General features: G+C 33.3%; 13 protein-coding genes across 15 annotated transcripts; 5 read left to right on the top strand and 8 right to left on the bottom strand.

Moving 5' to 3' along the window:
- Positions 1-740: 740 nt before the first annotated feature.
- Positions 741-3,197, top strand: LOC122587389 (gibberellin 20-oxidase-like protein). 2 transcript variants are annotated; one of them, XM_043759544.1, is made up of 4 exons: positions 1,229-1,261; positions 1,380-1,422; positions 1,606-1,981; positions 2,417-3,197. In XM_043759544.1, the coding sequence occupies exons 3-4, from the start codon at positions 1,629-1,631 to the stop codon at positions 3,018-3,020; spliced, it is 957 nt and encodes a 318-aa protein (XP_043615479.1). In that variant the 5' UTR covers positions 1,229-1,261; positions 1,380-1,422; positions 1,606-1,628; the 3' UTR covers positions 3,021-3,197. The 2 variants fall into 2 exon arrangements, with proteins under 2 accessions (XP_043615480.1, XP_043615479.1); XM_043759545.1 differs by lacking the exon at positions 1,606-1,981 and having other exon boundaries at positions 741-1,261.
- A 604-nt stretch (positions 3,198-3,801) lies between these two features.
- Positions 3,802-6,926, bottom strand: LOC122587388. 2 transcript variants are annotated; one of them, XM_043759543.1, is made up of 6 exons: positions 5,871-6,926; positions 5,713-5,771; positions 5,221-5,349; positions 4,780-4,915; positions 4,551-4,599; positions 4,184-4,273 (listed from the first exon to the last, which is right to left on the bottom strand). In XM_043759543.1, the coding sequence occupies exons 1-5, from the start codon at positions 6,573-6,575 to the stop codon at positions 4,588-4,590; spliced, it is 1,041 nt and encodes a 346-aa protein (XP_043615478.1). In that variant the 5' UTR covers positions 6,576-6,926; the 3' UTR covers positions 4,184-4,273; positions 4,551-4,587. The 2 variants fall into 2 exon arrangements, with proteins under 2 accessions (XP_043615477.1, XP_043615478.1); XM_043759542.1 differs by lacking the exon at positions 4,551-4,599 and having other exon boundaries at positions 3,802-4,273; positions 5,871-6,917.
- A 3,857-nt stretch (positions 6,927-10,783) lies between these two features.
- LOC122588538 (60S ribosomal protein L36-3-like) lies at positions 10,784-12,373 on the top strand. Its single transcript, XM_043760672.1, has 4 exons — positions 10,784-10,889; positions 11,438-11,542; positions 11,708-11,907; positions 12,184-12,373. The coding sequence occupies exons 2-4, from the start codon at positions 11,441-11,443 to the stop codon at positions 12,212-12,214; spliced, it is 333 nt and encodes a 110-aa protein (XP_043616607.1). The 5' UTR covers positions 10,784-10,889; positions 11,438-11,440; the 3' UTR covers positions 12,215-12,373.
- Positions 12,374-13,631: 1,258 nt separating this feature from the next.
- LOC122587063 lies at positions 13,632-20,151 on the bottom strand. The gene is made up of 10 exons (XM_043759135.1): positions 19,754-20,151; positions 19,050-19,133; positions 17,327-18,213; positions 17,085-17,173; positions 16,647-16,750; positions 16,479-16,575; positions 15,956-16,031; positions 15,761-15,875; positions 14,821-15,352; positions 13,632-14,382 (listed from the first exon to the last, which is right to left on the bottom strand). The coding sequence occupies exons 1-10, from the start codon at positions 20,043-20,045 to the stop codon at positions 13,890-13,892; spliced, it is 2,769 nt and encodes a 922-aa protein (XP_043615070.1). The 5' UTR covers positions 20,046-20,151; the 3' UTR covers positions 13,632-13,889.
- Positions 20,152-23,129: 2,978 nt separating this feature from the next.
- On the bottom strand, positions 23,130-27,460 carry LOC122587198 (signal peptide peptidase-like 1). The gene is made up of 4 exons (XM_043759300.1): positions 27,327-27,460; positions 24,748-25,674; positions 24,439-24,639; positions 23,130-23,478 (listed from the first exon to the last, which is right to left on the bottom strand). The coding sequence occupies exons 2-4, from the start codon at positions 25,543-25,545 to the stop codon at positions 23,362-23,364; spliced, it is 1,116 nt and encodes a 371-aa protein (XP_043615235.1). The 5' UTR covers positions 25,546-25,674; positions 27,327-27,460; the 3' UTR covers positions 23,130-23,361.
- Positions 27,461-30,744: 3,284 nt separating this feature from the next.
- Positions 30,745-36,946, bottom strand: LOC122587422 (THO complex subunit 6). Its single transcript, XM_043759586.1, has 14 exons — positions 36,817-36,946; positions 35,475-35,900; positions 35,341-35,372; positions 35,156-35,254; positions 34,372-34,433; positions 34,207-34,252; positions 33,871-33,931; positions 33,665-33,718; positions 33,485-33,565; positions 33,334-33,373; positions 32,049-32,161; positions 31,571-31,681; positions 31,381-31,497; positions 30,745-31,163 (listed from the first exon to the last, which is right to left on the bottom strand). The coding sequence occupies exons 2-14, from the start codon at positions 35,700-35,702 to the stop codon at positions 31,071-31,073; spliced, it is 1,137 nt and encodes a 378-aa protein (XP_043615521.1). The 5' UTR covers positions 35,703-35,900; positions 36,817-36,946; the 3' UTR covers positions 30,745-31,070.
- A 5,513-nt stretch (positions 36,947-42,459) lies between these two features.
- On the bottom strand, positions 42,460-43,499 carry LOC122588026 (pectinesterase 3-like). The gene is made up of 2 exons (XM_043760173.1): positions 42,785-43,499; positions 42,460-42,533 (listed from the first exon to the last, which is right to left on the bottom strand). Exons 1-2 carry the CDS (start codon positions 43,497-43,499, stop codon positions 42,460-42,462), a joined length of 789 nt encoding a protein of 262 aa, XP_043616108.1.
- A 5,092-nt stretch (positions 43,500-48,591) lies between these two features.
- On the top strand, positions 48,592-49,398 carry LOC122588027. The gene has a single exon (XM_043760174.1). It carries the CDS (start codon positions 48,592-48,594, stop codon positions 49,396-49,398), a length of 807 nt encoding a protein of 268 aa, XP_043616109.1.
- A 6,542-nt stretch (positions 49,399-55,940) lies between these two features.
- Positions 55,941-58,776, bottom strand: LOC122589953 (cytokinin hydroxylase). Its single transcript, XM_043762284.1, has 4 exons — positions 58,500-58,776; positions 58,159-58,388; positions 57,321-57,944; positions 55,941-56,607 (listed from the first exon to the last, which is right to left on the bottom strand). The coding sequence occupies exons 1-4, from the start codon at positions 58,774-58,776 to the stop codon at positions 56,179-56,181; spliced, it is 1,560 nt and encodes a 519-aa protein (XP_043618219.1). The 3' UTR covers positions 55,941-56,178.
- Positions 58,777-83,108: 24,332 nt separating this feature from the next.
- On the top strand, positions 83,109-86,724 carry LOC122586366 (probable CoA ligase CCL9). The gene is made up of 4 exons (XM_043758356.1): positions 83,109-83,417; positions 83,507-84,554; positions 85,498-85,601; positions 86,350-86,724. Exons 1-4 carry the CDS (start codon positions 83,223-83,225, stop codon positions 86,566-86,568), a joined length of 1,566 nt encoding a protein of 521 aa, XP_043614291.1. The 5' UTR covers positions 83,109-83,222; the 3' UTR covers positions 86,569-86,724.
- A 2,282-nt stretch (positions 86,725-89,006) lies between these two features.
- LOC122586872 (tubulin beta-1 chain) lies at positions 89,007-92,373 on the bottom strand. The gene is made up of 3 exons (XM_043758885.1): positions 91,912-92,373; positions 90,576-90,845; positions 89,007-89,946 (listed from the first exon to the last, which is right to left on the bottom strand). The coding sequence occupies exons 1-3, from the start codon at positions 92,303-92,305 to the stop codon at positions 89,264-89,266; spliced, it is 1,347 nt and encodes a 448-aa protein (XP_043614820.1). The 5' UTR covers positions 92,306-92,373; the 3' UTR covers positions 89,007-89,263.
- A 14,205-nt stretch (positions 92,374-106,578) lies between these two features.
- LOC122588028 (probable helicase MAGATAMA 3) lies at positions 106,579-109,013 on the top strand. Its single transcript, XM_043760175.1, has 6 exons — positions 106,579-106,905; positions 106,986-107,313; positions 107,454-107,709; positions 107,817-108,033; positions 108,123-108,475; positions 108,749-109,013. The coding sequence occupies exons 1-6, from the start codon at positions 106,579-106,581 to the stop codon at positions 109,011-109,013; spliced, it is 1,746 nt and encodes a 581-aa protein (XP_043616110.1).
- A 6,888-nt stretch (positions 109,014-115,901) lies between these two features.
- Positions 115,902-116,546, bottom strand: LOC122588029 (Werner Syndrome-like exonuclease). The gene has a single exon (XM_043760176.1). The coding sequence runs from the start codon at positions 116,544-116,546 to the stop codon at positions 115,902-115,904; it is 645 nt and encodes a 214-aa protein (XP_043616111.1).
- Positions 116,547-117,563: the final 1,017 nt, after the last annotated feature.

The raw sequence follows: 117,563 nt of genomic DNA on the forward strand, positions 1-117,563 counted from the left end.
GTCAACTCGTTTGATAAGTTTAGTTTTGTATATTGTTAGAGTAGTTTCGGGGTTGGTTGGTCGACATGTTACCCCGAATGGCCAACCTGAACTCAACCTAAAAATATTAAACATTGTTGGATGTTGGGAATTTGCATCCTAACCCGTTTCGGGTCGTGTTGAGTATTGCCAACCTGTACGCCGTGATGAATTGTTAGTTGATAGACTCCTGAGTTCTAACCAGCAAAACTCACAGATTCTTATGAGTTACTAAATTCAGAATTATGTGTTGTGAGCCGAATGAATATTTATAATCTATAATGTTATCAACTTATCATCATAAAAGTTCCTTTTGGAACTTTAATGACTGAAATTAGAAGCTGATTACAGAGTATTTGTTTCTCATTTTCTGAAATGTAGTTGAAAAATAACAAGTTAGTATAACATATCCGGTTCACAAGCAATGAACTGGAATATTTGGGACAAGATTTATGTCGTCGAGTCTATATTCACTTCAGAACTTTTGTGGAAATTGTAACACAACATTACCTGATTAATTTGTCAAAATTATTGTGACAGTGAACTTTATATTGTGTTTATCTTTAGTGATCCTTTTATAGCTTATATCTGGGAGCTCTTACTTGTTCTTTTTCTTTCTTTTGTTACACTATTTGCATTTTGTGTCATTTTTCTATGTTTCTGTTGCGTCATTCCAGCTAATGTAGGTCTCTTAATGGCACATGGACTTTATTATTCGTGTTCAGCAGGTGCCCACAAGTTGTTGATCACAATTAGTTCAAATGAACTATTACACACATGCACCTTTATAAGTACTCGATGACAACACTGATGACGAAACAGAAAACATACTTTAACCATCATTGTTAGTCAAACTTTCTCCAGAATCACTTGTTGCTAATATTTTATCTTCTTTTGTCTCTGAATTGGCCATGGGGAATGAAAGGTGTCTTAGTCTCATAGTTTTTTACTCATAGTTGATGGCTTTTCAAGTAGCTTGTGTATTGTGTAAAGTGAAGTTGCTTAATGGTGAAGTGTTGACTTATTTATCGCTAGAAAACAGGAACATTTCTGTACTCATTTCTTTACAGATTCAATGCATAAACTTGGATTTTTAAACCTTATTCCCTGTTTTTGTTAGCTGTTGCTGTTTTTTTCTTTCTTTTTTTAGAGTGTGTACGTGGTGCAGTAGGCGCGTAATACAGGTAATGGTTGCATATGCATGAAGACTTATATGATTGTCAATTGAAAAGGAATGATACTGGTAAGACTTTTATATTAATTGCTTATTTTATTTTAGTACATGGATGATATGCTAAACAACTAGTTTTACTAATGTCAACTGCCTTCTTCATTGACTTTCTTTCTTTTTCTTTTTGCAGAAAATCCAATGAAAAAAAGAATCTTCCCAAGTACCGCCAACCTGTAAGTCAACCCGTTTACATCCATTGCGGCTTTCTTATGTTTGCACTTACAACTAGATGCTTGTCCGTATAAAAATAGGAACTTTTGAATATTAAATGTGCATATGGTTGCCAAAATAATATTAAGTTTGTCTGCTATTAAGTGGTTTATAAGCTTGATGCAATCTAACTCTTGTTTGCACAGATATCATTATCAATCTTTTTATCATGCCATCCCAAACTTCAATACAACTTCCTGTCTTTGATATATCAAAATCTATAAGCCCGTCTTCTTTGTTTTCTCTCTCTTTAGCCTGCAAAGAATGGGGTTTCTTTCACATAATCAATCATGGAATCTCTAAAGAGCTTTACAGCCAAATTCGCTACTTGTCAAATCAGCTATTTAGTCTCCCGTATGAACATAAACTTAAAGCGGGTCCCACATCGAATGTGAAAACCTACACACCTAATTTCATTGCCTCCCCCTTTTTTGAATCTCTGCGTGTGTCCGGACCTAATTTTTGTGCCTCTGCACAGAGCTCTGCTGAAGCCCTCTCAGGCCAGCCAAACACAGAATTCAGGTTAAAAAACAAATTGTTTAAATTGTTATTAAGTAATTTCTTAAGCTTTTTTAGGCTTTCCAATCTTCTAGAAGTGACAAAATGGGTGAATCTGTCAGGTTGGGATGTTGGGTAACGTGCAAAAATGGGTAAAAAAAATTGATGTCGGAACGGGCCGGGCTGACCAAAACACATTTTACCCAAGTTAGTTTATATTTGTTAAATATGATTACAAGAGTACTATATTGGTATAAAAAAAACCTTTCTTTTTAATAAAGAGATCTAAATTGTACGCGTCAAAAGTATACTACGTTCGGTCGACATATTTCCCCTTTTTTTCTTTAGCTCATCTCGAGTAAATTGGTTACAATTGCCACCTTTAGTAATTTCATTTTGTATAAGAAATGCTTCTTCCTTGCTTATGTTATTTACGGTATTCATGTGCCTGTTCAACAGTGAGGTCTTAAGAGAATACGGAGATAAAATGAGGACCTTATCCAAGAAAATCATGGAGATATTGTTAATGTGTTTGGGGGAAAATTTTGAGAGGGAATTTGAACATGAATTTTCCAACTGCGAAGGGTATCTAAGGATAAATAACTACTCATTACCCGAAAAAGGAGTGATGGGAAAAGATGTTGAAGGGCTTGGCATGCACACAGATATGAGCTGTTTGACCATAGTTTATCAAGATGAAGTTGGTGGGCTTCAAGTACGCTCTAAAGACGGGAAATGGTTGGATATAAACCCATGTGAAGAAACATTAGTTGTGAACATTGGAGACTTGTTACATGCTTGGAGCAATGGGATGTTAAGGTCATCTGAGCATAGAGTCATCTTAAAGGAATGCAAAAACCGAAACCGGTTTTCCCTTGCTTTCTTCTGGTGCTTTGAGGACGATAAGGTAATTTCCGCGCCTAACGAAGTTGTGGGTAATGACTTCAGAGCTTATGAACCATTCTTGTGTAGTGATTATTTGAAGTTTAGAGAAAATAGTGTGAGAGGAAAGTTTGAGAAAGTTGGTTTCACTGTGAAAGATTTTGCTGGCACTGGAACATGATAATTTTTGTGTTTGCTTGGGGTGAATAGGCAAAGCAATTGTTAATGGGCTTTGGTTATTTATTTATTATTCCTCTTATTCTAATCCTTTGGAATTTGGATAGTTCGATTAGTTTTTTTGTGTATTTGTATAATGTGCAAATTGCTCTTTGGATTTAGTGCCCCGTTTGCTTTTTAATTGTTTGTGATAACATGTGTAGGTTGACCTTAACGTACTCAATAATTATAGATGAAAGCTGTTGGCCGGTGACAACTTTGATTAGTACGTAAATAAAGACTTGTTTATTCAGTTTAGATCTTGAAGGCGTTACTATTAGGAAGATTCTTTACATATGTTGTAACTTGTAATAATGATTCTTTGATTAGGTTGTGTCTAGTATGCTAATGATCCACAAGTAGTGAGACACAAGCTTTACCCACGAGGTGGAGGCTCAATCCTTGCTTTCTACGTAGGACCTTTATGGTAGGCTTGAGTTATCCTGCGCTCATGGGCATATGAGGTCGCTTTTCGCTATTGGGTTACCCATATGGCTGCACTCTATTATTCAGCTTGTTAAAAAAAGAATAGATTATATGGAGTATATAAATGTATGTTGAATGTAGATCACAAGTGAAACAAAGATGCCTAAACCTAAGAGCAATGGGATTTTGAGGTTCTTTTATTCAGACAATCGAATTATTAATACATTGAGGTGATTGTACATTCGTACAACTTTTGTTATTAATATTTTACACATTGTGGATCACTGGGAAATTGTCACTTTTGTGTTCAAGCCAAGACGTCGAGAATGGTTTTCTTGCAGTGATTATAACCAAATTGTCCCCCGTAAGTCCCTATGTTTTACTCCATCAATCGATTTCAACCTGTAACTAGTTCTATATGTACTTCTATAATACGCTTCTTATTTACACAAAGAAGACGACTGTAGTATGTACAGACTTGAATCAAACAACAGAATGCGGATTTTTCAACACAACGTGACCAGATTCATCTTTGTCAAATAAATTTTCAATCAAGTCATCCCAACTTCCTCCTGGTGTGTGTTTACTGGACGATTCTCCACTTGAAACCTCCCCTTCCGAGTCCTGAAAGGTGCCATAATGAGATGGTAACATGGCGTGAGGCACGGCTAACTTGACAGCCCGTTGCAGTGCAGCAGCATACTCTTCTCCATGTTCTTTAGCCAAAGTTTGCTGTCTCTCCATCTTTTGTTTTGCTGGAATCTCCATGATTGGATCTTTCTCCAGCATCAACTATGACACATGAAATGATATTTGTGTTTATAACAAAACTGCATCATATATAGTCAGCTGAAAGTTGCAAACAATTTTTAATTTTTTTATTTATGTACTTTTTTTCCAATTAATTATGACCCATCTTTGCATATTATTCTTTACACTTGTGGAATTATTTGAGTGGATTATATTCCAGGTATCTCAGACATTGTCATCCTTCCAGTGAAAATCTCAAAAAAAAAGAGTTTCAATTATTCCTATCAATAATAATCACAATTATCTTTCCTGGGTGTACCTTTTTGAAATGGAAAAGAAACTATCATATGTATGGATTAATGATATATCTGATAACAGAAAAAATAGATGGCCTGGTGAGTCAAACTTCTGAAAAAAGGCGTAGCATTTTATATATTTGTATAGAAATTCTGGTGGGTCAATACTTATATTTGATACATACTAATCAATGTTGCCAGTAATAGCAATTCTGATAACCAAAAAAATTAAAAAATAATTACGAAACTTACATCCAGTGCCCTTTTGGCCTCCCTTTCTATCCAAATAATGGCATGGTCGGAAGTGGCATTGCAAGAAAGAACAATGTGCTCAAATCTCCCATCTACAGGGACTGCCGTTCTTACAACTGGAGGAAACCTACCACATCTGCAAGCATATTCAGGACAAAACCAATGATCAAAGTGATAAAAACACAAAACCTATTAAAGAAACATTAAACATGAAAAATACAGAATTTCCCTTGCACTTTATAAACCATGCGTATTGCACATGGCATTCCATATGCATTATATATTAGTTTAGATTAAAAAAAAAATAGTTAATGTTAAAGACGAAATGGCTATGGAAATAATAACTAACATATGAAAAGTGAAATTGAAGAAGAAACAACTTCAGAATCCAAGATTAGTGTCATTTCATAACAAGAACTAAATTAACAGAGTTCAATCTACCTGAAAGGTTTTCTCTCAACGATGTGATACAGGCGACCAGGTGCATAAAGCCTCCTTGGATCTTTGATTTTTCTTTCCTCGGATGTGAAAGTATCTTTTATGCATCTTAAGCATAGCAAGCATGGCAAACTGTTCAAATAAGTTGAGATAATCACATTGATTATAAACTAACAATAAAGCATGGAACAAATGACAACCACCATTAATGACACATGATATGGTTGGCCAATTATATTACTTACTGAATACTAAAATCTGCAAACAAAGCAACAAGGGCAAAGTGTACTTTTCATCAATTTGAAGGACTTAGTAAACAATCCCTAATGAGGCTGGACATGAATTAGTTATGAATTATGATAATCTTGCTTTACAGCATTTACAACAGTTTAGGTAGAAAATCAATTCATGGTTTTTTACATGTGACAAATAATAGTTGATCTCACAAAGATGGAGTTGATTATCGTCATGTATATAGACAAATGATCATATTACCAGAAAAGTGATTTGAAAATGTCTTCCAAAGGTGTGGCTGTCCGAGGCAAGAAATCATCCTGCTTTAGTGAACATCAGGGTTATAAGTAGATCAACAAAAAAATAGAAAACAAAATAACATATACAGAGTACTAACAAGAAGAAGGAACAAAAATTGCCTGGAGCACGACGGAATTTATAACATCTGCATATCTCACTGCCAAATTCAACGACACACACCTTGCAGGCGCGATAGCATAACACCGGACCCTCTTTTTGTCAATATTACCCAACTTACGCAGATTTTGCACCACCACCATCGTCAACAACGTCGCCACACCTGACCCAAGTGAGTGTCCAGTAAAAGTCAATGTGTAACTCGGATACTCTTCCAACAATTTCTTCAAAGTATCATACTCTGCATCCAACACAACTCCAGCAGCTTTCAATAATCCATTATGAACATACCCACCATCGAATTTCCTTTGACCCAACTTATTATCCAACAAAACCACATAATCTTTCTGATTGGCCAAGTTTAGTCCCCTAATAGCTAAAACTATATCCCTATGATCATGATCAAGATACAACAAGTACGGTGGGGCCCTACGTCGAGTATCGTCATAAGTCCTTTTCAAGATCAACCAATCCGGTTTAATCCCATATCCACCGGGCGGTTCCCAAAGAGGGCATCTAAGATCATCTTCATATACTGCAAGTATATATCGACAAAGCCTAGGTACGGGTTCGAATTCTTCAGGGGTGGCTACACCCCATGTCTCACTATCATGGCCTGCAGTATGCAGGCATCGTTTCCAAGCCCATCTAGCACATCCAATACAATATACACATTCAAGTAAAGGAAGGCCACATATGATTGACATTATAGGTTTGAAGATGCAAATATATGTCAAGAAATATGGATACACATCAATAAATACAAATTATTCAAGAAAATTCATCTGAACCACCAAAAAGGTGGCTTAGTGGTGATGTCTTCACAAGAGTTTTCTGGGGTTTAAGACTACATCCGAGCCATCTAAAGATAACAGAACAGAGAAAACTAACTGTTTTTTATTCAAGAAATATTGAAAGTTTTGGGTTTTTTATTCTGTGAGACATTTTATCAAACAGGTGGAGTGCAAGTCAACTTGGGTATTAAAAAGATTCAATTTTTAGCATACAAATTTGTTTACATACAAAGAATTGATGTTATAGTATTGAAAAGGGTAATTTGGAAATTACTTTGGGATGAGGACATGAGGTTGAAGAAAGTGCAGGTGCAGCTGAAGAGAGTGAGTTTCATTAATCAAGACTAAATAAAACTTCTCTTGACTTAAATAATTATTTAAAATGTGACTAATTTGACAAATTAAAAAAGACTAAATAAAAATAGAAAAATGATAAATTCCTTTGAAAATTCTCCTAAAAATCTTCCAAAAACTTTAAAACATGACATGTGTTGTCCACTAATTCTATTTTTTAATCTTGTATTTTTTCATACGTCATCATTCAATAAAATTAAAGAAAAAAATTAAGCTATTTTATTAGGATGATTAATCATTTCTAAAAAATAATATAAGAAAATCGAAAGAATTCATATGTTTTCGGTACAATAGTGGTAAGTTGCGATGAGGACAAACGTTGAGTATCATCAGTAGGGGAAAAAGGACTAGCGGACGATGTTGGTATCAGTATATAGGTGTTTGTTTCCTTAACGTAGCATTTGAGTGTTTATGATACCAAAATTCTTAAACAATCCTTTTAATCCTCCTACTTGCTAGAATCAAAAATAAAATCTTTTTAAAAAAAATAGATGGGTTATAAAAACTTTTAAAAAATGATTAGGTTATTTATTATAAAAATATAATATTTACTTTTACAAGTTTTATTTTTTTAGAACGGCATTCTAATATACTTCTAGTTCTAAACCACGCGCATGCCTGAAATCAAACCCAAGACTCTCAAAAATCCTTATTATTCTACGCCTTCAAATGCGGGGAGTGAGACTCGAACTCAAATGAATCCTCCCAAGATCAAAGACCTTGTCAATGGGCTACCAACCCCATTGGCTACTTTTACGATATTCTTATCTCAATTTTATACGTCTTTATCTACATATCTCAACTACATTATAAAACATATGTCCCCTTCAAGTTTTTTCAACTTTTCAACAATGTACCCCTACTAATACATAATGTACAATACATCTATATACATCTTAACCACTCATTTTTCTCTCTTCTTAAATGTCAAACACTCATTTTTTTTCCTCTTCCAAAAATTATTTTATTCATCTAATTCATTCAAAATCTTTCATCTCAAAAACTGTACATCGATAAATTATAAAAATTATATGGGTGTTCTTAAAATTTCATGCTCTTTCATCAGAGATGTCATTCGATATACTTTCAACGAACTTTTAAATCCGAGGGCAGAACCCGTATTGCTAAGACATTTGACTATCACACTTTATGACATATCACCTCCTATAATATATCACACTCTGTGACCTATCACCACCACCATCTTACCGCCACAACTCGTAGGTACTTTCTCTCATACACATTCAATCACACTCCAGAGTCCATACATTTACATTTTGAAGTGTGAATATATAACTAGGAAGTTTTAAAACAAATTTATATTTCTAGCCTTGTAGTTATTTTAAACATACACATATATCTTTTTATTTGTCTTTAGAAATATATGCTACTAGAATCATATAGGTTGCTCCTTTTTTTTATTTATTTAAGTAGACATGTAATAACCGTTATTTTAAAGATAGTTTAATATAGACCCTTTAAACAAAATTTTGTTAGTAGCATATATCGTTATAGTTTTAATAAATAATAAATCAACTATTACAAATATTCAATGCGTATTATAAGTTTAATTATATCATTTTTTAGAAGATTCATAAGTTCAATGCAGATGCATAGCAAAAAGTGTAATTTTGTTGATTTAGATATACCAATATGTTATTAAACACATAAATAAAGAAAAGTTAATAAACCATTTTAGTTTTATGGACATTTTTTAACCACATTTGGTTCTACACCCACTCCTAAACCATATGAATGCCTAGGATGTACTTAAAACTTCAAAAAAATTTCTTAATAATCCACTCCCACAATTATAATGCACCAAAAAAAAGTTTTAAGTGTTCTCACCTTGCTTTTACTTTAAAGGAGTTCTCATCAGATTGGAACTATATATAAAAACAACGATCCACGCATATATTAAAAACACATTGGTGAAAGACGACTCCATATTCATGTAAACGTAGATAACGCGGAGTAGCCTAAGCCCACCATATAGCTCCATTTTATGAAAAACCTAATGAGATCCCAACCAAGGTTGAACCTCCGGTCTCATAAGTAAAACCTAAATACTAAACTAAATTACCCAGATATAAGGTTTTGTATTGGGGGTTTATTTGGCAAATAACTAAACTATAACACAAATAAAGAAAATATGTTCTCACTAAACAACAGATTTATACATCTTATGAAGGTAAAAGTATTTAAAAGTAAATACATAAAGACATTGGACTCTATACGCGGAGTAGTCTGGGTTTTATATGGTGTATTTAAAAGTATTCAAATGTTATGGAACTAAAGACAACATCGGTAACTTCTTATGCTGATTTAAGGCGTAACTTAGACCTTTCAATACTTCCTGATGACTTTTCTCCCACAATTTGGAGCACACTAATACCCAAGAAAGTGGATATTTTTTCATGGAAAATGTTACGAGACCGTCTTCCCACTCGGGTAAACTTAAGTCACAAAGGTATTGAGATCAATTCCATTACTTGCCCGGTATGTGACATATACCCATAAAGAACCAGTCATCTATTTATGGATTGCAACTTCTCGTGTGAAGTGAGAAGTCTTCTATCTTTTTGGTTACAAGTATCTATTCCCGTCTCGTGTCCAACTGAAGTTATTAAATGGATTTCGGAACTACAAGTTTCAAAGAAGTATAAGCTTATGATGGAAGCTATTTGTTTTACATGGTGGTGGAGGCTATGGAAACATAGGAACGATGTTTTCTTTAACGGGAGCTCTACCTCAAGTGTCGATGATTTTAACTCTATAGTTTCTATGTCTTTTTTCTGGATTAATTGTCGTAACAAAAAGGAAACATTAGATTGGTCCCTTTAGCAAATTAGCCCCTCGTATGTTGGATATTTTAGTGTAATTGAGTTTAACTTGTTAGATCAGTAACGTCATAATAATACATCATATAGGATTGGAGGTGCGGAGTGCACACCTATTTGAATTTATTATGACCTTAGGGGCGAAGCCCTTAAGGTACCAGGGTCCGGGAGCAGCGCCCTGGGAGCGGGGTCCAAGGGGCAGAGCCCTTGGCTTGGAAATTTTTTATTTCCAACATTTTGCTATAGTGAAAATCCCTCCGAAAATTTAATTTTCGGAACTTAAGGGACTAAAAATGGCAATTCATGAAACTTTTGTAATTAACTACCGATTAGGCAGTTATGGACCGATATGTTTTATATATGTCGATACATATGAACCGATAACATATTCTGATTAATTCTCTTCTTCTTTTCTCTGGTTCTTTTCTCTCGATTTCATCCACACAGAAAATTCTTAATCTTTGATTGTATCCGATTGAATAGTTTGGGTGAACCGCCAAATTGATTTAATCTGAAAGCGATTACGTGCCTTCAAAGATTGTTTATATCCGGTTATTTTGTTTGTTATCTCAAATTTCCCCAACATCGTATCTGATGTAACTTGGATTTTTTTTTTGGTTCTTTGCCGAAAGAGCTTATATTAATAATAATATCGCTTTTAAAAAAAATGTATGAAAAACACAGTATTAAGGATCTAGGGTACTAAATTTGATTCCAAAAAGAGCCTTTCTAATTAACATTCGACATCGAATGATATTTGCGAGTACTTAATTCAACCAAATTTAAATAAATTTACGTGGGCTGGTGTTAATTTTATATTTAAAGTGGAATACATATATTTGACGATAAAAATGGGCCTATGTTGGGCTAGCCATAACATTCGACTCACGTATACACATTTAACACATAAAACAACCTTAAAAGCCCAAAACCCATAATAGTGAACACCTATAAAGTAGAGCCTCAAAGTTAAACCCTAATCGTTTTTTCATTCTCACATTTATCAGCCGTTCTACATACACTGCCACAAGAGGTATTTCTCCCATCTTTTAACCTAGCCCTTAATTTTAATACCAATCTATACCTATATTTATATCTATATGTATTGTCTTTTTGATATTATGATCCTATGATTTGTAATATATATATGTGGATTCAATTGATGATGTTTGTGTATCGTTTTCCCCCCTGCAAAATAGATACTATTGGAATGAGAAACATTTGATATAAAGCTGATTGGTAAACTGTTTTTTGTTTTTTAATTGTTTTGTTTTTTTTTTTTGAACAAAATGTTGATGCTTTGACCAAAGTTATAGTCTTGCTACATTTTATTATAAAAATAATAATACACGATAATTTTAGGGTAATTTGAGGAAAGTTTTTATGTATTATATGGTTAGGTACTTAGGTGTGTGTGTGTCTATATATATGTGTGTGTGTGTGTGTGTGTATGGTTAGGTGTGTGGTTCTATATATATGTGTATGTAGTTGTATGTATATATGTGGGGTGTATGTATGTGAAAATATAAATAAGTGATAATGAATGGATATGAAGCTGAAATAAGTGGGTTTTTTGTGCAGGTGATGGCTCCAAAGCAGCCTAATACAGGTCTTTTTGTTGGGTTGAACAAGGGTCATGTTGTGACCAAGAAGGAGTTGGCTCCTCGCCCGTCCGATAGGAAAGGCGTAAGTTTTCATGTTTTTTACTGATGCTTATATTTTATGTAATAATGTTGAATACAACTATACAAGTAGTCTTGTTAAACATGTCTTGATTAGTACTATGACTTTCATTGTTTATACTTCATTTTAGTGTAAATACGAGTGTTAATGTTATACATATGTATATAGAAAACAAGCAAAAGGACACACTTTGTGAGGAGTTTGATTCGGGAAGTAGCTGGACAAGCACCATATGAGAAAAGGATTACTGAGTTGTTGAAGGTTGGCAAGGACAAGCGTGCTCTTAAGGTAGCTAAACGGAAGTTGGGTACCCACAAGAGGGCTAAGAAGAAGAGAGAGGAGATGTCCAATGTTCTTCGCAAGATCAGGTACATTTTCTATAACCGAGTTACAAGATTTTCAATACTTTTTTCTGTTTATTAGCAATGTCTTCTGTAATGGTTGGGATGAAAAGTTGCACAAATACTGGAAATAAAAGCATACTAATGAGACCTGTTTAAAGTAGTTTTGCTTAGACTTTTTATAAGAAAGGTGCCTAAAATGAGAATGAAACTGATGTGTGTTACTGTTTTGATGCTAATTTTTTTTAAACAATGACCAACAATACTAATATGTACTTCAATTTCGTGATATATATTTTGCAGGGCTGGTGGAGGTGCCGATAAGAAAAAGTGAGGTCTTTGTTCACATTACATCTCCTAGCTGATATTTTCTATCCAGTGTTGAACTTAGTTATAGTTTAATTTCATTTTGTGTACTTTGTGACCCATCTTTGGGAATTGGGATCTATGTATCTTTTATTTTGAAAAGAATTTAAGTATGAATTTTGTCTCATTTAGTTTTGTTTATTTCGCGGGTAAACTTTTTTGTGAATGTGCCCTTTGTTTGGATATCAATCTTGAGAAGCTAATGTGACACCAAGTCAGTCAAAAGTTCATGCTTGATAATCACTGTATGTTGTTTTGTGCTAGATGTTTGCTGCACTTGTGCTTTGAATATGATGCATCTTGCCCTTATCTAGATCATGATTCACTGTTGAACCATAAAACATAGATTAAGCTGCTTGAGCCGTTGCCAGTTGTATTGTTCAACCAAAACTTGAAGCAGATGTAGGTAGTCTCCTATGAGTCTTAACAAAAAAAACCCTAAATTGTTTGAACTTGAAATGTTGTTGTACGCAACCTTTACAGCAACGTTAGTTACCATGAAATTGAGCTAAAAAGACTCGAGAGTCCTGAACTGAAAGACACGGATATTCCGGAAGGCATCATCTGAAGGGCTGTGGTGAACGTTGGACGGTTTACTTGAATCCCTCTTGAACCTATTAGGCTATCGACATGGACAAACTTCTAATATGTTACCAGGAAAGGAAAACCCTCACAAGCAGAGTCTGTAACAGCAGGCTCCCTCACCACCACTCTGTTCTGTCCATGATTAATAGGGCAAAGCACCTTGAAAAACTAAAATACCGATTAGCAGAATATCAGTTTTTCATGTCTTATACCTTTACATTAGCAAGATATGCAGATACTTAGCTTCTTTGGTCTTGTAGTGGATTCCCTTTTACTATTGTGCCATCATGAAATACATTACAATGGGTGAATGGGGTTATTTGGTCTCTTTTCTACTATTTTTGACCATAATTGCTACTATGGTCTATAAATATTAAAAGGAGTGCTTCGTGGTTACCTTGGCTAGTTATCATCTGTAGGACTGTACTACCATCTAATTTTGTTATTGAATTCAAAATTATTCAGTTTACAAGATTGTTATGTAATAAGTAATAACTAATAACATCAAACCATGAGTTTGATTTTTTAATTCTTAAAAGATGTTAATTTTAGTGGTCAATATATTTCCTGTTAAACGGAAGTGGTTTAGCTTTTTCAGGTTATCCAAATCATTTCACTTGTCCCCTAACAGTGATCACACAACCTAAATACATCGTGGCATACATTCAATATAATGTTCCAACAACGCCAAGAAGCCAATGCATGTCGGGATGCATCCATACTACCATACATGAAACTCGTTGGCGAGAAAGACTTAAAACTGACTGGAGAGAGACCTAAAAGGTGACAGTAACCTGTGCTTAAGAGAAATAAACATCTCTACTTATTGACCGAACATTACAGATGGGATTAATAGACTTATTAGTTCACTACAAATGAGTTGCCTTTAAATCGTAGTGCTATCTGTTGCTTTCCACAACCTTGTACCAATAGCTGGTACTTCATCAGTACTACTTACAACCATCTGCAAACCAATTATTCTTCAGTTTAATTAAAAAAGTGAGGTCTACAAAATTACAACAATAGAAGTATAACAAGATCAGGCCGTAATCCGTAACTCATGCCTTGAACTTTTGGGTAATTTTCTCAACCCCTTCCCTGCAATCACCAACAACACGCTTCACACCTTCTTTTACACCTGAAGTCAACCCAACTGAACTTTGTTGCAAACCTTGCACTGAGCTGTTGACTTTCCACACCGCTCCATCTTTGGCATCCCCTACTTGTTTCACAGTCTTTGAACCCCATTCTTTTAGTTGAGATATAAAGAAGACTATCTTCTCAATGACCTTATCAAGTACCTGCTTCGATTTGCCTTTCAAATCAGCTACCATTGACTTCAGTTTGTCTACCAGGTTTTCAGCTCGGCTCTTTGTTCCTTCAATGGAAAATTGCTTCTGAGCATTGACCCATGTAGATTCTGCAACTGTTTCTTCACGAAGATCATTGTCCACAACTACCTTAATGCCCTGACTTTCCCATCGATCTCTAGCATCCTCCAAGACTTTTGCTTGCTCTCTTGCTCTTTTTGCCTCATCCTCAGCCCAAGATCTTCATGGGAAACAGGTGGATTATATCATATATCATTTTATTAGGTACCAATCATAGAGGTCATAAAATGGGTGGTTTGTCAGGTTGGGCATCATGCCAAAACTGGTAATAAATGGGTAATTTTTGTGAAGGCAAGCCCATACTGAAACATTTCCGTCCAAAAACTTTATTCTTTCAGCTAATTAGCGACTCAAATATGGTTACATATAGTATTTCATCTAACAATATTTGTTTTTGAATAAATGATTTAGGATGTTTTTTATTGCAAAAATGATATGAGCAACTTTCAACCTATTTTCCGTATAAGCTAACTTATATTTCCGTTTGATCCATTATAACATAACAAATTGGTTAAAACTGTAACCTCTACTATTTCATATCTAGTTAGGCGATTTTTGCAATGTCCAAGTATGCACAAAGAGAAAACATGGAGCATACCTAGCCATAGCCAAGGCTTTCCGCTCAACTTCTAGTTCATATTGTAACCGAGATATTGCCTGATTTTCAATTTCTGCATCTGTCCGTAGCTTGTTTATCCTTTCTTTTTCATATGATATCTCTACTTTATTACTCATTATTCCTTGCAACTCTTCCTCTGCTTCGTGTCGTAATTTTGAAAGCACTTCCATTTGTGAATCAACAGCTGCACGTTCTTTCATCATCTTAATGTTCTGTTCCTCTTGTTCGGCTCTTAATCGCTCCAATTCCTGCCTCGTTTCTTCAGCTATTTTCTCTAAAGAAGCAATCTTTTCTCTTTCTAAGTTTAGATCATTTTCAAAATATGAATTAACATCTTTCTGCACTTGATCAACAAGAGCATTGTGTGCTGCAACAGCTTTTTCAGCCATTAATTCTGCTTCTATTCGTGTCAGTTCCTCGCTGACTATATCAGAAGCCTCACCAGTTGCAAGAGCAATAGCAGCTTGTGCTTTTGTCACAGGCTTATTAGGCTGAAAGAGTCTAGTGTAACCTGTAAAATTGAGTTAATTCAAGCAAAAGAATGATAAATGAAGAGGTGGTCCAAGTCAACCCATTAACTTATTAATGGGTCAGTTCATGTTACATTGTATCTAAAAAGGCTCCATTGGGTTAAATAAGAAATTCTGGCCTATAAGAAATGAGTAACGGGATGAGCATAGCCAACAGCGTACTTTTAATGGAGTAAAAAGCCTCCAAAATCAATGTATTAAAAAAGTACGTTACTTGTGAAATAATATTAAACTTGTACATGTTTGACACGTGAATTGTTTACTTAATTCTTCTGTTCTTATGGCAGATGTGTTCCAGGACAACGGCCCAACTCAAACTCGTTATGAAACCCGCAGAACGGTTCTAGTTTGCCAGCATTAAAAGTTGGTCAAAGGGTATAGACACTCACCAAATGCAAGGCCTACTATTCCATTTTCTCCTGCTGAAAGATCTGATATCAGTGCAGGCCAAGCATCTGGATTGATCTTGTCAATGTCTATGAAACCTGAGAGTCGTTGAAGGATCTGGCAATTGGTAAGAAATTTTTTAGTCTCAAAAGTTTATATCATAATTAGAAAACTCAACTCAACTTCAAAGTCATCACCGTTTTGTCAGCTGCAGGAAGCAATCTTTTTTCCAAGGACATTTTCCAGCTCACAAGATCCTGACGCGATAAAGGACTGCAAAAAGTTGAGGACAATCAAACACTGAAATTCCAGCCCATCAATTTCATTAAAGTTATTGTTCAAGCATCAAGGGGGAATATCAAAGCACGTAAATGAATGAGTCAATGTAGGATATGTTTTATCTCAAACGGGTGATATAGAAAAAGGAGAAGCAGGTTAAATTGGTTAATAATCATCCAAAAACTCTGAAGTTTCACTTCAGATGCAAACAACCTCCTAAAACTTTCTCTTAGTAGTTAGTTAATTGGATTAATATTGTAACACATCAACTATATATAGTTCTTTTAACCAAACACACAGAAAGTGTCGGCATGCCAATCGACCAGTACTGCGTATAGACCTTTTCGAACCAAACCTGTTTTGAACTTTTACCCAACCCCCTATCTTGCCACCGCTTATGGATACAGTTAAGGAAAGGAAAGGGCAAAGAACCAAATGTACCTTTCGGGACAAAAGTGCAGAGAGCTCTCATCTGGGTTTGAAATGTTCATGTCACGTTGAGAGAGCTTGCTGGCAATGAGTCCTGCTTCAGCCAAGCCTGAGGATCCAAGTGTCTCATAAGTTTTCGTTCTAAATATTTAACCAGAATATATAAAAACCTCTATCTACCTTGTATGGAAGAGAAATCAGGATCTTCAGGTGTAATATCATCAAAAGCAAGTTCAGTAACATTCTCAACATACATTGCAGGGTACACTTTGGATAGAGTATTTCTGCACAAAAGAGTTTACAAGATTCACTTTCATGTAAGATATTAAAATTAACAATAAGAGCAATGATAAGTATGATTAACAGGTAGGCCTACAAACATGCCTAAAGATCTGGTGCAGACACATGCCATGATCAGTAGCTAAGAATCAGAAAGAGAAATTGCATAAAGTCATTATTTTTCAGTTTTCTCTTCTAAAAATTTAACTACTGATCAGCATCAGATTTTTAGGCATACTTGTAGGCCTACCAAATTAGTCACACATATCATTTTTCTAAAAATAAACCCTTCATATCATACAACATACGAAAACACATCCAACCATCGAGCATATGTACCTCGAAAGAGCACTACTGGCAGAAACCAACCATCGAGCATACTCACGACGAGTACACAAATCACCAGGCTGAACATTACCTTCAATAACCTGAGAGCAGCATACTTGCCAATTATTTTTAAGGTTCCCAAAACGGATTGGATCAAAGTTTTCAAAAACAAGTAATATAAAGAATCACGTACTTACATAGCAGGTTTTTTTTATATATAAGTAGTAAAAAATATACTTTAGACAGTAACGAACCTTTAATACTTGCAATGCTGCTAAAGCCTGTCCCTGAACTTGGTCAACAACTGCAGGAACTAACACCTTCCCAGGTAAGGCCTGTAGAGTTGGTGAAAGTACAGATGGAGCCGGAATACTTGCAGAAGAAGAAAGATTTGCAAGATCCACCGCGTCAAAAACAGTTCTTTTAATGTTATCATTATGATCAATATCATTTGGTTTGCTTGCGAATGTATAAGGCAATGACTCCCCTAAAAATCCTTGTGTTTCTTTACTGTCAAAATCTTCGGTTTTCAAAGGAATAGGCTCAATATCTTCTTCTTGAGCCAACGAAGGCTCTAAAGTCACGGCCACCTGCTCATTCTGTGTATCCAGAATGGTTGTTATGGACGAAGGTAAGCTGGGTTCATCTGATCCTTTTATTGTAGTATCTACATCCAGGTCACCCGTTTCATGATTTATGGAGTGTACATCTGAGACCAAGGAATCTATACTATTTACATCAGTCTGACCGTCTTCTATATTATTAGTTGATTTAAACTTCTCGGTAACTAAACCTTCCTCTAAATTTTCAACACTAGGTGCATCAAGCGAAGCATTATTAACATCGGATTTCTGTACTTCAGCGGCTGGTAATTCCTCTTGAAAATCTTGTTGATTAGAATCATTGTTCGTCACCACCCCATCTTCTATGTTCACACCTAAATCTTCATCAATTCTGGTTTCATTTTCTTTTACATTTGAGACATAACTCTCGTCTTTACCTGGCTTGCCTTCCAGATGACTATCATTTAGCATATCATTCTTTGTAGTAGTTCCCTCCTCTTCAACAATTTCTTTTGGGTCAACAGATATCAATGACTCTTCCTGATGTGTTGTCAATGTTTCCATGTTCTTTTTTGTTCCTAATGAACAAATAGCTATTACGTATGGAAATCTCAATTTAAAATTTTTATAGTATCAAAAAACTAAAACAACAATACCCAATCACATCAAAAGCTGGGTATGGGGGAGGACGGATGTGACAGTCATACCTCTACCCTCTACCCGAGGGTAGAAAGATTCTTCCAGAATCACCTTCAGCAGAAAGTGTGGCAGAAATACAAGTGGCACCCTAAAGTGTATGTGTGTGCACATATATTTGTGGCTATAAGTATACAGATAGTATATGCGAACAAGAAAGAAAAAACATATATGAAAATAGACAGATAAAAGGTATTTAAACATAAAAGCATATAGAGTATGGAAGCATAATGGCATATATATATATATATATATATATATATATATATATATATGGCTTGAGGGTGACTATCAAATGAAAATGAAATTAAAATGAGAACGCTTAAAAACTACATTTTGATGCATTAAAAGTCCATAAAACTGACATAGTGCTTAACTAATTATCATTATTTAAGTGTTTAACAACATATTGATCCGTCAAAATTGAAAAAATCACGTTTTTTGTTGGATGCATCATTTTGATGAATATGCATCCAAAATGGATGCACCAAACAAAAAACGTGATTTTTTCGATTTTGACGGATCAATGTGTTGTTAAACACTTAAATAATGATAATTAGTTAAGCACTATGTTAGTTTTATGGACTTTTAATGCATCAAAATGATGTTTTTGAGTGTTCTCACCGTTCTTATTTTAATAGTGTTCTCACTGGAGTGTTACCCTATGGCTTGAATATTATCAATAACAGCAAAATTAAAGAAAAGAAATCCCACTTACCAGATATCCTTCTGTTTATAGACACTGTTGCAAAGGCGAGTCCACCAACAAGAACAATCCCTGCAACCGCAGCTCCCACTATCCCTGAAAGTAAGCTACACGAGCGTTATTAGTAGACAGGAATACCATCTGCAGAAGCAAAATCAAAGGTCACACTAACAGGTTACGTTTCCACAATCAAACTCTATACATCCCTCCGGAAAATGATGAATCCTCCTAACCAAATAGCCTAATAATCATCCTAAAATATTAAGAAGGTGACATGTCATATACACTAGATCTCTTTCCTAATCTTGGCCCTTGATTTTTCCACATGTCCTCATCTCATAGTTAGAAGGATAATTAAGCTATATGGTTAGGAGGATTAATCATTTCCCATAACTATATTGTTCCGCTGGTGTCACATTCTGCAATAAAGTTAACTATTTTGGAGAAAGAAAAAATAACAAAAATAAAAGTCTTTCGAACTGTGTTTTCTCTCTAATCACTTTCTTCATGAAATTTTCGGCAAACAAGTTTCTGATCATTTACATTACGCAAACACGAAAATCACATAATCTTAAATCTTTCCATAAACTCAATCCCAAACACCCTCTTAATACTAACTAAAGATCAAATCTTTAAAACAATTCAATATCAACACCAATTCCCAAACCCCACCAACCAAATTTCAACAAAAAATAAAAAATAAATTCATGTCCTACCTCCAGACCATCCTTTTTTCGGTTCCGACTCACTCGCAACCTCGACACCATTACCATCATCAGTATCACCAGCCCATCCAGAAAATGCATTAACAGAAAATCTCAAATTTTGCCCATTAATCACATTTTTATCTTTACAACAATATAAACAATGACTTTGATTATTATATAGCTTAATATGATCACGCATGCGTAAATAAGAAGATGGTGACTGATACTTCCAGCGGCAGCTCACGGCGGCTGATCGGAGCTGGTAAGACGTCGGAGAATGTGTTGTGATCAGGAGACTCATTGTGGGTGTTTGTTAAAACTGAAATTGAAATGAAATTGGGGATGTTGGAGTGTGAAAGTTTGATACTTTTAGGGTTTTAGAGTGATTTGGGGAAGAAAGAAGATAGACCCACAAATTTTTGTAATCTAGAAAGGTGGTCTCTCGCCTATCGGTATATCCGGTAATCGGATTTTGGATTTCGGGGGTCTTGTTGTAATTACTCAGAAATTAAGGTGAAATGTGTAGTTAGGTTGAAACTTGAAGGGTGTTTACTGTAAAATATGGTTTTTAATGGCTTATCTAATGGGAGATGATATTAGTACTATCTAATTTGATAGATCTACCATATACATGCATTATTTACTTGTACAGTGTGCTGTTTCATTTGTACAGTGCGGTAACTTAATCAAAATCCGTGGTACGAATATCAATTCTCTTATCTAATACTATCTTATAAAGCATTTTGTCCTTTTTTTTCAAATCTAAATTAAATAATTGAACTACCTAAATTACCTCTCTTCTTTATTCACTAAGGGGGTGTTTGGTATTGCGATTACAAAATAAAATCGGCGTTTTCAAAAAAGATTATGCGTTTTCAAAACTGCTTTTTGAAAAAGCATGTAGGTACATGCTTCTCCAAAACTACGTTTTCATAGCTAATAATCACTTTTTCATACAAAACACTTTTTTAGATTATTTGCGTTTTACAGACGTAATAATCAGATAATCACTTTATAACGCAATCCCAAACACCCTCTAATATAAACATTTCTACCTAATATACCTATAATACTCTTAAATCCCAACCATCCATTTTTCTCTCTATCCTCAAATCTCAACAACTCATTTTTGCTCTCTTCTCCATAAACCATTTCATTCCTCTAATTCATTCAAAATCTTTTATCTCAAAAACCTTATATCGATAAATTATAAAAATTGTATGGGTGTTTTTAAAATTTCATTATCTTTCATTAGAGATGTCATTCGATAGACTTTCGATGAATTTTTAAATTCGAGGGCAAAGCCCGTATGACTAAGACATTTGGCTACTATACTTTATGACTTGACTTATCACCCCAACATCTTACCGCCGCAACGCGCGGGCACTATCTCTCGTAAAAATGTAAAAACTAACCAGGTTGGAGCATTACTTTTGAAAACAAAAATCAATACTTTGATTTTCGATTTGTTATGTCTGGTAGAATTAAGGTCCTTTTCTATTTTTTGGCAAATATGGAATCAATCTCTCTACATGATATAAGAGTACGACTCCCTTTAATTCAACTTTTTTTTATAACACCGTTGTAAACGATATTGGGATTCATAACACGTAAAAAGTTGTATTGGGACTCGTAACTCGTGAAAAAGTCATTGCATGTTAGTTACTTATTTTATAATAAATTAATAATAACTATAACTAAGGGTTGGTTTGAGTTCGCTTCTTAAATGTATTGTTTTTTTGTTTTTGTTTTTTAATAAAATTTTGTTACTAACAATACTTTCATCAAAGTACCGTAACAGATAGTGTTTGGGCCGGGTAACTCTTTTTAATGAACACAATGTTGAAAAGCAAATAAGCTAGTTGCCATATGTTTTTCATAAATTAGCTTTAATATTAATCTTAAAGTAACTGTTCACCTTACCTTTACCTAAGTAGAGAGGTTGCTTCAAGTTTCTACCTAAATGATAGAAAAGACTCTCTAACCTTTGCATGGGATGAGGATCGAACCCATGACCTCTGTCTCCAGAGGCAAGGGTGTTTACCACTGATCACCATACTGCTTTTTTTTAAATATTAATATTAATATTAATCTTATCTTAATATATACTGTAATAAAAGAGAACTGACCTAACTTCACTTGACCAATCACAACTTTCAATTTTATAAAATAAAATTAAAATTAACACATGTCTAAACTAATTTACACTTTTTGATTTTCCATCATCAATTTACACTTTAACCCAATTTAAAAATAATTAATTTACACTTTTTGGTTTTTCATCACAAATTTACATTTTAACCCAATTTAAAAATAATTGATTTACACTTTTTGGTTTTTCATCACCAATTTACATTTTAACCCAATTTAAAAATAATTGATTTACACTTTTTGGTTTTCTATCAACAATTTACACTTTAACTCAATTTAAAAATAATTAATTTACACTTTTTAATTTTTCATCACCAATTTACATATTAAACCAATTTAAACATAATTAATACTTTATTCCATAATGTTAGGATAACGTGAGAAAATTACACTCCCAATTATATAGGGGTAATGACTTGGTCGTTGATAAGAAGTGTCACTAATCACTAGTGGCCGATGAGTAGTTGGATACTTACGTAGTTGGTATCACTCGTTTTATCAAACTTGAAATGGATTTATGTAGTTAGAGTAAACTTTGAGGGGAGATAATGTAAATTAGCTCAAAAGAAAATGTCATGGTGGGTTATTTTTTGATTTTCTTTTAATGTCGACCATTTTTTTATATTATGTAATTTTCATCTAACGTCGACAAATGAGTTAGATGCGTTGGTGTGCATAATTGTGACATATGAATATATGTGATAGTTGATATTCTTGAGTGTCCCCATTAAATATTGATGTAATGGTTCATTTTTGTTTGATGGGTAGAAGCCTAGCACCACCCACTGATAATTACAACTCTATACACGCAAGTCATTTCTGTTCTATTGTATTTATGCATATATGCTTAACAAGGAAAGAAGAACCATATTCCACTCATTGTTTTCGCCCTTCACGCATGAATCGGTGTGTCTAGATTTTGTTTTCATATCTGTTTTTTTTTTTTTTTGCCTAAAACGAGACTAATAAAGAAGAGTTTTGTTTCAGCTTGCATTGTTGATTGACTCACCTTTTCAAACAATGAAAACACGGTCATACGTGAAGCAGATTTCTTTCTGATTATGTAATGTATAAGTCAAGAACATGTGCAAACCTAACACGGTTGCCTACAAAACTGGACCATCTCTCAACCCCATATGTACTGAAACCTTCATTGATGGAAAAATTCTCCAAAAAACGACATCATTCACAAGCTATGGACAATTAGTATCTCCCTTAATTATAATCATTGTACTTCACAGAATCTAAAAATTTAGATTGCTCCCATTTCTTTAAAGAAGGATTAAAATAGAAACGTTAAGAACAAATTTTTGAGTTTTTGCAGTTCTTTAGACCTGATAAAGGATTCAAAAGTTAAAACATTAAACAATTTGCTATTACCCCTGTAGCACATCATTTTAACTTATCCCAATTCCATTTTTTACATGTTTCATTTGCTTGGTGGTTCGATGATGAAGGAGGATGGCTCAAACTTCTGTTGAATGTATTTTCTCGGCAGGATTTGGTGTTGAGCCTTCCCATAACTCCTTAAGTTCCTTTCTTGACCAGGAGATCAGAACTATGGGTCCTAATGTGGATGGCACCTACACCAAAAACAAAAGTTTACAGACAATTAAATGTGGCAGTTCAAGCCGATTTGCTTTAAATTGGATTGATTTGGGTTATGCTTTTATCTCAAGCGGAACGAATATAAGAAGTCGAAACCAACAATGCAATATGAGTCAATTGTGTTAAACGGGCCGATAGTTGGCAAAAGTGGACTTTAATTGCATACACCCTCCTAAGTCATGTAATTCAAAATCCTGGGGTGCTTGGTTGGAGGTATTTTAATGTTTTATTTTTGTTTGGAAAGCAAATATAGTACAGATAAATAAACAAGTAAGATGCTACAGAATACGCCAACACAAAACTGACACCACCGATCAAACTGACTCTAAACTTACAATATCAAACAACCCACTCAACTTATTAGGACTTACAGTGGATGGAGGTATAAGAGTCAAGGCATGGGACTACTATATATTGATTACGGTTGGATGTAGTGTATGTATTGATTTCAGTTGAAATTATCGTTTTCAGATTTTGGCCATGCCTCTTCTTTGTCCTTCCTTTTCATATTTTTATAATTGCCTACCTTTTTACCCAACGACATTTATGTAACAAAATGCCATTAATTCTTTACTCATTACCAAGCCCAATTTGGCATGATACCCGACTTGCATTCCCCGCCCGTCTTGCCACCTCCCTAAGAAAGACAAAGTCGAAGCATTTGAATGGTAGTCTAACTTCAAGCAAATTCCTTAAAGGAAACCATTTTGAAATAGACCCACCAAACAAAACATTACCAAAGTGAAGCAAAGTATTAGCTCGATTTACTTTAATGTTTTAGATAAAAAACACATAATTAAATATTTCAGTTAAGCTACGTCTTGACAAACAAGAGTATGTAATGTAGCACTAATCTTTTTATTTAAAGTTTGGCTTGTTAAAATCATGCAACCCTATCACACCAGACAATTTTAAAGGTGTCAACGGAGACATACCAGATATAGAAGTGCTGGTTGTGGAGAATGAGTAAGAATTCCAGCTGCCAACGCAGATACCAATCCAATAGCGTATCCACAAGTAGCATAAAATATGTATTTATGCCCCTTATGAGGAGATATATCCAATTGGCTTACAACTTCCTTGTCTTTTCTATGGTCAAAACAGAGAACTAATGCTAGGAGCATAGAAGGAATGGCCTGAAAAAACAAAAATAACAATATGAAACACAGATCTGGAAATATAAAACTAAGCACTGAAGATATACGAGTAGATGGAATGCAAAGTTAAGACAGACATGTATTTACCATATCACCAAGACCAAGCATCATGAAATCACTAGCAGCATTTCCAGGTACGATGCCACCCAATAAGTTCCTTGGGAATACAATCTTGACAGGCAACTCGAGCTTTTTCGTGATCAATTGCAATCCAGGAAGACTCAAAGAGTTAGCTACTGTATGAACAGGGTTAGAAGCTTGTTGAGTTGCTACTGCAACCATGACATTTGCACCGAAAAACATCTCCGAATAGAATACCCAGAAAATATCGTATACAAATAAGCAGATAAGTAGCATCGCACAGACTTTTATGTTGGGGAGACGAACATGGCTGACAAATGCAATACAAAGTGAAATGCCCAACATATTGTTCAGAATCCAATGTCCGGTAACAAGCCATGTTGCAACTGTACTAAAGCATAAAAACAACAGAAGTGCTTGCATTCGAGTAAAAGACTTGGAGCAACAACGAGACACGTATGGGTCGGAAAGACCAAATTGTGACTTGACATTAGCAATATAAGGTGAGAAGCAAAAATATAGAGATGATACGGAGGCAATTGCAGTAAAAGCAGTGAGCAGTTGTGAAACGGAAGAGAATAAGTAAAACATCGTAAGCAGACTTATAGAGCTCATAACTGGTATCATGAGTGCTTGAGATCTATCCAATGTAATCGATGCTTCAGACATATCACGGTTTTTTTCCATTTCTTTTCCATAATTTAAAGCTCGAAAAGCAGAGCCAAAAGCCACAGCAATGGCGGTCAAAATAAGAGTAACTGGAGCAGGCTCCAATAGAAACACAAGCTTCCATAGAGGCTCCATTTTATTATTAAAGCACAACTATCTGAACTGAAACTCAACTTAGTCAGCCGTGCATGAACACTGACACAGTTTCAGATTTCCAATAACCAAAGATCATCAGCCACTAGAAGACTATTTGACCTATCTGACCTGAAATTAAGATGAAAAAAACTGCACATTAGGCAACTGGCAGTTTAAAAGCTCAAAGTGCTTGTAATTTGTATCATGTACACAAATTCAGAACTTGCAACTTACAAAGTTTAAATAAATACATTGCCTAACTATATTCTATGTATTCATATTGAAATTATAGGTTACCTACATAGCTAAATCCCTCTCCTTACTAATAGAACTACAATAAGGGTCAAGTCCAAAATTTATTCAACTTGTCACATTTTGCTATTGTGTGTATCCGAATACGTCTTCGCCAAATAACCAGTACTTTTGCTGACGTGGCCACAATACAAGTTACCATCTCATCAAAATACGTGCCACAATACAGGTTTACAATTGCAATGAATAGAAAGTTTGACACACACAATGGAGGGTCTGGAAGTTGGACACATTAAATAGAAAAACATGAAATCTAAAATACATTTTGGGCACTTAGTCTTACAAGTATAGTGCGTATCACAGCTTACAATTTCACATCATCCATTTCTAACAAAACATAAGGGGAGATTGCCGAGAAAGGTGACAATGTAGGGTATACAAAACTTCTCGCTAACATAGATCCAATCCGATACATTTAAAGGAGCCCAAAGAGAAAACTGCCAAGAAGCGTGACACGAAATACCAATTTTAACAACGTACCCCCCCACCCCCCACCCCCGAACCACCACCCCAAACACACACATCTCCCTGGAAGTTTTAAGACAAGGATGTTAAAATTAAGGAGGGCTTCCAAAATGTAGCCTAGTTTGTTCCAAAGATGGGCTACTTAGAGAGTATTCCAGGTTCAATCTCGAGCAGAGTCATGAATGAACCTGCTTTATCAAAAAACATGCCAAAGACCATATAATTCGGCCACAAAGCGAGCTTGAATAGTTGAATTACCTCTCACGGAGTGGGTCTAGCTCTAGCCTAGGACAGTTGAGGCAGCCGGAGTTTCAGTGTTTTGAAAAAAACTTTAAAGAGTGGTATCCCAACCATTGGATCTGCTAACCTTATAGCCAAACACCCACATTCGTTCCTCTAACTAAACAGACAGCCCTTTGTCTTTGCTTACATTCTCCGAACTCGCCACCTCCAAACCATCTTCTCTTTTTAGCTACCACAATCTACATACAAAACTAACATACTCGCTTATTCACACAAAAAGACTTGAACTTTTTTTGTTTTTATTTAGCCCCCAATGAGTTGGTTGCCCCAATGTGCAACTTCCTTACAAAATATAAAGTTGTGGTGTGGCCGACATCCCTGAATGACTTTGACCACTCGATTTACCTCTCACGCGTTGGGTCTCAGCCGGTCCGGTGTGGGGGACCCAACGTTAACTCAAAGATAACTTTTTATTTTAACTAGAATTACACTCAAAATAAGAACTCAAAAGTCAATGCAAGTCCGATCTCATCTTAATCTCTCAACACCCATCTAACGACGGCTCACACTTTAATTCAATTCATCAATCGCTACCAAAAATTAAGTAAACATTCAAGAAATTTATCAAATTAATATACAAACAAAAACCAAGAAAACAGAAACTTAAAATTATTATGTATGTAAAAGGGAAATTACAAAAAAATTGGGCATTTTGTATAAATCTAAACAAATTGTAGAAAAAAGATCATAAAGAAACTTACAGCTAAACAAGGAATGCGCGTCGTTTTTCTTTTCTTTTTTCGATGGAGTTGATTGACTGCAAAGACTGTTGAAAGTAAAACAAGTGTGTGTGTGTGTGTTTGTGTGCACCGAAAAAAGCAAAAAATATATCCTTTGTCCCCTGTTTCTGTTAAGGTTTTTGGGCTTCCAAGATATTTATTGAGTTTATCAAGTCAAAAAATAAAATAAAATCTTGCGAGTTTTATATACATTTTACCCTGTTTTAAATATTAAGATTTTGACAATCTTAAAATATCCTTATACATTTTTAACAATTTTAGGCATTATCAATCTAAACCCAACTAGAACAATACCCGGTCGTTGACTGGGTTAGAACAATGAATTAACGAAATCGAGTATCGTAATAAGATAACCTTTTAACACTTATATATATATATATATATATAAGTGTTAAAAGGTTATCTTATTACGATACTCGATTTATACTAAACTTCATCTTTGTATACTACAGGGCTTATACTTTTCGTTCATTGTTTTTCTACCAATCTTATATCTGGTTTTGCGACGTTTCATGTTACGTCTTTCTAATAAACATTGGATATTTACACTTTTATTAATTCACTCTATCTTTATAGACGAACTTGAACATGTTTCAAGTACTTTAAACATACTTTCACTTTTGTTAATTTATTGGGATACTTGCACTTTCGTTAAATCATTGTTCTAACCCGGTCAACGACCGGATATTGTTCTAGTTATCATGGTTATGGTAAAAATACACAACTCATTTTGAATGTAATTATTATGTACTCAGTATTAAATAGTTACTATAATTACAAACGTACATATTAAATATAATAAAAAGAGTTACCATATATATAATAGTCAAAGTTGACTTTTAGTTTATTAATTAATTAGTTACCATATCTGCAATCCTAATTTCAAATGCTCAGATTGTTTTGTTTATTAATTTCAATTGTCCAAATCAAAAGTTAAGTTTATTTTTTTCTCTCTCCTCTACCGGCAATATATATATATATATATATATATATATATATATATATATATATAATATCCCCCCTCACACAATAAACCTATATATGTGCCCGACGTTATCATCATCCTATCACCATAACATCGTCGTCACATTGTGTGAGTATTTCTCTTGTCACATGCCTCAATTTTTTTAATGTGCCATCAAAATTTTCTGTAAAAAAATAAAAGTTAGATGATAAGTGAGACAAAAAGAATGTGTGTTACCACTATCAACTTAAAATTTTGAAAGTTTTAAGCGAGATCAAATTTGAAGATCTAGTTCATTAACTTACTAATTAAAGTAAACAAAGAAAACAAAACAAAAAAAAGTAGCTCAATTATTACTAAAAAATAAAAAAAATTATATAAGAGAATGCAAAATCTAATAAGAGTGTTATTGCAATGTAAATTATATAATGATATCTAACACAAAGGTCCAACTAAATTTATTATAAAAAAAATTAAGACCAAGGGACTAAAACGGTTGCTTAGTCCCCCAAAACTATAGAGCCAAACTATGAATTCTACTTCTATTTATAAAGATTTGAGTCATATATTTTTTTTAAGTATTATTTTGCTTACTTTTTTTTTATTATATTTTCAATTAGTATAAAAATAGATTTTTTTTCTTACTATGTAATATCAAGTTTTACTTCTTTTTTTTTATTGTTATTTGTTTTCATTATATTTTGAATTTTAGTGTTTTTAAAACTTTTTATTGTTTTCATATACTGTTTTACTTTTATTGTTTTAATCTTTAAAACGTCTTTTTCCACCATAATGCCAAATACCTGTCTAAATAATGTTATCTTTTGTTGATTCGTGTTTTAACAGGAAGATCGTGAAAACGTGTTGTGTGCAAGGGAATTTACCTTCCTCTGCCACACCAGAGGAAAGAATCAAAGTAATCGGCGGGTAATTATTTCATTGGATCAAATGTATTGGAATGTGTTTTGTTTTTTTGTTTGTTTGTTTGTTTTTTTTTTTGGCATTGAAATACTTAAAAAGTGAGGTTTGTCGTGATAGTGAAATTATTTGTTTAGAAAGACTTTGAAATTTTTTCGGCTTGAATGCCCGTGAGAAGATGATTTGAAGTATTCAATAGTTGTTAGCAATCAGGTTTGTATGTATTGAGTTTGATGAATTGTGTAAATCGGAGGACATGTAATCATGTATTAAACTTGCCTTTGTGTGCAAATTTGCATCAACTTAACGTTCCACTCGAAGTTGTACATTTATTGGGATAAAAGTAGTAACTAAAACTTTCTTAAAACAAGGTGATTTTTAGCCGATTGTAGCATATATGTGATTAAACGGACTAAATGGTTCATGTTGCATGTCTTACATTATAGATGCGTATAGACGTGGCCGTAAGTTTGGCGTTTCGTTTTGCACTTTGGTATTCGTGCTATTTAAGTTGCCTCCGGAATTTGTCCTTTTTACTTGCTGGTGCATTCATAGCATGAATTTCGACTTTGTTGGTTCCGGACATTATGCAAAGGTTGTTCACCATGTTACAGATGAAACCAATGAGCTTTCATTTCTTGAAATCTCAAAAGATATGGTAAACATACCGTTCTTCTTTACCTTTCCCTTTTAATTACCAGAATTTTTACAAGTCGTGTGTACACTATATATATTTTTTCATGATGGTAAACGGCAAATCTTACATTTAAGGTCAAAGATCAGACCTACTTTCTTTCATATCTCTCCCAGACTTGTGAAGCTTCGATTTCAGAGGACTTCAAAGATAATGGATGCAGTGCTTGTATGTGTCATAATACTAATGGTCTCTATAGTGCTAAAGAAACTGCAATTATTAGAGCCTCTGGTGACTTCTACCCTCATGACCCTGCTTGTCATACCATCCATATTTCTTCGGTGGCTTATAATAGTATAATACGCTATTTCTTGGAGAAATTATGCACCCTCATAGGGACATGTTCGATGTAAGTAACTCACTATAGAGCTGAAAATGGGCGGTTTTTGATGGCTGGTCATAATGGCTACTCTTCTGCTACAGGTCAAACGGGGCAACTGGTCATTATTTTTGAGTATTAACTCGCAATGTGTTATTTACAAACAAGTGACCACAACCGCTAAATTTTTTTAGAGACAGTTTATTAAGAAAATTGTTACTGATTTGTATATTTAATTTTTTCAGGTTTTAGTTTATGTAAGTCGTTATAAACTTTATAGTGTTGTATACATATTCGATGATTGTAACGTGTGTATACACGGAACCCTTTCACTAGTAGGGAAAGAAAAAACGACAAGCTTTCATTTTGAATTTGAATAAACACCCGATCTAGACGTGACACAAATATTAGTGCAGTGAACTTGCTACCAGTGTAGGAACAAAGGTCAACAAGCTTTTGACATTTACAAACATGACTACAAATATGCACTCTAAATTTGACAATTTAGGATTTATATCAGGAAAAACAACACTTCGTGACCATTGGCCATATACATGGACAGAACTCCCAACATCTCTATGTGGTACAAGTATATTAAAATTTCTCTTACATATCCTCAATGCCTTAACATACGGGTACACTAACTAATTATAACAAACAAGAAGCCATAACTGGTAACCAATTAGAGTGAGACTTAGGTCAGATTTGCCATTACAAAATAGATAGTTCAATCAATAAGTGCAAGCACTATTTTAGCTTCTCATACCAGCCCAGCAACTGCTCATGAACTTTGTATTAAAAACAAGAACTTCATCTATAAGCTTGACAGCGAAACGAGCACAAGTGGCTTCCAAATTGAGAGAGAACATCTATCACACCACCGTAACCAGCAACACACATAACCTAACAGCCAGTAGAAAGCGTTGATAAGGATACAAGAATAAAAAGATGTAAAACTACTAGCTAGGAGCTGATATTGGCAATAGTATTGTGAAGTTTAAAGTGGTTAGACATGTAGAGATTTTGCATTTTTTAAGTCATGTGTTGCAGTGTTGATCTGAAAAATCATAAGGTGTATTGCTCCTTCAGTTGAAAAAGAAAACGGGGAAAAGGAACATACACCAGATGGATGCAAGGAAACGGAAAATGTGGATTGAGGTACACATTGTATCTGAGAAAGCATAACACCATTCATGTCATATCGACTCAGTACTGGCTCTGCTCCGACAGCTAATATCTGGAAAGAACAGGAGCAATTGAGTTAAAATAGATGAGTTTATATAGATGAACAGGCAAATAAAATTACTTACCTGATTATCGTCAAAGCATATATCTTGGATGCAAGCACGAGTTGATATCTCTGATATCTTTTCAGAAGCAGAAAGATTCCAGACAGATAGATTTCTCCCACTGCCACAAGCCTATGAAAATAAAATATGTGCAATATACTTGCTCAGTCATCAATAGGTTTCCCAACTGTAAGCCATTGGGATAAAGGTGGCAAAATGGCGGACTGGTTCAAAAGAGATTAAATTTCGGTTGACCTGAAACACTTTTTGTTGAAAATTATTATCTTACAAATAATTAGTGAACAAATAATAGATACCTTTTTTCATTATGAAAAATAAATTAGAAAGTTTAATGCATTTCACTTCGGGAAACTTTAGACCCATAAGAGATACAAACACAGCCTAAATCAAGTCACTAACTTATAACATCTAACTGTAGGCTAAAATTTCTATGTAGACCAGTGATTTTAGAAGGTCTCTTGGTTGGAGGAATCCTTACCAGCCACTTTTCACTAGCATCAAGAGCAATGCAACTGACATACGAAAACAAGTCTTTAGATTTTGAATCTTTCCCTGGCTGAATCACAGTAGTACACTTTCCACTTCTGCAATCTGCAACAAACCATCAAAAGAAAGAGGAAAACGTATTGAGACTTTCAATCAGAAGTGGCAAATTGGGTGGGTTTGGCAGGTTGAGTAATAGTTCAAAATGCGTTGAAGTCAATGTGTAACTCTCAGCTAAGGTCAGGTTGATCCGAAAAACTTTTTGTCACTTTTAATGAACGATAAATTTATATTAGAATAACTAATATGCTAAATATAACTAAAAAGAATTTAACCAACTGAACCATTTTCTTTTGGGTTAAGTGCACCAAATTGTCGTTAACTAAGACCAAAAAGTTATAACGGGAACAAGTTCACATCCATATATGTATATACTTCATATCTATGATGATTTAAATCCATTAACTTATTATCTCAAAATCAAAAACCATGATTTTGATACATTTCATAAATAAATAAATAAATAAAAAGACGGTGGTAGTAAAGAGAGACGGCGGTGGTTAAGAACATCTAGGCAGCGACGAAAACTGGGTGGCCGGAAGTAGGTGACCGGATAATGAAAAGAAGAAGAAGATGATGTTGGGAGGACTTGGATTGAGGGGTCTGATTTCATCAACTCCGTAGAGTATTCAGATCACCATTCACCATGGATAGAAGCCGTTGAAACCCACCCCCAAATTTCATTAACGTTCACCAGCCCTTGAAACCCTTCCCCAAATTCCGGTGACGAGTGTATAGACATATTTTACATGGGTTTCAGTTTTAAAGTTTTACATGACTTAGTTCATGGATTATCGATAGGAGAATATAATCACATATATTTGTATAACTAGTATCTAATGAAACCTTTGATTAGTTGGGTACATAATATATTTCATAAATTGGTGTTACCTAAAATATATCTACATGATTTGTACATTTTATTAAGTTCTTAACATACAATAGGCAATCTAGTAGTTCGTTCCAACTATAACTTTTCAGTCATAGTTAACTACATTTTGGTGCACTTAACCCATTTCCTTTTAGCCTTTCTATTTGATTATACCCATTTCACCATATGAAGTTATCAACCCATTCATCATAAAATGAGTGGAGATCATCACATCTTCATCTAATGATGACAACTAATCCAACAACACTGCATAAGAGGCTAAAGGAGCAATAAGCAAGCAACAGTTGTCAATCCTCAAAGCGGTGCCTCATATGTAAAGAATACTTACCCCAAATTCTGGCTGTTCCATCCTCTGAACCAGTTATAATCTACAAATAGACAGTATAATGAAGATTAACTAAACAGAATACTTAAATTATCCGAACATTGCTAACACAATATAGTAAGAGAAGATAAAAAGAAAGGATCAAACAGCATACCTGGTTATATGAATTTCTAGCAACAACAGAATGTAGATAACTAGCATGCCCTTTAAAGGTCATTTTGATTTTAGATTTCTCCTGGAAACATTGGAAAATAAGGAGCTCCTTTTAACCAGAGAAAAAGAAACAAAAAAATTCTCTTCAGTTGTTATCTAATCACCTTCAGGAGATACATACCACATCCCAACAATATGCACATGAATTACCAGCGGCTGCATAAATGGAACCCCCCTGTGGACAATGAAAAACATATGCGACTTCAACATGTATCATACATACAAGTTCACATAATTCAAACAAGCTTAATAGGTTATGAGATTGATATATTAAAAAGGAATCACGCTAAACTAAGTAGTATGACGTAGCAAGCAAAGCTTACAGACCTGAGTATCAACAGCGATAGCATTATTTTCAGGGATAGGGGAAAGAGCACCCCACGGTCCTCTGAGAGAGATAGAATAGCATCAGTTAGAACCAAAAAATGGAACCAAAAAGAAAGAATAGAACACAACTCAAGAATATATCACACAAGATATAATTCAATCCCAAACAATTTCAAAATTCTACTAGATTGATAACTGTAAATCATGACAAACAATTCATATAGTGGATTAGGCAAAATTCCATCTTCAAGGGGGGGTCTAAAGAAAGTATTTCAATGTGTAAAATTACAAAAAAACATGCATATATTATCATGGATCTACATTTATGTAACTAACTTGTGTTGAGGATTTGCCAAGTCAAGTTGTGGCTTCAAAAGGCCACCTGCAAAGTTAAGTGTGTGTAATAGAGTGAATAACAATTACATGAAAATCTGTCAAAAGATGAATATATCATGTTCATTGAACTGTAGATAATAAATCGAGTACTTTGTGATAAACTACCTTGGTCTGCTTCCAAAACATCCATCCACTTCCATCCTCGAATTCGACCATCATCGCCACAACTAAATAGAAATATACTTCGGGCATGAGTAAACCAATATACTAAAAATCATTTACGTTAATTTCCATTATGACTTGGGTTACTTTCGACATGTAAGGTATCTAGCTACCTTACGACATCAAAAATTTGAGAAAAACTTAGGATATGGTCATAAGAGAAAGGTTAAGCCAGTGTAGCTTGCCCACTGTGTGCTTGTGTCATTGTAAACCATTTTATACATAGATAGAAATGTATCCAACTTCGAATGTTACTACTGTGTGTATCCAACTTTCGCGTGTTGTATGTATCCAGTGTTATCTGACGTGACAACTTGTATGAATGACACATTAGCAAAAATAACACTAGATAAATCAAAATCGCAATATTTAGAAAATTTCATTAAAGTGGTAATTTGTAAGGACCCCTTACTTCCCGATACGATTTTCGTACCCAAAATCCCACCCGCAAGAGACGGACGCCTGCTAATCACCTAACAACAAATCACCCATACACCACACATGCAAGGGATTGAGCCTGTGCATTTGTATTTGGTAAGTTTTCACAAGTAGGGACTTGGGCAATATTTTAAAAGTTCAATACCTTATATATAACTTTCTAAGTTGAAACATACTACAGACTTTGGACTAGAGTCGTAAATGTAGTCTCAAATACTTACCCTAGTATGTGATGTTTCTTAACGTATAATCGGTTTTATTTCTCAAAAAACAAGCAAAGATCACTGACCTCAACAAGAAGGAATCTTCACCATCACCATAAAACTTAACATCATAAACAGGCCCATCATGTCCTTTAAGTAAGCATTTTGGTTCACCTACATATAAACTTACAAAAAAAAAGACTCACTAAGTAAAAGGGGGTTGTTTGGATACAAGTTTAAAAGGGTAATAAGTAATCAAAAAGCAACTTACTTTTGAGCTCCAGTATTTCCGAAGTTCAATGGCTACAAACAAATAAAGATAAAAAAAGTTAGGAAAAATAAAAGTAAAAAGGGTTGTTAATGATAATAATAATAAAAGGTAAAAGGGGTAGTTAAAAAACATACAAGAGATGAGATTAGAGATGATAAAGAGTAAGTTGCAATGGAACCGTCGCTAGATGCAGAGACAATGAAATCAGCGTTTTGGTTGGATGATGGTGAAGAAGAGGGGGAGAAAACAGCACGAAAGATAGTGAGAGAATGAGATTCCCTTTCTTCTAAAATGGTGTCTCTGTAGGCGTCTTCATCCCACTCCCTACAGTCTCCTCCTCCTCTTTGTTTCTCCATTTTCATTTTCCTTCTTTTCTTTCTTTCTTTCTAATTGACACACCGGCCGGCCAGCCAGCCAGCCAGGGGGTGGGTTTATTTTTCAACAATAATGTTATTTTGTTTGTCTAAGACTAAGGTACTGTTTGTTTTTTAAGACAAAAACTGTCTGCAATATGATTTCATCTGTTTTTATGTCTGCAACTGAAGATGTTGTCAGAAGACCTGCAAGCAGAATATAGACTCGTTTGTTAATAAAGTAGATACTGTTTGCATAAGTTGAAAATATATAACTATCATACTTATCTCACTAGATAAAAGTCATTTAACATTCAAATTAATAAACTATACTCAAATTACATTGTTTTGCGTCAACACTTATGCTACTTGATCTCAACGTTGACTCATGAATTACACACAACTACACTAGTTTGACATTTCCCGACATTCACTCAAGACTCTCAATTGCCGTAGTAGAAGATTAATACCTATACACATAAGCATTTAAAAAATGCTTAAGACCTCTTTTTCTCCACAACCAAAACAGCTCTACAATCTGCTCAACAAGCAAAACAAAATTTTTTTGCCACAACGAAAACAGGTAGCCGCGCAACATTGCGCCGCTGCCCCTTTTGAATAGCACACCCGATATTACTAAATACAATGTTCCGGGCCTTGGGGGACGAGAAACAAAAACAAAATAAAATGGTTCAAAACAAGAATGACACCAAACACACACAAATCAAAATCAAAAGATATAAATACAGGAAAGAAAAAAAAAATGACTAAAATCACTAGTTATAACAAAATTATATATTTACATAGAAGAATACATAACAGGAAAATATATATAAGTAATAAAGTCACAAAAATGCAAATCAAAAACATTTTTTTAAAAATATGTATGAAATCAAAGTGGTGTGCTTTATATGGGATTCAACTTATGATGAGGTAATAATAAAGAAAGAAAGAAAAGCATAGTTTAATAAAATGATAAAACAAGCATTGAATTTGTTACTTAACAATTTGGATTTGCTTCAGTATATCTATAATTTGATTGGATATATTTGTGTATATTATTTGTATTTTTACCTCCAAGCTAATAGATGATAAGCCAAAAAAAAAAAGAGAACAGACATACCTGGGGATGAAGGGGGTGGTCGGCGGCTGGTGGGTGGCCGGGGGTTGGTGGCGTGAAAGGGACTGTAAATTGAATTTTTTTAGAGTATGAATGGAGCGAAGATGTTCGAAGAGGAAGGAATGGAACTACGGCGAACACGGTTCGGTACTTCGGTTTGGCCGGTTTTTGGTTAAAATTAAAAACCAAATTGAACCTTTCAGAAACCGTTAGATTCAGTTTTAGCCCAAAATTATTTTTTTTTTTAACGGTGGAATTAATATTAAAAAACAAAACAACTAGCAAGGTACTATAGAACTAGAATATACAAAAATACATCTGGACTCATTCCAAAATTTAAGCTTCTAGGGAAACATGAGATCAATTACAAGCAACTACAAATATAATCAAAACAACAAACCAAGTATCACTATAACATTAGCGTTGGGTTTTTAAGCTACTCATCCCAACCAATGATGATCTTCTCTCGTCTATTTCAGAACCAAAGATAAGACAAGTTAATAATGGAGTCAACCAACACGTTATCCCTTTTCTTAGAAGGGTTGAAAATAATGTCATTCTGAAACTTACATAGCTCCCACTAACTTGTAAAAATGATAGTCAATACCATGTCCTTAATCACCTTTTTTCTGGTCATGTTATCCACATATATGAGGAGGTCGACAGGTTCAAGGTGGGTGGGGAAGTCCATTTTCAGCCACTTACAAATGGCTTTCTAAACCTGTTTAGCAATGTAACAATCCGACAAGATATGAAAGGTAGTTTTAATGCCATTCCCATGGCTTGGACAAATCAGCGAATTATGAGAAACTCCCCTGCACCAAAGATTGAATCGTGTAGGAATATGATCCTTAAGCAATCTCCACACATGGATATTAACTTTCCTTGGGACAACTTTATTCCATCGGGTGGCTAGATGGTGTGAAGGTAAAGATATATTATCAATGTGAGACCACATCCCTTTTACATCGAAATCAGACATCCCCTCAAGATACCATCTCCATTGATCCGAAGCAGTTGTTATAGTCACATGCTTAATGTTTTCATCAAGTTGGGACAGTTGCGCTTCTTTAGTACCACTTCTAATGTTTCGGCGCCAACTCCATTGAGTATTTAGCCCATTCCATCGATCACCAACTTTGACTTGCTGATGTGTCTTTAAAGCATAAAGTCGCGGATATTGAGACGCAAGGGGGGAGTCATTCAACCATGCCAAAACAACACGTCTTTGCCATTGCCATTTTTTCTTTTTATTGTAGAGAGTGGAATTGTACCTACGATATGTAACTCATGAACAAATTTCAAAATCGAATGTCGTGTACCTGTAACTCGACTCGTGACATCCATTCCAGACTCGCATATATCAAATGATTTTGGATATAAGTTTGTAAGAACTTTCACCCAAAGTGCATGTGGGCAATTTAGAAATCTCCATTTCCATTTATAAATAAGAGCCGAGTTAAATGCTTTAATGCTCCCAAAACCTAGGCCACCCTTCTCTTTGCTAGCAAGAACCGAGTCCCATTTAACCCAATGCATCTTGGACTCCTCAGCATCTCCTCCCCAAAATAATTTAGCACGCATTCCTTCTAAGATATTACATACTGCAATAGGCATACGAAAAAGGGACATATAATAAGTCAGAAGTGACCCAAGAACAGAAGTGATTAACACTGAATGACCACCTAAGATATTCCAATCAGACAACCTTTTTTTTTCCAGTTTTGGTTTGGTTTTGGTCATGAGATCTATGTTTTTTTTAAGAAAAGAAGTTAATACATATTATTGATATTTTATGCAAGTTTAACATATGATTATGTAAGTTGTTAAACAATGTGTGAAAGAGAAAATGTTTAACAAAAAATCATTTTATCATTTTATCAATTACTTGTACCATAATTTACAATTCCATACATGTAATAGTCATTTGTTTTGTAATAATCATTTTTGTCTATGGTATTTATGCATATATGCTTACAGTTATTTTTCTTCTATTATATTCACGCATATATATATATATATATATATATATATATATATATATATATACATACATACTTAATTAGGAAAAGAAACCATGTTCCATCATTGTATTTAGATGTCCTTGAGTTCGTTTTTTAACATTTTTACTTTACACAACTTTTAGCTTGTTTCTTCATTGTGGTGATCTCCTTCTTCTGTTCTTGACTTGTATCTGAAGCTCAAACTCTAGGGGGCTTCAAAGCCTACATCAATGTACAATCATTAAATTTAGATTACAGTATATATATCTTTTACAAAACAAAAAAAAACAATCATGCTACATGAGATATTCCGCATGACACTTTTGTACTTAGTAGTTGTGGGTTTAAACCTAGCCCCTACATTCTTAATGAGTTAGGAAAGAAAGAAAGAAAGAAACTTGATTGTTGAGGTTGGATTGACCGAATCCCTTTTATTTATATAATTCATGTTCTACTATAATTCTATACTAATGCTATATCTTTTCGGTAACATCCCAAGCCTAGCTTGGGGTGTTACACCAATTCAACCACGTATTCATCTTCTATTGGTTGTCAAAGGAATATTTGATCGTGCCAATTAATAGTACTTGTGGTCCCCAAGTACGGTCACACATTCTTTTTCAGCCAATAAGAGTATGGATATGCATATGTAATCCAAACCACCAACCTGAATCCTAGACTTCTTCCTGGTTACGTCATTCGTCCTTATCTTCATTCCAGGTTGTATCTTCACTTGATTGTCAGACATAGATTGGGCCATTTGTCAAAGCTCAATCTGTCTAAGTATATCCAAGCTGACTGCTAATCTCAAGCTGACTTCCACTGCCAGTTTGGTCTTCTATCTTCAATCCTTCTCTTCGACTTGGATTGATTGCTATAAAGATTGTTGATGCAGCTTGATTAATACTTGCTTCCATAAGATATTACAATACATAGTATGAAGTGTGATATGGCCCAGAAACAGATCGTAAGTTGTGTCAGCTTAGTTTGACCCAGATCAGATTACAAGAACCAAAAGATTTCTAAGTGTTTTACTATCATATTTGTCATCATCAAATTTACAATGAATATTAGGACTCAACACAAACCTTACCACACGCTTCCAACACCCATCATTTAAATAAACATCAACCACATAATCCACCAAAAAAATAATCACCATAAACAGCAGTGACTGATCTAACATACCACGGGTTAACCACATCGGTCTACAGATAAAAACCGCAAAACATATCGTAAATAAAATCTAATAAAAAAATTAAATACTTCACATATTCAGGAGTTTGAAATTTATAAGTGTAACAAAATTATAAGTGCAAAAAATATATCGTAAATGAAATTTAGATACTTCACAAATTCACCGAGCTTGAAAGAAAATCTATTAGCGAAACTCTTCGAGTGAAAGAATGGAAGTTTATCGAAACACATAGAATACAAATATACAAATTTGTTGCACTCATATACTAAATTATGTAAAAAAAAATATTATAAGGAAATTTAATACCAACAAATTAAAACTTTAATTCTATAAACAATCCCTTATTGTCTATGAGAGGCATTATACGTTCAAGACAATCAAAATCAACTAATAAAGCAATTTTGGTTCCCTCATATGAAATTAATAATTGTTTCTATAAACAATGACATATTGTCTATTATTAAAACAATAATGTTCATTAGATATAACTGTAAAGAAGCCTTACATATTTTAAACGGCGAAATCATGGTTGAATATATGATAAGATACAAATAAATGATAAAATCAATTTCCATTTTGACAATAATAAGAATAAATGGAGATTCGATGTTTGATATTTAGAAAAATATGTGTTTAAAAATGAATGAAAGTTGCAGAATGGGCTTTGGTAACACTCGTTACCAGATTGAAATTTATTTCTCACAAACTCGCACTTGCAAGACTTCCTGTGAATATGAACTTGATGAAGATATTTATATCGATTTCAAGGCTGGTGTTTATTGGAACAATGCCCTTTCGCTAGGTTCACAAATCGGGATTTATACATTGTTTCAACTTGGATCAAGGGATTGCCCGTCGTATACAAACCTTACAGGTCCTATTGGCGGTTGGATTGAGGAGGAAAACTATTCAAATTACTTATTTGAATCCGAGATCACTTGCTTGTGATTGAAATCCAACGACCTTCTAAGTTTAAAATTCATGAGTTGAAGAAAGATTATTCAAGATGGTTTGTGAAATACAATGTTGATCTCGGGGGGAATTTCTGGGTCATGCCCTAAAATCATGAATCCTGAATCTACTGTTACGTTTGAGTTTGCTATATTAGCTCTTATTTTGGAGGAACAAGAAGACGAGATATTCTTGGTACTCAAAATACCTAGGAAAGCTTTGAGATTCAATTTGGTGTCAAAGACTTTCCACAAGCTCCATAATTTAATTTCTTCTCGCCCCAGATCTCACTCTTCTAACTGCAATGAGATTTTTCATCAATGGCCTTGTGTTTTTCAGTTCGTGGAATCTCTATGCAATGGACTTGATATGTATCTACTGTTGTGTATGTTTTGGTAATAAATTTTGATATGTAGTATTGAGTTCATATCGCTTCTTGCATAGTTCACTTTCTTACAACCCGACATATAAGATTTCATGTAGGGTTAGCTATATTGGTTTCTAGCATGAATCTGCCATATGTTGATATATGCGCGATGACAATGACGCCTTGCCGGTTTATTGTTTTCTAAGTTATACATTAGTTCTCTTACACATTACAATTTCTCTATCAAGTGTTAAAACTCAATTAGTACACATTAAATAAGTTAAAGTTTTCCATTATTAGCATGATTTAGGCAGCATTGCATTTGATACTGCAACTCCATCTCAGACCAGGGGAATTGGTTAGCAAATGTAAAATGTTCGCAGTCTTAAATGAGGGAATGCTTATTAACACAAAAACAATATATATAAGTATGTTATGGGTTTGAGTTTAACGAGAATCATTCAAAGCATATATGATGTAAGAATATTAATGAAAATCATTCAAAAGATGAAATATTAAATATCATTTATTCATGTCATACCAAAAGCGTTAATTTGTTTTATTTAGAGTTATGTAAAATTCATAGCCTCGTCCTATTAGTAATCACCTTGGCACCCTTCCCCTTAACCCTCTTACAGTAACTGCACCCGGGCCCACATTTGCATACTCATCATAAAAACAAGTATCCAATGATGCAAAGTCGTTACCCATTGGTAACCACCCATCCGGTTGAATAAAATCATCAACGTTGGATTCCATTACAACCGTCCTTAAATACTTCTTCCACGAACGTCCTAAATAGCTATTTACTTCTGTTATAAAAAAAATAGCTCTTTACTTGAGACCTAACAGGATACAGCTTCTCATCCCCGCAATGTCGCAGTGTTGGATAACAAATCCAGTGGCTTGACCGGGTTCTTTTCTTCCATGGGCTGTGATTGTCGTCGCGTGACCAGCTTCCAGAAGTTTTGATATGATCTTGCAGTCTTGAATGATGGTTGTATAGATACCAAAACAACGGTGCCTGAAATGGTGTAGTTGGTGTAGAACTGGCGTTGGCAATGGGCGTATAGTGTGTCTTCGTAACATGTTATTTGGACGTCGTAGAATGTTGATTTGTCTGATTCTCATAAGAGAGCCACTGCTTGATTTGCATCTGGTCCTGCTATTGCCTTCGCTCTAAATCCATCTCCTATTGCAACTACAAAAGTCATGAAATTTAGTTAGAACTAAGAATGAGATTAAAAAAAAACACAATTATTGTAATGATATAGTTTTCGTAACCATACGTAGTTAATTATTTCTAAACCTCTTCTATCGGATATATATATATATATATATATAATACTTAAGATTTTAACTGTAAATAAATAAGACACATAAATTTTATGTAAACTAATCAAAACTTACAAAAGGATGCATTCTTCCAAGTCTGTCAGTTAGTTTTGTTACTTCTATTGCCAATGACAATGGTATTGGCAGCACTATCACCATACATGAATACATTCATATGGCTTTTGGTCACAATTACATGCTCATCATAGATTTCTTCTTTCACATAAACAACATATCTCCTTTTGTTTCCTTTTGGGTATGCGGCCAAAGCATCGGTTATGGTTTTAAACTGCCTACTCCCATCCTTGGCCACCACTACATTTGGTGTTAGGCTTGCATTGCCACCTGCCAACAGTCTCCGGTCAGACACTGACATCCACACGGGATATCTACTTTCATCGGTGCCAAGAAGCCGCCTTCCAGTACCTTCCACAATTGGGATATTAAATATTTTGGACATATTTGGCATGTCAGCTACAATGGCATTTGCATTGAAGACATGTTGAGTGGCATGTAAGAGAACTTTTGACATAGATTCCCTTAATTCCAATCGGTCATTAAGTCCGTCCAAACATGTTTCTTGATAGGTTTCAACCGCGCTTAGCCAGTTCATGAGGCTGAATTTTTCCTCACGAATGGTTTGTAAATTATGCTTTTCCACTAGATTTAATGAAGCATGGAGATCATCAAGGGCATACCCTAGAAGCTCATTGCAAACGTCTAGAGCTTGATCATTGGCATCAACATTATTGGCTATTAACAATGGTTCAACATTGGTAACAGCATGAATGACACCATAGATCGTGGCATTTAGGACGTCTTTTGGGGACATTATGTGCTTATATGCTAAAGATTTTATGGTGGTGAGACATGCTTGTTTGTAATTAGTAATGTTACATATAAAGTGAATGGTGTGTGAATGGTTAACAGCACTGTTTTTAGGCTTGTGCATGCGTGTGGCAACTATGACAAGTATGAGCAAGATAAGAGTTATAGTAAGCCATAGCTTTTTCTTGTTATGATTGGTATTAGTATTCATGGTTGATTGAGGTCTTGTTATTTGATTTACAATTTGACATATGCTAAGTTAATTTATATAGGTAGCAACTTACAAAATCTTAGTATCTATAAATGAAATAATGAAAAGATTAACACAAATTTTCATTATATATGAACCATATATATATATATATATACAAGACAAGATAAACATAAATTTTCATCTATATCAACCATATACAAGTTTGTTTATATCAACATTCAAAAATTTGTATTAATAATAAGTTTTTGTCTTTCATAACAAAGGAATGAAATAGCTAAATAGGTATGTGTGCATATAATAATATTAATAATTCTAAACGTGATCAATAAAAGAAATGGTTGGAAAAGAAGGGAAAGGGAAGAAAAGGAAATGAAAGGAAAAAAAATTAAATGTAATAAGTATTATTGATTTGAGAAGAAACTTAAGGGGAAAAAAACAGTATATGGTTAACTAAGTTCTCAACTTAGAAGGAAATAAAAACAAAAGAAAAAAAACATATAGTTTTACAATTATATCCTTAATACTCGTATGTAATTTTGAATACAATTAGGTTCATAGATAAGTTAGTAATTTCTTGAAAGCCTAGAAAGTTTTTCTTCCCAATCAACTCATATTTGAAAAGGAAAATATTCTACATTCTCGAATTTTTAGTAGCAAGAAAATAAAGTGAAAAAAAAAAGAAAAAAAAATAACTTAAAAGATTAGAAAAAAATGTTGTTTTAAGTCAAAGAAAAGAAAACTGATAACGGAGAAAATTAAACTCATATAGATTTATGGGTATATCCTTATTATTTACCCGACATTGAGTTACAATGGGAGATTAATAAAAAAATACTAGTTGTTTCTTCTTACTCCTTCCATATTTAAAAGAAAATTTTGGGATTAGAAATCACTACTTTCGCTTTCTTTTCTTTTTAAATAGAACTCAAGAATATCTTTTAACGTTTTTATTCTTTGCTTCTTTTTTTTTTCCAATCAAATGCCAACTCAAGAATACAATCTAAGGCATGAGGAGATCTAACACACCCTTTAGTGTTTGAGATTTCTAAAATATTATGAAACTTTGCATACCCTATTATATTTTTCTTGATACGATACTGGAGCCAGCACCAACCTTTTCCAACGTCCAATGCATCACGTCAACCATTGCATGAAACATGTTCGTGTAATCCAAATCTCCGTCCCACACAAAAACATCGGTAGATTTTAATAACACGAAGGATATGGGATTGCATTTGGGTCATAAACATTTGTAAAGTACGGATAGGACGTGACTAAAAGAGGGAAACCATTTGGGCCAAAAAACCTGTCACTCGCTGCATTGTTTCTTTCACATTATTAGATAGAGGAGATGAACTCAAAAGCAAGTAAATCCCAAGTGAGGTAGTCACAAGAATTTGGCCAAGGTTGAAGGATTGTAAAACTACATTAATATTTTTAATAGCTAAAAATACGAAAGATGTTAGATTACCAGATATTACTTCATTACCTACCGATATGCATTGAAATTTGATGCTTTACGCAAATGGGACAATGTTAGTTTGCACCAAAGTTTTTGCGTATGTGATATCGTCACTTGCAAGATTTGGAACATCACCATCCAGTGTTCCAAGGATCACTAGTATTCAAGAGTTTTGTAACGAATTAAAGATGTCGTGATTCGGGTTAAAGAAACGGATTCGTGTTATATTTTTAAATCTGACAAGTGATATGACTTGGGGTGAAGGAGGAAGGTTGTCTCCTAATAATCCATAGTTCAAACCAATGATTCCACCATCTATAAGAAAAACTAGTAATTAAACATAAATAGTACAAACAGATCGAAAAGGTGCGGTGATTTCAAATATTAATATTGGAGTTTGAAGAAGATATATATTACTAGTAGACTAGTAGTTAATTACCTACACGAAAACTGAGAGGAATGGTAAACAGACACAATATGTCGATCAAGGACAAAACCAAACCCATATATGATTTATATATAGGAGCTTGTTTATCTTGTAAAAATTAAATGACAAGAAATGTTGTGTTTAAGCGAATTTAAATATAGTAACAAGGATGAAATCTTGTATGAAACAATGGAGTTAATATAGAAAATTTATTTAATAGTCAGAGCCGCCTTAACAATGTAATTGGGCTAGGCATGAGCCCAAGACCCCCAAACACTTAAGGCCCCAATTTTGATACAAAAGCGTTTTGAATTTGTGATAAATATTTTTTTGGGGAATCTTTCTACATGTTCATTTTCGAGGATAAAAAGAACAGAACATACTCAAAGGTTAAAAATTTGAACCGCTCTATTATTGTAAGTTTTTTAGTCAACTTTTTAGCTTTGCCATTTATATGCATTGTTCTTTATTTTTTTTTTTGCCTCAATTTCAAATTAAGGAGGAAGTTTTGATTGTCTAGTTTTGAAGAAGGCCCCAGAAATTAGTTTCCGCTTAGAGTCACCGAAAAGGTTAACCCGACCCTATTAATAGTATATAGATCAAGTTTTATAAGAATATTAACGTTTATATACTTATATAACATTCAGCAAAAAAAAGCCTTTCAACCATAAGATATCTTGAATCACAATAACAATTTGTTAAACTTTTTTATTTCTTAGACAAATAGAAATATTATTCAAAGTCATTTGATAACTAAGGCGCAACCAACAAGTTGTAATCGGTAAATGTCTAACAAGCTTGTAATAAGGAAGTGTGCCTCTTTTCTTAAGCCTATAAATTAACTGTCTTGAGTTAACCAACTTACCATTTATAGTCTATCTATCGGAAACCGATTCCAAGTCCACGTTTTAATATCTCCGTTTTTTTTCTTTTTTGTATTTTGATCGTCTTCTTATCAATCTTTTATTTAGTTACTTTTATTTTTTTATTTATTTCTAATTTGATCCAAATTCTAATTGCGACAAAGAAGTTTTTGGTGCTTAAAATGTATACTTTTTACGTACCTTTATTTGAATATATTTCACATGACAGATTAAAACAAGTTAGCAATTTGTAAACACTCAAGCTTGACTCGAAGTCAACTAATTGTCAAATATAAGTCGATTCTTACATTGGTATATGAGAGAACTTTAATTGAGCATAACTATAAGTTATTTTTTATTGATTTTAGCTTCGAACCCCATTGAGTTTATAGGCGAGTAAATACACGAGTTTTATATAAGTTGAGTAGAAAATAACCATAGCATAAACTATCTTTAGATGATTATATTATTTGTTATTTGTATGAGATATATATATTGAAGAAATGCCTGAAATGCTTGTTTTATTGGTTGGCAGCTTGGTTATAGTCGTTATGAAGAATGAAGGAGCACTGCTGTACTTCCACGACATGGGAAAGGATCATGGGATGAGGAAAAGAAAAAAAGGTGCAAGGTGAGGAGATATCGAGAGGTAGAATAGGTGAAATGAGTTCAAAGGAATTAGTTAAGACACGCTTCTTTAGCACAGGCCACGGAGTGAAGTTGGAAGGTTCAATGAACTACGCGAAGGGCAAATCTTGGGCGCTATTGTTGTCTATATACAAGTGGCGTAGGCGAAGCTGTGGCGACTCGTGGAGTAGACAGCGAGCTCCGCTTGAACAGAAAGCAGCAAGCTGCAAGCACTACTCCAAAAGCAGTGTATTAAACTATCAAAGTTATATGAGTATTTCATAAGAAAGAAAAAAAAAGTTATTGGTCAAATGATTTTAACTTCGAAGTTTTGAAGTAAATTCATGTAATTAAATTATGAACAAGTTCTTAAACCCGAGCACACTCATGCTTTATTTAATTAATCCGATCACAATATTGCTATACGACACAAGTCACACAACATTTCAAACAAACATACTTGGTGTTAAAATTTAGAGAATTGTGGTTTTTTTTTAACAACTACTTTTTTCTCGTATGTTATGTACTTCTGTAGTTTTCTGCGTTCTTTTCTTGCATCTTGAAACAATCATATTGGGATCCTTCACTTAACTTTAAAGGCAAATTTCATTAATATGCACAAATGTACAAAATATAATCAACAAGAACACATCCATTCGCACACACTAATCTGATTAGTGCTAGAATGAGACTAAGAAGCGTCATCTTACACCGCTCTCTATTCTTATTCGCACACACTAATCTCCAAACTCTAAATCTGCGGCCTCAAATCTTTATTCAGCAGCAGCTATCAATCCATTCTTCCTCCAGCAAATTAAGATTCCATCTTGCAGCGTCATCCTTCGCTTGGGCCGTGAAAGTTGCTCATTTCCTCAAGCAGTCAAGCCTGAACCACCGACACTTAATTTGTTCGAATCAAGATCTCTCATGTTGAATTAAATATGATACGTCACCTCGAAGTTTTGTAAGTAATTTTTGTAAACTTTTATTTGTAACTTAATATTTCTTAATATTTAAACTATATCTAGTGTGATGATGACCAAATTGGTGACGACAATTCTTGTTTTACATTTTATAAAGATGTCATTCAATTATATACAGAGTATTTTCTATCCAAGTGAAGTTCTTAATTGGGTGAAGGATATTAAGAGTGATGGCCCACTCCCATGTACACGTGGCAATCAAGTTGGACCAGTCAAGGAGTAATCTGCACATGGGATTTGAAGCAGCCAAGTTGTTGAGCATATCTCGTATTTTCTTGTTATGCATTTTGAATTTCTAGTTTGAACAAGTAGTTGATTAGGTCCGGTTAGTATGGTGATCCGTTGCCTTAGTTTTTCTATTTAAAGGAGAGTCTCCTTCGTCTTTTGTATCTCTCTCATTTTTCACTGCATTCCTTTTCAATAAAAGAAAATCTTGGCTGCTTTATTATTTACTACTTTTAACAGTGGTACCAGAGCCTTAGGTTCTCACTCATTCCTTTGTGTCTTCATCATTTTCCCCATGACCAATCAAACCAAAAACTTCATCATTACCCCAACTCCGATCCCTGTGTTTAAGGGAGACGGATACGACTACTGGAGCATTCGTATGCAAACTATTCTGAAGTCCCGAGATCTGTGGGAACTCGTCGTTTCGGGTGTCGATGAAAAGGAGACCGATGAAGGCAGAGTAAAGAACATGAAGAAAAGGGATGCTCATGCGATGGCCTTAATTCAACAGGCTGTCAATGACTCTCTTTTTTCTCGAATTGCAGCGGCTAAATCTGCCAAGGAGGCGTGGGAGATCTTGAAAATTGAATTTCAAGGAGATGAGCAAGTGAAGGCTATCAAATTGCAAGGGTTGCGTAGAGACTTCGAAAATCTATCCATGAAGGAGGACGAACTCGTAGGGGACTACTTCTCTAGAGTTATGGCGATTGTCAGTCAAAAACGCTCGTATGGTGAAGAAGTGCTGGATCAAGTCATAGTTGAAAAAGTGCTTCGAATCCTCTCATCCAAACTTGACTATGTGGTTTCATCTATCGAGGTAGCGTATGATCTGTCTGAGCTTACTCCTGTTAAACTAATGGGTTCGTTGCAGTCCCAAGAACATCGCATGATGAGCAAATCGGCTGAAAAATCTGAAAGAACCGAAGAACATGCGCTGCAAGTTATACAAGAATTCAATCGACCTCAAAATTCGAATGGCAACCGAGGCCGTGGACGTGGTTTTGGAAGAGGTCGTGGTCGGGGACGTATCGGTGAGCGCAACCGTGTAATGTTATGTCTGCAAGAAGTATGGTCATGTATCCAGAGATTGTTGGTATAACCAAGAAGGTCAAGCCAATGTTGCTGAAATGAATGAAAGAGAAGAAGAAAGTGATGAACATCTATTCATGGCTTGCATCGATGATCAGTCTCTTAGCCTTATCTCCAATATAAACCAGGTACAAAACAATAACTTGTGGTTTATTGACTCTGGTTGTTCAAACCACATGACAGGCTCAAAGGCTAGCTTCACACAACTAGATGAATCATTCAAGTTGGAAGTTCAGCTTGGAAACAAGAAGAAACTAAATATCGAAGGAAAAGGAACGGTTCGTGTAAATACCGGGTCTTCAAACTCCCGGTTACTTGAAGATGTGTACTATGCTCCCTCATTGGAGTACAATCTGCTAAGTGTGGGTCAATTAATGAAGAAAGGCTATTCACTTTTATTCGAGAAAGACAAATGCATCATCAAAAATCAAGAAAGAGAGGTGATGAAAATCCATGTTCTTGCTAATAATATGTTCCTGTTGGATGTTGCATCCCCTGAGGTAACCACAATAAATATAGACAACAATTCTCACCTATGGCATAAAAGATATGCACACTTAAACTTTGATGGCATGAGACTTCTTCATGACCATCATATGGTTAAAGGACTTCCGAAAATTAAGAAGTCAGTCAAGTGTGAGGGTTGTCTACCGGGTAAACACACCCGCTCTTCTTTTACCTCTCACTCCTGGATGGCCACGGAGAAACTCGAGCTTGTGCATACCGACCTTTGCGGTCCCATGCAGGTTAAAAGCTTGGGTCGAAGCTCCTACTATTTTCTGCTAATTGATGATTTTTCAAGAATGATATGGGTGTACTTTATCACTAATAAGTCAGATGCATTTGGCAAATTTAAATTGTTTAAACAGATGGTAGAGAAAGAAAGTGGGTGCGACATCAAAGTTCTTCGGACTGATCAAGGAGGAGAGTTTTGTTCAAAAGAATTTGATGCCTACTGCAATGAACATGGTATCAAACGGGAGCTTACGGTTCCACATACACCGCAACTTAATGGAGTAGTGGAACGTAAGAACCGAACAGTCATGGGGATGACGAGAAGTATGTTGAAAGAGAAGAATTTGCCAAATTTTCTGTGGGCCGAAGCAGTTGCAACAGCAGTCTACGTGCTGAACAGGTCACCAACACATGCCGTTGAAGGACAGACTCCAATACATGTCTGGTCTGGAAAAAGGCCCGATGTTTCTAAACTCAGAGTGTTTGGAAGTATTGCTTTTAAGCATGTACCATCTCAAGGAAGAAAGAAACTGGATGATAGATCACAAAAGATGGTATTTATTGGGTATTCCTCACAAAGCCCCACTAGTTATCGTCTTTAAAATCCACAAACGTTAAAAGTTGATGCTAGTAGGGATGTGACCATACTAGAAGATGCATTTTGGGAGTGGGGAGACAATAAAGTAACTGGAAACAGTGTGTGTACTACCTACTTAGATTTGTTCCCAATTAATGAATCCACATTTGAGGTTGGGTCTAACTCTAGTGGGACCCATGAGCCTCACTCTCCACTCACTGTTGATGCCTCTCACACGCAAGAGGACACTGTTGTAGTGTCTCCATCATCTCTCTCATCATCAAGTCAAAGACAATCATCTCAAACCCCTGTAAACCTCCAATCTATATCGGATATATATGTTAACACAAGAGCAATGGAGCCTGAAGAATACATGCACCTTCAATTTGCCCTCAATATTTGTGATCCACTTTATTTTGATGATGTAGTCCAGAAGAAGGAATGGCAAGTTGCCATGGCGGAAGAACTAGCAGCCATCGAAAGGAATAATACATGGGAACTAAACTCACTTCCAGCAGGTAAAAACGTGGTTGGTTTAAAATGGTTGTTTAAAACTAAGATTGGTTCAGATGGGCAGATCATTAAGCACAAAGAGAGGCTAGTCGCGAAGGGTTACTCACAAAAGAAAGGTGTGGACTTTGAAGAAACCTTCGCACCGGTTGCTCGGTTTGAAACAATCTGAGTGGTTCTGGCCGTGGCTGCTCAAAGAGGCTGGATTCTACATCAATTAGATGTCAAATTTTCCTTTCTTAATGGCGATCTCGAAGAAGATATTTTCGTGGAGCAACCGGAGGGGTATGAGCTCAAAGATTCTGCTGATAAGGTGTATAAACTTAAAAAGGCGTTGTACGGGCTTAAGCAGGCACCAAGGGCATGGTACTCAAAGATAGATGGCTACTTCACCAGTAACGGGTACACACGAAGCATGAACGAACCAACATTATATGTTAAAAAGACAGCTGACAACAATATTATCTATGTTTGTCTTTACGTAGATGATATTATATGTACCAGTTCATGTGCTCAACTTGTTTGTGAGTTTAAGCAGGGAATGAAAGATGTTTTTGAAATGTCTAACATGGGCCAGTTACAATATTTTCTGGGCTTGGAGGTGAAACAATCAAGTGCTGGAGTATTCATTGGACAAGAGACGTATGCCAAAACTCTTCTCAACAAATTCCAAATGAAAGATTGTAAAGTGGAGCAGGTTCCGATGAACACCTATGAGAAGCTTCAACTTAATGATGGGGAAGACAAAGTTGATGAGTGTGAGTCCCTCGATAGCTATAGATCGCTCTCGAGATCGTCTATGATTATGTCGTGAGTGCGGAATCCTCACGAGATAACTAGTTTGATTAGTAAACTGGTATATCGCTAATTATCAAGTAAATAATCAGCCGTATTATGCTATCTTCGTTTCTATAAGATATAGAACGAACTTAGGTGTCTGGTGTACTTGTATGTCGAACGTGATCCTTATTTTAGAGTATTCATTCGTATATATATGTTTTGAGTCGAACTGGGCTTGCTGGGCTTTGTTCTTACGAACTTAGCTGCCCAGCCCATGTAACGAAGTTAATCTTCGTTTGTACCAAACGAAGTTTATCTTCGTTTGCCTCTAACGAAGATATACCTTATCTTCGTTAGATACAAGACTTAGTTATATTCCTAAGTATTTCATCTTAAGGAATCCTAACACATATTATGTTTGTACTTGTATATTACACAACAAACATCATACATAACACACATATATATAACACCAAAACATGTAATCGATCATTACCATAACATAAAGTCCATAATCTATCAATTACATATATAGATACGACATAAATTAACATAATGTCTCAATCTATACGACATATCAAATCTAAGTTGCTGTTGTCACATTAACATGCATCAACAATGAGACTCAGTACCGAAGTTTGGTGGGTGGATTAATGTATCTCACTCATACCCGACCAGATTTGGCATTTGCAGTGGGAGTTTTAGCTCGTTTTATGCAGTCTCCGTCTAAACTCCACTTGGGTGCAGCAAGGAAAGTTCTTAAATATGTTGCAGGTACTCTTGAGTTTGGTTTATGGTATGGAAGAAGCAACAATACTCAGTTCATTGGGTATACTGATAGTGACTGGGCAGGAAGTTTAGATGACAGAAAGAGTGTGTCAGCCAACGTGTTCTTAATCGGGAACACAGCAGTGTCGTGGTGCTCAAAGAAGCAGAAAACCGTGGCTCTATCGAGCACTGAGGCTGAATACATTTCAGCGACTGGTGGTGCATGTCAGGCGATATGGTTGAGAAAAATTCTTCAAGTTCTCGGTGTAAGTCAAGAACTACCCACGACTCTTTTCTGTGACAGTAAATCAGCTATAAACTGTTAGAATCCAAAATAGTGATAAATTGTAATTTTAGTTAAGTGGACTTAGGTTGAGGGACTAGGAGTGTTAATTAGCTTAATTGTAGATCTAGACTATAAATACCCTCAACTCCTTAGAAATCATAAGCCTTTTTATCCATTTTTACACACACTTAATACTACATCTCGTTCCAATCTCTCTCTCTCTCTAGAAATCACACACACTAAACACACCAAGAACACACACACTTTATCCGCCATTGTTGAGATCAAATCCAGAGCAGAAACCATTTTTGATATCAATTTTCATCCAAAATCATATCAAAAACTATTTTTCATACCGTCCCCTGTTTCATCATTTTTCATCGATTAAAACACATAAAATCATCAACTTTTGTTCACCAATAGATTTCTCATAGCTGAAAACATAATTCTGTCAAGTTTTACGTTCCAATTCAATCGAATTCTCGAGATTGAATTCTGTCAAGTTTTACGTTCATGTTATAACACGATTTCTGCTCTGGATTTGATCTCAACAATGGCGGATAAAGTATGTGTGTTCTTGGTGTGTTTAGTGTGTGTGATTTCTAGAGAGAGAGAGAGAGATTGGAACGAGATGTAGTATTAAGTGTGTGTAAAAATGGATCAAAAGGCTTATGATTTCTAAGGAGTTGAGGGTATTTATAGTCTAAATCTACAATTAAGCTAATTAACACTCCTAGTCCCTCAACCTTAGAAATCATTTCACCATGTCTTAACAACAACTAAGTCCACTTAACTAAAATTACAATTTATCACTATTTTGGATTTCTAACATAAACTTGTCTAAAAATCCAGTCATGAATAGCCGTTCCAAACATATTGAGCTCAAATATCACTTTATTCGTGACATGGTACAAGAAGGTCAAGTGAAGCTTGAGTACTGTGGGACTGATGAACAATTTGCAGACTTGTTAACTAAGTCGGCCCCCAAGGAGAAGTTTGTATACCTGAGACACAAAGTGGGTATTAAGGAGTGTGCATCAAGGGGGGTATTAAGAGTGATGGCCCACTCCCATGTACACGTGGCAATCAAGTTGGACCAGTCAAGGAGTAATCTGCACGTGGGATTTGAAGCAGCCAAGTTGTTGAGCATATCTCGTATTTTCTTGTTATGCATTTTGAATTTCTAGTTTGAATAAGTAGTTGATTAGGTCCGGTTAGTATGGTGATCCGTTGCCTTAGTTTTTCTATTTAAAGGAGAGTCTCCTTCGTCTTTTGTATCTCTCTCATTTTTCACTGCATTCCTTTTCAATAAAAGAAAATCTTGGCTGCTTTATTATTTACTACTTTTAACAAAGGAGATGCAAGTTACCAAATCCTGGAAGCTATTCTTGCAACTTGGTGGTGGGTCTTATCGAAACATCGGAATGAAGTTGTGTTTAAAGGTGGAACCGAGCCAAGCATTGAAATTTTTCATAGTATAGTATTTCAATCTCTTTCTTTTTTGATTAATTGTCGCTACAAGAATGATAAATTAGTTTGGCATCTATGGCAAGCCAATCCCAATAATTTGATGTAACTTTAGGATATAAACTTTTGAATTCGGCTCATTGGCGAATGATTTGATTAATACAACTTGTTGTTCAAAAAAATTATATATTTTCTATCAACTATTATATTATTACATAACTGGTTGGTTATTGTAAAACAAGTATTAAAATATAACAACTATATCAAAATTTTAACCCTTAAATAATTATGATAAATCTGATACACAATGATTTTCATTATGCACGGTGATTCAGTGAAGAAAAATTTGTTGTTTTATTTTAATAACTGTTTTATTATACTTAGAACCTTATTACATCCTTTATTATACTAAAACATAGTTGCTCTAATACCTTATTGACCAATTACAACTCTCGATTTCTTAAAGTTGACTTTTGTTTTTCAATTTTGACTTTAATTTACACTTTTTTGTTTTCCATCACAAATTTACACTTTTTACCCAATTATTTTAATAGAATAAAAAACAATAATAGCTAATATATATCCGATGAATAATAGTTAACAGTTATCCAATAGAATAATAACTGATAAATACCTAATAGAATAATAAATTAATAACTAATATATATCAAATAATATGTTCTATTATATAAATATAAAATTAATTTATTAAAGATAAATAGAATTTATTATAAACATATTAAGATTTTAGGAGTAATTGTACTATTATTTTTTATTGAAGTTTTTTTAGTAATTGTGATGCGTATAAGAAAAAAATTAAGCATATAAAATATAATTATGATTTTTTAATGTTTAAATATAGCCAAATATGTCACAATTTATAACTTTCATAGACATATTATATTTTGTAATATTCAAATATCACTAAGAATGTCTCAGTAACAACTTTGATAAATATATTTTTAAAATATTTTAATATAAAACTCAAAGTGTTGATATATAAATCAATTTTATTTTACTTAAAGTAATATATTAAATTTTAAACTATAATAAATTTAAAATTATAAGTTTTTATGACTTAAATGTATAAATTAAAGATCTAATATTAATAATATCGTAAACCCTGTGTCGAGTGTTGGATGCGAGTCTAAAATCAAGTATATTATTATTATTAACAATATATAACTATTTTAAAGATTGATGATGAATTAAACGTAAAAGTTAAATAATATTAATACATGGAATTCATAATGCATTACGTATGGACATCTTAAAACTTGTTATTAATTAGCAACGTACACCATTGTTTAAATTAATACTCTTATATACATGTGTATATCCAAGTATTATTAATTACTAGTTTAACATTTCAAGATGGAGATCGATCGAGCTATCGAAGAAAATGATAGTTATCGATGAGAATGATCAATTGAAAAGCAAACCATTATATAACATAAAACAAACGAAAATTAGAGCTTGTACATGAAAGTTGTTATTAACTTTATTCTACCTCAAACACTAATATTTTGCATCTATTAGCCAGTAAGCTTTTGTTTTAAGAAAAAAAACAACAACATGTTCTCAATAGCTTTAAACCTAGTCAAATTAAGGCTGTCACTACTAATCAACATCGATATATATATATATATATATGTATACAAATTAATTTATAGGGGTTTCATAATGAGGGGCAACCCTTGCATTGGCCTAAGGGAAAGCATAATAGAAGGCAAATGAGTGTAATTTGGTGACAATGAAAATGAAAACCTTGTCAAGATTAAGCTCAACATGATCTTATATTCCATTGCACTCAAATTTCGACCCACACACATTCGACCTCCAAACCCGAAAGGCAGATAACTCATTTTGTGTTCAGCTCCACCATGTATGTCGTCCTTGAACCGCTCTGGTTTAAATTCATTGACGTCTTTGCCCCAAAAGTCTTGATCGTGGTGCATTGCCACCACGTCGATCCACAGGTTGGTGCCATCAGGAATTACCGAATCTTGGTCCACTCTAATATCTCCTCGGACTTGTCTTTGTACATTTGGTGCTGTTGGATATAATCTCAAGACCTCGTGCATCACCCATCCCATCTGTTAGTTGTCACAATGCACCTAATTATTACTTTATTTAAACTGCTTAATTTTACTTTATAATATAACTTATACTATATGGGATACCATGCAATAGATCAACGTACATGAACAAATCAAAAGAATTAACGTCCGTCTTTTCAAATTGGTTTTTGTTTAATCTACTCACATGAGTACGTACGTATCTGCTTGCCTAACATGATCTAATTAATATCTCTTAATTGCATTTTTTTTTTTAACATTCTTTCTTGCATGTTTTAAATAGGGTTGATCATATCATTTAATCTATTCTTACATACATGTTTTTTTCATGAACTTATCTCAAATCTATCCAACTTATCTCAAATCTATCCAACTATGTATATAAAGCAAAAAGCAAAATACCTTTATATAGTTTAGATTGTGCAAGACGGCCAAGAACTATATATCATTAATTAATTAGCCACATATTTTAGTATGATCACATGCCTAATATATTACTCGATGCATGCTTGAGATGGGCATTCTAAAGAAAGTATATAAACCAAAAATAACTAAAATCACAAACTTTTAAATAATACTTAGAGTATTGAGGGGTATCATCAAAAGTTTATATATGATCAAATTTATTGTATGGTGAGCTGAAATGCAATTCAAAACGTGTCTTTCTTAAAAAAAAAATGTACTAATTAGCATGTTTATATATAAGTACGTGAAGCAATGTTAGTTATTACCTTCTTTAGACCAGCAACCGTGGTTGCATCAATGTCACCATCTCCAATCACTTGTTTAATTTCTTCTCTAAGCTCATGTTGCCACGTGGGATGAACGGCTAGGAGCAATAAGCTCCAAGTGATTGCCAACGCCGTGGTCTCATGGCCACCAAAAAAGAAGGTCTTGCACTCATCCACCAACTCACTTGTACTAAGTTTCCTCTCCTTTTGTCCCTCCACATGGTTCTCTTCAAGCAAAACCCCTAAAAGATTCTTTGGTTCTCTACTACACCCATTTTTAGCCATTGATTTCTTTCGTTCAACAATGATCGACAACAATAAGGAATCTATCTCTTTCCCGAGCCTTTGTGCTTCAAGATTATGTCCTAAAGACATGTACTTGCCGAAAGGTACCCCTACATAACGCTTGGACTTGAATAGCGTTTCTTGCATTGCCCTTAGCTTCTTGAAAACGGTTCTTCCATTTTCAAAATTCATTCCAAAACTTGTTTTTGCAATGATTTCGCCAGCTGTGCTTATGATTTCACTCTCTATTTCAATCTCGGGATTTCCAGAGTTAACCAAATGCGTCGTCCATCTATCTAACATGCTTGTTGTTGTCTCCACCATCATGCTTGTCATTGCCTATTAGATTTGGATAACACTTTTTTTTAGTATAATTAATAAGAAACTGGAGAGATGCATAATGTGAATCTTCTAAAACTAGTGCATGTGTTGGAATTGTTGTTGAAGTGTACGTTTGTAAATAATAAAAGTATAGTTGTAGCGGTAGCTGTAGCTGTAACTGTAATTGAAAAGTGTACGTAAAAGTTTATACATCTAGAGAAATGAAGATGACCTTAAGGTTAGAAGGAGAGAAAGCCGGAGTGATAACATGACGATGGCGAACCCAATCATCACCTTCCACCATCACTAAACCGTCGCCAAACATGGGTTTTCTATCATTCTTGAAAACTTTAGGTTTCCCCCAGCTTTTGCCCATAACTCCAGATGATATTTTCTTCAAGAATTCCGGATCAGCAATATACAAAAATGGCTCGGTTCCTAGCCAGTACATGAATACCTTCCCTGAAAAGGTACAAAAAAAAAAATTAAAAAATAGAAACATTAATAAACCTTAAGTTGATCAAAACATATAAAAGCTAGAAAATATATTGGCTAGGCTCCTTTATTATTTACCATAAGATTTTTGCCATTGAGCAAAGTATGGAAACACACTAGAATGAATGTCATTAGAAACCGTCAACGAAGACGAAGAAGATGATTCGACTCTCTTTGTGTTCTTCATCTCCTTGGTGTTTCCTAAAGGGAAGCTAGGAGGTGGACCAGAAAAACCATTAATGGCAAGCTTTCTATAGGCCCGGATGGGCAAAACCCAACAAGAATATAATACTCTCCATAACATAAATGAAAAAAATGCAGCCATTGCAAATAAAAAGGCTTCAACATTTTCCATTTTTTAAAAAACTTTTAGTTAGGCGTGATACAAAAATTGTTCAAAAAAGATCTATCTCTCTCTCTCACTACTAGAAATGTAAGTTTTTGATTTGTAATGAAAAATGGAGAATGGGGTCGGGTATTTATAAGAAGAGAAAACTAGGTTGGAAACGTGGAAAGTTTGACCGAAAATTGCCACCTGAAGAATATTGAATAAAGAATTTGAATAAAAGTTGAATTATATTTTTGGAATGTTCTTCGCGTACATTATAATAAAAAGTGCATCCTCTGCTTCCGTCCAAATAAATATACTCGGTTACTTTGAACAGTACTATATACATCGCATATGTATATACACGTACATATTTTAGTGAACAAGTATATAAAAAGAGAATGTACAATATATATATATATGTATTTTATAGAGTTGAAATATTATATTATATTTTATTTTATTATATCATGTAAACACAATATATAATAAGTTGAAAATTTTAATATTAAATCCCAAAATCATATAACGATTTAACAAGTCTTTGCACACTTTAAGTGTAAATGATATACTATACATTCGTTTTCAATGTTATATGACATACTTTGTCAACACAATTAATTACAGTCGATGAAACCAAAAGATAGAATCGTGTTATTTGTTACGAGTATGTTATAATGATTTGTAACTTTTTATTTAATTTATTCGTTTAAGTTACGTATCCTTTTTCAAGTTCATAGTAGTATAAGACGCAATTGTGTGTGACCAGCACCGGCCAATCAGTAGATTTAATTTCACCGCTAGTTAGTACTCTTATGACCTTATTTGAAGTACGTAGTAGTTATATTAAAAGGCGATTTTTGGCCTTCTATATTATTTATAAAAGTGTATGTTGTAAAAGTTTTTTTTCCCTAAAACCTTCAATATGGTTGTATAAATTTGTGATTGAATTTGTTTACGATTTTACTTACATGTGAATAAACGACTATATATAAAATTTTGAAAAAAGTTTTGTATTACAACATACATTTTAATAATGTTTCATATGTAAATGAACTTCAAAAACATATGATTGAATACATAATTTAGGAGTTCTCATGATTCTTGCAAAAAAATGGTTCTCAAAATAATGGTCCCATATATATACACTATAGAAAATTTGTCCTTTGTACGCACTAGGAGTGAGTATGGTTCGGTTTGGATCGGTTTTTGGCTAAAACCGACCTCCGAACCGATCAATTCGGTTTTTAGAAAATCAAAATCGTTGGATTCGGTTTTTGTTCGGTTCGGTTTTTTCGGTTTTTGGTTCGGTGTGGATCGGTTTCGGTTTTTGTTCGGTTTTTTTTTTTTTTTTTAAATTTACTTTTTTGTTTATAATGTTCTATATTTAATTTTCAATTGTTAACAAAAAAAACTATGATATAGAAACTAAAATATAGATATGCTTTTTAGTAACTAATTATATTTTTTAGGTGTTAAAATTGATATAACTTTTATACAACGAATTGATTTTATTATACGTTTTCATCTAAAACATATAATTTATATAGATTTGTACAACAAAAAGACAAAAAGTTTAAATATATTAACATATTTACAAATTATAAGTAATAAATATAAATGTAATATGATATAAATATAAAGTAAATTAAAATATAATGGGTTCGGTTCGGTTTGGTTCGGTTTTTGATCGGTTTTTTGACATATGAAACCGAAAACCGAACCGATCCGTTCGGTTTTTGGAAAACAAAAACCAAACCAATGGATTTCGTTCGGTTTTTGATTTTTTCGGTTCGATTTTATCGGTTTTTTTTTGTTTTTGGTTTTCCGGTTCGGCTTTTGCTCACCCCTAGTACGCACCACTTTTTAAAAACGCGAAAAATTTACTAAGTTGTTCGCACTTCAAAATATGTACAAATAATCTACACTAAAAGTAAGAAAAAATTTATAAGTTCCACATTTAAAAGTGCGAAGAAAATTTTTACACGCTAATAAGTGTGTACAATATTATATTTGTACGCGCTTTTAAATGTAAAGATAATTTTTTCGCGGGTGATTTTTACTCACTATAAAACTCATTTCTTCACGGGTGATAAATACACAAGTGCGAAGAAATCACCCGCGAAGATATGATCTTCACACTTATAAGTGCATAAAATATAAAATTTGTACACACTTATTAGTGTGAACATTTTTTTCACACTTTTAAATGTGAAACTTTTAAATTTGTACGCACTTATTGATGTAGACATTTTGTACACATTTATAAGTGTGAACGATTCAATAATATTTACGCACTTTTCAAAAGTGCATAGAATAAAGTGTGTAGAATTGACTAATTTGTTGTAGTGATATATATATATATATACGGATGACAATATGTGACTGTCATATACCTAGCTTAGATACATAACTTTTTACATGCTAATTTTTTAATCTACAAAAAACTTGGAGAGTCAATCATTTATTTATTATACAATAAATATTAAAATATTAATATGTAAAAGAATTTTATAACTAATTTATGTACATGTTAACTACACTCACTTTTCTAATATATATATATATATATATATATAACTTATATATACTCACCAACTCACCATACACATTAATTATACTATTTTTCAATAAAGTGTAGGTACTTATATCGTTAGACGGAAAAAAAAAATGTGGGTAGTTTTAAAATTCGTCATCCTTCATTAGAGATGTGACTCGATATACTTTTGACGACTTTTTAATGTTCATTTATTTTTCTTGTACTTGTTTACTTACAATGTGTAGGATCTTTGTTTTCACGTCACATGCATGAATAAGGATATGCATGAATAAGGATATGATATGACACACAATCCATAGTTTTTCTAATGTTAGGGAAAGAAGTTAGAGAAAACATCTAAAGTGCTGACATAAGTTAATTAGCTCATTTGGATGTTCTTGTCTTTTGGAATGTAATTATTTTATTCCAAACATGAGTGGTTTTCAGGTCATTATTTTGATAATGTAACATGTTATTGTAAGTTTTTGTTTGTAAATTGTACGTCCTACAATTTCACAATTTTTTTAAAAACTTTTGAGTCATTGCAATTTTGCGTACAAACATATAATTAAGGCGATCATATTAAGTTGTATCTAAACAAATATAAACTATGTTGGTGGTATGGTATGAATCTATCAAACTGTATTTTCAAATTTCAAATCAAAAATCCGTTTTTCTAACAGAGTACCTAATGGTTTCACACACGTAAATGAAAATTAAAAAATTGCGAATGATACACGAGCCGGAAACAAGAACCCGTTTTTTTTTTAAGTTCACTTTCTGATATTCAATTCGCGGCACACAAAAAATAAAATACAATATATACTTAGAAGTTAGGAGTATAAGGTCAGAAGTATTCAACGAGTGTTCATTTAATTAGTTTTACAATATATATGGTTGTTATACTGTTCGTGTCATACCTCTTGATTTTATTTATGTCCTCATGTTTGACCGTTTTTGGAATATTATTATTTCTTTATTTTTAACAACTCTTAATGTTAGATTATTTTTTATACGCAATGCTAAACATCACCATAATATTTTTATGTATGAAATAGTTCCCAAAAAAAGAATATAGAGATTTTGAAATTGAAGTTTTAAAAGTGGCTTGTCAATATATTAAAAAAGTTTTGTTTAAAATAAATGATATTAGAATAAAATAATATGTTTTTGTGTTTCATGAATCTTTTTACATTATTTTTTATCATGATTCAATAGTTAAAATTTTATTGTATTTATTTCATATTAATATTTATTTAATAATAACTAACCACGTAAAAATATATCATTCGTGCTTAAAAATAATAATAGAATAATTTGAGAAAGACTAGGATTGTATATCTTGTCTAAAAATCGCTTTTAAAGTACTCACCAATGATGCTTTTATGGGGGGGGGGGGCTGTTTTTGTCAATGATAAGTCAAGGCCTTTTATCGGCTGAAATCGAATACAAACAACTATTGCGTGGGAACTGCATTAATCTGACACGTATCGGTCAACCACAAACTACAACTACTGCGTTTATGGATCGCCGACCATTATGATCATACAGATATATACTTATCGTAGCATATGATTTCTCGAGTAGATTTGTAAAGTGATACTACATATTTCTTTTGCTGTTAAAAAAATATATATTTTTCGTACGTATGAATATGCATTGTGTATAGCCTTAAAAAAAGAGTATCATATGTAGCCTTATTTGATTCACTACAAAAATAATTAAGGGTTTAATTCAAAGTCTAATAAAGAAATTAAATTTTATACAATTAAAAAAGCTAACTTAACAAAACAAATACATTAAAAAGACACGTGTCGATCAAACAATACGCCACGTGTCGTTTCAATAATATGTCAATCATGTTTTTAGTTTATTAGTATATCTTTACTTCTTTACTATCTTATAATGCATTTTGGATTTTATTTATAGTATGTCTTAAGAAATTAAGCATATATTTTTTTTTTCCCAAAAAGCCTCTTTCAGCATATTTATGGTTATCAAAATGCCCTTCCACACACTAAAACACTAGATTACCATATCTACTCTTATAACAAATTGTCACTCTGAAAACAAAATTCCGCCGCAACACGCGAGTAATAAAGTAAAAATTTACACTACATAAGTAGCCATTTTTGGTTAGAGGGTTGAACACCCTTTAAATCTCCTAAATAGTTTTGTCTTAGATTTACACTGAGACATGACCATAAACTTTTTGCGAAGGACAATTTTGAAAGTTGTTTGTCATTTTTATAAGATTCGTATACGAAAATGTAAAAAAAATTGGACCTAGCTCGAGAATACAAAATGGATCCTCAAAAGAGTTTCATCACCACAACAAGCGTAACGCTCATATTAAAAAATACGAGTTTATTTTGAAAAAATAAAGATCGCATGTGTCAGACAAGGTTTTATTAAATGAAAATGTAAAGCATGCAATAAACCCGAAAAATATATTTATTATTTAATAATTAGCTTGTATATACATATATACATATATATATATATGATTATTATAATTAGTTGTTTGTGATAAACATATGTAATATTTTGAAAGAAAATAATTTTTCCACAAACTACTAAATTATTAGTGTACTACACATTTACATACCCAAACAAATAAATGTTTCTCTTTAACTTTTTTTCATTCTTTTTATTAAAAATCGAAATAACTCAAGTTTTTTATTCTGCCAATAGAGAGATTTATCTCAAAGTTAATCCTTCGATGACCAATGACTTTCAAAGAATAAACTAATTATAACATCGGAGATAACATTTGTATGTAGTTCCTATTTATTTTTTTCTTATGTTTAAAAAAGAGTTATAAATATATCATTTAAATTTTAAAAATTTACATTGTATCAAAGTTGGAATGAGAACAGACCCCCACTGCCCCATATAGTAGCCCCGTCCATGGATTTACATTTCACCTCCATTATACACATTTCATGACAGAATTAGAAACGTTGATATATTTTATTTTTTGTTAACCACAACGTTAAAGATCATGATTAACAAAATCTTATGTATAAATTTAAATGGATGCAATATTAGAATTATAGATTCAAAAAATAAAGATAATCTTCACGAACCACAACACAATTTGAAGTTGAAAGGAGGGATAACTATCACGCAATATCAAACAATGTAACTAACTATAATCGAATATCGAATATGTATAGTAAAATGAACTAAGATTTCGTGGTAAAAATATACAAATTAAGTAACCGACCAACCGAACACTTGCACGATGAAACTCATATAGGTTGCAACATATATCATGTTACATGATTCAGACAATTTACTAAGTTTTTAAACATACAATATTTAAAACCTTTTACCGAAAAAATTTCGTTCTTACTATAAACATATAGTAGTCATAATTGTTACGTTTCGAGATACTTATCCTTTGAAACTATTATATATATACACTAAAAACCTACATAAATTTATAAGTTCTTTATGCATGAAATATATAAGTTCTTATAACACATAATAATATTTATTAATTTTCATTAAACTTCCAAAAGTTCTTATCTTTTAACTTTTGTTTTATATCACAATTCTAGTTTTCATTTTCTTGATACTAAATTTTTGGGTTTTTATGTTTTCATCAAACGACTTTCACACAGTTAAGGTTATACTTTAATTTAATATTTGGTTCTAAATATTTTCATTCGTCTTTCTATATATATAACATTTTTAATATATGTAAACACTTTCATCGTTGTTACGTCTTACGTTCATGTAATATTTAAAGTGTTAATATAGTTATTATTTATTTTTTAATACATTTTTATAACATCCTAAAACTTTTAAGCCAATGAAAATTAAACTTTATTGTAGTTTTAACATTTAAAATAATTTTCTAGTATTTTATTTTTTTGATAGCGGATAAAATACCCCCAAAAACTAGAAAGAGGTGTGGCATCAAGGAAGAGATGTCAGCCATCCCCCCATTTTAGTGAGTCATTTTTCCATTACACTCACTTTATCTTCTCCTTGCATCTTCTTCTTCTTTCCATCTCAAATCAAAGTTTATTTCCAACTAATTTATGAAATCTTTCAACTTGAACAAGAATAATAATAATCTTTCTTCTTATCTTCTTGGCAATTAAATTGGGTTTAAAATTGAGTGTGATTCATCCTCTATAATCAAAGAATTCTTCAAGTAATAATAATAACTTTAAGTATTCTAGTAATTTCAAATGGAGATTTTAGAGAGTGTGTTGGGTGTGTGTTGATGCACACAAAATCAAGAAAAGAGAAAGCAAGTGACATTCCCATTTTTCCATCTTATTGTGATTCTCCTCCAAGGTATAATTTTCACTTCATTATTAATTAAATTAGGGTTCATGCAAGTAATTAATTTGGGGTTTTGATGAAATTGGCCATTTAGATTAATTTCAATTTAGGGTTCTTAATTTGATAAGAATTGAGGGTTTTTCTTAAATGGGTTATTTACTTAAAATCAAGCTAGGGTTCATAAAAATTGACAAATTGGTGATTTTGAAACGAGTTGGTTGTGTTGTAATGCTTTTCTAATTTATTACTTGTAATGGAGAATGTTGATATGTGAATCCATGAATATTTTAATGAAAGTGTTTTAGTGATTTTTATGGCCAAAGCAAGAAAATGATGATTTTGTGTAATAATGTAGTATGACCAAATAGAAGTGATTATGAGAAGATGAAAATAATGATTTTTGAGTAATATGTGGTCATATTGATGAGAATGTGAATTATGTAAAAATAGGGTTGAGCATTGAGATGCTAGAAAAGATTGTAATGTATGTGTTGTTAACGCAAAGGTGAGTATGCAAGTGATGGTATGACGATACCATTGGCTACATGTGATAGTCCTTTGTGTGTTTTTGTCCTCCTTCGTGTGTATTAGCGTATGCAATGGTATTCACTAAGCTTTGGCTTATTCTTTTAGTTGTTACCCTTTTTATAGGTTGTTCCGGAAGTGAAACAAAGATAAGTGCTAGAAGATTGAAGTTGCTTTGGATATATTAGCTATTTGCGTAAAATAATATTGTTGATAGAACCCATAGTGACCCTTTGAACTTTTGGCTCTTGATATGATTTGGGTCATTTTGGTTAAATTGTGGTAATGTCAAGCTGGAGTCTTGAGTCATGAAATTATAAGGTTTTGAAATGTAATATGAAGATTTAATATTGTTACGGCAATTTGGGCAAATGCTAGAAATTGACCCGTTTGGTCATTGGTTTGTAAATTGAAATGTTTGATGAAAAGAAAGTTTTCTTATATTGAGTTATGTGTTTTCTTCCAAATTTTGGTGTTTTGGTTGAGGTTAAATGTATTTGAAATGGTAGAGTGCAGAAAAAGACGGATGTTGGCACAACATCCGCCAAAGCATCCGCGGGTTAACACTTTAGCATCCGTAGTTTAGGGTGGACATCCGTCATAGCATTCACCGTCCGCTGTCTTTGACACACTTTTTTCTCGAGTCTTCATTTGGCTTTTCCGAGTCTCGAAACTTGTTTACTAGTCTAATTACATCAATTTAAGAATATTCCATTTGTCATTTCTGGAATTGGAGAAATTTGATTCTTGGTGAAAATTGGCAATATTTTTCTCTAAGTGTTGAAACGGTCAAACAAAGTCAACTATATAAAAAAAAAATTTGGTCGAGTCAAGTCGGGACGTTACAACTTTATTACTTTTTTATTATTATCTATAATATAACTAAAAGAGAAGGTTGAGAGTACACTTGGCACCCCTAATCTCGCTCCTTTAGCCTAATACTCTTTTTTTATTAATTCTATATATATTATATATATATATATTATATTTAATAAAATATAGTCGACCTTTAATAAAAAAAATCTTATAAGCCAATACATGTTAACCATTATCTACGACTCCATGTTGTGCATGTATGGACTGTTTCGGAGTGTAACAACCCGAAGAAAATCAAAATCTTCGAGATGGTATTTGTTGATAAATTGGTATGTATTTTTCAAATTATATACTCTACACTTTTTGTTTCTCTTTTTATTTAACTAAAGTTGAAAATTAAAAAGGGTAAAATGGAATCAACATTTATATAGAGTTAATTTTCATATGTTTCTTTTTTAGCTTTCGTATTAATTAAGTTGTAATATTGGTCATACACTTTTTGTTTCTCTTTTAATTTTATTAGAGTTGAAAAAAAGGGAGTAAATTAGAATCAATATTTATATGGAGTTCATTTTCATATGTTTCTTCTTTAGCTTTCGTATTCATTAAGTTGTGATATTGGTCATACATTTTTTGTTTCACAATTATTATAAGATTTATATATCTTGAGACTAACCGTGCAATGAACGGGTATAAGCACTAGTTATTGTTATATGTTTAATTGTTCTTTTTAAAACTTGGCTCAAGATATCACAACGGGGAAATTATGCTAGTAGAACATAAAAATATAATATATGCGGACGACGTTTGTAAATGATGTTCGACTTTCAACAAGCTAAGTTCAATTCCTAGTGGAGTTCAATAGATTTTACAATGATGACGATCCTGAAAAAGTTTTAGTAAATGGAAGATTTTTTATCTTTATACCGTCCAACGCTAAAAACGCTAAGCATGACGGCGTTGTGGTTCAAGCCTAACTTCACCTTTCTTTGCATGCGCTTAGTTGAAGAAAGAGCCCACGCCATTATTTCCCTATTTGCATGGACGTATCTTCATAGGAATTTAAAGGGCTGACCATACAAAATTTGTTTTACTATGTCTAAATAAATTTGTATCAAAATTAACAAATTATACTACTCTATAAAATAGGGTTAAATGTAAAAGAGTATCGTATTTATGTTTTAATTATTAAAAAGACTATATTTTAAAATTATAAGCAATAAAGGTAACATTCTTAGTTTTTAACGTTAAATATTTGTTAAGGGCTAACATGGTATGACACATCATTAGAAAAACTCCATGTGGCATTTATCTTATTAATAACATAATTCAATTTTAAACAAGAACTTGATTGAAAATTAACCTAATTTTAAAGTTAAATTACTAATTTTTGAGGTTAATTGAAAGTCAAAAACTTAATTTCTGAGGTTAATTTTTTGTAATTTGTATTAAGTATTTATAAGTATCAAGTATCGTAGGAAAATCGATATGGAGCATACTACATCAGGAGGAAGCTTAACTTTAGCTGCAACAATTTGTTGCACGTGGGAATAAAGGAAAAACATGGTTTTTAACAAACAAGCACGTTTACGCATATTCTTTTTGATTTTATCTTTTAACATTTATGGTCTACCGTATAATTCAGTGGAGATAGCGACGACAGATGGTGATGGTGGCGTCATCATGTTAAGTCCAAGTTTCACTGGACTTGCTCCAGTAATGGATTGGACTGGTCTAGTCAGCTAGAGCTCTACTGAAGATTTGTCTAAAAATAATTGAAGACCAGTATACGACTCATTTGTACACGAAATCTGGATGGCATCAAATTTCGGTTCACTGAACTTCACTACAGTCAAGATTTACTCCACCGAAAACCTTCTTACTGAATTCAAAGACTGAAGTCCGAAGAAAAAAGACTGACTAAATGGCGGGGCCCACTAGCAGTTTTACCTGATTGACGACTGGAGCTTTTGTCAGTGTTCTAGAACTTACAAACCTTAACACTGATTACGAGAAAGTGACTTTATGCCTTTACACGCTTTTATGTGGACAAACCATTTGTCTATTGTTAAAAGTACACACACGTGTAAAGGTGGTTGGTTAAAGCAATATAGGTCACATCAATGTGACTTTATCCTTGTATTTTAACCAATGCATCTAAGAAATTAAAGTTATTTATCCTCGTACTTTATCTTTGTAGTTTAACCAATGCATTTAAGGAATTAAAGTTCTTTCCTTAAATGCATCCAACCATATTTGTACGACACATTAAATTCACTGATGAATTTATTTACCTATAAATACCAAGTCATTTCCTTGTACAAATTACGTTTTGGAATTTGGTGAACTTGACTAAATACTGTCAATTGCAAAAAGGAATACTTCACAACTTTCATTATTTCGATCTAAGGAGAATATTTATCAAGTATAGATCATTTGTAATTCAAAGATTGTTAGGATATTTACATTCGTGTATTATCTTGGTTCCGCAACAATCTTGTATTTTATTTAACATCAAGAAATAAAATACACTTGAAAATTACATTGTGTTCCATCAATTTATTTACTTAATTGCTTTAAGTCTTGTACTCCCGTCCCATTTTAATTTTCCTATTTTGATTGGTCAAGTTTTTTTCTTTCTATTTTTACCGTAAATATCTTTGTTTGTGTTATATGTTAGTTGATGAAAGTTATATCAATGAAAAGTACACTTAAAACTCAATTAATTTATATATGTTATATCAAATGTTATATAACATAAACAAAAATATTTATGATCAAAGTTAAAAGAAAAAGACTTAAAAAGTCAAATTAGGACACTTAATATGGAACGGATGAAGTATTACTTTATTTATATTCCTGCATTTATATTTTAGTAACACTAGTCCTTTTCTAGTATTATATTTCTAAATAAGAAACTCTTATTTAGAGATTGTTCTTGATTTAATTATGTACACTGACTTACACATCAAATGGTATATATAGACAATTAATGTAAAGGTGTTTGATTTAAATAGGGTAATAGAGATATTTTTCATTAAAAAAGGTACTGAACGATAAATGTCGTATAATATTAAATGTTGGTGGTGATTAATTAATTCATTAGATGTAGTTATAAATTTGGTAAACTTATGTGTTTCATTCTTTTTAACTTTCAACAAGGGGGCTATAATTTTTATATAGCAGTATAAAAGTATACAAGAAGTATTTTTCATAATGAAAGGGACTAATGATTTAATTTAATATTAAGAATTGTTGGTGATTTATTGGTCAACTAGATTAAACTCACACGTTATGTGGGACTAATCAAGAAAATAAATAAATAAATATAATAATTGATAGTTACATTATTATTCATAATTTATGATAATATTAAATTCCGTCAAATTACAAATGATTCAAACAATAAAATTATAATTTATGAATATATGATATACGTCAAATATGTTAAAGCATGACTAACAAACATAAATACTTATAAATCATAAAAATCCTTTTTATAATATATATTCATTGAATGTAATATAATAAATACTTTTCAAAAAGATAAACATAATATAATAAATAATCTCATTGTAAAAAAAATTATCAAATTAAATAAAACATAGTATAAAGTGTATAAACATCTTTGTGTTTATATAAAAAATTCAAAAATAAATATTTAATGATTAGGATTATCATTATAATTGATGATTAAGATCATTAACTGGTAAAACTTTTAATAGTAAAAACAAAATTTAATACATTAAAATAGTAAAAACATAATTCAACTATTATATATTTGTATTAGTATGTAAATATGAATAATGAATTTGAAGATATAATTAAATAATTAAAAGATCTAAAAAATTAGTTACAAGATAAGATAAAATTCAAACATGTATTTTATAAGAGACCGACATGTTATTCTGTTTGTTTTTTTTTTACTTTTAAATTTTTTTATTATTAAATAATGATGATTAAGATAAAGAATAATTTTTAAAAAAATGCTTAAAATTAGAAAATTAATGTAAAAATGACACATAATAAAAAATCTTACATGACATTCTCTCATAATTGTCAACTAATCAAAAAATTATTCTCTCTTAATTATATAGAGAGATTCATGTATCTCATTTTTCTTAAAGGACTATAATTTTTATTTTTATTTTTATATAGATATGGCAAAAAGTGTATTTTCATGTAAATATCATTATTTTATAAGTAGTAAAATTTGTAATGGTATAACCATTTAACTAGCGAATTTACCCGGGTTCAACCTGAGCGTTTTCATTAAAATTATAAAACAAAAAAATATGCATGTAATTTTTTTATTAATATATTCTAAATCAATTTGGAGATAGTGAGTTGAATAACACAATAATTTATAGATTAAAGTACTCATTGCATGAACAAAATATTAGATAATATAAAATAAATTTCTTTGTTTGCAATAAAAGATTAAGAACTTTAAATAAGCATTTAGTTAGCTATTTTTAATTAAAAATGTTATAAATTATTTATGACATCATAATTAAAATAAAGAATTTTTAAGTAAAATTGTAGACTTACCACATCATATTTTTTTTAAAAATACTTTTGAAATACAATTGTCTTTTATTTATTATAGAGATTTAACCAAAAAGAGTTAGAAACTTATGCCCGCCCATAACTTTTTGGTTGTTGATGGTCGCAACTTTTGTCATATTTTAAGCAAGTAATAACACATTACATCGATAGGCATGGTCATAGCGATTATATGAAACACCAAATTGTACTAATTTTTTTTTCCACGCAAAATATCGACTTTAACACCTCCGACGATAAAACCATAAAGACGACGGATGCTTTCATGATATGCTAATTTTGCAGGAATTCCAAATCGTATTATTATAATTAAATTCATTTCGCATTCAAGGAAAACATACTCGATCGTTTATTAAACTCTATACTTTTAAAGAACATATATATACATGAATCAATGAATTTTATCAGGCAGATAAGCAATCGTCCACTTGCATTTTATGCAAAAGTGATGATGTTTATTAGGCTAAAAGGTAGAGACGTTAATATGGACCACATTTTTCAATTCTTATTTGAATATGTATCATGCAAAAAAAGTGTGCCCTAAAATTCAAATATATATGGCAAACATTTCTGGACCAAAAATATATATATAGCCAATTAAGGACTTTAAAAAAAAAAAAAATACAATTGGGAATTTAAATGTAGATGATAGAACGTAACGTACTACATCAATTAACAAACAGCCAAAAACACGATGCACGATAATGAATGTGTATTGAAAAAAATTTAAATTTCGATGTAAATCAAGTTCAAAAATAAAATTTGTAGTGTCTTTATGCGCCAGTTAGTCAGCTATTATAAGTTTAGTCGGTTTGGTCAGAATTTTTAATCTTGTGTTAGGTGTAAATTTTAGCATGCATCTTATTACCATGAGCGAATTAGTCAGAAATCAACGTTAAAAGGAGCGACTTCATTAATTCTTCATATATACCTGAATAAAGTAAATGAAGTATATTGAATCGATTAGTATCACACCAAAACCAAACCTAAAGCAGGTTTTTTTTTATTACTCTGAAATTGAAGTTGGATTACGAAGAGTAACTCAATTAAAATTTGTCATTAATAAGAAAAAAAAAAATTTGTTGATCAAACCGATACAGATATAGATAAGATGGAATTTATAAATTTAAAGTACTAGCACGGTACCCGCGCTATGCGGCGGTGGTCGTGGCGGCGATGGTGTGATGGTTGGACGACTGTTGGTGGTGGAGCGACGGTGTGTTGTGTATATAATTGATGTAAAAGGTTAATGGACATATTTTAAATGATAAAGGGCTGACAGTGTAATTTAATCATTAATGTTAAGAGGATAGTGTACATGAAAATATTTTAAGGGGCGTTAAGTGAAAATATTACATATTTTCAACATTACTAAAAATAAAAAGGGTTATTCTTTTTATAATACTAACATGGTACCCGCGCAAATGCAGCGGCGGTGGCCACAATACGATGGTGACGGGCAGCGGTGGCGACTGACGGTGGTGACGACGAGTAGTGTGAGCTATTATGTAAATCTAATTAATATAATGGTTAATATAGTTATTTTAAAGGTTGAGGGACTAATAATGTTTTTGTTTCATGGAAGGCAATTCTGACATTTTCCCTCCTGTAACTTTCAACAGGGGTCTATTCTCTTTAATAAAGAGTATAGATAGTATATAGATATTGGGATAGTTTGTTGGGGGTAAAACACCTTTTTTAGTTTCCTATTAATTCTCCCCTTGCTTGTTACTTTTAAAGTAAATCTAATATAAATTTACCTTAAACAGAGAAAAACGTACTATGTCTAAACTCAAAAGAACTTGCTATTGTCAAAGTTTACTTTTTATGAGAGTCGACCATTATGTATAGACATTACAAAAACATGTGCTATTGCTATGAATGTTACGGAGTTACTACTTCTATCACAATATCAGTGCATTAGTGGATGGAAAGATTGAAAAAACGAAATTCTTTTTCAAACACGGAAAAACATATGCTCAAATATATTCAAGGAATGATACCTCTTCAATCGATGATAAATTAGCAGAATTTGTTGCCAAAAGATGGATCATAATGCAAATATTAATAGCTCATTGTATTATGTGTTTAACATTGTGTTACATTTCACATATGCCTTGTAAACATATGTATGTATTTTATTGTAGGATATGGTATAAAGTGATTAGGTTTATATTTTTCAAGTCTTTTAATGTTTAGCTGAAATGATAAGGCCAGTAACATGAACAATCAATAGAAATATGTGATAAATGATAAATAAAGTTGTAACATAAAGTTGTGGCAAGTTACATTTATTTATTATTTAACAAGTAAACTTGGAAGGATTGCTAATGGGTTGGTGGCTCATTGGTAAAGTAACCTTGGGAAAATCCATCAGGGTTCGAATCTCACTTTCTACATTTGTAAGAGTGGATTATTAGGAGGGTTTTCGAGAGTCCTGGTTTCGTCCTAGAGTCCTAGACATGCGTGGTTCGAGTTCAGCATACTGGTCAATTAAATATCACTGTGGTGTCTCGAATGTCAACTATTCACGACTAACTCGTTATTAAAAAAAAAACATATAATGGAAGGATTTTTAATGGGTTTTAGAATTTAGATCATATCGTTCCATTGGCCTTTTCAGGCTTTCTGCTAGAGAGAGTAAAGTTGGGCTTAACATGGAATGTTTAAAGTTGGGCCTATAGAGAATTAGACAATTACCATTGGCTTTTTCAGGCTTTCAGCTAGAGAGAGTCAAGTTGGGATTAACATGGAAGATATTAAGTTGGGCCTACAGAGAATTAGACGATTAGTAACTCTAAAACCCATTACTTTCTTTAATAAAACAAATGGATGTGAACAGTGTTTCTCTTGTCTTCATATGTATTTTTAGTATAAATAAAAGATATACAAAGTTCTATATTTGGTCATGTGGAAGGCATGCCATTTATTAGAGGAGAGGTCCCTAGTTCAAAATTGGGCACAACCCCTCCATAGTTTTGCTTTTGTTTTCTTTCAGTTTTTTAAATATTCATTTTAACCCCTCATAATTTTACATGCATGACCCTGAAGTTTTACATTTGATTATATTATTATATAAAGTTTTAGTTTTAGATACATAATTTCATTTAAATATTTGTGTTTTTGTTTTGTTTTATTTATTAACTTTTTTTGTTTATATAACTTTTATTCTTTATAGTATTTGACATGTGTTAAATTTTTTTGATTTATAACATTTTCTTTTTTATTAACAAATTTTAGTTTTCATATATTAAAAAATTTAGTTGTGTTCAATAATTTTGTATTCTATGTATTTTATTTTATTTTTTGTTATTTATTTACCATCTTTATTTTTTTTATAACTTTTGTAATATTTTTGTTTTTTTAATTTTTTTTGCCTCACATAAATCTTTTTGAATTTGTAAAATTTATGTTCTTCTTTCTACTTTTTTAAACATTTTAGTATTTATACCTTTTTCACATGTAACATTTGGTTTTGCTGAAATTTTTCACTTGGTTTTCGTAATCCTTTTTGTTTTTTTTTTCTTTTTTACTTTTTGCTTTTAGTGTATTTCTTATGTACTTTTTTTAGTGATTTGGTTGTAGTATTGCCATTAAAAAGAAAAATGGATTCTTCAATGTTTTTTACCTTATGTTTAATTCCCGTAAATAGTTGTTTTACTTAGAATCAAATAAATAATAAAAAACACATGTTATCTTGAAAAATTTTGTTTTTTTACACCCGCCCATGCATGTAATAATTTTCAGTAACCGATGCCGTCCATCGGGCGGGTTGAATCAACTAGTTGAAAATATATTTTCAGTTTTCTTTTCTATATCTTTTCTCTGCTTGTTGAGATATGATGACCATGATGACATGATTCATGAATCGATATATTAATTAGCAAGTCTGCTTTGAGTTTTTTGTTAATGATAGTAGCTCTAAAACGTAATTACATAAATGTAAATCTTCAAAAATTTGTTGGTTGATACAAGGATTAGATGTATAGTTCATTTTTCGGTAGCTAGTTCAAAAGAAAAATAAAGTGAAACTAGACTACTGTTAATACATGTCTTTCGATCATATGACCTGTATTAGGACTGCAATCGTACATATCCACACTCGAGCGCTTGAGCGCGACTTGATGTGTTAGGCTAACTTCGAGCTTGGAGCCTTCATGCTCACTCAAGTTGGGCTTACTGATTCTATAATGGTTTGAGCTCGACTCAAAAAACTCGAATTTAAATGAATAATATTAGATAGGTATTGTAAATGTAAATACAAAAATTTAAATGAATAATATTAGATAGGTATTGTAAATGTAAATACAAGTAAAATAAAATTTCATTATTAGAAAATGACTTAGAAATATAATATTAAAATGCCTCTCTCATATTGAGATATTTTGTCTAGTGACATTCGATCACATTTTATAGGATTAAATATTGTATTATTGTATCTAAAATATATAAAGAGATAGAATATGATCAGGGCGGTGTAAAGGGTGGTCAAAGTGGACAACGGATCGAGGTCCTATTTTTTAGGGGACCCGATTTTTTATTTTTTATTGTTTTATATATAAAATTAAAACTTATATGCGGATTATAAAGGAAAATAAGAAGGGATTGTCACTTGTCTGCTTCTTCGAAGTTTAAGCGATGCTGTCAAAGTTTACACAATTTCAATTTGTCAATTATCCCAACCTTTCATTTATTTTGCAAGTGATGATTTTCTATAATTCTTTCTATTGTTTTGTGTAGATAAAAACTAATTGCAAACTCCATCCATGTTTATCTTTCTTGTTTATTATTTGTAGTATGTTAATTCATTAGTATGATTTTGTTTTTTTTTTTTTGTTTCTTTAAGAATAACTTTTTTGTTATGTTTATTGCTATAACGTTTAGCTCATATAATGTAAACTTCCTATCTTGATATATATATATATATATATATATATATATATATATATTTGTTGCGCTTAGCCGATAGGATGGGCCCTTTTTTTTCGCTCGGCCAAGACCTATAAATCTTCGGAGACGGTCCTGAATATGATTTTTACAATATAGGTGAAAAACTTACGATATTGGAAAAACATTGAACAATACGAATTCGTCGTTCTAAGGATTATGTTATCTTATCTTTGACATTTATATTCATCTCGAGGACGTATCGAAATATTTGTATCGCTGCAGATACAACAATGGAACAATCTTGAATGACACGAAAATTTTAATATATTATATGTTATCTTATCTTCATCATCATTCATCAATCAATTATATCATATTCCTTGTCATGATCTTTTGGACTTAGTAACCAAAGTTTTCATTTAAACTATAGTTTATCATAGTAAAATTGTTATTATGGTAGTAAATAATTATTTTAAGGAAACGTTTACTTTTATATATATATATATATATATATATTCCTAGCTAGGCACTCAGTACCCAGTAGATGATTCCGCTAGTGCTGTATGTGTCACAAAGCCCAAATCTTTTAGGGCCTCAAAAGTTCATGACTCCTACTAACTACATAGTTATAAATCACTTCACGCAGCTCGCATAGAAAATCATGTGGAAAGTGCGAAAGCTATTAGATTTCGACTTTTGATAAATTAAAATGACAATGATCCTTAACCTAAAGTGAAGCTGAATCGTTAGCTCCCTCCGTTCCATTTTAGTTGTCATGTTGACTAACTTTAACCGTAAATAACTTTGTTTGCGTCATGTAACAATTAATATAAAATATATGAATATAAGTTTTCGTTCATATAAGTTTCATTAACTATTATATAGTACAAACAAAGTTATTTACGGTCAAAGTTAGTCAACATGACAATTAAAATGTGACGGGGTACTTTTTAGTGGAAATATTTGCATCAACGTTATTGTTGTTTTAGCAAAGAGATTTTCCGATATCAAATGGACTTCCATTATCACAATTAACTTAAATGAATATAAATATGGATAAGAATGATACTAAACAAATAAATACAGATTTGAATATGGTTTCATCTAGTTCATATCCAATCAAAAGATTATTGTTATTCTAACCATGATTGCTAGTCTACTACCATTATAACATACAACTGGCTATAAACGAACCGAACAAATATCAATGAAACTTTGTTTTTGTTTAATGTTCGTATTTTTATATTCATGAACGAACAAAAATGGGCACAAATTAAAAACGTATAATTAAAGTATTAAGATTAAGTTCAACATCACAAAACAAAAGTTGGACATAATTTAGGAATTAAAGAAATAAGCAAGTAAATAATACAAAATACCGTATATGACGGGTTACTGGCCCCATCAAAGCGTACGATAGTGTACGAGGGAGATTGAGACTTGAGAGGTAAATAGTTTTACTCATACCTAAGATAGAGAGACTGCTTTCAGATTCTAACTAAGATAAATTATGACCTGCAAGGTTGAAGGATTAAAAATATGACTATTGACTTTCACCTCTAGAGATAACAATATTAACCACTTGATTCAAAAATTGCTTATTTAGTTAGAAATTAGAGAAGTAGTTATATTTAAAAAGAATTATTTCTTGAACATATAGACATAGATTTTAATTACAGATAATACAATATACACATATGTAAACTAATATAAATGAACTACAAATATATTTAAACGGACATAATGAACGAATGTTCAGGTTTAAAACATCAAAAATTCACAAATATAATATACCGAGAAGACTTGTGTACATACTTGTTCATTTAACTATTTGGTTCAATTCGATTTACTAACAGATGAAATTCCGGAAATTTTCGAAGAGCTTTAAAGTAACTCTAGAAGTGAACTTATTGCACATTATGGCAACCCACCGTCATCCATAAAATACATATACTCTATTTATTTAATCTATAAAAACCTAAAAGTCAAACATATCTATAATACCTTATAAAAGAAATGGCCTATTTTTATATTAGGTAATTCTACCTTTGAATTACCGGATTTGCCCATGAACTTTTTTGTTTTTTTTCTTTCCGTAACTACCCAAAATCTCTAATAAAACAGACCGCCTTCCCCACTACTGCCGCCGCATTGCGCGGGTACCATGCTCGTTTAAATTAACATAATTACGTAATTCTTTACTTAACTAGGATTGACAGTACTTTCTAGTTAGCTCAAGTGGTTGAGCACCTGCCTTACAAGCAGGAGGTCTTGGGTTCAAGACTTGGGAAGTACATAGGAAGTCTTTCTATGAAGGCTTGGCTTGGGTATACCTAGGTTCAAGTCTGAGGAGGCAGAGTTTACCCTTATTGATCGTCGTGCCTTTGGGCGGATTAGTATGGAGTTTTCCCCCATCGGGTATTTGAAATAGGCATTTCTACTTTGAGGGAGCTCTCTAACGCGGACCCGGTTAAGACAACGTATGTTAGACCTCCCGTTGTCGAATCGCGACACGAAGTTCCAAAGCGAAATTCACCTTGAAAAAAAAAAAAAACTAGGATTGACAAAGACGCCATTAGTAAACCGTATATCGAAAACTTAATAAACCTAAATTGAGTGTGAGTCAACAAAAATAACACGTATGATATTGACAATATTAAAATGAAAACAATTTTTTCGTCGACTTATGTTTATTTTATTTTCCGAAAATAATATCTGTAATATATTGTGTTGGCAATAGGATGAAGGGTCAATAATACGTGCGCGTTTGGAAAGCGATTCAAGTGTGGGCCTTGTTACTCGCTACTTGTCATCAACAAGAGGCTAGAATAGAAGAAAGACCTGCCTCGGTGACAAAGAGAAATTGTATTTTTCTTTTAATTTAATAGAATATGGTCTCTAATATAAAGGTGTTACAAATACAATATATGGTTTTGGATGTCGATAGGAATAATATAAATTAAAAAAGCAAAAGCTGATTTATGAGTTGAGGAACTATAGTTGAAAGTAATATATAGTATATATCGACTAAATTGTTATAATCTGTATTGATTTTAGAAGATTTTGGTTATTTTATATTTTTTAGAGTTGTTGCTACTTTTGGTTCTTTCTATGTCCCATTCAATTACACAAGTCGGTCTTTATGAGTTTGGTGGTTAGAAAAATTTTTTTAAAGTTTACAATCAACTACATTAACCGATATTTTATACGGAGTAATTTTTTATAATTGCATTCTTGCAATACCAACAAAAAAACACAATTATTTCTAAAATATACTTCGAGTACATTATATGGGAGTATGGGATAGTGGACTCGTAATCTGGCTTATTTTTACCTTCGATATAGGTCCATCACTAGTTCATATTTTGTTGGAATAAATAAATGTAATTGACTCTTTAAGAGGATGAAGGTAGGAAATGGCAATATGGGCGTATGGCACACACGATTTACTATTCCAAAATCAAAGTGAATCTAAATAAAACCAAATAGTCAACACTCTCATGTGAATAAGAATTTAGTCTAATGGATATTTTTAAACTAATACCTAGCAAAAGTCGATTCTATCGAATATCTTTTGTTTATGAAAACCATATAAATTCCTTTTAATGAAATCTAATAACGTAATAGTATGTCGTCAAATCAATAATTAAACTTTTTAATGTTAAGTTTTCGAAACCAGCAAGGTTGGATAAGTAGTTTTTACTTATGTTGGTGTAGACAGAGGTCAAAGGATATTATCCTCATGCCTTGCAAGGCTAGAGGTCATTTCTATCTTAGATAGAATCTGGAAGCAGTCTCTCCACAACGTCGTGGTAAAGGTAAGACTTTCAATATCTCCCCCCCCCCCGGGTCCCCCAAACATAATCGATGTATTGAGACTTAAAATCAATGGAAAACGGTATTAGATGTTGAAAAAATATTAAGTTTTCGTATAAAATGTGATTTTACTTGTTATTAGTTTCCCTTATCTTCTTTTCACACCGTTTTCAACATTTTTTTTGGCTTTTTAGCACAAATCGGAGTCAATTACAGGGAAAATATTATAAAGTTCACTAACCGAACATTCTATGTTAAGTTATAAACCACTTCACATAAAAGTTATATCAATGTATATGACGCTTCTCTCTCCTTCTCTGCTTTAATGTCTGAATTACTCGAAAATGATGAAAGGTCTAACATATATTATCTAAGCTGAGTTTACATTATAGAGTTTCCTTAAAGAATAGATCCTCGATTTAAACTTTTCGATGAGAAACTTATGATGGATTGAGATTCTTTAAAGTTGAGGACAAATTTTTAGAAAAGTTTGAAGGTTTTGACTTTGGGATTAAAAGTAAAGATTCAAACATAGATTATGATGGATTGAGATCCTTTAAATTAATGAACAAGTTTACATAACCTGCCGACTGTCGTCTTTATTTTCTAAACTACCCTATTTACACTATATATTTACACCGCTTGACGTCATCACCACTTTCAATAGTCACCGTAACCACCACTACCATTGGCCGCCACAACCACATTAACATTGTTGTTATCATCGTCGTATTATGCAGTTACACTTCTGGTGTGTGTTACAATTTTGATATAGAAATTAGAAAGTTTGATGTCCAATTAGTATATATCCTAAAAACCGTGAATCGGTTTTTGTGCCACTTTCTTTAATTTCTTTTCTTCCTTCTACTATTTTATGCCCCTAAGCTCTAATACTCTTACAATGAAGATCTTCATCAGCTAACGATCATTAATCTTTGTTCGAGTGTATAACGGAAGTTACAAAAATTGTTGCAAGTCATGTCTTTTTTTCTAACATGGGGCTACGTCCTTTTCTTTAATGGGTCTTAACGATCGTTAAATGCTATTTGGGTTTGTAAATTGATGGATTGACTTATTTATTTAATTTCTTTTCTTTATTCTACTATTTATGCCCTTAAGCTCTAATACTCTTACAATGAAGGTCCTCTCATCAGCTAACAGTCGTTAATTTTTGTTCAAGTGTTTAACGGAAGTTACGAAAATTGTTGCAAATCATGTCCTTTTTTCTAACAAGGGGCTACTTCCTTTTCTCTAACGGGTCTTAAAGATCGTTAAATGCTATTTGGGTTTCTAAATTGATGGATTGACTTATGGCTTTGTAACTAATATTAAACATTAAACTTAATAAAGTCTGATTTTCCTATGTCCAACTTCTTTCACTTTTATGTTGTATGACAACTACAATTTAATGAAAGATCACTAACAATTTTGTAAATGATCCTAAAAGCATGTTATAAATCTTACATATTATCGCACACAATAAACGTCAAAGATACCCTATTAATTGTACATGCTACCAAATATTTAAACGTAATGTTTTCCAGGGAAACATCTGGATGCAATATCTCGTTTTTCCTAAGGGGAAATACATAAAAAAGGTAACCTATTTACCTAAAATTCCTAAAAAGGGAACCTATTTTGTTTTCGTTTATTTAAAGGATACAATTTTCATAAATATCCTAAAAGAGGAAGATCGTTAGTTTTAGACGCTAGTTAGCCATTAACATCGTTAGTTTGCTTACGTGGCATTACTAAAACAACTATTCATCTTCTTCTCCCCCTTTCGACTCCATCTGCCGGCCACCCCCCTGCAGCACCACCGCCGTTTGCCACCTCTCCCTCGCCGAAAAACAGATCTGGCAGCCACCACAAACAACCCTCTAGGGTTTTCTTTAACTTTAGACTCCAAATACTCCATAACCACCACTGCTCTGCCGCTGATACTTCTGTTCGACTTCCAGCTGCCACCACTCGACTCCATAATCTTTTAAAACAAAACCCATTTCTTTTCTCTTTAAAAACCTAATGTTTTCTCTTTTTCTTCTCTCTTTTCTTCCCGTCGCAGCCATGTACCGTCGTACTATCACCACCCCACGACGGTCCAAGAAGAAAGAGGAACGTTCAAGCTTCTAAACAGGTCGTTACAGATATGTCCATGCTTAGTTTTCATGTCGCAAACCCAAAAAAGTTTCTCACTTATTCCTTACCCTCCTAGACGATTATGGAGTCTAGTGGTGGCGGCTGGAAGTCGAACAGAAGCAACAGTGGCGGAGTAGTAGCAGCAGCGGCGGCGGAGCAGTGGTGGTGATGGAGTATTTGGAGTCTAGAGTTGAAGAAAACCCTAGAGGGTTGTTTGTGGTGGCTGTCGGATCTGTTTTCCGGCGAGGGAGAGGTGGCAGGCGGCGGTGGTGCTGCAGGGGGGTGGTTTCCGGCGGATGGAGTGGAAAGGGGAAGAAGTAGATGAATAGTTGTGTTAGTAATGCCACGTAAGCAGACTAACGATGTTAACGGCTGACTGGCGTCTAAAACTACTGATCTTCCTCTTATTAGGAAATTTATGAAAACTGTATCATTTAAATAAACAAAAACAAAATTGGTTCCCTTTTTAAGAATTTTAGGTAAATATGTTACCTTTTTATGTATTTTTTCCTTTTCCTAATAATCATAACTCAATAACTGGCATGCTTATATCTCGTGCCCACCTTAGTTAGAAAAAAAAAAAAGTTAGCTTCCACGTCGTACACCTTCCCCAATAAACACCTTCGCCGAACATAAACGGCCTCATCTTCATCTAAATACGCCCCCATCCTCCACACCCATTCCTCATCAGTCAATCATCAATCCTAATAATACAAGCCGCCTTTACGTACAATCCCTATATATATATCACCTTCCCCTCCATCTCATCCCATCATCATTCATTCCATTTTTCCTAACAATTTCATTTTTCTCCCATACACTTTCATTATTTTCATTTCCATCTCGTATCTTATACGCACAATCAATTAAAAAAAAAAATATGGAAACATTAACCGGATTACTTAAGCACATCGCCGTCAAATTCCCTGATCGCCGCGCCGTCTCCGTTTCCGGCAAATTCGATATCACTCATTCTCGTCTCAATGAACTAATCGATCACGCCGCTTCTTCACTTGTCTCTGCCGGTGTCAAACCAAACGACGTCGTTGCACTCACCTTCCCTAACACCATTGAGGTATATATCATATCTATACATATACGTATATTTTAAATTTTGTGTACATAGAATAGAGATTAATTTGATATAAATTATTTGTTTTGCAGTACTTGATCATGTTTTTGGCGGTTATTCGTGTCCGAGCGACAGCCGCGCCGCTTAATCAAGCATACACGGTCGACGAGTTTGAGTTTTATTTATCGGATTCCGAGTCCAAGCTTTTGCTCACAGCAAAAGAAGGAAACGAGGCGGCCGAGTCAGCCGCCTCAAAAATCGGAATCCGTCACGTCACGGCGTCGTTACAGGACGCCGCGTCTCGCGTTCTCCTTTCCACGGATTCCGAACTTACAAGTTCTGAACCAGTGGAAAATATCGTGAACGATCCGTCTGACGTGGCGCTTTTCTTACACACGTCAGGGACCACCAGCCGACCAAAAGGCGTGCCCCTGACTCAACGTAATTTGTATTCATCGGTTAATAATATTAAATCGGTTTACAAACTCACTGAGTTTGACTCGACCGTTATAGTCCTTCCTTTGTTTCATGTCCACGGTTTATTAGCCGGGTTGCTGAGTTCGCTCGGTGCGGGAGCGGCTGTCACGCTCCCGGCTGCCGGGCGTTTCTCCGCAACCACTTTTTGGTTAGACATGATTAAATATAATGCCACGTGGTACACCGCGGTACCAACTATTCACCAAATCATACTAGACCGTCATTTAGCCAAACCCGAACCAGTGTACCCGAAGCTCCGGTTTATCCGGAGTTGTAGTGCATCCCTCGCGCCGAGCATTTTGGCTCGGCTTGAGGAGGCGTTTGGCGCTCCAGTCTTGGAAGCGTATGCCATGACCGAAGCTACTCATTTGATGTGTTCCAACCCGTTGCCCGAAGATGGCCCACACATCCCTGGGTCGGTTGGGAAACCCGTGGGTCAAGAAATGGCGATTTTGGACGAAAGTGGTGTGGAGCAAAAGGCTGGCGCAAATGGTGAAGTTTGTATTCGGGGCCCTAATGTTACGAGTGGGTATAAGAATAACCCGGAAGCAAATAAAGCCGCGTTTTTATTCGGGTGGTTTCATACGGGTGACATTGGGTTTTTTGACTCAGATGGATACTTGCATCTTGTTGGCCGGATTAAGGAGTTGATCAACCGTGGAGGTATTATTTTGTTCACTTCATATATATACGTAATAAACATTAGAAATGTTACATAATGATTAGTACTATGCTAACATAGTTAGGTACTTACTATTTAGGATAGGTTTTTTAGGACAAGTTTTTTGCTTTTCATTATGGAAGTAATATTTGCGTGCATCTTATATCAAATGTTCGGTTATTTGGAGCGTTAGTAGAAGGATGTTTTAATATGATTTTTTTAAACGTGATGCTCAGATAATTTCTTTCGGAATGTAATAAGGAATAGCCACTTACTATGATTAGTCATTTTGTACTGATCATGAATCTGAATTTTCATATCAAAACCAAAACTAATGAGTTATATTAGATATGCTCAAAAATAGAAATTATATTTCTATAGATTATATGAAGGAATGAATACAGATCTTATATTTGGTTTTTACTCCATGAATTGCTGCCTTCTTTTATGTAACTTGTGGACCTTGATAAATTTGATTATGAATTATGACCAAGATTTTAACCCATGACTAAGTGGCGTTATAAGTTTGCCAAGTGCCAAAATAATTTGTCTTTTTGCTTTAAACATCTTTGTTTGGTTACGTGGGGTCTTTATAGGTATAGCCATAGAAATTAAAGGACCTAAAGTATGCCATATTCTATTACTTGTGGATCTCGATTATTTCACAGTCACAAAATTCTTGTTAAAGGAAGAATTAGTAATAAAGTAGTCCAACCAACGCGACATGTGACTTGGGCATTTTTAATTGGTTTGTAATATACAATATCTAATTATAAAGTAGATCACTTTGTAGTATGTTTAGTTGTTAGATGCCAATTCGGTCAAGATATAGTTAAATAATAACATAGTTTATTTGAAGGTGGTATGCTTGTCAGTAGTGACTAGTTAATCTATACAGAAATTGGCTTTATGTGTGATCGGTTTGTTAATATATTATTCTTACAGGAGAGAAAATATCGCCAATTGAGGTCGATGCTGTCCTTTTGTCACACCCAGATGTTGCCCAAGCTGTTTGCTTTGGTGTGCCCGATGAGAAATATGGCGAAGAGGTACAATACACCAAATTTATGACCTTTTTTAATTATACTGAATTTTAAATTCTTTCTATAAACATTTAGTTAATATTGGGAATTGGAGGTATAAGGCTCAAATGTGGACTCATGCAAAAAACATAGGAAAAGAAAATTACAACATAGGCCACCCGCTCGAGTTTATGTGGTGGTGGAATTAGACCTCGTGGATTAGTTGGCCAGAGGCCAGGAACCGCGATTACTAAAAAGAAGGAAAAAAATCAAAAGATTCTAACTTAAGAAGTTAACAGCATGTAAAGTTGTCATGATCTTTGAGCAACAATGGGTATCACATATGGATAACATTTATTCATTGTATGATTATATTCTTTTTTATATGCCGAAACAAAAAGATTTAGACTCTCAAACTGAATAATGGTCTTTCCAGAATCCTTTAAACGGAAAATGGGAATTTACCAACTTGTTGCATCATGTAAAAAGCTATATCCTGACGTGGATACGTCTTGTTCAACTGTACCTCTTTATGGTGGTGGTTGAATCTAGTTGAAAAGTTTGGTTACAACATCTATGTCATTGTTTGATATAAAAAAAAGGTTGTAAAAAGCATATATATTTGCACAATGCAGAAATTTTATTAAACATTGAAGGAAAAAGGTATCCTAGACTTCCTGACCCAGGCTTTTAAGCTATTACATGTGAAACGTTGCATTCCGTGTTTGAGTTAATGGCTTACGTATCTTATTAAAATGAAATTCGTGTGTTGCAGATAAACTGTGCTGTCATACCCAGAGAAGGATCAAACCTTGATGAGGAAGAAGTCTCGAGATTCTGCAAGAAGAATCTTGCTGCATTCAAGGTTCCTAAGAAGGTGTTCATCACGGATTCTGTTCCAAAAACCGCAACAGGGAAGATCCAAAGGAGGATTGTAGCAGAACACTTCCTTACTCGTATCTCCACCGCTAAAGTCCCCAAGTTTGGAGCTTAGATAGGGCAAAAAATATCAAGAAAAAAGTTAGATGTGTAGTACTTTATTGTTTGGTCAATTGGGTATCATTCTTTCAATATGTTATTTCAACTTAAGAGTTCTAGTTATGTATGAGTACTTGTTCTATAAAGAGAAAACTATAGCTTTTGTCATGAATATAGTTTCCGGTACTGGAGTTATTAGCTTTATGCTGAACAGTGAAATGATATCTTAATAAGAAATAGCATACTTTAACAAAAGAGTTTCCATGCACTTGGGTTCTTGTATTTTCCTTGACACTATGTTTAAATGGTGCTAACAGTGGATATAACACATATATGTGCATTTGTTTTTAATTAATCTGAATGCCAGCAAAGAGTTCATCACCTGTATGTCATCCTCTTGCCCAACCCAGATAGTGCGAACTATATTAGCCAACATCACGCTTTTTCCCGATGATTATTGAAAGGAAATAAAGATCTGGAAACACTCACAATGATAACACTCTCCGGCAACTGTTGTAAATACTACCAGGTAATAGCCAATCCCTGATTTATTTATGGACTTTTGTAAATGTTAAAGGTATAAAGTTGGTTTACAAGCAATAAGTTCTCTGGAGGTGATATAGACGTATAGTATCAACTGCAGATAATGATACCAGTTCAACTTCATCAGTCGCTGGAAATCACAAGATGTATTGGAAAAGGTCAATTGTTTTGGAATCATTTTTCATAGTTTCCTGATGCCGATTGGCTGGCATTTAGGAGTAACTATTTTAGTACTGAGTATACTTGTTAATGATGTATTGGAAAAGGTCAATTGTTTTGGAATCATTTTTCGTAGTTTCCTGATGCCGATTGGTTGGCAATTAGGAGTAACTATTGTAGTACCGAGTATACTTGTTAATACAAATCATTCGGTACTTCTTCTTTGAAGATTCATACGATCATTTATGCATCAAATCGTGTTAAACAAGCTTCAGATCAAACTCAATTGGCATTAATACCATTAACAATTGAAGAAGAAACCAGGCATTTAATACTCCATCAAACATTAGTAGATGATGTTAAGATACAATTTGTTCAGATTTTTGCGGTAACTAAATGCTTTCTTACAATCTGGTTGTGATCTTAATTCTTAAATTCTTTTTTTAAGAAAGGCAACTGTTCACACATCCACATATGGTCCGTGATCGGGGTAGAACCCTGATTGACGGGTCACCTCAGATACTACAGGGACCAAGGCCCTTGGGTTGTGATCTTATCTTTTAAAAGACAACATTGTCCCTTTTTGATTAAAGGGTTAATGCACCTGAGAGTCATTGATCGGATCATTCAACTTTGTTTTTTTATATCAAATCAAGTCTACCTTCAAATAAATTTTAAAATCATAAGTCATATGTTAAGAATAACCTGATTACCTCACCTCGGTAAGATTTAATGCAATGAAAGGTCATTGATATAAGATATAACAGTTGAGTGACCCAAATGATGAAAAAAAAAACCTGTAAGAATACTGACCCTCCAGTGCATTAACCCTTTTTTAGCTGGATATGATCTGGCTGTGATCAGAATGTCCCTTTTCATGCTAACTTCATTAGATGCTAATGTGTGAATAAACCAGTTAAATCAAAAGTGCAATCGGTTGCATTAACCAATCTTCTTCAAATGTAACCCAGTATTGGTATCCTTTTTCAATGAAGACATTCAGCTACGAATAACTGGTGCTTAACTGAGGTTCTATGTTCATGCCACTCACACTGTGTCAAGGTTAGCTTTACTTATTGATTTTGTCTAAAACAGGTCCTCTTGATTGATATCACTTTAGCAGTTAGCTGGAGCAGATTTATATGAATTTTAGTATTACATGACCATCATCTTAGCTTTTACATAAAAATTATCTTGCTTTCCATTTAACATGCATAATATGCTAGCTACAAGAAGTTTAGAACTGGTCATATGATGTTATCGGCATAGGAAATTGTAAAATGAATGATGATATGCAGGCTATCGGATGATTATGAATTATGGTTGTTATCTGTATACGATTTTTGTTGGTTGTATGTATATAAACTTAATGGTCAAACTTTAATTTTAACACAGTTTTCATGAACTAAAGTTAACTATTTAAAAGAGTTTGGTATGGTTTCAAACCATAGTTCACATTATAACTTACTTTATTAAACAAAGAACGAACTATATAAAAAAAGAGATCATATAAGTATATGCTTCATAAGTCTTTTGAACCCATCTGGCCATCTCTAGCTCATTGATATTTGCCCCACACAGGTATAAGTATAATTAACCACTAATCGGTCCAACTCTGCTATCAACAGATGCAAATGCAATAAAATGCATGAATACAGATTACAATCAGACACGATTTCAGCCATTGATCATGAAAGAATATAAACAAACTGAAAATTCACCACGTAATATGCAAAGGAACAAATTGCGGGGGACACAAAATGCAAGCAGGAAATTGACTTCAAACCATTACACAATCATCACGTCTCCAAATGGCATGACAAAAACCATAACATCTAGAATGTAATTAGGCTAAATTTCAAAATCATAGGTACTTGCTAAAAAAAACATTTCAAAGTAATAGCGAAATAGCTAATATCAACCAAATTGCATGCCACTAAGTAGGTGACAGAGACTTTATAAAATCCACACATATAAAGCAAAGACGTCAGCGAACAAACCCAAGAGACTCAAGCCTCCTCCTGAAGTTCTTCCTCTTCGTCTTCATAATCATACCCTTCCTCGTCAGCAGTTGCATCTTGATACTGTTGGTATTCAGAAACTAGATCATTCATGTTGCTCTCTGCTTCTGTAAACTCCATCTCATCCATTCCTTCTCCAGTGTACCAATGCAAGAAAGCTTTCCTGCGGAACATAGCAGTAAATTGCTCACTGACCCGTCTGAACATTTCCTGGATTGATGTCGAGTTCCCAATGAATGTAGAAGCCATCTTAAGCCCAGTTGGAGGGATGTCACAAACAGTGGACTTAACATTGTTGGGGATCCACTCAACAAAGTAGGACGAGTTCTTGTTTTGCACATTAATCATCTGCTCATCAACTTCTTTTGTGCTCATTTTACCACGGAACATGGCTGATGCTGTTAGGTATCTCCCATGGCGAGGATCAGCTGCACACATCATGTTCTTGGCATCCCACATCTGTTGGGTGAGCTCAGGTACAGTTAAGGCTCGGTATTGCTGGGACCCACGAGATGTTAGTGGTGCAAATCCAACCATGAAAAAGTGTAGACGGGGAAAGGGGATGAGATTGACTGCAAGTTTGCGGAGATCAGAGTTGAGTTGACCAGGGAAACGGAGGCAGCATGTCACCCCACTCATGGTAGCAGAAATCAAATGATTCAAGTCTCCAACTGTAACACAAACAGAAGTCAAGTTAAACATAATTTAGAAATCTCCGATTTTCAAGTTTTGGGAGACTCTGTGCAAACCTAATGGAAAAAAAGGGCATGACAGGAGGGTAGGGAAATGGGTCAAAACCATTGGTGGTTGACATGGATCATGTATAGGTTGCAACAGGCTGAACCAGGGCAGGATGACCAACAAAAAGTTTTGGTCCGTTATTATTAATGTCTTAATTTATGTTGATCAAACAATATTATCAAGAGAAAAGAGTATAATCTGTATATTCTAATGATCTGATTTAGAAGTTTGTAAGCATCAAAAGGGAGTTGGAGCAATGTTCAACTTGATCAACCCGTTTGACCCATCCCATTTATGGCCATTACTTACAATTTCACATGACTGTGGAAGATAAAACACACTCGAATTGACCCATTCCTAAGTTAAGAAGTCAGAAATGGCATCTCTACTAATAGCATTTCGCGTGAGAATGCAGAAAAGCATGATAAAGATGTGTTAAATGCATTAAAAAGTATTGAATGACAAACAAAAAAGATAAAGGGTCAGCAAGTATGATAAACAAAAATCTAATTATTTCAACTTTCGTAAACAAATATCACTCAGAAAGAAAGGAACTCACAGCTTGGTGTAGTGAGCTTCAGGGTTCTAAAGCAAATGTCATACAAAGCCTCATTGTCCAACACCATGCACTCATCTGCATTCTCAACAAGTTGATGCACAGAGAGCGTTGCATTGTATGGCTCCACAACAGTATCAGAAACCTTTGGAGATGGGAACACAGAGAAGGTTAGCATCATGCGGTCCGGATATTCTTCTCTGATCTTGGAAATGAGAAGGGTTCCCATTCCAGACCCAGTCCCACCACCCAAGGAATGGCACACCTGGAAACCTGAAAATAACCAAGAAAACCACGACTTAAATGCTACAAATGCTTTAAACATGCCACAGTAAACCATATCAAACACTGTTTTAAGAAAACTTATTATAGTGTTCAGTTTAAGAGGAGCTTTGCAGGCATAATGCTTATGCATTATAGGTAGAGTAAAAGACCTAGTACTTACATAGGAATAACTACAATAAAACACTACAGAGTCACAAATAATTATTAATTCTTCAGTTACTCAGTGAGGAGATAAAGATACTCAAATAGAAATTAAACAGTTAGATAGTAGCTTGACTGATAAATTATTAAAACAATCACACCTAATAGATTAATATGTGCAATCAAACCTAATCAAAATTCCAATTCACACACATCCATAATGGGTTAGAATAGTAATAGAAGCCAAATAACGTAATAAAAAAAGATGATCTAGTCAATCTACGAAATCATTAAAAAAAAGTGAATCCTATTTCAATAATTTAAAGACCTTAAATAACACTGATGTAATGGCATTAAGCTGAAACCTAACCTAAACAAGTACATGAACTGACTGTACGGCTAAATTTACATCTATCGGATTTGATTTCTCAAAAAATTTCCAGATCTGCAACACTTTCACTAAACAAGATGTAACACCTTCATCTATAGCAATCGTAACTAAACAAGCAAGCCGCGCAACTCACAATTACACACACAACAAGACTGCGTTTCAATTCAGAATTAACTCAAAAGCACTTAATTCTCTGTTAACCTTATATTTGACAATAAAATTAAATTAATTAACACATTACGAAAACACCTTCAAGTATCCTAATTCAGCTAAATAATTAAACCAGCACCAAACACACTCAATAATAATCCTATCCACCGCAATTCAGATCAGATTATTATGAAAACTAAACAGTAATAAAGTATAACACCTCTTATGTATAAAAATCAAATTCAGAAACAAATCGGATTCACATAAAACAAACACAGCAATCATCTCTCTATACAATTATATATATATACATATATATAATGAAATGAAATGAAAATGAAAAGATATATATATATATATAATTATATATACCTTGAAGACAATCACAATTCTCAGCTTCTTTTCTAACAACATCCAAAACAGAATCAATAAGCTCAGCGCCTTCAGTATAATGACCTTTCGCCCAATTATTTCCGGCACCGGACTGCCCGAACACAAAATTATCCGGCCTAAATATCTGCCCGTACGGACCTGACCGTAAACTATCCATAGTACCTGGCTCTAGATCCATCAACACGGCGCGTGGAACAAACCTACCACAACTCGCTTCGTTATAGTAAACATTCACGCGCTCTAGCTGCGTGTCGTTGTCGCCGTGGTAACGTCCTGTTGAATCGATACCGTGCTCGGCGCATACGACTTCCCAGAATTTCGCTCCGATTTGGTTTCCGCATTGGCCTCCTTGTATGTGTAGGATTTCTCTCATTTTTTTTTATTTTTTATTTTTTGAATTTTGAGAGAGAATGTGTGTGTGAGAGAGAAAAAAATAGAGACTCTGTGTGTGAGGGTTTGTGAAAATGTAACGGAGGGAAAGGGGTGTTTTAAAAGGGGTGAGGTAACGGAGATATCTGTTTGCCGTTAGATTTTTGGGAATTTAATAAACGGATATAGTGGCGAGAGTAACGTGCCGTTAGGATTTTTAAGTGGGAATTGTTTGAATTTTGAATTCTTTTGTATTTTACAATTTACAATATCAGATTATTATTATAATGAATAAACATTTGTTAATAGTTGTATATTATTTCACCATAGTGACACAAATTATGAAATTAACGAAACCTTTCATATACTATGTACGATATATCTATGACTTTATGAATTTTAATGTATTGGTAATATATAAAATTAAGTATGAGTTGAATTTTGAAAACGTATATATGAAGTGAGAGCAACATACAATAAAAGGTTGAAAGATGTAACTCCATTACTATTTTTAGAAAATGAGAGCACAACACACAAGTGACAGTAATGATGAGATCTTTGTATGAAAGCAAAGTACATATTAGGTAAAATGAAAGTTTCATTATCTCTCAATATAATCATTGTTTTCTTCTTTCACAATTTTGGACAATTTGCTATTTGCCAATTCTACAACTCTTAAATAAATAGGATAGGGATGATTTTATAGTAATTGTTTTTTTTCCCTTCTTATGTAGTTATGTGCATCGATTGTATACTAGCATGGTACCCGCGCGTTGCAGCGGATACCATTGACAATGTGTTCGATGTCGTGATTACCAAAAACAGTATCAATGAACAATTAATTAAGTGAGATACCACGATGATACCGTAGCTTCAATATCAACCAACAGTAACAAAAAAATACATGTATTAACAATATAAGTGGATATTCAATTGAAGTGAAATTGTAAAAATAGTTTGAATAGGAATGCATTTTAATTGGAATAAAGGAAGGACATTCTTGTACATTCGCATGGTTACATTTCAACATTTGATGAGAGAGAGTGCTATTTTTTTATATAATAGTATTGAAGATAAACATTTCTAATTACTTGTTGTTTTCAAATTATATGAAATTATGGATAGAAAAGAATATATTAGATATCTGATAGCTATCATGGACCAAATTCTTTGTCCAAACTATGCTTTTGAGCTTTTGATTTCGATTCTGTAAATAGCTAGGTTTCCTGTTTATTGCATTACGAATGGAGCGCCAAAGTCTCACATGAAATAGTTTATAGTCAAGAAGCGTTTCATATAGTTAAACTAATAAATAAATAGATCATATATCACAAGTCCATAAGTTTAAGCAAAGATCAATTATTTGAAGGAGAGGTTTCAAAAGTTAATTAGTTACATCATAGAGAGGTCTTACGTCCAAAACACTTGTGGTACGTTCATTTGGATCATTGGATACCATAGTTACAAAATGATTGCTAGTTTTTACTCGAGTTTTTTTTTTTTTTTTTTAGTTGTAAGAGCCATTGATTGTGTGTTTTAACACTCTGTTTTGACTTTTGACATACGAGTACTATGTCTTTATTGTAATACTAAATGCCATCGATGTCCAGGAAAGAGCGAGCCATTTTATAATTTTAAGGCCCAATAGCTAGGCTCGTGTCACTAAAGTGGGCTACTTTTACATGGCCCTTTCCCAATTAGAGTTACAATTTACAAGAACAAAGTTGTTACAAACTTTACAGGTACAACTTACAAGTTATATATAACCACACACAGGGTATCTTTCAAAAAGCAATATGCGTTTAATTTTTGTTCATTGTTTGACCTAAATTATATATATTAATGGCTACCATAGCCAAGAAAAAAAAACATTTTAAATTTTCATCTAAACCTTTAAAAATATAATAAAAATCAATCTAAACCATTAAAATACAAAGTTAAAGTCAAAGTTTTATAAATAAGGAAATTTAGAAGTTATATACAAATACATTAAACATGATTGCAAAATTAAACGTGAATGAGTCGTTTACAACATACGGTCAAATGGCTTCTTATTAATATAAGGCAAGTATATTTTTAGTTACAACATTCATGTTTTCCAACCACTACAAACAATATTGCATTTATTCACACTTTCAGGTGAGTGTAAACAAATTAAAAATTTTGTCACGCTTTTTAGTGTGTAGAAATATATTGAATTAAAAGTGTATGAAAATTTCTCCATACTAAAAAGTGTGTATAAATAAAAGTTCACACTTTTTAGTGTGAACTTTCATAGTTATTTTGTCACACCTCATTTGTTCACGGTAAGTTTTTTAGTTACCATTGACAAATGGAGTGTGACAAAATAATTATGAAAGTTCACACTAAAAAGTGTGAACTTTTATTTCTACACACTTTTTAGCGTGGAGAAATTTCCACACATTTTTAATTCAATATATTTCTACACACTAAAAAACGTGACAAAATTTTTAATTTGTTAACACTCACCTAAAAGTGTGAACAAATGCAATATGATTTGTAGTGAACCAACAAAGTGACAAAAAAAATAAATAAAAATGCATTTGACTTTAATGAGTACATCTTGAATGTTGACAACAACTTTTTGAAGAACGATAATTCTAAACAAGAAACCGAGGGTGAGGCAAACCTCAAATCAATGAAATTGCATAAGACTATCAATGTTAATGATCTAGGCGATGAAAAAATAACATTACATAAACTAATACTTTTTGTAAAAAAGAATAATTTGTAACTATTTATTTTTACCCTTTTTTCATTGAAGGATGAGGTTGATGGTGATAAGCTTTTAGATGATGCTAAGTTGCTAAAAAATGACATCTATATAATGAAAGATCAAGCATATATTCAAATCAAAATCATTACATACATCTAATATGTTATAAATTTGCTTATTAATATGTTTATCTAAAATGTATCTAATTCTCTATTATCTCAATTTCTTTTGTAGGATGAATTTTAATTGAGATTGATGATGATATTCACTTCATATATATAGTTTCGAACCTGGTCAACGACCGGGTATAGATCTAGTTTTTCTGGAGTCTAAGTATTGGTATCCACTGTCATAAGTGACACAAGTTCAATCATACCTTAAATAAACATATTGTAATTTGTTAAAAATATCAAATAACTATGGAAAACTGTGATATGACCTTCGCATCCAGGTATCATGCAATTTGCTTCTTATGAATGATTCAATTCTAAAATCTATATCGTATAGATTTAATTCTAATTTGTCCATCATTGATATACGGCAAAGTTGCATATATCTAAAGTCACTATAATTATATCACTTGTTAAATTGTCTCTCATATCAAACATTCACATGTTTACCCTTTTTGCCTGCAGGTTCGATTCGTCAATCATGAAAGAATAAAAGTAAAATATGCACAAATAATAAAGGTTTTTAGATTTGAATACACACGTACAAACAAATGAAAATAGACAAAGTTTATACACCTTTATTAATACTAAATCCCTCAATATGTACTTATATACGTGATGATCTTGATAACATAAAAAACCCTAGTTTAAAAATTAAAACATAAGAAATATTACCTAAAATCAATATCAATTCAAGCCAATTCAAAACTACCCCAAACCATATTACCACTAAAAGTGTCATATTTTGATTTCAAAAGTCTAATTTTTTCAACTTTGACTGTAAATAAAAATTTTTATATTAGATAATATTTAATGAAAGATATATATGATTTGATCGTGTTTTAGAAGTGTTTTCAATAATATAACTTTCATCAAATTTTATATAACAAAAAAAAAAAATTATATTAAAGATCAAATATTAAAAATTAAGACTTTGATTATTCAAAATAGAACACAGAGAGTAACAAATTAATCATCCCCAGTAATCAATATCCGCCCAATCTCAAAGCTGAGAAAAGCGTTAACACACGCGTACTTGACTTGAGCCGGAGACAGCGATTCAATATCTCATCTACTCGTTGCAATTGCTTTGGGCTTATCAATTCCCACATCACACACCCTCCACGCCAATTTCTTTAGGCCAGACCCGTAAAGATCCCTATCACCATACACTTGAACAGCCAACGTCATTAAATCCGATACATTATTAACTTCCAAATCATAATAGTTTTTAAGTTTCTCAATATCCTCATGTATTTTAACCCAGTGAATGTATAGTTTGGATTGGACAACAAGTCAATGAGGGATTGTGGGATGTAAGGCCACTGGGTTATTTACATGCTTACTAAAACTTGGACGCCATTCTACGTCGAGACCGACGATGAGATGGTCGAGACGGCAACTATGGATGCGTTCGATAATGGAGATTCATTCGTCGACCACAGCTGGTGTGTTGGTTACGATGGTGGTCGGCATCGATGTATGCTTATGGGGAGAGCGGAAGAGTATGAGTGTAATTAATCAAGAATGATATTTACTACTATTGTATTTAGTAGTGGTTTTGATATGATATGAAAAGGGTTTATAAACAGAACAAGATTATGTATAGCAATCATGAATTGACCAACGGTTTAAAGCTATATATAACACTCATTTGAAATTTAAAATTTGCAAAATTTTAGCCATAAACTACGGAGTATAAAGTTAAAAACTAAGAAAAATACTCGTACTGGTGAAAAAATAAGCCGGATGTCCGCCTCAGGTTTTTCCTTCTTAGTTCATACGTGATCATGTAATTTGGGTTTGATCCATACGGAGGTGCCTTATACTAAGACTGGTTTGGTTCCAAAAGGACTAGTGCTCAGCGCCACATCCACTGGCAGAACGTGAACTTCGAGGGAGGGTAAAACACAATTGATCGAAGTATTAAAAAAAGAAAATCTTCACCAAAAAAATAATAGATATAATGTGGGTATTTAATGTAAATTTGTAGGGAGTCATATGTCATATAATAATTCAATATAAGGGATCATAAGTGATAAAGTCCACAAAGTTAAAAACCAAGATAAAAAAAAAAGTGGATCCTAATTCAATACTTCATTTTTTTCACTCTCTAACTTTGAAACTCTATTTATGCTAGCTAAAAACAAAAATTTAAAAATAAAAAAGCAACGTAAAGCTCTTAGATTTTCATAGAAAGACGATTTAGTTTAGCTCAAATCTAGGAGTCACAACCCTCCTCCGTCTTCATTACGCTCCGCCAATGGCCACATCAACAAAAAATTATCCAAGTAAAGGTAATGATCCTTTTAAAACCAACTTTATACTAAGGACTACTTTTGGATCCAGCTTTTATTTAATTTTATACCTTTAAATATCTATTTACTTTTACATAATAATAATAATAATAATAATAATAATAATAATAATAATAATAAGAATAAGAATAAGAATAAGAATAAGAATAAGAACAATAACCATAACAATAATAACAATAATAATAATAATAATAGTTTTGCTATAGTAAGGGGAGTGAGACACAAATAGTATCACGACTTCCCATTAACTTCTTATGGGTGCTCCTACTTACACACTGGGAACTTTTCATTTACACATCGCTCATAGGCCTATTTTATGTGGTTCCCCCACTTTTGGTGATGAAAACACCCCATATGAAGTAAAACGGGGTAAAAAACGGTGTGTAAATAAGTTTGGATTTTTGCACTTACATGTCAGAGAATGACACGTTATAATCAACAAAACGGTGTATATTATTTAAAATGAAAAGTTTCATATAAAAACAAGAAATAAGTACTTTTTTATATATAAATGAGTTAAATACATAAAGTTCATCTGTATTTTTAGGAAATTATCAATTAACATCCCTCTTTGTTAAGATTTTGTAGAATCCATCTTTACTATACTAAAAGTGTAACACAACCGTCACCCCTTTTAACTCCGTTTAATTCTCCATCAATAAGTGTCTTGTATTATCCATATGCTGTAAAACGGGGTATTTTAATTAGTTGAAAACCTTATTATAATTTTTTATAACGAAAGTATAATAACATTGTATAAGCTAATAATACGGTAAAATCAAAATTTAGTTTTGCCCCTCTAATCTTCTTGATAACGTACGAAATCGTTGATATGAGCTTGTAGATGGCACAAAGCTTATTATAAGTTTTAAAAAAAAAATTTAATTACGGTAAAGTACTTGATATGTTAACATAAAAAACTCTTTCTAATCTCACGGTATAAGGTATTAACCTCCTGATAATCCCCTGTATTAACTGATACGTTTGACATTATGAATGTATACCTTAAATGAATTTTGTCGCATTTCACATTTTCACTATGGGAAATAACTTGTTAACACAATTATTTTCCAAACACAACCATAAATAATAAATCAAACACATATTAGACGGGACATTAAAACACAAAATATTACATAATACACACATCATTATAGTTCTTAGCCATTAAAACATAAAATATTACATAATACACACATCGTCATAGTTCCTAAAAAGTACGCATAACACATCATAATATATCACAATAATAGTCCTAAAAAGTACGCATAACATCAAATACATCGCATTCCATATATACATACACACGACTCACATGAGATATGAAACGAGTATGTAGGCCTAATAGGCCCATTCGATTGAAAGATGAGCACATATAATCCGTTTGACCCGTTTATACAAATGATGAACATAATTTGGCCCACCAGGACCATTCGTGTGAAAGACGGACACATACAACCCATTTGGCCCATGAAATATTAAACGATATGGATCTTTTGAATTTTCACTTTTTGCAAAGAATAATACCAGATCAAATTCTTCAAACGAACTCAAATTTTCACTTTTTGCAAAGAAGTGATGCAAATTGTTCTCGAGTAACTCAAAAAGTTGTTCATCTGTCTTCTTCTTTTCTTCATTAAAGAATTCCTCTGACTGATTGTTCAAAGAATATGTAATTACTATTGATAATTAATGAATGAACAAGCGACTAGAATTTCTAAAAAGTTAGAAAAAAAACTTACAAGTATAGAAGTGGTGAGACACAATCTTCTTACATCCACATGTCCCCTAGACTCTTCTTGGAAATTCAAGACCGCCGACTAACAATCAATAACAATGGCTTCCACATGCAAACCGTTCCTAAGATTATCTCTCCAAAATACTTGTCCGATGTGAAAACCACGTCCCTAAGATTAAACAAAATAAAAGTGAAAAAAAAAGTATTAAGGGCTGCAAAAGATTTCTGATTTATAAAAATATATAAAACTATAACTAAAATAAAAAGATGAAACTTACACTTCACCGGCTTCTTCATTTGAAAACATTTCGATGGCAAACACAACTTCAGATTGCTTCAACTTGTCTTTAGCCGGGGTGAGAAGTACCACATAATTAAGGAGAAAGCAAAGCTGCAAATGGTTTGGGAATACGTTTGAAAAAACTGGTTGCATAACAACTGGGCTTGAAGTTGAAGTTTCATTGACAGTAGGGACGGCCATATCAGTAGTCTTAGATTGCATTTCAACATTCTTTTCTACCTGATTACCAGTGGTAGAGTCATCTCGATCATTAGCCATAACATTCGACTCATCCAAATTAATTTCTTTCTCTGATTCTTTTTCTGTGATGCCTTGATCCACATAATCTTCAACAGTCCTTGTCACTTGTAAATTCACATCTTCAACAGCCGTTTCATCATCGTTACCACCAACTTTCAACATGGCTACGTCTTCAAACTCATTGTTAGCATTAGGATTCATAAAGTCAAGCCAATTACTACCTTCTTCATAGTTTTCTTCTTCAGCAGTTTGATAATCATTGTTTTCAGAATTTATCAAACCAACAACAGAACAAATCACCTTATCCACATTCACTTCTTTCTCTTTAAGCAAATCATCAACAAACCTTTTGTCCAATGAAAAAAGTCCGGCCATATTCTTTCGACTATCTAAGAAGAAATCATCGTTCCCGAACTTTGTTGATATTTCATTGAAGGTTTCAATCATCAAAGTCTTCATATCAGTGAGAACACTAAAATGGTTCTTAATGAAATCCAAGTAAAATCAAATATGATTCTACATAGGAGAGTACAAATTTCAAAATTTATAGCTTATACAAAATCATATATGATTTAACATAGAATAATATATTACCTTTTTCTCATTCAGTCTGGGTACCTTGTCATCCCCTTCGTTGTTACTTAAACTAATATCCAAACAAGGCTGCACAATTTCAAATGTGCCGAAGGATCCTTTTTTCATTTTCTCAAACCGCTCTTGCTTCTATGTCAGCATTAGTCCAATTCTTACAAATTAGATGTTTTCGGGTGATGGGTTGAGAATCAGACTTGGTAGAATCAAGATACAACAAATACAAAAAAAACAATGTTGAAAGAAAAATGCACTCAAATACATAACACCTATTCAAAATCAAATTTGATTTTAAGCATACAGTGTGAATACCTATTTGATTTTGTATATCACATTTATACAAAACAAATGAGTTCCATACAAAGAAACCTATTCAAAATCAAAATTAATTTTACTCATACATTGTGAAACAGTGTATAGCATATTTAAACAATCAAGTTTAGTACGTATCAAGAAAAATGCACTCACATATAGAAAACTGTAAGGTCCATTATACAGTTTTGATTTGGGATTTTCTACCCTCCAATGCACTTTACTATCACAAAGAATTCAGCAGCTCACCACACCAATCAATACTTTCAACCTTTGTTTCTCTCTGAATATATAATGCAACACATCCTTATCAAGAAGACTGTTGTTGTCACAAGATATCATTGTGTTGTAAAAGACCATCAGGAAGTTCATCTTGAACATGTGGTCAGCTTCTTTGGAAGTCATGATATCGGCAATAGTACAAGCTCTAATTCTTGTAATATCTAAGCCGATATCGGAGAATTGCTTGAACCAAACTGTTTCAAAATCTTCCAACTGGTTTAAAGACCTCAAAGGAACCCCATCAGACTTGGAAATCCCAAGGGCGTGAGATACAACATCTCGGCCACATCGAATTTCTCCTTTAGGAGTCCTGATCACCATGTCTTGATCTTTAAAAGCACTCACGATGTAATGACCAAGTTTCGGGTTGAATATGGTGATCGAGAAGCCAATTAACCCTCCAAATCCATATCTCGCAAACCATCTTTTTCTGAGATGGACGTAGTGACGACATCATTTTAGCGAAAGAAGCTGGGGCAGTCCTTATGACAATCGACAGTAAATGAGAACCAAGACGGTTCGAAATCTTTGGAGCTCTTTTTGAAGTTTCTTCATTATTATCTTCATCATCGTCATCATAGTTAGTCTGCTTCATTTTATTAAGCCTTGGCTTCTTAGGAGCTTTAACAAGCAAGTCAACAGTCTTGGTTGACTTGCCTTTCTTTTTTGATTTCAGTTCTGACAATGTGACATTTACATTATCTACAACATATATATATACTGAACATATAAAAATCAGAATAAGATATATTAGATAGATTATGCATAGTCAAATGTGAATGAAATATAGATAATTATACAAAACAGAAACCTCTAAAATAACAATACATAATCAAATATGATTCTAGGCATAAGGCCACAGGTAACTAAAACCTCAATACAACATCAAATTTGATTGTAGAAACAAAGTTACAAAACACAAATCTATAGAATCTACATACAAAATCAAATTTGATTTTACACATAGAGTTACAAAAACAGAAATCTCTAAAATCTCTATACATAATCACATATGATTTTAGGCATAAGGACACAAGTAACTAAAACCTCAATACAAAATCAAATTTGATTGTAGAAATAAAGTTATAAAATACAAATCTATAGAATCTATATACAAAATCAAATTTGATTTTACACATACAGTTACAAAACCAGATGTCAATGAAATCTCTATACATAATCAAATATGATTCTGAACATAAAAGTAAACAATAACAGATCACTTACATAGATATACATAATCAATTTTGATTCTACACATAAACTAAATAACACTACATAATAAGTGAATTGTAAGCATAGAATTAAAATTTTTAACAAATCCTAAAAAAATACACTAAAACCCTAGAAAAATCATATAAAATGGAAAAAAATATTAAAAAAAATGAATAAATAAAGATAAAATGTACCGGAAACAAAATTATAGTTGTCGAAATCTTCATCAACACTTTTCCGTTTTCTATTTGATGATTTCGACTTGGTAGCCATGATAAAAAACCTAATCGCCGATGGAAATGATAAAAGTGTATGGCGGTGACAGATTATCTCCGGTAGTGTACGTTTTACTGTATAATGGCCGGAGATAATGGTCGGAGTGAAAGAGAGAGGCAAAGCGTGTGTGTTTTACTGCGTGAATCTCCGGTTTCAATGTTTGTTTGTGTTTGCGTGTGTGAAAATGAAGTATTTTGGGGGGAAACGAAGTAGACGAAGGATGCGAAGGATATTACGATACTACCCCTCTGTGTTATAATTTTAATTGAAAGTTAAATGGAAATCTGAACCATTAATTGGTTTGATATAAGGCTAAGATTAAGCCCTTGAAATGCATGAGAAATTAAGAATTCAAATGAACAAAACATTATTATAATAATTAAGAAGGGTATGTTTTGACAAATCATACAAAGTGAAAGTATATATAGATCAATTTCGATGGACATATTTTAAATATAAATATCAAACTTTTGATATATAGATCAATTTTTTATTACTCAATATAGTAAATTTTAAACCATAATGAATTAACATCTAATATTAACGCCGTAAGTCAAGTCTCATGTATTGAATATGGACCTAAAATCTAGTTTAAGAGAAAATGTTAGGTAAAACATGCAGTACCTATCTTTGAAATTTACTTTTCATTTCTCTACATTCATACTAACAAAAAATATCGAATTGATTTTAAAAATTTTTTTTTTTCTAATATCTCTGTCATTACCAAATAATGGATTTTATTTATTTTTCAACTACATTTAACATTTCACTTAACTAAATGTCCGCATACAAAAATCACTCTAAGGTGATTACTTATTTTGGTTAATACACAAACATATAAAAGTTAAAATTGAAATCTTTCAACAACGATTATGTTATGATTAGTTTATTGTAAGGAAAAAAGTTAGGTAAAACATGCAGTACTTATCTTAGGTAAAGCAAGGAGGGATTATGTAAATTTCAGGGGGAGGTTATGTAAAATTCAGGGGGCAATGCATGTTTATCAAATTTAAAGGTTTAATTTATAACTTTTTTTAAAGTGGCAGTACCTAAGCTAAGGTACTACAGTACGGATCATTTTCCCTTATTGTAATTGATTTATATCGACTGAAATTCAACCTATATAGCAAATTTTGCAGTGATAATCTTTTATAAATAATTATTTGCCAACTTAACTAAACTATGACCATATTGAATTTTTAAAATACTATTTAATAAAACAAATGACTTTTTTTTTAAAAAAAATTTTCATTATTTGAAATACCAAAAATACTTTCTTCTTTAGTCACAAATTCAAAAATCTCCATATATTATACCTATAATACTCTATTACCCTTAAAAATAATTATACTACTACCTTTAACATTAATTACTTTTACATTCATTACCTTCGTCGCCCCCACAGTGGTTCCCACTACCGCCCCACTACGGTCACCGTTGCCGACACTACCGTCACCACCGGGTTGCCATTACCTTCACCACCCGCCGCTGCCACCATTACCGCACCGCCATCGTATTGTGTGCATAAGTCTAGTTTAACATAACCAAATGAGAAGTGATAAACGTATCATTATTTTTTTTATTTATCTACGACAATGTACAAGTCTTACTGTTGATAAAAAAGTTAGTAATACATGTTTGTGGTAGAAATGTCAAGTTTAACGGTACAAATATCAGTAAATCACTAGTTCACTACCATAACCAAACACAGGGGCGGACGCACATTCACGCGTGGGTATGCATTTCTATGGACTTTCAAACCAACAGAAAAAATTTGATATGTTAATTTTTTATACTTGAAATACATGAGGTGCATATCCCTCGAAAATACATTGCATACCCTCTTTTGTGCTACGTGTTTTTTGTGTTTGTTTCCAAGTAATTTAGTGACTCATCATCTTAAGTAGAACCCTTATATTTTAAGTTCTATTTTTTTTATAATAAGCCACTAAAAAGCAATTCATTATTGGTTGTATTAGATGTAATAAATTACTGATTTTGTTTATACTTGCATAATATATAATGCTTGTATTTTTTTTACATTATCTTTCACAAAATAATAGGAAACATGTGATTTCTTTTACAGATTATTTGAGAAGTTGATCGATTTTTTTTTTTGGTGTATTTGTGATCTAATTAACCGACTAATCATAATATTGTTGTTTTCGAACACTTTCACCATAACCTTTGATTTTGGCATTTGTGTAATTGTCATGAACTAGAAACATATCGTTTATAAATACTAGTTTCATAATACACACATTTTAAATAAGACATAGTATGATAAATTCTTTTCTTTTGTTGGATCAACAAACGTGTTACTAAAGCAACACAATTTTGTAAATCGTTTATGGGTAAAAACTTAGGTTGTTATCACATATAAATTAATTCAATAGTATAAACAAGTTGCTATCTATTCTCATTTTGTGTTTATTCGGTTTTATTAAAACATACTAAACAATCCAACCTAAATGTTAGAGTAAAAATCTGTAAATATTAAAATAAAATAAAAAGTTACGTAGAAAATGTATACCCAAAAAAATATAATTTATCGGAAAATGTTTTCTTATTTTCAAAAGAAAAAAATTTCTTATCAAAAAATGTATAACGGATTCCTAAATCCATATTATACCACCGAACATTCACCAAAACTCAATCAAAATAAAGGGAATGTACTGCATAGCGTGTTGCCTACTCATATTATACTGTTACATCCGTCAGCTCACTCTCTCACTACTGCTCCATCAACTTTTTCTCTGCAACCAAAACAAAACACCCTTCAAATTTAATGTAGTTTTTTCATCTCATAAAACAAAAAGAAAACCCCATTTTTCTTACACATATTTTGCTGAAATAATAATAACAACTATATAATGATGGAAGTTGAAGAAGGAGGAGAAGGGGTTAGGAAAAAAAAAGATGAATTTGCTGAGCTAATATTTTTATGGTCTTTGAATGACATTTTTAATCAAGACCTTTACAAAAACCAGGTATGTGATTATCATCTCTTTTTTTTTTTTCGTACATAAATAATGGACGACGAGGTTTTCTGTACGTGGTTATAGTTTATGGGTTTATTTTTGTCCCATTAATCTTTATTTCTTAAGTTTTTTTTTTTATTTTCATAAGTTTTTTTATTTTTTATTTTTTTTATGTGGGAATGTGTTCTAGTCTTATTACGAAAAATGTGTTGTAAAAATGTGGAAAGTTATGAAATTTTGGTTGTAAATTGACAAAAGAAGAAGACTTGACCATAACTACATTTTTAGGAGTTTGGGTATATGAGCCCAAATTTGTCATTCAAAAAAGTAAAAAATAAAACTCTAGTGTAATCATTGTAGCTTATTGGTTAGTACTTAGCACAAAATTTGATTATGAAGTTTTTGTTTGAATTTATTATTGTAAATATTGAGGAAAAATGTAAGAAAGAGGGGTCAAAGTATGAACTATTTGATCTCAAAGTCAACTTTGCTGCTTTATAGAATTTGGACCGGGATGTTTATGTGGAAACCATAATTCTGTTTTAGAATATAGTGTGTTTGTCTACACACAATGTGGATATCGCTACTTTACCTGGCCTCTTGAGACTTTATCTGCAGTAAAACGACTCTTTGTGCAGGTGGACAAGATACCCCTTACTTTTGATTCGGAACAACAGTATTTCAGTTCTTTTGTTTATCCTTTGCTTGAGGAAACACGTGCTGAACTCGCTTGCTCTATGGAGATCATACATAGATATCCATCTGCTCAAATTCTATCTATCCGAGAGGCCAGGCACGATGGAAAAGCTGTGTATGATGTTGAAGTTGGTCCGTGGAGAAACAAATCTTTTGAACGTGGCAAGCCGCCTTACCAGACATTACCTGGTGATCTTCTCATTTTCATGGATGGAAAAGCAGAGTCTGTTTCTGATTTGCAATCTGTGGGAAGAACATGGGCTTTTTCATTCGTTAGCAAAATCACAGAGGACGATAATAAAGACGATTTTGCCTGATGACTTAAGTTCATTTGAATTGTTGTTGTTTAAAGAGAACTTGGTTTCAAAAGAACTCGAGCACCTTTTCACATCAAAACCATTGCCTGATGAGTTGGAGAATATGTTGTTGATTAATTCTGTTAGAGCCAAGTTGATATCAATTTTAAGAGGTCTGCAGATATCTCTCAAAGTACTAGGTCTTCCAGATGTTGTAAAAAGACATGTAATAGTGGAGTTCTGTTTCGAAAGAGCTTCTCTTATATTTTGCACAATATCGAGTTCCTACAAGTTGCATATGGTTCCAATGAAGCCTTTGAACATTTTGGTCATACATGAAGCTGCACAGTTAAAAGAGGCCGAGTCCACTATTCCTCTTCAGCTTCCAGGGATGAAGCATGCTATCCTCATTGGAGATGAGTGCCAATTACCTGCAATGGTTACAAGCAATGTATGTCCCTTAATGATTTTCTGCTTCCTATTGTTATAATTTGTCTTCTTCAGTTAATCTTTTTGAATGTTTGTGGATAGGTATGTATTGAATCTGGCTTTGGACGGAGCTTATTTGACAGACTGAGTTATGCATGTCATTCTCGGCATCTACTAAATGTTCAGTATCGAATGCATCCTTCCATCAGTTTCTTCCCTCATTGGAGGTTTTATCAAAATCAGATCCTTGATGCAGAAACTGTGTTATGTGAAAATTATGAAAAGCAATATCTTTCAGGACCACTATTTGGTTCATATTCATTTATAAATATTGTTGGAGGAAGAGAAGAAAAGGATGAAGATGGACAGAGCAAAAGAAATATGGTCGAGGTGGCTATTGTGATTAAGATTTTAAAAAATCTCTATGAAGGTGTGCATACAAAACCGGAGTGATATTATTGTAACACTAGAAGCATAACTTACATTTTCATATCATTTAAATTTATATATACCTTTTTCTATTGTATGTATCTGAGTATACATATAACCTCTCTTCTTTGACATTTATAGAATGGAAAGACTCGAACAAGAAGCTTACTGTAGGTGTTGTGTCTCCTTATGCTGCCCAAGTTGTTACAATTCAAGAAAAACTTCCTCACAAGTATGAGAAACTTGATGGTTTTTCAGTAAAGGTGAAATCGATTGACGAGTTTCAGGGTGGAGAAGAAGATATTATTATTTTATCAACAGTCAGATCTAATAGCCATGGATCTGTTGGATTCATGTCTAGTCCACAAAGGACTAATGTTGCCCTCACCAGAGCAAGGTATGGAATGTATATAAGATGTAAGAAATCTTCCGTGTCTACAAATAGCCTTTCGTTTTAAAAGTATGTCTAACAGTGTGTATGTTTTGTCTTCATTTTTTGCCCAGACATTGTCTACGGATTTTGGGAGACGAAAGAACCCTGACAAATAGTGAATCTGTATGGGAAGAACTAGTTCAAGATGCAAGAAATCGCCATTGTTTGTTTGATGCTGATTCTGATGAATGCTTGAATATAACTGTTATAGATACTAAGAAAGAGCTAGAGCAACTTGATGATCTGGTTAACGAGAATAGTATCCTTTTTAAACGTGCAAAATGGAAGGTATTTGTTAATATAACAGTTCACCGAAATATGTTAATTTGCAATATTCTACTATTGCTTATCATATTTGTTGCTCGTCGTGCCATTAGGTCCTGTTCAGTGATAACTTCAGAAGATCATTTGGAAAGCTGACTACTGCTCGATTGAAGAAGCTTGTTTTAAATATTTTATTGAGACTCTCTGGTGGCTGGAGGCCCAAAAACCGAAGTGTAGACTTGCATTGTGAAAAATCCCAGCATATTTTGAAACAGTTCAAGGTTGCAGGGTTATATGTTATATGCACAACTGATATCATCAAGGAATTCAATTATGTGCAAGTTTTGAAGGTTTGGGATGTATTACCTTTTCAAGAGATTCCAAAACTCACAAAACGTCTCGAGAGCATATTTATGGCATACACCAATGATTATATTTATCGTTGTAGAGAAAGATGCATGGAGGGGTAAACTATTTAAGGGTCAATATTGTTGTCCTTCTATGTCAAACAGGTCCTCTAAAAGAAACTAGTTCGAATGAATACGAGTAACCCAGGATTAAGTTAGACAAAATCTGGTTTATGTGTCATCAAACCTGTCCATGAATGTAACAACCTCTACTAAAAACTAACCCATCTCAACCCCAACTTGCTTTGATCGGTTTACTTTCCCACCTCTAAACTGTTTCAGCCTATACATGCATATTTAATGTATTGTTGTAATATATTTATGTTGTTCAGGAAATTGCAAGTTCCTAAGAGTTGGATGGCATCCCAAGAAATTACTCGATTTTGTTCCATAAGGAATACTGAACTGAGCTCTGGCGATGGTAAAAGTTATGCTGAAAACTCTAAAGTAAATGAAAGCTTGTTGCTTATGAAGTTCTACCCCTTGTCGGATGGGGTGGTGAAACATTTGCTCTCTGATAAAGAACAACATGATCTACCTTGCAAGTCAGTGATGAACAAATGGAGATTATTTTATCTTCCAAAAGTTCTTTCATAATTGGGCGTTCGGAAACCGGAAAAACCACTATATTGACTATGACGTTGTTCCATAATGAACAAGCTTTTTATGTTGCTTCTGAAGGGATTTTGGAAGGGGGGAGAAACAATATCAATGATTCAGAAGTTGATAATTTTAAAGACAGGAGGCCAAGTGTTATCCGACAACTTTTTGTGACTCTCAGCCCAAATTTGTGTCATGTTGTGAAGCAACATGTTTCCCACCTTACAAGGTGTGCGCATATTTATTTCTTTATCTCTTTTCTTTTTTGTTGCATCGATTATGTTTTCTGACTTTAAGCTTTGATGTGTTGGACAGTATTTCATGCAATGGGAATACATCATTAGAGGTCAATCTTGATGATCCAGACATCATATCAGATTTCAGTGATATTGTAGACACATTTATTAACATTCCGGTGAAAAATTACCCTCTGTTTATAACATTTCATAAGTTTCTTATGATGTTGGATGGCACATTAGGGAATTCTTTCTTTGAAAGGTTTCCAAAGGCAAGAGAAGCTTCTCATGGTAACCATACAAGTTCAAGATCTGTTGCATTGCAAACTTTTTTAAGACTAAGGGAGGTTACATATGACCGATTTTGTACACTTTACTGGCCTCACTTTAATTCAAGTCTAACAAAGAAACTTGATCCCTCCAGAGTGTTCACAGAAATTATATCACACATAAAAGGAGGCCTGCATGCAGGGGGATGCAATACCGAAATACTAAGTTGTGAGGGTTACTGTTTATTGGCTGAAAGTCGTTTGTCCACTCTAACAAAACAGAAAAGAGAAACTATTTACTGCCTCTTTCAAGCATATGAAAAGATGAAAAGCGAGCGAGGTGAATTCGATTTGGGTGATTTAGTGAGTGACCTCCATCACCGACTTAAAAATGGACGCTATGAAGGTGACATTTTTGATTTTGTGTATATAGATGAAGTTCAAGACCTTAGTATGAGGCAGATTTTTCTTTTCAAGCATATATGTCAAAATGTCGATGAGGGATTTATTTTTGCGGGCGACACTGCACAAACCATAGCCAGGGGGATTGATTTTAGATTTCAGGATATACAATCTCTGTTCTATAAAGAGTTTTTAACTACTAGAAAACAAGAGAAAGGTCTTGTATCTGAGGTTTTCCAACTAAAACAGAATTTTAGAACTCATGCTGGTGTCCTTCAGTTAGCCCAGAGTGTCATTGACATTCTTTACTGTTACTTTGTTCACTCAATTGATGTTTTGGATCCTGAGACTAGTCTTATTTCCGGTGAAGCTCCTGTTTTGATCGAGTCTAGGAATAATGAAAATGCAATTTTGACAATCTTTGGGGGAAGTGGAGGTGGTGGAGAAATAGTCAGCTTTGGGGCGGATCAAGTGATATTGGTCCGTGATGATTGTGCTAAGACGAGATCTTAGAATATGTTGGAAAGCATGCACTTGTTCTCACCATACTGGATTGTAAAGGCCTTGAATTTCAGGTTTGCCTTTTTTTGTTAAGGTGCCAAATAGGCGGGTTAGTTATAGAACTGGGTCAAATTGGCCACCTGTACTTTTCCTAACACTTTTTTGTACCTTTTAAGTTATAAATGTTTAATTAATATACTAGTATAATTAAAGATACTATATTACTGTTGTAAAATACTAATAAAACTGCTTTGATAAAAATAATGAGGCTATAACTTGTAAGGACTCAAGATATTTTCTGCTTTCGGCCCACTTTTGACCCATTCCATTTTAACAAAGTGTTTATCGACCTGTTTTATCTGTTCGAGGTAAAATATAACATGAATCAACCAAATTCTAGACGTTGGGGTCAAAATGGTACCTCTAGTTTTTGTGATTTAAAGTGCTTCTGCTTATTGATTTTTGATTTGCCATGACAATTAGGATGTATTGTTGTACAACTTTTTTGGGACATCCCCATTGAAAGACCAATGGAGAGTAATATATCACTACATGAAGGAGCGGGACTGGCTCGATGAGAATCTTCCTCAATCTTTCCCGACATTCAGTGAGGCAAGACATAGTGTCTTGTGCTCTGAATTGAAACAGTTATATGTGGCAATAACTCGAACGAGGCAAAGGCTATGGGTATGTGAGAATAAAGAGGAGTTCTCCAAGCCAATATATGACTAATGGAAAAGGAGGGGACTCGTTCAGATAAGAAAACTAGATGATTCAGTGGCACAGGCTATGCGAGTCTCAAGCAGCCCTCAAGAGTGGCGGGAGCGTGGTAAAAAGGTCAAATTTGATTTGTTACTGTCATAGTTCTTTTATCGTATATAATTTACTTCCCTAGTTTGACATGCTTTCCTATTCTTTTTCAGCTTTTTTATGATAACAACTTTGTGATGGCAACAATGTGCTTTGAAAGAGCTGGTGACACAATGTGGGAGATATGGGCAAAGGCTTCTGGTCTCAGAGCATCTGCTGATCAAACGAGGGGAAAGAATCCCGAAGCTTATTTGGGCTATCTCAGAGAAGCAGCGGAATTGTTTGAGTCAATTGGGAAATTCGAGTCCGCCGCTTCATGTTATTGTGATTTGGAGGAGTATGAAAAAGCTGGTAACTTCGTTTTTCAATATAGCCACTTGATCTGTGAAAAAGCATCTTGCACATTTATGAGGTTGTATGCATTAAAAATTGAGTTCAACCAATTTTACTATTTGCAAAATTTAGCTAAACCTTTTGGCTGACACTTTTTTTATTTTTTTGAACAGCTAAATATTATACCATATCTATATCTAATCCCAAGACTACCCCATATATAAGTTGAACCCAAACAATCGATTTATAAAGGCCACCTGTAGATTAAGCGCTTGGCTTGGTTTAATTAATATTTGAATTTTAATATCATTGGAATGCTTTTATACGTGCAGGGAAAGCTTACTTATATAAGTGCCGAAAGATTAATACAGCAGCAGAGTGTTTTGCTCTAGCAGGATGCTATAGCGATGCCGCTGAAGCCTATGCCAAAGGAGATCAGGTCTCCAATTGTTTGTCAGTTTGCAAAAAAGGGAAACTTTATGATAAGGGTTTGCAGTATATAGAGTACTGGAAAGAGCACTTAAATGTTAGAACTAAAGAAATAGAACAAACTGAGCAAAGATTTTTGGAGAGTTGTGCTCTTGACTCCTATGAAAATGAAGATCTTTTATCCATGGTAAAGTTTGTCAGAGCCTTTTGTTCCATGGAGTTTAAACGTGTATTCTTGAGATCTTTAGGCTGCCTTGATGACCTTTTAATGTTAGAAGAAGAATCAGGCCATTTTCTTGATGCTGTTGAGCTAGCTAGGTCATTGGGTTATGTTCAAAAAGAGGCTGATCTTTTGGAGAAGGCTGGACATTGTAGGGAGACTGCGGTTCTCTTACTTTGGTATGTGGCTTTTAGCTCGTTATGGGGAAATGGAGGTAGAGGTTGGCCACTGAAGCAGTTTAGTAAGAAGGAAGATCTTTGTGAGAAAGCAAGGTCGCTTGCAAAAATGACCTCTGATCATTTCTATGATTTTGTTTGTAACGAGCTTGAGGTACTCTCTGACCAGCACTGTAGTTTGCCTGAGCTCAAGAAAGTTTTACTCACTTCCCAGAAACATAAGAGTCTAAGAGGAGCAATCTTATCCATAAGGAAAATCTTGGATTTTCATTTTTGTATAAATTTCTCAAAGTACTTTTGGGAGGATGAATTACCTTCTGATATTACTAAGTATTGTGAAAACAAAATCTTTGAAAGCTGTGTTTCTGTTAGAACTCTTGTTTTTTCTTGGAACCTGTGGAAGCAGAATGTCATGAACATTTTTCAGAGCATTGAGCATCTTGAAAATGAAGAGCCGAATAAACACAAGGCACTTACTGAATTTAGTATAAGTTATTTTGGAGTGAGGAAACAGTGTGTAAATGGAAAGATGGTTTACCAGATAAGAACCGCGGGTAACAAGGGTCTTCATAGGAGAGGGAAGCTTCTATGTATGAATATAAAGCAGTTGGTGTTTGCTATTAGGTCTTATTGGCAGTCAGAATTACTTTCTGTGGGTATGAAAGTACTTTTAAAGCTAGAAGGTCTCTATAAGTCAAAGTCAAATGGTTCACCATTTCATCAAAGCACGTCCCTCATACACATTTTTGAGGTTTCCAAGTTTCTTTCTGACTGCCAGTGTCTTAACCTTACTTCTGACAAAAAGAAACTGCAAAGTTTCCTTGGAATCTCTGCAAAATACTTTGATCTTTTGTTTCCTTTAGATTGGCGAAGATCAATCTCTGAGGACATGGTTTCCTTGAGTGAGACTGATCTATCACTCAAATTGCTTGATGAGATTATTCTTCAAAGTTTTAACACCAAGAGTGACATCACCGATTGGACAATTGGGAGGGTAATGATGATATGTCTTTCTTATGGAAAACAGCTAGGAAGCAATCATATGGTTGTGAAGGGGCAACCATTATCCGCATGGAAGTCATTTGTTGCGAAGATACTTGGGTATGTTACTTGTGAAGACAACTGGAGGTGTCCTGCTCCTGCTCCTGGCTACATATCTATTCACAGTATTGTGTATTTCTTGGACAGTATTAGTTTCCACACGTTTCTCTCTCCAGGGGTTTTTTTCACAACAAGATCTTCTCTTGTTGGATGGCTTACACAATTTCCCTCAACTACTACTCCATATGCACATTTATCAGTGTCCAATCCCATTCCTGAGGGTATTCCAGACTTTGCTGTTTTCTTACATACACTACTCATAAATCTTTTCGAAGATAACATTACAGCATCTTGGATGCATAAAACAGAGATTGGCCCCACTTATTACAATCCGATTTTAGCTTTGAAGCTGTATACGATGAAAATTTTATGTCATCTGCAAGCAGCAGATTGGGAAATCCCGGGTGATGTGCTGCTGGAGAGTGATACATTTCAATTGCTTCCACGAAAGTTTGTGAATTGTTTTCGAAAGGTCAGGAAGGAAAGAGGATATTTTAATTGGATTATAACTTCAGATGTGGTTGCAGAAGCTTTTCTAAGCATAGAGGATCCTCTTGTGATTGTTAGTTCAAATGATAAGAATCCAAGAATTGATCCTCCTTGTGCTATATTTGTGGACCTTAGAAAATCTAAAGAGGAGATAATAAACTTATTGTTCGGTAAGAAAACCATGCCTTGTGACAATCAGGATCCGTTGTCTCTGGCTTCTAACACTTCTCCAGAAGCTAACCGGTTCGTGATGAATTCTGTGTCGGAGAGCAGCAACACAACTGAGGCTCATCAGTTGAGGAATCATGTTGAAGAAATAGGCGATGAACTTAGCGATGGTGGTGGTAACACTCGGGATGTGAAAAACAAGAAAGGGAAAGATAAAAGAAACGGGAAGAAGGGTAAAAGAAATAGACATAGTGGCCAGACTTCCTCAAACAATATCGATGTTGAAACAATTACCCTAAAGGCACAATGTCGTAAAAATGTAGAGGAATTCATTCAGAAATTGAGGTTAGACTTTGCTATATATCATGAAGTAGCTTTTAATGTTTTAAAACTAATCTAAACTGAAACCGTAGTAAGAAACCATTTCCTTCTAGTGATATGATGTATCTAACTACCTAAACTACATTAATTTAGAGACTATTTAAAGACTTTTCTTGGTTGTCTTGATCATTTTCAGTGGAACAGAGTTTCATTCACATCTGAAGAAGCTGCTGGAAAAATATCATCTTAGACCACTGAGGTTGAAGAAACTGTGACAGATGAGGATACAAATCATGCGGAGGAAACATGCGATGGGGGTAACACTCAAGATGCACAAAGGGAAGGGAAAGAAGGGTAAAAAGAAATGATGGTAAAAAGTATTAAATAGGCAGTTGTGTCTGTTTTGTATGGCTTGTTTTTCTTGTGTGCGCGTCTTGCAGGAAAGAATACCACATTTTCGTGTACTGATAGATGGTTATATGTATTGAAATATTCAGTAAACCTTATAATAACGGGTCTGATCTCGAGTCATTTTCGAAACAACTATGTAAGACAAATTAAGTAACCATACAAACTTTTATTTGAAGTAACATGGTTAACATGTGCTGTCACCAGGTGACCAGGTAAGATTGAACTCTGACTCTAATTGTGAAGTAAAATATGAATGGGGTACTAAAACATGCATATCAAACAATCATAGAAGTTCATATTGAATCAAAACCCAAATATATTAACCTTCAACCAGAAAGTTAAAGAAATTAGCCGATCATGACTATAGAGGCTAAATCAAAGCTAAATTTCACCTAGGCTAAATTCCACCTGATAATATCGTCAAGATCAGGCTGATTATGTGGGCTTCGTTTTTATATCCCTGAGAATAAATAAAATGAATTAAAACTTATCATTAACTAAAATACGTACTTTATGACTATGTAACTTTCTAGAAATATATTCATACTAGTTTTCACTTTTCAGCTCCGTAATATGACCTTTGCATCAAGCGATCATGCAATCGATCTGCTTCTAATATATCAAGAGAAGCGATTTCAATCAAGGAATTCGAAAAACCGTCAACAAGAGTTTTTTTTTTTTTTATGGAGACAATTTGTCGCCTTCTTTTTATCAATTACTGTATCATTGTACGATAAAGATGCAAACAATATTCACATGTTCTTAGCGTAACCGGTCTCACATCCAACGTTACTTGTTTAATCCAGCAGATTGGATTCATCAATCACGAAAATATGCACAATTAGTATAGGTTTTAAGATTTGAACGCATACATATATGCATCGATCACAAAATAGACAAGTTAATTTGATAAGTAAATAGATCCCTGAACAAATACTTATATATAAATCTTTACTAAACATTACCTTAAACCATAATTAATTATTCAACCCACAAATAAACCCAACCCTACTAATCAATCAATCAATATCCCCAGTAATCAATTTCCTCCCAATCTCAAAACTAAGAAAAGCGTCAACACAGGCATACTTGACTTGGGCCAGAGACAACCATTCCTTATCCCAATGACTGGTCGTAATCGTTTTGGGCTTATGAATATCCATCCCACAAACCCAATTTGCTAATTTCGTAAGCCCAGACCCATAAAGATCCCTATCATTATACACTTGAACAGCCAACGTCGTTAAATCCGATACATTCTCAACTTCCAAATCATAATCGTTTTTAAGTTTCTCAATATCCTCATGTATTCCAACCCCAGTGAAAGTATAATTTGGGTTTGACAAAAAGTCAACGAGGGATTGTGGGATGTAACGCGAGTAATATATCTGAAAAATAAGACATCGTCGTCCGACGCATAGTTGGAGAGTGGCGACAGGGTAACGGACATGTTTACTAAAACTTGGACGCCATTCTACGTCGAGACCGACGATGAGATTGTCGAGACGGCGATGATGGATGCGTTCGATTTCGGAGATCCATTCGTCGACGAAAGAGGGTGTGTCGGTTACCAGGGTGAGTATGGTGTTGTCGTACAATTCCACGGTGTAACGGTCGTGTGTGGTTTCCGGGATGTCGTGATCGACAATGGTTATCGTCGTCATCTCGGTGGTTGTAGGGAGAGAGTAAGAATACTCAACCAAGAACGATATATATATATATAACAATAAAATAATATAGTGAATATATATGAAGACGGTTTTGTAAATTGAAGAGGAGATATAAAGACGGTTTATTAAATTTAGAGTTAGTTACAAAACATGTACCTGTATTTTGTCAAAAACTACTGGTTTCATCCTTGATTTTTATAAACTATGACTTTGATCCCTACCTTTGAAAGTCTCTTCAAACCGTTTTGGTCTAAAAGCGTTTGACTTTAAAATGTTGATTTTTTTTTTACTAAAATTAATGACTTTTGGACCAAAAATATGAACGGAATTCAAAACTCAAGGATCAAACCGTAATTGCTAAAAAGAAATAATGAAACCTGGAATTTTTAACAAATAAGAGCAACGGTTTTTTGTAATTAACCCCTAAAAAAAGTTACGTATTTTATAGTTATATAAAGTTTTACAGTATTTTTTAACGATCCGTCAAGTCCCGACATCAAAGAACACTTTACAATATAAGGGGGAGGCCAAGTGATAGACAAATATTCTGAAAAAACACTATATACTTGTAATAATAATTTCATAAAATATATATTGTCAATATCACTTTTCACAAATATTTGGTGATAAGTTAATCAAGACTCATTGCTGACTTATTGGTAAAATTTTACACTTTCGATTTGTCAACTATATTGAAGTATCACTTTTTATATTTATAAATGAAAAAGAGCTATTTGAGTTATTTTTATTAGTTATAAATTTCACCTTAAATTCTGATGACTTAAATAATATGAGTATAATAGCTTGTCGATAACTTTTATAAATGTCTAGCCCGGTTGCACTGAAGGTCTAGGGCTCATTAGGTTTTAAATTATCTTTATAAGTATTAGTTCAAATAAATCAGTTATTAAAATAAAATATATTGATAAACAATTTTTTTAATTAAAAATCGTTATGCAACATGTTAAAATTTGATAAATTATAGATTTTATCATTTTTTTTAACAGCGAG

Source organism: Erigeron canadensis, chromosome 2 (assembly GCF_010389155.1).
Source record: "Erigeron canadensis isolate Cc75 chromosome 2, C_canadensis_v1, whole genome shotgun sequence".
Lineage (NCBI taxonomy): Eukaryota > Viridiplantae > Streptophyta > Magnoliopsida > Asterales > Asteraceae > Erigeron > Erigeron canadensis.

What these genes read in the sequence shown, in the direction of transcription:
- LOC122589953 (XM_043762284.1), bottom strand. Translation starts at nt 58,776, where the DNA reads ATGGAAAATGTTGAAGCCTTTTTATTTGCAATGGCTGCATTTTTTTCA. An exon ending in TCTCTCCTTCTAACCTTAAG is followed by an intron (nt 57,945 to 58,158) that starts GTCATCTTCATT and finishes CAAATCTAATAG; the next exon opens with GCAATGACAAGCATGATGGT. An exon ending in CGGTTGCTGGTCTAAAGAAG is followed by an intron (nt 56,608 to 57,320) that starts GTAATAACTAAC and finishes GACAACTAACAG; the next exon opens with ATGGGATGGGTGATGCACGA.
- LOC122588028 (XM_043760175.1), top strand. Translation starts at nt 106,579, where the DNA reads ATGTTGTTGATTAATTCTGTTAGAGCCAAGTTGATATCAATTTTAAGA. An exon ending in TTTAAAAAATCTCTATGAAG is followed by an intron (nt 107,314 to 107,453) that starts GTGTGCATACAA and finishes TGACATTTATAG; the next exon opens with AATGGAAAGACTCGAACAAG. An exon ending in TTAAACGTGCAAAATGGAAG is followed by an intron (nt 108,034 to 108,122) that starts GTATTTGTTAAT and finishes TCGTGCCATTAG; the next exon opens with GTCCTGTTCAGTGATAACTT.
- LOC122588538 (XM_043760672.1), top strand. Translation starts at nt 11,441, where the DNA reads ATGGCTCCAAAGCAGCCTAATACAGGTCTTTTTGTTGGGTTGAACAAG. An exon ending in GCCCGTCCGATAGGAAAGGC is followed by an intron (nt 11,543 to 11,707) that starts GTAAGTTTTCAT and finishes ATATGTATATAG; the next exon opens with AAAACAAGCAAAAGGACACA. An exon ending in AATGTTCTTCGCAAGATCAG is followed by an intron (nt 11,908 to 12,183) that starts GTACATTTTCTA and finishes TATATTTTGCAG; the next exon opens with GGCTGGTGGAGGTGCCGATA.
- LOC122587198 (XM_043759300.1), bottom strand. Translation starts at nt 25,545, where the DNA reads ATGGAGCCTCTATGGAAGCTTGTGTTTCTATTGGAGCCTGCTCCAGTT. An exon ending in TGCTTGGTCTTGGTGATATG is followed by an intron (nt 24,640 to 24,747) that starts GTAAATACATGT and finishes TTGTTTTTTCAG; the next exon opens with GCCATTCCTTCTATGCTCCT. An exon ending in AACCAGCACTTCTATATCTG is followed by an intron (nt 23,479 to 24,438) that starts GTATGTCTCCGT and finishes TTTTTGGTGTAG; the next exon opens with GTGCCATCCACATTAGGACC.
- LOC122586366 (XM_043758356.1), top strand. Translation starts at nt 83,223, where the DNA reads ATGGAAACATTAACCGGATTACTTAAGCACATCGCCGTCAAATTCCCT. An exon ending in CCTTCCCTAACACCATTGAG is followed by an intron (nt 83,418 to 83,506) that starts GTATATATCATA and finishes TTTGTTTTGCAG; the next exon opens with TACTTGATCATGTTTTTGGC. An exon ending in GGAGTTGATCAACCGTGGAG is followed by an intron (nt 84,555 to 85,497) that starts GTATTATTTTGT and finishes TTATTCTTACAG; the next exon opens with GAGAGAAAATATCGCCAATT.
- LOC122586872 (XM_043758885.1), bottom strand. Translation starts at nt 92,305, where the DNA reads ATGAGAGAAATCCTACACATACAAGGAGGCCAATGCGGAAACCAAATC. An exon ending in GAATTGTGATTGTCTTCAAG is followed by an intron (nt 90,846 to 91,911) that starts GTATATATAATT and finishes GGTTATTTTCAG; the next exon opens with GTTTCCAGGTGTGCCATTCC. An exon ending in GAAGCTCACTACACCAAGCT is followed by an intron (nt 89,947 to 90,575) that starts GTGAGTTCCTTT and finishes TTTGTGTTACAG; the next exon opens with TTGGAGACTTGAATCATTTG.
- LOC122587422 (XM_043759586.1), bottom strand. Translation starts at nt 35,702, where the DNA reads ATGAAAATGGAGAAACAAAGAGGAGGAGGAGACTGTAGGGAGTGGGAT. An exon ending in TTGGCAAATCCTCAACACAA is followed by an intron (nt 33,932 to 34,206) that starts GTTAGTTACATA and finishes TATCTCTCTCAG; the next exon opens with AGGACCGTGGGGTGCTCTTT. An exon ending in GTGCATATTGTTGGGATGTG is followed by an intron (nt 33,566 to 33,664) that starts GTATGTATCTCC and finishes CAATGTTTCCAG; the next exon opens with GAGAAATCTAAAATCAAAAT.
- LOC122588029 (XM_043760176.1), bottom strand. Translation starts at nt 116,546, where the DNA reads ATGACGACGATAACCATTGTCGATCACGACATCCCGGAAACCACACAC.
- LOC122587388 (XM_043759542.1), bottom strand. Translation starts at nt 6,575, where the DNA reads ATGTCAATCATATGTGGCCTTCCTTTACTTGAATGTGTATATTGTATT. An exon ending in ATTTTCAAATCACTTTTCTG is followed by an intron (nt 5,350 to 5,712) that starts GTAATATGATCA and finishes TTATTTGAACAG; the next exon opens with TTTGCCATGCTTGCTATGCT. An exon ending in AGGCCAAAAGGGCACTGGAT is followed by an intron (nt 4,274 to 4,779) that starts GTAAGTTTCGTA and finishes CATGTGTCATAG; the next exon opens with TTGATGCTGGAGAAAGATCC.
- LOC122588027 (XM_043760174.1), top strand. Translation starts at nt 48,592, where the DNA reads ATGACCAATCAAACCAAAAACTTCATCATTACCCCAACTCCGATCCCT.
- LOC122587063 (XM_043759135.1), bottom strand. Translation starts at nt 20,045, where the DNA reads ATGAGTCTCCTGATCACAACACATTCTCCGACGTCTTACCAGCTCCGA. An exon ending in GCCAGTAGTGCTCTTTCGAG is followed by an intron (nt 16,751 to 17,084) that starts GTACATATGCTC and finishes TCTTTTGTGCAG; the next exon opens with AAATACTCTATCCAAAGTGT. An exon ending in AATAGTAGGCCTTGCATTTG is followed by an intron (nt 15,353 to 15,760) that starts GTGAGTGTCTAT and finishes TCAATTTTACAG; the next exon opens with GTTACACTAGACTCTTTCAG.
- LOC122588026 (XM_043760173.1), bottom strand. Translation starts at nt 43,499, where the DNA reads ATGTCCCCAAAAGACGTCCTAAATGCCACGATCTATGGTGTCATTCAT. An exon ending in CATTGTCATTGGCAATAGAA is followed by an intron (nt 42,534 to 42,784) that starts GTAACAAAACTA and finishes TGACTTTTGTAG; the next exon opens with TTGCAATAGGAGATGGATTT.
- LOC122587389 (XM_043759544.1), top strand. Translation starts at nt 1,629, where the DNA reads ATGCCATCCCAAACTTCAATACAACTTCCTGTCTTTGATATATCAAAA. An exon ending in CAGCCAAACACAGAATTCAG is followed by an intron (nt 1,982 to 2,416) that starts GTTAAAAAACAA and finishes CCTGTTCAACAG; the next exon opens with TGAGGTCTTAAGAGAATACG.